Below are 144,179 nucleotides of genomic sequence, written 5' to 3'. Positions count from 1 at the left end.
AATCCACAATTAGTAAAGAGTCTCATTTTTCACAACTGGAGAAATAACAATTCTCAGAGTTGATTATTTCAGAAGTCTCTTATGATTTATATAAAATTTTAAATTTTTAGTTTTTATGTTTATACATAAACTTAGGGGAACTTAATCAGTAAACCACATCCCTAGATTTTTTTCCATTTTTTTTAGAGAGATGGTTTGCTAAGTTGCATAGGGCCTCACTAAGTTATGGAGCCTGGCTTTTAACTTGCAAAACTTCTCACGTCCCTAGGGTCACAGGCATGGACCACCATGCGCGTTTTACAGAGCATTTTTTTCTTATATTTGCCTTACAGATGCAATTTGTTTTTCAATAAAGTGTGAGTTTCTTAATGTTAACCTTGTCATGCATTTAATGATGTTATTAGGTCACACATCTCCCACTATTCACATTGCTAATGGATCGATGCAATAGTAAAACATTTTATTGGGTAAATAATGCTATATCGTCTCCATTAATTATTTCATATGTTTAATTAAGTTTTATTTGGGGAATATTATTTATGTAAATTATATACTCTTTTGTTTGTAATTATGGAAAAATTAAGTTATAGGAAGAACCTAGGAATACTAAAATAATTCCCAGATATCCCTAGTCTGAATTATGACTTTAAAATTTCACCTTGTAGTGTTGCAGTACTCCCTTAGGGATCTACAACTCTGGAGAGTTATACAAGCTCCCAATCAGGGAGATGAGAAAGACCCAAGAGACTAGGCACTAACGTGCATATTCAGGTAAAAGAGGAGGGTTGCTGAAGGGGGAATTAGTCTCAAAGTTTCCTGGTGAATCCTCGTTATCCACAGGCCCATCCTGACTCTTGGACTGAAGAAATCATGCAGTTCCTCATGAATTCCATGACGTTCATCACTGAGGAGACTAGACTCACCTTAAGTGTAGGAAAAACATCCCAATTTGGGACCACCTCTTTAGTCTTGGATGCCCAGTAGAAAGTGTAACCAGAAACATGTAAAATGATGATTGTAAAAAGAAAAAAACATACTATAGGAGCATTTATGCCCCCACAGTTTTTTATTTCATTATATATTTTGATTTTGTAGACCCTTTGGTTCTACTTAATAATTTACAATATAATGTTTGTTATACTTATTGGATTATACGATAGATAGTATGTGTCATGGTCTCCCAGACCCCTCTGCAACCAGTAATTATAAGATACTATAAACTATCCCTGTCCCTCTTCAGATCTTAAAGCTCTAAGAGCCCGTGACATCACAGAGTGAGAAACACAATTTTGATTGAAATAAACCTCTAGACTCTCATCTACAAGTCCTGTTCAAAAACTAAAAACACAATATTCTCTTTATATGTGAGCTTTTGGGGTCAAAAAAACCTCCCACAAATATTGCATTTAACTTTATTTGGGAAAATAAATATTGAAATATAATGATAAGTTCTAGGAGAATAATATTCACAGCATTTTTTTATTCCTAAGGGTAAATATCTAGGTTTCATGTTTATCTCCACATTATTTTATTCTGAAAACTGGCTTCATTTTACATATGAGAGTTTTAACTATTTATAAGGCCCAGAGGAAAGAATCAGTACTGGAGGTATAAGGAAAATACTAAAGATCTTCCCTTTTCATGTGATTGCATGATGTCTGCGTATCCTTGATGAAACAGCTAAAGAATGCCAATTTCTCAATGCATCTGACTCAGTCACTCACTCATTGGAACCCCAATTTATTGAGTCATCTCAAGGCTATCACTCCCTCCTCTAGGATCTGACCTATTCTTGGGAGGATGTAGTGTTCTTCATGGGATCACTAGGTCATCCAAGATGTTAGAATGAAGTTTTCTTTGTTCTAACTTGTATTTATTCGGCCTCACTTTCAATACAAGTTAGAACAAGATTTCAGATTCTCACCTGTGGAGAGGATGCTCTGCCCAGGACTTCCCTGTCAGGACCCTAAAAAGCTGTTTGGGACTCCCTAGTACATAGGTTCAGTGTTGGGGTTTTCCTAGTATGGCAATACAGTTGCTTGTGTCTGCTACTTTTGCTTTCTCTCTTGCTTTAATAGTATTACTCAAAGAAACACTGTCTTGTGTGAAGAGAGTGTCTTCCTTATCTATTGGATCTGACCTGCCAAGTTGAGCAGCTGCCCACATGCTTAATATCACAAACACATGTATGTGTTGCCTAATCAGTAACTAGCGTATCTTTCAACTGCATGATTTTTTATTGCATGGGGAAGGAAACTGAGAATGTTTTCTTTGAGTGCACACAGCACTATTAATAGTATTCATAACACTGCTATGTAATGTTTCCTCTCTGCTCAACTTGTAAGTATTTCTCTTGTGCTGCCTTGTAAAACAAATAGAAAAGAGTTGTAAACCAATATTTTGTGATAATTGATAGTTGCACAGACTGACTTGGGCAACTCTATTTTCCATTGTTTATTATTTTGTATGGGCTCAAGGTAGTCTTTTATAATTTTATTTAACCTTAATGACATTAGCATTTATTGAAGAGTTTTTCAACTCTCATACCTTCTCTGTATACAAATTTTCCCTTATCTTTTTTTAAATTTCTTACTTTTTTAACGTATATATGACAGTAGAGCAAATTTTGACATATTATACATGGAGTAAAACTCATTTTAGTTAGCATTCCATTCTTGAGGTGTACATGGTGTGAACCTTCACTTGTGGTGTTTTTATATATGAATACTGAAATGTTGTGTCTGATTCATTCTACTGTTATTTCTATTTCTATTTCCCTTTTCTTCCCTGCATTCCAGCTTTGTCTAATCCACTGAATTTCTATTCTCTCTCCCTCTCTTGTTGAGAGGTTTAGCATCCATATATATTATATACTATATGAAATATCTGTTTCACTCTACTATCATTCCTATCCACATATCCCCTCCCCTCCCTGCACTCCTCTCTACTTAATCTAAAGTAACTATTCTTACCCACCCCTCATTGTGAATTAGCATCCACTTATCAGAGAGAACATTTGGCCTTTGTGTTTCTGTGTGTGTGTGTGTGTGTGTGTGTGTGTGTGTGTGTGTGTGTTGGCTTATTTCACTTAGCATGATATTCTCCAACTCCATCCATTTACCACCAAATGCCATAGTTTCATTCATCTTTAAATGTAAGCAATATTTCATTGGTGGGGGGGGATATATTTAATCACATTTTATTTATTCGTTCATCTGTTGAAGGACACCTAGGTTGGTTTTATGGTTTAGCTATTGTGAATTGTGGTGCTGTAAACATTGGTGTGGCTGTGTCCCTGTAGTATGCTGTTTTTCAGTCCTTTGGGTATAGTCTGAGGAGAGGGATAGCTGGGTCAAATGGTGGTTACATTCTGGTTTTCCAAGGAGTCTCCATACTGATTTCCATGGTGGTTGAACAAATTTGCAGTCAGTCCCATGAGCAATGTGTGAATGTTCCTTTTCCCCACATCCTCACCAACATTTATTGTTGCCTGTATTATTAATCATTGCCATTATGACTGAAGTGAGATAAAAACTTAAAGTAATTTTGACTAAGACTTCCTAATTGCTACATGTGTTGAACGTTTTTTGACATGTATTTTGGTAATGGATTATATTTCTTCTGTGAAGTGTCTTTTCAGTTACTCAGCCCATTTGTTAATTGGGTTTTTCATTAATTTTTGAATTCTTTGTATACTCTAGAGATTAGTGCTTGATCTGAGGTACGTGTGGTAAAGACTTTATACAAATCTGTAGGTTCTCTCTTCACATTATTGTTTCTTTTGCTGAGAGGCTGCTTTCTAGGTTGAATCTATCCTGTTTATTGATTCTTGATTTTTAATTCTTATGCTGTAGGGATCTTGTTATGGAAGTCAGATTCTGGACCAACATTCGCCTTAGATTTTTTTTTTATAATATTTTATTGTTGGTTGTTCAAAACATTACATAGTTCTTAATATACCATATTTCACAGATTGATTCAAGTGGGTTATGAACTCCCATTTTTACCCCGTATACAGATTGCTGTGTCACATCAGTTACATTTCCATTGATTTATAAATTGCCTTTCTAGTGACTGATGTATTCTGCTGTCTATCCCATTCTCCACTATCCCCCCTCCCCTCCCCTCCCCTCCCCTCCCCTTCTCTCTCTCCACCCCCTCTACTAAAAATCGTTTCTTCCACTTATATAATTTTTATCCTACTCCTCCTTTCCTCTTATATGTAATTGTGTATAACCCTGAGGCTCACCTTCCAATTCCATGCAATTTCCCTTAACTCTCCCTTTCCCTCCCGCCTATCATCCCTGTTTAATGTTAATCTTCTTCTTCAGCTCTTCCTCTCTACCCTGTCCTTGGTTACTCCCCTTATATCAAAGAAGACATTTGGCATTTGTTTTTTAAGGATTGGCTAGCTTCACTTAGCATAATCTGCTCTAATGCCATCCATTTCCCTCCAAATTCTATGATTTTGTCATTTCTTAATGCAGAGTAATACTCCATTGTGTATAGATGCCACATTTTTTTAATACATTCATCTATTGAAGGGCTTCCAGGTTGGTTCCACAATCTTGCTATTGTGAATTGTGCTGCTATGAACATCGATGTAGCAGTATCCCTGTAGCATGCTCTTGTTAGGTCTTTAGGGAATAGACCGAGAAGGGGAATAGCTGGGTCAAATGGTGGTTCCATTCCCAGCTTTCCAAGAAATCTCCACACTGCTTTCCAAATTGGCTGCACCATTTTGCAGTCCCACCAACAATGAACAAGTGTACCCATTTCCCCGCATCCTCGCCAGCACTTGTTGTTGTTGGACTTCTTAATGGCTGCCAATCTTACTGGAGTGAGATGGTATCTTAGGGTGGTTTTGATTTGCATATCTCTGACTGCTAGCGATGGTGAGCATTTTTTCATGTACTTGTTGATTGATTGTATGTCCTCCTCTGAGAAGTGTCTGTTCAGGTCCTTGGCCCATTTGTTGATTGGGTTATTTGTTATCTTATTATCTAATTTTTTGAGTTCTTTGTATACTCTGGATATTAGGGCTCTATCTGAAGTGTGTGGGGTAAAGATTTGTTCCCAGGATGTAGGCTCCCTGTTTATCTCTCTTATTGTTTCTTTTGTTGAGAAAAAACTTTTTAGTTTGAGTAAGTCCCATTTGTTGATTCTGGTTGTTAACTCTTGCGCTATGGGTGTCCTATTGAGGAATTTGGAGCCTGACCCCACAGTATGTAGATCATAGCCGACTTTCTCTTCTATCAGACGCCGTGTCTCTGATTTAATATCGAGCTCCTTAATCCATTTTGAGTTAACTTTTGTGCGAGACTCTGTCTCCTGGAACGGTTTCGCCTTAGATTTTTAAATGGCATCCCAAATTCATGAATGTTTCACTTTTATTGTTTCTCTTACTATCTCACCTTATAGATCTACATGTTCTAAAGAGTCATGAAATGATCTAGCTTCACATGCATGATTTTCTGATGACTGTTATTTTTCAATATGTAGCTGCAGATTATTTAAAATATATTTCTACTATTTCAGACACTTGAATTTAAGCACATACATGCCTTGTGTAGGAAATATTCCATCAGTAGAGCAACATCAAATCTATAATATATATAAAAGTCTGGATTGAAATGCATGCACATGCACTCCAGAGCTTGGCACATAACACTTACTCTATACTAATTCTACATGTTAGAACCTCCATGAAAGAATGATCCAGATATGCTTTTTTTGGGGGCGGGTGATGAAGATTGAACTCGGGGACACTCAACCACTGAGCCACATCCCTAGCCCTATTTTATTTAGAGACAGGACCTCACTGAGCTGCCTAGTAAATCTTTCACTGAGCTTGGCTCTGAGTGCTCTACTGCTGAACTACAGCCATAGCCCCAGAGATTGTAATCTGTTGTTGTTGTTATAGTTGTTGTTGAGACTATGCTATGGACTTTGAAATACTTTCTTCACATTATATATGCTTCTTTTAGGAAATAAAAGGAAGTATTAATGTGCTAACACTGTTCTGTATGGAATCATCCTGTCACAGATATCCAACTATTCTACTTTATTAAATGTTCTTAGTAACAAATAGTAAAAACACAGTATTGGGTAAATAGTGGCATAACATCTCTATTAATTATTAATTATTCAATTTACTTGGAGAATATTTCTCCTATGAGTCATATCTTTGTTCATTTTTTTCCTTGTAATCATTAGAGAAATAAAGACAGGTGTAGATAAGGTATGGGGATATGAAAGTAAGCCCCAGATTTATGTATCTTGAGTAACAAATATTTAAATTTTTATCATGCAATTCTGGAGAGTCACACAACCTCCTAAACAGGGTAATTAGAAAGACCTCAAAGGCATAGAGCAGCTGGCACATATTCGGGGAAAAGGAGTGTCATTGGAGAGAAATACTCCCAATATTTTCAAGAGAAATGTGGTTACATGTTGATCTTTCCTGGCTCTTGACACTTTATGTGCAGAAACATTCTGAAAAAGTCAGGCAATCCCTAAAAGTAACCCCTGAGGATACTTGACTGACTTCAAAGAATGTAGAAAAATATTTTCCCCCAATATTGACTTCCTATTTTCGAAGCCCTAGCATGGAAATATAACCAGGAGTGGGTACAATAATGTGAATATAAAAGAGACATACCCATGGAGCACTTAAACCTCCCACACAATTTAATAAGAGTCTCATGCTCTACCAACTGAGCTAGCTGGGCACCTCACAATTTACTTAATTAAATATCTTTGTATTTTTCTACCTCTTTTATTGTACTTTATAATATATAATGGTAATTATACACTTGAGATGGCAGGGTAGACAGTATATAGCATAGACTTCCCAAACTTCTCTATAATAGACTGTTTACAAGATACTAAATCTGTCCCTTTTTTCGTCTTACAGGGGAGAGGAACACATGTGCTCACACTGAGAAAAACAAAATTCTTATTCAGATAAGCCGCTAACTATGTACAAACCTGTTCAAAAGTTAAAGCACATGATTACCCTATATTTTTTCATGTGTTAGTGCTTTGGCTCAAAAAAAAATTCTACAAATGTTGATTTAAGTGGACTGGAATATGTAAATGTTGCAATCTAATGATCAATTTTAGGGATAAGAAAACCAAGGTAATGGTAATGATGTTTCTGTGATCCTTGAGTTTTGGTTTCAGATATGGACGTATCATGGTCATTCTCTTTTCTTCCAGAGGTCGTGCATGTACCTTTCCTCTTGTATTCATTCCATGTCATTTCACACAGGAAATGAACACTTAGTTCTGAGGAGTCATTTTAATTTTTTCTACGGAAAGTGTACATTGTAATTTGGGAGTCACTGGGGAGCTCTTGCATTTTAAAATTTTCAGGTTAACAATAAGATGCGTTGTGGGGAGCCACACTGAATGACCACACCTTTCAGTATTGAAGCAGGAGGCTCTGACCAGTCACTAAATTTGTGGTGACTCGTGGGCCATTACCCCCTTACCATAGGCCTAATTTTGGGATGAAACAATGTAAATAACAGAATTCAGGTACTGCCAGGAGTGATTGATTGATTCAAATTTTTGAGATGAGTTTAAAATTGCTGTGCAATCAGAACATGCCATCCGGCTCTCTACAAGAGACTATCATGTCATTTGAGTGACTTAATCAAGAGTTTACTCCTAGGGAAATTGAGGGAGATTTACAGGAAGAGTACCTACCTGTAACCCAATCTGTCCAACAGAGATTAACTAATGCATCCAGTCCAAATTTTTGGAAGAGGCCCTGACCATAAAAAAAATTAATTGGCTCACAGAAGAGCCAATCTGGGTTTATCGGTGACCCCTTACAGGGGAAATGTTAAAATAGCCCACATATTAGTTGAGGAACTACTTCAGGCTGGTCATTTAGAGCCCCTACACTAAGCCCTTGGAACACACCCATCTTTGTAACTAGGAAAAAGTCTGGTAACTGGAGATTATTACAAGACCTAAGATCTATTAATTGTGTTATAGAGCCCATGGGAGCATTACAATCTGGGCTTCCTTCTACAGCTATTCTTTTAGATTATTATTTGATAATAATAGATCTGAAAGATATCTTCTTCTCTATAACTTTGCACCCAGATGACTGTAAAGAAATTGCCTTCAGTGTCCCAGCAATTATTTTAAAGAACCAGTTAAAAGGTATTGCTGGAAAATGTTGCCTCAGGGAATGCGTAACTGTCCTACCCTATATCAAAATGTTGTGACACAGGCTATCACGCCTGTGCATATATTATTCATTTTATGAAAGACATACTTTTAGCTCATGATAACCCAGATGTACTCTTAAAACTTTTTGCCCAATAAGGGACGTCACTCACAGCAATGGGTTTGTTCATTGCACCTCCAAAGGTGTTAAAGACATCTCCTCTTCAATATCTAGGTCATGTGATTAGAGGACATATAATCAGTCCTCAAAACTTACAAATGAGAAAGGTCAATCTCTTGTAGAATGAGCTCATTTATCTATTAAGCTACAATTATAAAAGCTAAAAGGGAGATATGACTAGGACTCCCCAAAATAACCTCAATCATGCTCTGTTTTTTTTTTTTTTTAATTTTCTATGTTGTGACTCAGAAGGTCACACTGCAGCCAAGTGACACATCTTTCACAGCAACAGGCCCTTTAAGCCGAATTTGGTGAAAGAACTTGCAGACCGGCCGATGGAGAGGACCAGATCCAATGATCATGTGGGGCAGAGGTCATGCTTGTATTTTCCCAGAAGGTGCTTTTCATCCTATTTGGGTTCCTAAACCTGCCATCAGGCATGGAGGACCTAGAACCAAGATTCAAATGACTGAAGAGTGACCCAACGATGCCAGACCTAACTCCCTCCAACAAGAGGAACTCTCGAAGGTATAGAGGAAGAAAGATGGCCCAGAGAGACCCAATGGTGAAGCCACCCTCATGGAAGGACCTGAAGAGTTTGACACTGCAGGCGAACAAATGATTAGACAACAAGGAATAGTTAAATCTCCAACTATGATGCTTGCTGCAGTAATAGCTCTATTGAGCTGTCAGGTAAAGGGGAATCAGGGAGACACTTACTGGACATATTTTCCAGATCCACCTCTAGTACACCCAGCAGTGTGAACTGGAGAATTCATCCCAGTGTTTACTAATAACTCATTAATGATGGTAGGATTTACAGACACCCCTATTAACCCCATCCATGTGACTGGATTTAATTATTCTCGCTATAGTGCCCAACTACCCTAGTGTTGGTCCCACGATAAATATGCTGGCTGTCAAAAAGTGTATTTGGGGAAAAGACAGCAGTTGGGGGACCAACTAATTATACTGTTTCTGGAGACTAAAAGCCTTAGAACAGATCAGTTATTAAAATGGGACTTTCTCATAACCAGTCATCTCGGCAGAACATCCTTGAATACCTCCTTTTACTAACAATTTGACAATAGAAATTGGCACCTTTCCTAAGTGGATGGAATGTATAAATACTTTTCCCATACAGCATAAGGTGTGTAGAAATGGTGGGTATATTTTGGACTGGTCTCCTAAAATTGACAATAGGCAGTTATGCACGGGTAATGCCATGAATCCTGGAGGATTTGTTAGTAGCATCCTGACCTTCAGGGAAGGTGGCATTCGGAAAGATGTTTGGTGCTTAATTGCTGCTTCAGAATTCTTACATTTTACTGACAAACATTTACCAGACTTTGTAGGCAAGAACTGTAACAGGAAGGTTCTTGATATGGCTTATGGGCCTGTGTTCAATCTCCTTATGTTTTAATTATAGGAAACGTAAAAGTTAAAAGGGAAGATGATAGATATCTTGTAACATGTAGTAAATGCAATTTAACTAATTGTATCACAAGAAATAATAGAGAAAAAGGAACTATAATGCTCCATAAGCCCTCTTTTGTCTTATTACCAGGAAATATTTCAGAGCCATGGTAGGCTGATGCTGGTTTTCAAGTCTTACAACAAATACACGCCCAGCTAGCGAGACCTAAATGTGCTCTTGGGCTCATAATAGTGGGAGTTGTTGCCTTGGTTTCTTTCATTGCTTCCATGGTCACAGCTTTGGTGGCCATATCTCAAATATTCAACATGCAAATTTTCTTAATAATTTGGCTCAGAATACTTCCAAGGCTCTTCACAATCAAATAAATGTTGTTGAAATGATTGAGACAAAGCTAAATGCCTTAGAGGCTGCTGTCATGAATATAGGTAATAAACTTTCCACTTTGAAATTCAAGGAAAGACTTAAATGTCCTGCTAGCTATAGGTATTTGTGTGTTACTGCTGCCAAATGCAATGCTTCTTAATGGTATTGGGAGAAGGTTCAAATCCATTTGTTGAATATTTGGCAGAAAAATGATAACAGCTTAGATCTTTTGCAGCTGCATCATCAGACTCAAGATATACAAAAAAGTAAATTGATTTTTCAGATCCTACTTCTTTAGCTGATCAAATACTTAAAGAATTAAACAGCTTTAACCCTGGAAACATTCTTAACCACTCTGCATGGTATATCCTTGTATTGTTCTCATGGCTACTAATTCTCTTTTGTGTTGTAATTGTAGGATGTTGTGCCCCCAGAAGAATTCAGGGACTCCTATAATGACCCATCACCTGCTTTTTCAAAGAAAGAACGACGGGTATGTGGGAAGCCCTTCTGAATGACCCATGCCTTCCAGTCCTGAAGCAGGAGGCTCTGACCAGTCACTACATTTGTGGTGACTTGGGCGTTGTCCCAACTCAGATAGAGAGGCAGGTCTTCAGATGTAGGCATTACCCATGCGGGTTGACTTATCCTCATGTGTCCCTTGTAACCCTGCCCCCTCTGGCCTTTTTTTGAATAGAACTTTCTAAGAACAAGAGTCCTCCAATAAAAGCTCTCTTCTGAAGGTGGTCACTTTCTCACCAGCCTCTTGTGACTTTTTCTTGCCCTCCCTTTTGGTGAGCCTGAGGTCAAGAGCAGAGAAGCAGTCCCGAAGCTTGTGTAAAGGTAAAGTGTTTCTGTGTTTTATTTGGTGTCCCTGGAAATTCACATGAGTGACCTTAAGTTCAGCTGACTGTGCAGATTGGGGGTAGCAATTTGCCTGACCTGCATGGGCAGCAATTTGTAACTGGTGTTCAGAGGGATCACACACACACACACACACACACACACACACACACCTTATATTTTTCAAGAGTAAAATCAAAGGCAAAAATTGCCCTGGGATGACTAGATATCCACAAGAAGAAACAAAAGTATTTGGATATGTACCTCACATCATGTACAAAAGTGAATTTTTTTTAAAAAAGGATCAAAGTCCTTTGTGTAATAGCTAGAAGCATAAAACTCATAAAAAAAACAGTTGAGGAAATTTTGGTTACTTTGGATGTGCTGATGGCTATTTAATATTTGTATTTATTTTAATCAGTTAGAATAATCCCAGTTTAAAAGTGGTATGATTTCATGTCAAAATAAACCTTAATGTTATGTGTAACTGAAATTAACTAATAAAAAATAAAATTTAAAAATGAACAAAGGCACTGGAGATGTAGCTCAGGGGTAAAGCATCCTTGAGTTCAATTTTCAGTACCAGCAAATAATTATTAAAGGAACAAAGACATTTCTAAATGTAATAGGCTTAATCTTGACTCTGTTGACACTTCTGTGAGTTTGGTGAAAATGAGAGCCGTTTTCATGATAATTCATAATTTGTTTAAAATATGCCCACAAAATTAAAAGATATCTGGTTTTTTTTGGTGACTCAACAATATGTTATTGACTACATGAAGAAGCAACAAGTATACAGATGTTAGTTTGGAGTCAGAAGTTAATTAGTTAATGTTATTTGTTTGACAACCCTTCAGCTAATATGATTCCACACAATGCTAGGGATCATTTGGCTCCAAAGGAATAATCTTTACTCTTGAGAAATTTCAATTTTATTTAAGTCTATAGATTAAGAAAAATGGATGTCCAGGTTTGACTTATACAAGATAAATGTGGTTGGAGTTTTTCAGATAGAAGTCCCCATTGGGGGACAGTGAAGTTTCAAATAGCATATACAGAAGCCTAGATGAAGTCTATAACTTAAAAAAATCATAGTGACTAAATTGTAAATATATATATCTTTACCCTTCAAAAAATTTATTATGCCACATCATAAACCTCATATCTAAAATCCTTTAGATATTTCCAGATATATGGCATTATAAGAAGTATCTTTTGGCACATGCCTGTAATCCCAGCAGTTTGGGAGGCTGAGGCAGAAGGATCACATGTTCAAAGCCAGGTTTAGTAACTGGCCTCTAAATAAAATTGTTAGAAGGGCTGGGAATGTTACTCAGTGGTTAAGCTCCCCTGGATTTAATCTCTGGTATTAAAAAAAGAAAAAAGAAAAAGAGTGTTTTCTAGGAATCTATACTGTCCAATGCAGGGTCATGAGATTTTACATGTTTTCTGCTAAGAATCTTGTAGTCCATCATTTGTACAATTTGATTACAGCTTGCTTCTCTTTGTCTAGTTACTGTGTAAATTTATGTTTTTGTTTGGGTAGTTTTTCTTTCATAATTTAGGCTTTTGTAGTTATGAATTTTCTTCTGGGGGCTACTTTAGCTGCACCGCATAAATTTTGGCATGTTTCCTTTCATTTTTATTTACCTAAACTATTTTCTATTTTTTTTCTTTTTTTCTTCCTACAGAGTATACTGTCTAATTGCTAAGTTTGCAAATTTTTAAATTTTCTGTTTTTTTAACTTAATTTCATTGTAGTTACAAAAGATACTTGTCCTGATTTCAGTGACTTTAAATTTATTAACATTTTTATTGCTTTAAAATGGCAAGTTCTACACAATGTTTCCTACACACTGGAGTAAAATGTGTATTTCAACTTTTGGGCAGAATATTCTTTATAGTCCTCTAGAACTAGTGTAGTTATATTATTGTTCAAGTCATTTTGTTTTACATGGACTTTTTGCTAGTTATTTCATTCTTTCTTGAAAGTGGGATATCACAAATTATCCACCCCTTTTTGTAGAAAACTTTCTTCCTTTAATCCTGATAGTTTCCATTTCATGCATTTTGGAACTCTGTTTTTAGACATGTATATATTTATAACTTAGCTTGTGAGACTGCCCACTCTATTGATATGTAATATATATTTTAGTTTTATCATAAATATGCATATATATTTAATATATAATTTAATATATGTAATTACAAGTATATATAATGGTCTATCCTCTATATAACAATTTCTGTCACAGCTGATTTTGTCTGACATGTGCATGGCCCTCCAGCTGTTTTCTGTGTTGTTTTTTGTTTTTTCTTATACTGGGGTTTTACCCAGGAGCACTTTACTACTGAGACGTGTCCCCAGACACTTTTATGTTTTACTTTGAGGTAGGGCCTCACTAAGTTGAAAGGAGCCACTCATGAATTACTTGAGGGTCTTCTCTCAGTATGGAGCCATGGGGATTTAGATTTAACCTTGGCAACTATGGAGGCACCCTCAAGCACATTAGATTGCTTAAGGCACATGACCTCTAAAAGTTACTATGTGATATTCATTAGCTGTGACCAAGTTTAAGACTACCCAGTGTAGATTTGAGTCCTTTGTTTCAGATTGTACAGGGAGATCCTTCTCTACCTTCCCATCAACTTATGGCAGAAGAAAGGATTTCCATAGCAAAGGTTGAATCTGCCATGATTACTGCACAGCTTACTAGAATTAATCCACAAGAGCCTATATATTGATTAACATTTCCCAATGTTCATACTCCTACAGGAGCAATGTGGCAATAATTGGGAATTATTGAGTGGCCTCGCCTACCTCATTCTCCTCTAAAGTCATTGACTCCATTTCATAGCTTTATTGTGCAGTTTTTAAAGGAAGAACACGAGTTTTGCAGATAGTTGGGTCATAGCCTAATATTATTGTTGGCCCTTTTTCTACTCAAGAGCATGATTGGCTTTGGCAATCTTCTAATACTTGGCAGATAGCTTTTGTAATTTCCCTGGTCAAATGGAAAGCCATTACATTCATGATAATATTATTCAGTTTGCTCTTGTGACTACATTGATTTTTCCCAAAAGTGTACATGCTTAACCAATAGTTGGAGCATTAATAATATTTACTGATGGATCGAAGTCAGGAAAAGCAGGTTTCTATAGCCATGTTCATACAGAGATAATACAGACATCATATTTTTCTGCAGAATGATCAGAAATTTAAGCTCTCATTTGTGCTTTAATTCATTTTGCAAATGAGTCAATCCGTATTCATTCTGATAGTTTATATTGCAGTTGGAGTCACAAAAAAATATTGAAACATCAACTACTGGGAACACACCATTGCAAGAGTTATTTGTTTCAGACCTTACAAAAGACAATTCAAATGTGTCACCATCCATGTTTCATTAGCCATATAAGGGCACATTCTAATCTTCCAGGTCCTTTAGCATCAGGTAATGATAAGATTGATAAACTTGTTGCTGTTATGAATAAATATCTTTATATGATGTTGCACAAGGCTCACATTCTTTACATCATCAGAATGCTTCCACTTTACATAAAAAAATTAATATTCCTGGGGAAAAACTTGTCAAATTGTTCATCAAATCTCACAATGTTTTATACATATTTTATCTTCACCAACTGATGTTAATCCCGTGGTTTATGACTAAATCAGTTATGGCAAATGGATGTAACTCGCATCCCTCAATTTGGCAAACAGTGTTAAGTTCATGTTATTGTTGATACTTACTCTAGATTTATTTTTGCCACTGCTTGTGTAAAAGAAAATACTGAGCATGTTATTTCTTACTGTCTAGCTACTTTTGCAGCATTAGGATGTCCTTTACAGATTGAAATTGATAATACTCCAGCTTATACTGATTTTTCTTTCCAGCAGTTTGGCCATCAATTTTGTATTGATCATAAAACAGGTATTCTGTAGAAGCCTCAAGGTCCAGCCATTGTACAATGAGCTCATTTACCTGTTAAGCTACAATTACAAAAAAGGGGGCTAAGGCCCCACAAAATAAAGTTAATCATGCTTTGTTTTCATTTTTTTTTAAATTGTGACACTGAAAGTCACGCTGCAGCTGAAAGACACAAAAAGTATTCCACGGCAACAGGTTCCTTGGTCCACGTTTGGTGGAATGATTTACAAACATAACAACAGAAAGGATCAGATTAAGTGATAATGTGGGGTAGAGGTCATCTTGTGTTTTCCCAGAAGGTGCCTCTCATCCTATTGGGGTACCTGAAGTTGCTATCAGAGATGGAGAACCTAGAACTGAGGTTCAGATGACTGAAGATTGATTCAGAGATGTCAGCCCTGACCCTCAGCAGGAAGTGAAAGCTACAAAGGAGGAAGAGGATGAAGAAGGCCCAGAGAGACTGAATGTTGAATCTACCATCATGGAAACAATGGAGAATCTAATGCTACAACCTGAACAGATAGTTCGACACAAGGAGGAACTAAGTCTGCAGCCACAATGTTTGTGGCCATGTTAGCTCTGTTGAGCTGTCCGGTAAATGAGGTCCAGGGAGAAACCAATTGGACATATTCTTCAGACCAATCTTTGGTACACCCTGTGGTATGGACCAGAGAATCCACCCAGTATTTACCAATGATACTCATGTAATGTGTGGTTTTACAAATACTCAGATTACACCCATCCTTGAGACTGGATTTAGTGATACTGGTTACAGGGGACACTACACATATATTGGTCCTATGGTAAACATACTGGCCATCCAGGGGTATCTTTTGAAGAAAAGACAGCATATGAGATGTCTAGACGAGCCAATCTTACTGGACCCTGGGACTCTTAATAACTGTTTGGACATATTCTTTAAATGGAACTTTCTCTAACAAGCCAGTCATTGCCACAGAACATCTGCCAATACCTTACTGTCCTAATCATTCTGCAATAGAATTTGGCACATTTCCTAAATGGATAGACTGTGCAGATGTCTTGCCAGTACAACAAAAATTTCTAAAAATAGTGGATATATTTTAGACTGGTCTCCAAGAATAGACAAAAGAAAATCGCATAAGGATGCCATGATCCCTGGAGGTTTTGTTGGTAATATCCTAACCTTCAGTGAAGGCAGTATCCAAAAAGATGTTTGGTGCTTAATTGTAGCCTCATATTTCCTATATTACACTTACAGCCCTATGTCTGACTTTGTAGGCAGGGGGTGTAAAGAGGGTTCCTGGTATGGCCTGCAGGCCTGGTTTAATCTCCTTATGCTTTAATTACTGGAAATGTGAGAGTTAAGAGAAAATATGTTAAATATTTTGTAGCCTGTAAAAAGTGCAGTTTACCTGATTGCATCTCTAGATATAACAAGGGAAAGGAACATTAATCCTTCACCAGTCTTCCTTTGTCTTACTACCAGCCAACATTTCAGAGCCATGGTATGCTGATGCCGGTTTTCAGGTTTTACAACAGACACATGCTCACGTGACAAGACTCAAGCAAGCTTTTGGACTCATAATTCTTGGTTATAATTTTTCAAAATTTATTTAATCTCGTTCAACTCTCTACAGTTACAACATTAGTGGCTAGATCTCAGAACATTTAGCATGCAAATTTTCTTAATAATTTGGCTCAAAATACTTCCAAGGTCTTCAATAATCACAAATATTGATTTTTGAAAGTATTGAAACTTGAATGTCTTAGAAACTTCTGTCATAAATATTGGTAACGAGCTTTCTGCTCTCTCGTTTAAGGAAAGGTTTAAATGCCATCTGACTACGAAGGTCTCTGTTACTGTAACCAAATATAATGCTTCCCAATGGGATTTGGAGAAGGTTAAATCATCTAATGGGTATTTGGCATAGCAATAATAATACACTGGATCTTATGGAGTTACATCACAACATCCAGGATGTTCAAAAAAGCAAAATTGATCTTTTGGATCCTACTTCTCTAACTGGAAATACTTCAAGAATGGAATGGCTTTAACCCTGGAAACTCGCTGAAACACTCTGCATGATATATTATTGGAATGAGATGTTCGCTACTAGTTCTTTTTTGTATTGTGATAATAGGTTATCACACCCTCAGAACACAAATCTGGGAACTTAAAATAATGGCTCATCTTTTTCTATTGCAAAGAAAAAAGGGGGAATATTCATGGTGCCACCCGTGAATTACTTGAGGGTCTTCTCTGGGTATGGAGCCATGGAGATTTAGGTCTAACCTTGGGAACTATCCGCAGCTCCCCAGAGTGCATTAGATTGCCCAAGGCACATGACTCTATCTCTGCTCTACCAGGAAGACCCCTCTTCTAGCTCTGAAGTTGGGCATAACCCAATGGGAACTGCAAAGCCCACTTTCTACCTTATTTGGCAAAAAACATTACATGGAAAACATTTGATATTCCCTGATATAAATAAAGCAAACATAGGCTCCATTTTGCTCTTTTGAGTTTGGAAGCTTCATCCCTAAGATCGGCTAGCCCATCCCACCCCTGCTTTTAAAATTACTTTCTGTATCCTGTGGGGTATATGTGTCCCCTGCTTTACCTTTCTTAGCTTTTATTTTGCAGCCAGACCACTCCACCAAGAGAAACTCTATTTTTACCACCTGCAGTTTTGAATTCATGATACTCTTGCCTCAGCCTCCCGAGTCACTGAACTACTGTGGTGGGCTCTTGATTGCTATTTTTATATTTTTATATTTATTTTTATTCTCATCCTGTCTTTGTTTTGGAATCTAAAGTGAATCTGATGTAGACAGCAGAATAATTTTGTTTGACTCTAGGTTTTTACCCAAGGGTGCCTTAACACTGGGCTACATCTCCAGCCACTTTTTAATATTATTATATTTTATTTTCAGACACTGTTACACTGAGTTCCTGATGCCAGCATCAAACTTGTGATCCCCTAGCCTCAGTCTCACAAGGAGCTTAGTGACAGCATTGAGCCACTTTGCCCAGATGATGATGACTTAGGATCTCCATAAGTCACCGAGTTTGCCCTCAAACTTGGAGTCCTCTTACCTCAGCCTTCTGAGTTTTTAGAGTCACAAATGTGTGCTGCATGCCCAACTTGATCAATATGTTTTCTAAAATTGGAACAAATTGGATCTATATGTAGTGATAGTCATGAAAAAAGTAATAGTAATGAACCAAATGCTTCTGCTATGTTGCCACTTGTTTTCTACCTATATGTTTTTCGTTCATCAATTTCCCATTATTTCCTATTAATGATTAATTTTTCTTGTGTACCATTTTTATTTCATTTTCTTCTTTTGTCACATGTTTAGCTTTTCCTTAGTGATTGTTCTGGGAGCTGTAACATCTTAAATTCATGACAATCAGTTTTTATTCATGCCAAATTAGTTTCAATTGTATAGAAAAATTTTGCTAATCTTATAGATTTGTCCCTCATTCCTGGTTTTTATATTTGTCATAGACTATAAATTCATGCATCGTGTGCCTTCTATGGCTTGGATATCATTTGTCCCCAAGCAAGCTTAGGATTTGGACACTTGTTCATCATTATGGTAGCACTGAGGCATGGGAAACTTTCAAATGTGCTGTCTACTGGGCATCAATTCAGTCACTGGGGACACCACCCTCAGGAGGAATGGATGCTAGTCTCTTGGAATGAGTTTTTGAGAAAATGAGTTGTTATGAAAAATCAAGACTGAGCCTCTCTGGTCTGTGGCTCAAATTGGTCCATATTATTTTCCCTCTTCCACTTGTCCCCACTCTGATGAGAGCCACCATGCTGGAATAGAGCAACATGGATACTCCCCAGAAGCCAAGTGGATGGGATCCCTTTATCTTGGACTCTCAGACTCTAAAATTCTGATCTAAATGACTTTTTAATCACAAACTCCTCAGTCTTAGGTATTTTTTGATAGCAATGAAAAATGGAGTCTTGTAGTAATTCCACATCAATGTTTGTTTGGTTCTAAGAGTTATTTTTGTGTTCTAAGTGTTATTGTTGCACTCATTTATTTAAAAATCTTTTTGAATTTTATTTTTTTTAAATACACAACAGTGTAATGCATTGCAATTCTTATTACACATATAGAGTACAATTTTTTACACTTATATTTTTTTAAAAAAAAGAAGAGTTAGAAACTAAATATTCCATGGTACTGGCTATACTTAGCTACCATATTGAGCTACTGAGCTACATCTACCATTACTTCTCATTATTTTATTTGGGCTCAAGGATCTGTCTTTTATCATTTCCTTTAACCTTGGTGGCTCTATTGTCATTTCTTGAAGAGTTGTTTACTCACCACAAACATTTCCTTGTACAAATCTCCCCTTATCTTTTGAATCAGTTTTGTAAGTAGAAAATTATTGATGGTTTAAAAAACAAGTTCCATCATGTCCTCCCACTGCCTTCCAGCTTCTTGGATTCTCTAGGGAAACCCACTAATGCTATCTTGTACCTGAACAACTGTTTCTCTCTGACCACCCACGAGATTGCCGCTTGGTATTTGTTTTACAGCAATTTGACTCTCATAGCTCCTCTTACCCATGGTTTCCCTTTCTGTAAGCTATAGACAATTCCAGAATGAGCAACTCATGAGTTTTAAATTGCAAAGTGTTCTGAGGAGCATGATGCAATCTCTCCCCACCTGACCCCATCCCTCCAGGGGCACGAGACTCTGCCTTCTCCAGCAGTTTCCCAGTTGATATACTGTTTCTGGAATACCTTCCTGTTACTGGCAAGTTGCCATCTTTGTTGAGAGACTGACAGTTTTGATAGTGCTCCACGTGTGTAGAAGAGAACATCTCTCCGATTACTCATGCACCACATTCTGTTTGTGTCCATGTTGCATTGTTAGCACCTTGGAGCTTAAGAATAGAAGACACACCTTGACCCTCTCCTAACGGAAAACATGATTTCCCATGAGACTATGACCCAAGAAGTTGAGATATGTTTAATAAGTTTAGGATGAACCTCTTTCACAAATAACCTCAAGAAAAAGTACCAGTAAATAGGAAGTCAATTCTATTTGGTTGTAAGGCTAAAATGTCCACCAGGAAGGAAGTTGAACCTCATTTCCATAGCATATGGTTTTATGCTAAAATGTCCTTAAGAATAGTTAGTGTGTAAACAAGGCAGTCTGGTTCATGCTTAACTCCCAGGATGGAACCTAATTTCATCTGACAATGCAAGGTAACCCACCACACCCAATGCCACCATGATCTGAGGGATAAGGTATAAGTCCCTGGGCATAATGAGGACCCACTGGAGGCCCTTGTTTCTCTCCAAAAGGAAAATGCTATAGTCGTAATTCATGGAAGAATACGTCATCATTTGTCAGGCACATGGACAGACCTATTTAGAAAAGCAGATACAAATTCAGGAAAGAACGTGAGGGCCCCAGGATACAGTGAGGTCGGTAGTGCGCTTGCTTCACATGCACAAGATCCCAGGTTCAATCCCCAGCACCACAAGAAGAAAGAAAGGAAAAAATGTGAGAAACTATAAAGGGAGAGATGGCAAGTACAAGGTCAGAGGTGTTGCTATTTGGAGAGGGGCATTTAGGTGGGGCTGGACTAGAGATAGGGCCAGAGCAGGCTTCTGTAATTTCTCACCCATTTTTCTAACCTTGCTCATATCATGCTAGTATTTGGGGGTCCAGGAAGTTGGTCTAGGAGAAATGCTGCATTGCAGGGAGTTGCTTTTTTTTAATTTGATTTTTATTTTTAAAAATATTTTTTAGTTGGACAGGATAACTTTATTTATTTCTTTTTAATGTGGTGCTGAGGATCAAACCCAGTGTCTCACATGTGCTAGGCAGGTGCTCTGTCACTGAGCCAGTACCCCAGTCCCTTGTTATTAATTTCAAATTTTTTTGTGGGCATTCCTGCATTCTGGTGATTTATGACCTTCTCCTTTGAGGTTCAGTGAAACTTTCTTCTTGGTATCCCAACATTTCTGCCCCAACCAGACATGTTCCACAGATCTTTATGGACATCAAGTGTTACTAGAGGAATGGATAAATGATCATTTACTTATCAAAGCAAATAGAGCAGTGTTTTCAGGACAGAAGTCTTAAGAGAATGCTCATTATTAGATTTCTATTTTTACTTATGTATTTAGCCATGGACTCATATGTTTTTTGCAGTCATCCACAAATGGGGTCCACAAACCAGCAGATTTCAGAAACTTTTAATGTTGACAGATATTTTCAAATGTTTGCATCTGATTGAGGCACATTTGACTTAGGGTAAACATTAAGATGCTTTTAAAGTGCTCATAAATTTTCCTGGCTAGAATACTGCAGAGGGTTTTGCCAGTTTTGTTGCCACTTTGTTTATCTCATAGGTGTTGAAAAACCTCTCAGATGCAAGGAATGCACCCCAGAGGCAAGCTCCTGAAGCTGGCCACCCACAGACCCCCACACCCACTGATCCAATTCTCCATCCAATTCTCCATTAACTGGTTGTTGGGTGCTGTTGGATTGTTAATTATTGGGTAAAATCCAATGTTTTGTCCCCAAGGAGCCCAAGGTCTAGGTTGTTGGTTATTGGAACCACTAGCTTGGTTATTCACTTTTCCTTTCCTCTCAAGAGAAATCTGAGCTCCATCAGGGACCTATATCTAATGGCACTAGTAGCTTAGTAAAATTTCTCATTTTGTTTAAGAAAACTAACAGCAAGAATAATTTCCCTCATGGCGGAAGGAGGGGTTCTGGCCCCAAGGTGTCCTCAGCTCTTTCCCTCTTCTCACCCACATAATCTTCTCCTCATCCTGGGCAAGACAACTGTGTACTGCTCATCCCTGGAATCCTGGGCATGTGTCTTGACCTTCTCAGTCTTCCTTCAAGAGAAAAGTTCCCATTTCATAAATGCAGCAAAACTGGGCCCCCAATTATCTGGGCTGCTGTTACTGAGAAGCAAAAGAAAAAATACTGAAGATGGGGACTGGGGCTGGGGCTCAGCCCTTGAGCAGTTGCCTAGCACATGCAAGGCCCTGGGTTCCATCCTCAGCACCACAAAAAAATAAATGGATAGAATAAAAGTATTGGGTCCAACTCCAACTAGAAAAAAATATTTAAAAAACTAAATACTGAAAAGGCAATGTATCTAGCACTTAGGGAAATGCAAATTAAAACTGCACTGAGAATCTCTTTCACTCCAGTCAGAATGGCAATTATCAAGAATACAGTAACAATAAATTGGTGAGGATGTGGGGGACAGGGAATGCTCACACCTTGTTGGAAAAACTGCACATTGGTGCAACCCTTCTGGAAAACAGGATGGAGATTTCTTAAACTAGGACTGGAACCACCCTCCGACTCAGTTATCCCACTCTTCAGCATAAAGAGGATAAAATCAGCATACTACAGGGACACAGCCACATCAATGTTTATGAGAGAACAACTCACAATAGCTAAGCTATGGAGCCAGCCTAAATGCCCATCAACAGATGAATAGATAAAGAAATTGTGGTGTGTATACACGGTGGAATATTACTCAGCTTTCAAAAAGGATGACTTCATAACATTGGCCAGTAAGTGAATGGATCTGGAGATTATCATTCTAAACTAAAATAAGGCAATCCCCCAAAACCAAAGGTCACATGTTTTCCATGACATGCATTATCTATATCACAAGGAAGGTGGGGGGCAAAAAGAGAAGTTCTGTAGATGAGACAAAGGGGAGCAACAGGAATGGAGGGGAGATAAGAACAGAAAAGACAGTAGCATGAAGTGACCATAATGTTTCTATTTAATTATATGAAAATACCTAAGTGAATCTACCCATCATGTCCACCCACAAGAATGGGGTCCTAAAGGAATAAGGTATATTTTATGTTTGGATAAATTTACCACAATGGATTCTATGGCCATGTATAACTAAGGGGAACCAATAATATAGAACAAGATTTTAAAGTACTGAAAAGGACCATGGGACCAAATTGATAGCATCCTAGCCGGATGAGGAAATGTCTTTAGGTACATTCCAGAATTTTCTAAACTGCTCCCCCATTGGATGCTGCCAAAGGTGTTGGAGCCTGTGGGAAGGTGAAGGTTCAGGGCGCTGCTTGGGGTAGAAAGGACTCCCCCACCCTGCGCATTCATCTACAGGTGCAGAGGTCCCAGGGAGCAGGTAATCTCCAGGCCTCCACTGTTAACTAAGGCAGAGAGGAGCAGGGTGCATTGAGTCTATGGAGTTATTTACCAAATTAGGAAAACCTGGAATTGGCTTTCCTGGACTCCCAATCAAACGCAAATTGTTTTTCCTTAAAGAGAGAGACCCTTGAGCCCATTTTAAGGAGAAGTCTTCTCTGTATTATGTGACTTTTTGCACTACTGAATTGGGGAGACAAGACCAGAGCTCTCTTTGGAAACACATTGACTTTGTTTGCATCAAGACAAGCAGGTAGGGTCTCTCTTTTTTTTTTCCTTTTTCTTGATAAGTGCAGCATATTCAGCTGATACTAAGGATGCACACCTGGGCAGGGTGTCTCTGTTTCTTTGGAGGAGGCAGGATCCCATTTCCTGGGATCCAGGGGAACCGGTGGGAACCAGGGAGAGCACCCAGGGTGGCCTTGATCTGTGCAAAGCTGTTATCCTGAGGCCACCGCAGGTATTTCTCTCAAAAAGAAAGAAAGAAAGAAAAGAGTGGCACATGCCTGTCATTCCAGCGGCTGGGGAGGCTGAGGCAGAAGGATGGTGAATTCAAAGCCATCCTCAGCAAAAGCAAGGGGCTAAGCAACACAGTGAGACCCTGTCTGTAAATAAAATTCAAAGTAGGGCTGGGGAAGGGGCTCAGAGGTCGAGTCCTCTGAATTCAACCCCCAGTGCATCAGGGAGCAAGGGAGCCTGGGTGCAGCTGGGGTTTTCCCAGATCTGCGTTCTCGGGTCTCTTCTGTGCTGACCTCCTTACTCTGCTTCCAGCCTCCATGTGGGCAGGAGATAGATTCTACTCAGCTGGAGGAACATCAGCTCTCAGGCTGCTAACTGGGTGGCAAACTCCTCCAGGGCGCCTGCCAGGCCCCCAGTGAGCCTCCACTAGTGCTGGACATGACGCACTGGGCAGTTCCCACTGGGCGAATGACCAGTTCTGCTTGGAGAATTTTGCACAGATGAACAGAGGACAAGTCAGCACCCTGAAGACGCTTTGGGTGGTCTTATTGTAGGAGGAGGCCCAGGTGGTGAAACTTTCCAGAAATGACTTCAATTTCCTAACATCAAAACCCAGCAGAACTTAGAATTCTGGTCACCCTAACCCTAACCCAATTCCCAGACCTCAAAATGAAAAGAAAAAAAGCTGCACCCAAATCCTGCCGTTCTGGCCTCCATCTTGCCTGAATCGGATATCACCCCGCTGTCACTCAAAAAGAAGGCTCCCTGGGCTCAGGTTGGGGAGAGAGGAGACTGACTGACGCCCTGTCCAATCAGAATCCCCCGTGCTGAGCGCTGTCCAATCCTGAGCGCAGCCAGCGAGCAGGGGGCGGGCCTCCGCGCTCGGGGTGGGATTTATTTCTCCCTGCTCCGTGCTTCTAGGATTCCTGCAGTTGGACTCCAGGCTTCGCTCATGCCCAGGATCCCGGGTGGCCCTGCCATGCAGGGACTGAAGCTCTCCAGGGCAAGCTTGGCTTCTGGGCACCAGGAAATGGTGAATATGCAGTGGCACCTGGTGCCTGGACAGGGAGGCTCAGGAGGGAGATGGGGCAGGGAGGCGGTCTGGCGGGTCCTGCTGTGGCGGGAACCCTAGTTGGCCGACCCGGACTCTGGGCGCTCGCTGCGTCCACAGGTCTGAGCCCATGGTGGACAGCGCACCTCAGTCCCCCTGGCCAGCCGGGTGGAGAGCATGACAGTGGCGGAGACCCCTCGCAGCATCCCCATCCCCTGGGGCAGCCTCAGCCCCTGCTGGAGTCCTATCTATCTGGCAAGTGAGCAAGGCTGCCTGGCATCTTCCTGGGCTGTGGTGATTGACAGGTGGGACCAGGACAGGAATCCAATTCCAAGCCAGGGGATCCTGCATGCCTGTCATCCCAGTGGCTGGGGTGGGGGCTGATGCAGAAGGATTGCGAGGTCCAGGCCAGCCTCAGCAAGTGGGTGAGGCAAATAGAGACTGCCTCTAAATAAAATGCAAAATAGGGCTGGGGATGGGGCTCAGTGGTCAAATGCCCCTGAGTTCAATGCCAGGTGCCAAAAAAAAAATAATAATAATAATAAATCTCCAAATACCGTTTTCCTGCAGGAGGGGAGCTGCGGTGTACAGGGACCTCACTTATTCCTGAGCTAGTTTGTGGAGTTTATTTGTTTTTGTTTGTTTTTGTTTTGTAGTTAACAGAAGGGTGCTTTACCACTCAGCTCTGTCCCTGGTAGTTTTTAGTTTTTATTCTGATCGCTGGTCTAGCTAAGTTGCTGAGATTGGCCTGGTTAAGGTTTGATTGATAATGGCTTTTCCATTGCAATTAAGTGTATGATTTTTACACACTCATGGGCTCATGGATGGACTTTGTTGACGTCGTAATTCCTTGATGACAATTTTTTTTTTATTGTTGGTCATTCAAAATATTACATAGTTCTTAATATATCATATTTCACAGTTTGATTCAAGTGGGTTATGAACTCCCATTTTTACCCCATATGCAGATTGCTGTATCACATCAGTTACACTTCCATTGATTTACATATTGCCATTCTAGTGTCTGATGTATTCTGCTGTCTATCCTATTCTCTACTATCCCCCTTCCCATCCCCTCCCCTCCCCTCCCCTCCCCTTTCTCTCTCTACCCCCTCTACTGTAAATCATTTCTTCCACTTGTATTATTCTTCTCTTACCCCTCCTTTCCTCTTATATGTAATTTTGTATAACCCTGAGGATCACCTTCCATTTCCATGTGATTTCCCTTCTCACTCCCTTTCCCTCCCACCTCTCATCACTGGTTAATGTTAATCTTCTTCTCAAGCTCTTCGTCCCTACCCTGTCCTTGGTTACTCCGCTTATATCAAAGAAGTCATTTGGCATTTGTTTTTTAAAGATTGGCTAGCTTCACTTAGCATAATCTGCTCTAATGCCATCCATTTCCCTCCAAATTCTATGATTTTGTCATTTTTTTAATGCAGAGTAATACTCCATTGTGTATAAATGCCACATTTTTTATCCATTCATCAATTGAAGGGCATCTAGGTTGGTTCCACAATCTTGCTATCATGAATTGTGCTGCTATGAACATTGATGTAGCAGTGTCCCTGTAGCATGCTCTTATTAGGTCTTTAGGGAATAGACCGAGAAGGGGAATAGCTGGGTCAAATGGTGGTTCCATTCCCAGCTTTCCAAGAAATCTCCATACTGCTTTCCAAATTGGCTGCACCAATTTGCAGTCCCACCAACAATGAACAAGTGTACCTTTTTCCCCGCATCCTCTCCAGCACTTGTTGTTGTTGGACTTCATAATGGCTGCCAACCTTACTGGAGTGAGATGGTATCTTAGGGTGGTTTTGATTTGCATTTCTCTGACTGCTAGCGATGGTGAGCATTTTTTCATGTACTTATTGATTGATTGTATGTCCTCCTCTGAGAAGTGTCTGTTCAGTTCCTTGGCCCATTTGTTGATTTGGTTATTTGTTATCTTAATGTCTAATTTTTTGAGTTCTTTGTATACTCTGGATATTAGGGCTCTATCTGAAGTGTGTGGAGTAAAGATTTGTTCCCAGGATGTAGGCTCCCTGTTTATCTCTCTTATTGTTTCTTTTGCTGAGAAAAAAACTTTTTAGTTTGAGTAAGTCCCATTTGTTGATTCTAGTTGTTAACTCTTGCGCTATGGGTGTCCTATTGAGGAATTTGCAGCCCGACCCCACAGTATGTAGATCATAGCCAACTTTTTCTTCTATCAGATGCCGTGTCTCTGATTTAATATCAAGCTCCTTGATCCATTTTGAATCGACTTTTGTGCATGGCGAGAGAAAGGCATTCAGTTTCATTTTGATGCAAATGGATTTCCAGTTTTCCCAGCACCATTTGTTGAAGATGCTATCCTTCCTCCATTGCATGCTTTTAGCCCCTTTATCAAATATAAGATAGTTGTAGTTTTGTGGATTGGTTACTGTGTACTCTATTCTGTACCATTGGTGCACCCGCCTGTTTTGGTACCAGTACCATGCTGTTTTTATTACTATAGCTCTGTAGTATAGTTTGAAGTCTGGTATCGCTATACCGCCTGATTCACACTTCCTGCTTAGCATTATTTTTGCTATTCTGGGTCTTTTATTATTCCATATGAATTTCATGATTGTTTTATCTATTTCTATAAGAAATGCTGTTGAGATTTTGATTGGCATTGCATTGAACTTAGAGAGAACTTTTGGTAATATCGCCATTTTGATGATGTTAGTTCTGCCTATCCATGAACAGGGTATATTTTTCCATCTTCTGAGGTCTTCTTCTATATCTCTCTTTAGGGTTCTGTAGTTTTCATTGTATAAGTCTTTCACATCTTTGTTAGGTTGATTCCCAAGTACTTTATTTTTTGGGGGGATATTGTGAATGGAGTAGTTGTCCTCATTTCCGTTTCAGAGGATTTGTCGCTGATATACAGGAATGCCTTTGATTTATGCGTGTTGATTTTATATCCTTTGCTGAATTCACTTATTAGTTCTAATAGTTTCTTTGTAGACCCTTTTGGGTCTGCTAGGTATAGAATCATGTCATCCGCAAATAGTGATAATTTAAGTTCTTCTTTTCCTATTTTTATGCCTTTAATTTCTTTCGTCTGTCTAATTGCTCTGGCCAGTGTTTCGAGGACTATGTTGAACAGAAGTGGTGAGAGAGGGCATCCCTGTCTTGTACCAGATCTTAGAGGGAATGCCTTCAATTTTTCTCCATTCAGAATGATGCTGGCCTGTGGCTTATCATAGATTGCTTTTACAATGTTGAGGTATGATCCTGTTATCCCTAATTTTTCTAGAGTTTTGAACATAAAGGGATGCTGTACTTTGTCAAATGCTTTTTCTGCATCTATCGAGATGATCATATGGTTCTTATTTTTAAGTCTATTGATGTGGTGAATAACATTTATTGATTTCCGTATGTTGAACCAGCCTTGCATCCCAGGGATGAATCCTACTTGATCATGGTGTACAATTGTTTGATATGTTTTTGAATCCGATTCGCCAGAATTTTATTGAGGATTTTTGCATCTAGGTTCATTAGAGATATTGGTCTGTAGTTTTCTTTCTTTGAAGTGTCTCTGTCTGTTTTAGGCATCAGGGTGATGTTGGCCTCATAGAATGTATTTGGAAGTTCTCCCTCTTTTTCTATTTCCTGAAATAGCTTGAAAAGTATTGGTGTTAGTTCCTCTTTAAAGGTTTTTTAAAACTCTGCTGTATACCCATCCGGTCCTGGGCTTTTTTTTGTTGGTAGTCTTTTGATGGTTTCTTCTATTTCCTCTATTGTTATTGGTCTGTTTGGTCGTCTATATCCTCCTGACTCAATATGGGCAGATCATATGACTTAAGAAATTTATCTATGCCTTCACTATCTTCTATTTTATTGGAGTATAAGGATTCAAAATAATTTCTGATTATCTTCTGTATTTCTGAAGTGTCTGTTGTGATATTGCCTTTTTCATCCCGTATGCTAGTAATTTGGGTTCTCTCTCTTCTTCTCTTTGTTAGCATGGCTAAGGGTCTGTCTATTTTTATTTATTTTTTCAAAGAACCAACTTTTAGTTTTGTCAATTTTTTCAATTGTTTCTTTTGTTTCGATTTCATTAATTTCAGCTCTGATTTTAATTATTTCTTGCCTTCTACTTCTTTTGCTGTTGTTTTGCTCTTCTTTTTCTAGGATTTTGAGATGAATTATGACATCATTTATTTGTTGTTTTTTTCTTTTTTTGAGGAATGAACTCCAAGCAATGAATTTTCCTCTTAGAACTGCTTTCATTGTGTCCCATAGATTCCGATATGTTGTGTCTGTGTTTTAATTTAACTCTAAGAATTTTTTAATTTCCTCCTTGATGTCTTCTAAAACCCATTGATCATTCAGTAACCTATTGTTCATTCTCCAAGTGATGCATGATTTTTCCTTCCTTCTTTTATCGTTGATTTTCAGTTTCATTACTTTATGGTCAGATTAGTGCATGGTATTATCTCTACTCCTTTATATTGACTAAGAGTTGCCCTGTGACATAATATATGATCTATTTTTGAGAAGGATCCATGTGCTGCTGAGAAAAAAGTGTAACTACTTGATGTTGGGTGGTATATTCTATATATGTCAATTAAGTCTAGGTTGTTAATTGTGTTATGGAGTTCTATAGTTTCCTTATTTAAATTTTGTTTGGAAGATCTGTCCAGTGGTGAGAGGGGTGTGTTGAAGTCTCCCATGATTGTTGTGTGGTGGTCTATTAGACTCTTGAACTTGAGAAGAGTTTGCTTGATGAACATAGCTGCATATTGTTTGGGGCATATATATTTATGATTGTTATGTCTTGTTGGTGTATGGTTCCCTTGAGCAGTATGTAGTGTCCCTCTTTATCTCTTTTGATTAACTCTGGCTTGAAATCTATTTTATTAAATATGAGTATGGACACTCCTGCTTGTTTCCGCAGTCCATATGAGTGGTATGATTTTTCCCAACCTTTCACCTTCAGTCTATGTATATCTTTTCCTATCAAATGCGTCTCCTGTAGGCAGCATATTGTTGGGTCTTGTTTTGTGATCCATTCAACTAGCCTGTGTCTCTTAATTGGTGAGTTTAAGCCATTAACATTTAGGGTTATTATTGAGATAGGGTTTGTTCTTCCAGCCATATTTGTTTATTAATGTTACAAACCTGATTTGTTTTCCTCTTTGATTACTTTCCCCCCTTTACTGCCCTACCTCCCACTGTTGGTTTTCAATGTTATTTTCCATTTCCTCTTCCTGTAATGTTTTGCCAAGGATTTTTGTAGAGATGGTTTTCTAGCTGTGAATTCTTTTAACTTTTGTTTATCGTGGAAGGTTTTAATTTCATCTTCCATCCTGAAGCTTAATTTCACCGGATACACGATTCTTGGTTGGAACCCATTTTCTTTCAGTGTTTGAAATATATTATTCCAGGATCTTCTAGCTTTCAGAGTCTGTGTTGAGAGATCAGCTGTTATCCTGATTGGTTTACCCCTAAATGTAATCTGCTTCCTTTCTCTTGTAGCTTTTAAAATTCTCTTTTTTTCTGTATGTTAGACATCTTCATTATAATGTGTCTAGATGTGGATCTCTTATGATTTTGCACATTCGGCATCCTGTAGGCTTCTAGGATTTGGGATTCTGTTTCATTCTTCAAGTCTGGGAAGTTTTCTCATATTATTTCATTGAATAGCTTGTTTATTCCTTTGGTTTGGAGCTCTGTGCCTTCCTGTATCCCAATGACTCTTAAGTTTGATCTTTTAATGTTATCCCATATATCTTGGATGTTCTGCTCATGGTTTCTTAGCAGACTTGCTGAGCTGTCTATGTTCTTTTCAAGTTGAAATACTTTGTCTTCATTGTCTGATGTTCTATCTTCTAAGTGATCTACTCTGCTGGTAGTATTCTCAATTGAGTTTTTAAGTTGGTTTATTGCTTCCAGCATTTCTAGGATTTCTATTTGTTTGTTTTTTATTACCTGTATCTCCCTGTGAAATTGATCTTTTATTTTCTGGATTTGTTTATGTAGTTCCTTGTCAAAGTGATCTTTCATTGTCTGATTTGCTGTCTCACATCTTCCTTGAGACTCCAGATCATCTGAAGCATGTATATCCTGAACTCTTTATCTGACATTCCATCTGTTGCAGCTATTACCTCTTTTAAGTTGAGTTGACCTGCATTGCTTGTGGTCCTTTCTTTCCTTGTCTTTTCATACTGCTTGCGTTTCTTTCTGCTTGGTGAAACTGTTGTGTTTTTGAAATTTCCCCCCTATTTTTTTATATTGCTCTTGTATAGTTGGGAAATCTCCCTTGCAGGGCGGGTAGTGGATGTGCTCCTCCTCTAATTAGGGTGGTCTGTCTACCACGCTGGTCGGTCACAGGTCTGCCCACCCTGCGGGCGCAGGTGGCGGCTCTGCTCTGCCCCCACTCCAATTGTGGTGACATAACTACCACGCCCTCGGGTCGTTGGTCCTGATCTGGATGTGGGTGGTGGCTCTGCTCGGCCCCTACTCCAATTGGTGTGACGTGTCTACCATGCTGGCAGGCCTCTAGGCCTGTTCCGCTGGTGGGTCGCAGGTCTGCCTACCTTGCCGGCTCGGGCGGCAGTTCTGCTCAGCCCACACTCCCAGTGGGGGTACCTGACTGCCTCTCCAATGGGTCGCTGGGCCTTTTCCAGACATGGGTGGCGGCTCTGCTCCACCCCTACTCCAACCAGTGTGACGTGACTGCCTCGGTGCTACTTGTTCACCACGCTGGCAGGCTACCGGGCCTGTCCTGCCAGTGGATTGCAGGTCTGCCTACCTTGCAGGCTCAGACGGCTCTGCACAGCCCCTACTCCAAATGGGGTGACTTGGCTACCACGCCGTCGGGTCGCTGGTCCTCTTCTAGGTGTGGGCGGCTACTCTTTTCGGCCCCAGCTGCAGTTGGCGTGTCGTGATACCACGCCGGCGGGTCACTTGGCCTGCTCTGGGCGCTGGCGGCAGCTCCACTCTGCCCCCCTGGCCCCCACAGCACCCAGCAGGACCCGGACTGAGAAGCAGACACCGCAGGTTCCCCAGCCCTGGGCCAAAGCAGCTTCGGGAGCCAGAACCCGGCCTCTCCGATCCCGGCCACGCTCCGCTAAGAGCAGGCTCCACGGAGTGACCCCCGCGGGTTCCCCAGCCCCAGGCCAAAGCAGCCCCGGGAGCCAGAGCCCGGTGCATGCTCCACTGGGAGTAGGCTCAAAGACGCAGTCCCCGTGGGCTCCCCAGCCCCGGGCCAATACTGTTCCTGGAGTCAGAGCCCAGCTGCCCCGAGCTCAGCGCACGCTCCACTTGGAGCTGGCCTCCACACGCAGTCTCCGCAGGTTCCCCAGCCCTGGGCCAAAGCAGCCCAGGGAACCAGAATCCGGCCGCTCAAAGCCCGGTGCACGCCTTTCCAGGAGCGAGCCCCAAGGTGTATTCTCCACAGGTTCTCCAGCCCCGAGCCTGAGCGATCTGTCTGCGAGACGCAGGCAAGTACCAGCCTGAAATCACCTGTTTCGTAGCTGAATGAGCTGAGATCAGTAGAAAACAGGGATGATTACATCAGCTCTCCAAGATGGCGGCTGCTGTCCTCCTCCGTGGTCCGACCAGTGTCGAGAATCAAACTGGATCGCTTCTCTCCTCTGTCTCAAAGCCGGAGCTCAGCACTAAGCATGACCATTGCACCACTGGCAGGAGCCCCCAGAATCTGCATCGCTGCACTCCTGCTCCAGCACCTTGCCGCTTCCCAGCGCACGCTGCAGACTCCAGCTGCGGGGCGGTCCGCTGATCAGGCACTGCGACCCTCCGTGCGGAGACATCGCCCGCAACCGAGCCCCTGCAGCCGAACCTTGCGCAATGGAAATCCATCCACTAGATTCTGGAGCACCTCAATTTCACTGGAAATTCCCAACAAGATAGCCTTCAGCTCTTTCACCTCGTATTTCTCCCGCACAGTGACGCACCGCACGGGGGTGATGCACTCCCTTCGCTGCCATCTTCAGCACTTCCCCTTGATGACAATTGTAACAGTACCACTTCACAATGCACATGTTAGGTAATAACTTCTTTTTTTTCTCTCTTATAATTCAAAAGTTTCTTGGTTAAGTTTACATATATTTAACTTTGTGGATGAATTTTAGGACTGGATGCTTCCATTGAGTAAAGCATGCTGGATTGTTTATTAGTGCATCAGAGTTATACATAATGCCACATGCATATGGCACCCGTATAAAACTTACCCATGGTATTTTACACTATTTTTAAGATGAATGTACCATGACTATTAATGTATTATCCTGGTCATATGACTTGATTGCAGAAAGTCCCTGTGGTGGGGGACTACTATGTGTCTTTAATAGCAAAACAGTTTCCACAAATAATTACAAAGCACTTAAACTCCTTGAGTTTATTCGAATTCTTTTGCTTCCTATCTTCATTGATACTATTTAATTTTCTCTCTGATAGGTTTTAGTTTACATTTCTCGGGTTTCTAAAGATGTTGGATTCTTTTTATTCTTATTTTTGAACATATGGGTATCTCCTGTATAAATTGGCAGCTAAAGTCTCCTCCCTGAATTTCTTCTTTGGTGGATTTCAGAGTGTTGGGACCGTGGCACCTTTCCTACCCAAGGGGGCTGAGATCTGCAGGGGTCTCAGGTTTTTCTTCCTCCTGAGCTTTTCTTTGGGGGGGGCATGGGGGGCATAGTGGATTGAATGCAGAGCTCCTTTCCCACTGAGCTACATCCCTCATACTTTTTATCATTTATCTTGAGACAAAGGCTGAGTCTGGCCTTGAACTTGTGCTCAGCCTCCCGAGTGGCTAGGATTACAGGTGTGTGCCCTCCTGCCTCAGTCCCCCTGAATGTTCTAAATGTAAGGGAAGCAAAATGTCAGATCCAGAACCCTGTCTCCCAGACGAAAGCTGTACACATGTATCAACGAATTCATCAAATTCCAGTCCCCTGTCCCCATTTCCAGTTAAAATTTGTGTGTGTGTGTGTGTGTGTGTGCACGCGCGCGTATGCATGTGTACTCCCTCTTTCTCTCCCAGGCCAGACACCTTGTCAGAATGACTTTGGGCTGAGTGTCCCCCCTGTGGACTGCATGTCCCAGGGGTCTCATGCCCTCTGTGACATTTTCCTGGTCCTGTTTTGGCTCTGCCTGACTCGAGGATCCCACACCTGGCACATCTGAGGTCTCCTGAGCATCTGGTACATATCAGCCACCTGTTGACCTTTGAGAAGGTGCATTTAGGGGAAGTAGTATCTCAGGGGAGCAGGTGACTGCTCTGAGGCTGGGAGGAATCTCCTTATCCAGAAGCCACTTCAGATGTTTTCTCCTCCTGGATCCTGTGGATCCTGGAACATCAGTATGCATGCAGCCATTTATTAACACACGGGTTCAAGTTCCTTTGGAAATGCGTCCAGAGTGGTTGTTAGCTTTTAAAGAACTCCATGCTATTTTTAAAAATGGCTGCACTAAACTGATATTCTAGCCCCATGTGAGCGGGTCTCTTTCTCCATACCCACGTCGTTGGAGGACCAGCTCCTTTGCCTATTTGATAGGAGCCTTTCCCACTGCTGGACTCAGGCTGCAGAAGCTCTCCTACTTGGCTGGGGGCTGAATTCCTGATGCAATTGGATAGAACACAGGCTGCATGTGCTCACTGCAAGAAGGTGGTGTGAGCCTGTTCTAGAATGAAACAGGGTTTTGACCGCTTTTGCTTCACTCCTGGTGCAGATTGTAGCACAGGGAAATACTCAGACATCAATGTGAAGCCCCTCTTTTGTGATCCAGGGAGATTTGCACATGCACAGTTGCCATTGCTCCCAAAGCTTGGTGGGTTAGGATGGAGTCCATGCGATGGGAAAAAATGTTGGACTCTGAGTGCCTGGACATACTTCTTCCAGAAAGAACTGTTCAGGCCTGGAGTTATTACTGAGGTAGGGGGGAGAGGGCTCAGGCAGGGCTGCTGAGTGGCTGTGATCCCAGCCACTTGGGAGGCTGAGCACAAGTTCAAGGCCAGACTCAGCCTTTGTCTCAAGATAGATCATAAAAAGTACAAGGGATGTTAGCAACCACAATTTGCAGATCATGCTGGCAAATCCCTTCTAGGGATAAACTGGGACCCTTGAGACCTCACTCCCCTTCTGCCCTGGTCCCTAGGATAAAGCTCATGACCCTCCACAGCCATAGAAAACCACCCCTTTCCTTTCCTCCTGATACTTCTGCATATCCAGCTCTTTTTTATATGAGCACCAGGCAAATTGCATTTCCAGCTACAAGTTATTTAGTGTTCAATGTGCCCCATTTGTGACCCCAATCAGTCTTCCTGTACCCTGGGTGACATTGGATTGGGGTATTCTGTCCCAATTATGTGGCACATTGCTCAAGGCAGGGCTAATGCCTACGTGTCCCTCAAATTTGCCTGCCCTTCGAATGGTAGAGATTTTCTGAGTGGTCCAATGCATATGTCTCTCAATCCGTGTATAACTTTATTTAAGGGGGACTCAAAACAGAAGTAGGTGTTTATTTGGTGCATCCATGTGTGAAGAGAATCCAGGAGCCTCCTATTCTGGTATAATTTTGAAACATAATCCTCCTCTATGTGCTTCTTTGGGGTGCTGGAGTATAATCCAGTACCACTCACGTCCTGCCCCCAAGTCCTACCAGTGCTCTGCACCTCCAGTTCCCACACCTCCCTTCATGTTGGGTTGTCTTGTTCATTCACATTAAATCCTCTGCTGGAGATGGTTGCATTTAGCTAGGCCTTTTCATTGCACTTCATAATAAAATTGACATTTACATACATGTAGACTCATCTATGAAATTTCTGCATTGTGATTTTTTTGGTCCTCCAATTACTGCAATATGATAATTTTATATCATGCAGTAGTGCCTGGTAATGGCAGCTCTTGCTTTTCCTCTTAGTGTTCAGAATTCCTGGCTAATTTCATATTAATTCAACCTTCCAGAAGAATTTTCAAACTGTTTGCTTTGGTTCTGTCTACAATGAAAAGGAAATTATGGTGAAATTTTGATGGGGTGTTGTCATAGATGAACCTGAGGGAAGCTGTCCTCTGTGTAATGAGGAGTCCTATCATCTATACCCAGGGTGTGTAATTCAGTCTTTTATGTGCTGATCTGTATTTGATTTTTTTCAAATTCTGCAGATGTACTATTTAAGTATGCTTATATGTGAAATGTGACATTTATGTGACAGCTATATAAAACTGACATGGTGTTTCATAGTATTTGTCAAACTGTATGCAATATGGCAAACAAAATGTGGCTGATTGCCAGAAATGGTTATTTTCCATAGTTTATTATTTATCTATTCCCAAATGGACATCCTCTGTCACCAGGCTCTGGAGGAGCGCACTGTGTCCCCATATGAACAGGTGCTATAGGGTCCACATCTGTTTCTGTGGACCTTCATGATAACCCCACATGTTCTTCAACACTGTCTCAATTTGTGTTCAATGTGACTTTAATGTTCAGTCCGTCCTTTCTAAAGATGTTGATTGCTTTGTGATGAAGGGACATTTAGATACCAGCTATTTGAAGGGGCTGTTCACGGGTCTTGCCTGCATTTCTCTTGTAGTCTCTGTTCTCCTTTCTTAGAAGAGTTTGGTTAAAGGTGAGGCAATTTGTTTTTTTTTTTTTTTTTCATCTGTCACTTCTCCTTGTTCTCTTTAATGGAGTCATTTGAGGAATAGAATTTTTGTTTTCATATATACAATTTATAAATTTTAAAATACTTTTTCTGCAAATTTGAAAAGGACTTTTTTATCAAATGTATTTGTTTTTCAAAGAGCCAACGTTTCATTTTGAAAATTTTTTAAAATTTAAAAATATATGGCAGCAGAATATATTACAATTCTTATTAAACATACAGCACAATTTTTCATATCTCTGTACATAGAGTAGGTTGACATCAATTCGTGTGTTCATACATGTACTTTGGTGGAATATAATAGACATCATTATCCATCCTTGCTAATCCCTTTCCCCTCCCTATTCCTAACACCACTCTGCCCATCTATTCCTCCCATGATCCCCCTCCCTATCCCACTATGAGTCAGACTCCTTATATCAGAGAAAACATTCAGCATTTCTTATTTTGGGTTTGGCTAACTTCACTTAGCATTATCTTCTCCAATGCCATCCATTTGCCTGCAAATGCCATGATTTTATTTTCTTTTATTGCTGAGTAATATTCCATTGTGTACAAATGCCACGTTTTCTTTATACATTCATCCACCAAAGGGCATCTATGTTGGCTCCACAGTTTAACTCTTGTGAATTGTGCTGCTAAAAACATTGTGACTGTGCCCCTGTAGTATGCTGTTTTTAAGTCCTTTTGGGTATAGTCCAGGGTGGGATAGCTGAGTCAAATGGTGGTTCCATTCCCAGTTACTTTGTCAATTTTTATTTGCTTCTTTTGTTCTAATTTCATTGATCTCAGCTCTGATTTTAATTATTTTCTGTCCTTTACTGCTTTTGGTGTTGATTAATTGTTTTTCCTAGGGCTTTGAGATGTAATTTTAGGTCATTTATTGACTTTCTCTTTTTTAAAGGAATGAACTCCATGCAATAAACTTTCCTCTTAGTAATGCCTTCATAGTGTCCCAGAGATTTTTTTGTGTGTGTGTTTTACAAATTTTAATTTCTTTTCTTTTCTTTTCTTTTCTTTTCTTTTTTTTATTGATTATTTAAAGCATTACATAGTTCATGATATATCATCTTTCATAAATTTGACTCAAATTGTGTTTTGAACTCCCATTTTCACCCCAAATACAGATTGCAGAATCACATCTATTACATATTCACATTTTTACATAATGCCATATTAGTGACTGTTGTATTCTGCTACCTTTCCTATCCCCTACTATCCCCCCTCCCCTCCCCTCCCCTCCCATCTTCCCTCTCTACCTCCCCTGCTGTTGTTCAATTCTCTCCCTCTTTTTCCCTCCCCCTTGCCCCTCATAACCTCTTATAATTTTATGTATCATTGAAGGTCTCCTACCATTTCCATGTGCTTTCTCTTCTCTCCCCGTTTCTCTCCCCCCATTCGTCTTTGTTTACTGTAGTCTTTTCCTCATGTTCTTCCTTCCTGTTCTGTTCTTATTTGTTCTCTTTATATCAAAGCAGACATTTGGCATTTGTATTTTAGGGCTTGGCTAGCTTCACTTAGCATAATCTGTTCTAATGCCATCCATTTCCCTGCAAATTCTATGATTTTGTCATTTCTTAGTGCTGCATAATACTCCATTGTGTATATATGCCACATTTTTTTTATCCATTCATCTATTGAGGGGCATCTAGATTGGTTCCACAGTCTAGCTATTGTGAATTGTGCCGCTATAATCATTGATGCAGCCGTATCCCTATAGAGTGCTTTTTTAAGGTCCTCTGGGAATAGTCCGAGAAGTGCAATAGCTGGGTCAAATGGTGGATCCATTCCCAGCTTTCCTAGGAATCTCCATACTACTTTCCAAATTGGCCTCACCATTTTGCAGCCCCACCAGCAGTGTACAAGTGTGCCCTTTCCCCCACATCCCCGCCAACACTTATTGTTGTTTGACTTCATAATGGCTGCCAATCTTACTGGAGTGAGATGGTATCTTAGGGTGGTTTTGATTTGCATTTCTCTGATTGCTAGAGATGGTGAGCATTTTTTTCATGTACTTGTTGATTGATTGTATGTCCTCCTCTGAGAAGTGTCTGTTCAGGTCCTTGGCCCATTTGTTAATTGGGTTATTTGTTATCTTATTGTTTAATTTTTTGAGTTCTTTGTACATTCTGGATATTAGAGCTCTATCGGAGGTGTGAGGGGTAAAAATTTGTTCCCAGGATGTAGACTCTCTATTTACCTCTTTTATTGTTTCTCTTGCTGAGAAAAAACTTTTTAGTTTAAGTAAGTCCCATTTGTTTATTCTAGTTGTTAACTCTTGGGTTATGGGTGTCCTATTAAGGAATTTGGAGCCAGACCCCACAATATGTATATCGTATCCAACTTTTTCTTCTATCAGACACAGTGTGTCTGATTTGATATCTAGCTCCCCGATCCATTTTGAGTTAATTTTTGTGGATGGCGAGAGAAAGGGATTCAATTTCATTTTGTTGCATATGGATTTCCAATTTTCCCAGTACCATTTGTTGAAGATGCTATCCTTCCTCCATTGCATGCTTTTAGCCCCTTTATCAAATATAAGATAGTTGTAACTTTGTGGATTATTCTCTGTGTCTTCTATTCTGTACCATTGGTCAACCTGCCTGTTTTGGTACCAGTACCATGCTGTTTTTGTTACTATTGCTTTGTAGTACAGTTTGACCTCCAGTATCGCTATACCTCCAGATTCACACTTCCTGCTTAGAATTGCTTTTGCTATTCTGGGTCTTTTGTTTTTCCATATGAATTTCATGATTGCTTTGTCTATTTCTACAAGATATGCCATTGGAATTTTGATTGGCATCGCATTAAACCTGTAGAGAACTTTGGGTAACATCGCCATTTTGATGATGTTAGTTCTGCCTATCCATGAACAGGGTACATTTTTCCATCTTCTGAGATCTTCTTTTATCTCTCTCTTTAGGGTTCTGTAGTTTTCATTGTATAAATCTTTCACCTCTTTTGTTAGGTTGATTCCCAAGTATCTTATTTTCTTTGAGGATATTGTGAGTGGAGTGGTTTTCCTTATTTCCATTTCAGAGATTTTGTTGCTGATATATAGGAATGCCTTTGATTTATGCATGTTGATTTTATAACCTGCCACTTTGCTGAATTCATTTATTAACTCTAGCAGCTTCTTTGTAGACTCTTTTGGGTCTGTTAAGTATATTATCATGTCATCCGCAAATAGCGATAGTTTAATTTCTTCTTTTCCTATTTTTATGCCTTTAATTTCTTTTGTCTGTCTAATTGCTCTGGCTAGTACTTCGAGAACTAAATTGAATAGAAGTGGTGATAGAGGGCATCCCTGTCTTGTTCCAGATTTTAGAGGGAATGCCTTCAGTTTTTCTCCTTTTAGGATGATGCTAGCCTGAGGTTTAGCATATATAGCTTTCACAATGTTGAGGTAAGTTCCTGTTATCCCTAATTTTTCTAATGTTTTGAACATAAAGTGATGCTGTACTTTGTCAAATGCTTTTTCTGCATCCATCGAGATGATCATGTGGTTCTTGTCTTTAAGTCTATTGATGTGGTGAATAGCATTTATTGATTTCCGTATATTGAACCATCCTTGCATCCCAAGAATGAATCCTACTTGATCATGGTGCACAAGTTTTCTGATATGTTTTTGTATTCGATTCGCCAGAATTTTATTGAGAATTTTTGCATCCAAGTTCATTAGAGATATTGGTCTGTAGTTTTCTTTCTTTGAAGTATCTTTGTCTGGTTTTGGGATCAAAGTGATGTTGGCCTCATAGAATGAATTTGGAAGAGCTCCTTCTTTTTCTATTTCTTGAAATAGCTTGAAAAGTATTGGTATTAATTCTTCTTTGAAGGTTTTGTAGAACTCCGCTGTATACCCATCCGGTCCAGGGCTTTTCTTGGTTGGTAGTCTTTTGATGGCTTCTTCTATTTCTTCTTTTGTTATTGGTCTGTTTAAATTGTGTGTGTCTTCCTGTCTCAATCTGGGCAAATCATATGTCTTAAGAAATTTATCGATATCTTCATTATCTTCTATTTTATTGGAATATAGGGTTTCAAAATACTTTCTAATTATCTTCTGTATTTCTGTAGTGTCTGTTGTGATATTGCCTTTTTCATTCCGTATGTTAGTAATTTGAGTTCTCTCTCTCTTCTTCTTTTCGTTAGCATGGCTAAGGGCTTGTCTATCTTATTTATTTTTTCAAAGAACCAACTTTTAGTTTTATCAATTTTTTCAATGGTTTCTTTTGTTTCAATTTCGTTGATTTCTGCTCTAATTTTAATTATTTCTTGTGTTCTACTACATTTGCTGTTGTTTTGCTCTTCCTTTTCTAGGTTTTTGAGGTGTTGCGTGAGTTCATTTATTTGTTGGTTTTTTTCTTTTTTTGAGGTAAGAACTCCAAGAAATGAATTTCCCTCTTAAAACTGCTTTCATTGTGTCCCATAGATTCCGGTATGTTGTGTCTGTGTTATCATTTGATTCTAAGAATTTTTTCATCTCCTCCTTTATGTCTTCTATAACCCATTGATCATTCAATAACATATTGTTCATTTTCCATGTGATGTAGGATTTTTCCTTCCTTCTTTTATCATTGATTTCCAATTTCATTCCATTATGATCAGATATGGTGCATGGTATTATCTCCACACCTTTATATTTACTAAGAGTTGCCTTATGGCATAATATATGGTCTATCTTTGAGTAGGATCCATGTGCTGCTGAGAAGAACGTATACCCACTTGATGATGGTTGATATATTCTATATATGTCGGTTAAGTCTAGGTTATTGATTGTGCTGTTGAGTTCTATAGTTTCTTTATTCAGCTTTTGTCTAGAGGATCTGTCTAATGGCGAGAACGGTGTGTTGAAGTCACCCATAATTATTGTGTTGTGGTCTATTTGACTCTTGAACTTGAGGAGAGTTTGTTTTATGAACGTTGCAGCTCCATTGTTTGGTGCATACAAATTGATGATTGTTATGTCATGTTGGTGGATGGTTCCTTTTAACAGTATATAGTGACCTTCTTTATCCTTCTTGATTAACTTAGGTTTGAAGTTGATTTTATTCGATATGAGTATGGCCACTCCTGCTTGCTTCCGACGGCCATGTGAGTGGTATGATTTTTCCCAACCTTTTACTTTCAGCCTGTGTATGTCTTTTCCTATCATATGTGTCTCCTGAAGGCAGCATATTGTTGGATTTGTTTTTTTGATCCAGGTTACTAGCCTATGTCTCTTGATTGGTGAGTTTAGGCCATTAACATTTAAGGTTACAATTGAGATATGATTTGTACTTCCAGTCATGCTTCTTTATTTATTTATTTTAGTTTGGCTAGTTTTGCTTTTTGGTTATTTTCCTCCCCCTTTCCTGAGATACCTCCTGCTGTTAGTTTTGGGCACTATTTTTCAATTCCTCTTCTTGTAGTGTTTTGTTCAAAATGCTTTGCAGAGCTGGTTTTCTTGCTGCAAATTCTTTTAGCTTTTGTTTATCGTGAAAGATTTTAATTTCATTGTCAAATTTGAAGCTCAATTTTGCTGGATATAGTATTCTTGGTTGGAATCCATTATTTTTTAGCGTTTGAAATACATTATTCCAGGATCTTCTCGCTTTCAAAGTTTGTGATGAGAAATCGGTTGTTAACCTAATTGGTTTACCCTTGAATGTAATCTGCCTCTTTTCTCTCATAGCTTTTAATATTCTCTCCTTGTTCTGTACGTTGGCTATCTTCATAATTATATGTCTTGGAGTTGGTCTACTATGGTTTTGAATGTTTGGGGTCCTGTAGGCTTCCAGGATTTGGCAATCCATTCCATGTTTCATCTCTGGGATGTTTTCTAGAATTATTTCATTTAATATGCTGTCCATTCCTTTGGTTTGAAACTCTGTGCCTTCTTCTATCCCTATGACTCTCAGATTTGGTTTTTTTATGACATCCCATATCTCTTAAATAGATTGCTCATGGGATTTAAGCATCTTCTCTGTGTTGACTATATTCTTTTCAAGTTGATAAACCTTGTCTTCATTATCTGATGTTCTGACTTCTACTTGATCAAGTCTATTTGTAATATTCTCGTTTGAGTTTTTAATTTGGTTTATAGTTTCCTGTAATTCTAGGATTATTGTTTGATTTTTTTTTTAAGATCTCTATCTCCTGGTAGAGCTCGTTCTTAGCCATTTGAATTTGTTTGTTTAATTCATTTTCAAAATATACTTTTATTTCTTGGACTTGCTGTCTTATGTCTTCTCTAATATTCCTTTCCATTCGAGTTAGGTATGCCTTGAGTTCTTTCACTATCCCTGTTTCTGATGTTTCTATGTCCTCCTGGAGAATTGAGTTGTCTTGCATTGCTTGTAATCCTTTTTTCCCTTGTTTTCTCATGTTGTCTACGTTACTTTCTAGCTCTTTTTGATTGTCATGTTTCTGCTCTCTTCTATAGATTTGTTTTGTTTCTGTATTACTCTGATGTCTCTCCTTTGTGTTGTTAAACTATGCCTGCTAACGTGGATTTCGCTGGGAAGGAATTCCGACGTCCGAGCTCCAGTGACGACACTACTCTGCTATGACGGGCCCCAGTCTCCTTTCCGGGGTGCCCTAATGGGGGGGTGTGACTGGACTGTCTCTGTTTCATTTCAGCTCCCTGTCGTGGCAGGCGGGCAATCTCCAGCCGCCCAGTATCACAGGCCGCAGGCAGGTGATCAGTCGCCAGCGGGTGGGCGTTCTCCTACCGCCCAGTTACGCGGGCAGTGGGTGAGCTGTCGCGGCGGGACTGCAGTTTACAGCTGCCCAGTCGTGAGGGCCTTGCCTCTAGTCTCCTGGTTTCTCCTGCTAGTCTTGGTTTCTCCTGCTAGACCAGATTTCCCCTGAGTGATGGTTCTCGGCACTTCAAACTGTACTCTGGGCCTGCCGTTTGTTGGGTGTGGAGGGTGGCTATTGGGAACCCAGGCACTCTATTGTTTTGTTTCCCTTGTGGGAAATAGAACTGTACCACTTCCTTCCCCGTCTGAAATCCCGTACTCAGCCCGGGGGTCAGTGCGGGCTTGGCTGGTGGGATTCCACTTTGTGGCAACCACTTATCTCCCTGCTTGCTAGTTAATCCCTTCTCTGCAGCGCCACGCCTTCTGTAGCCGCGGGGCAGACCGCCAGAATCAGACGGCCTGGATCTCCGGGGTCACAGCGTTGGCTTTTGGGATCCCCGTCACTCTATGGTTTTGATTTTTTCTGTTTACCCCTCCCCCAGCGCTGGCTAGACAGGTTTTGTTTTGGCTGCTGATGGGAGGGGGGGTTGAAGGTCAGGTGCCTCTAGTTCTCCTTTAGTCTTTATGCAGGCTCACTGTGATACTCCCTTCCCCTGAAAGTCTAGGAGAGATTTTATGCGAAATCCCCCTAAGTATGGGGGCTGAACTGAGTGACACACACCCGTTTTGCCACTGCAATCTGTCGGAGAGTGGCGGTGGATACCTCAGCTCTCCAAGATGGTGGCCGCTGGTTGCCTTAGTGGAGTGTCCCTTGTGGGGGAAGGGGCTGCACAGCCTCCTTCCCCGTCTGCAATCCCGAACTCAGCCCGGGGGTCAGTGCCCGCTTGGCAGTTGGGACACCACCATGTTGCAGGCAACTGTCTCCCTGCTTACCATTTAATCCCTTCTCTGTGGCGCCACGCCTCCTGTAGCTGCGGGGCAGGCCGCCAGAATCAGCTGTCCCAGAGATTTTGATATGTTGTATCTGTGTACTCATTCACCTCTAAGAATTTTAAATCTCCTCTTTTATGTTTTCTACAACCCATTGTTCATTCACTAGCATATTATTTAGTGTCCAGGTGTTGTAGTAGCTTCTATTTTTATCATTGATTTCTAATTTCATTCCATTATGATCTGATAGAATGCAGGATAGTATCTTTACTTTTCTGTATTTGCTTAGAGTTCCTTTTTGGCATGACATATGGTCTATTTTAGAGAAGGATCCATTTGCTGCTGAGAAGAAAGTGTCTTCAAGAAAGTGTTGAAGGATGAAATAGTCTATGTATGTTAGGGAAATATAAGTTGTTGATTGTTTTATGAATTCTATAGTTTCTGTCTGGATATTGTTTGGAAGATGTATCTAGTGGTAAAAGAGGTGTGTTAAAGTCACCCAGAATTATGGTCTTGTGGTCTACTTGGCCCTTAAACTTGAGAAGAGTCTGTTTGAACATAGATGCTCCATTATTTTGGGGGTGTGTATATTTATAATTGTTCTGTCTTGTTGGTATATGGTTCCTTTAAGTAGTATGTAGTGTCCTTCTTTATCCCTTTTGATTAACTTTCACTTGAAGTCCACATTATTTGATATAAGAATGGAAACCCCTGCTTGCCTCCACAGTCCATGTGAGTGGTAGGTTTTTTAATATTTATTTTTTGTACATGGACACAATACCTTTATTATTTAGTTTTATGTGGTGCTGAGGATCGAATACAGGGTCCCACATGTGCTAGGCTAGTGCTCTACCACTGAGCCCCAGCCCCAGCCTGAGTGATATATTTTTTTCCAACCTGTCACCTTCAGTCTGTGGGTGTCTTTTCCTATGAGATGAGTCTCTTGGAGGCAGTATATTGTTGATCTTTTTTTTTTTCATCCAATCTGCCTGTCTTTTGATGGCTGAGTTGGAGCTAAACTTTCAGGGTTATTATTGAGACAACATTTGTATTCCCAGTTATTTTTGTTTATTTTTGGTATTTAACTAAGTCAGTTTCTCTTTAATAGGGTTTCCTTTAGAGTGATACTACCCTCTTCTGATTTTTTATTGTTGTTCATTTCCTCCTCATGAAATATTTTGCCAAGGATGTTCTGTAGTGCAGGTTTCTCGTAAATTCTTTTAAATTTGCATATGATGGAAGGTTTTTATTTTGTCATAAAATAACATCTGAATCAAAATCTACTTGCTAATCAAAATTTAATTTTGCAGGGTGTGATTCTTGGTTGGCATCCATTTCTTTCAGAGCTTGGTTTATATTGTTGCAGGATCTTGTAGATTTCAAGGTCTCAGTTCAGAAATATGAGATTCTGATTTGTTTTCCCCATATGTAATTTGATTCCTTTCTCTTGTGGCTTTTGAAATGCTCTGCTTCTCCTGTATTCTAGGTGTTTTCATTATGATGTACATTGGTGTAGACCTGTAGTGATCTTGTTCATTTGGTGTCCTCTATGATCCTTGTATTTGATTTCCCAATTCACTCTACATGTTTGGAAATTTTTCTGGTATTATTTCATTGAATAGATTGTCCATTTCTGTAGTTTAGACCTCTATGCCTTCATCTATCCCAATAGTTGTTAAATTTGGTCTTTTCATATTATCTCACAATTCTTGAATCTTCTGCTCATGGTTTCTTACCATCTTAACTGGGGTCAACTTTATTTTTTCAAGATTATATATTTTGCCTTCAGTGTCAGAGGTTCTGTCTTCCAAGTGATCTATTCTGTTGGAGATGCTGCCTATTGAGTTCTTAATTTGGTTTACTGTTTCCTTCATTTCAAGGATCTCTTTTTTTTTTTTCAAAATCTCTATCTCCTTATTGAAGTAATCTTTTGCTTTCTGTATTTGCTTATGTAGCTCTTTATCAAAATGATCCTTTGCTGCCTGTATTTGCTCTCATATCATCCTTTAATTCACAAAAAAATATGTACCTTCTCACATTTATCCTGCTATTCTGACCATGGATTCTAATAATGTAGCATCTTTGTTTGTGGCACATTCTATCTTGGTTCCTCATGTTGTTCATGCATCTTCCCTTCCAGCTCTGTGTTTTTAAGATATATAGCCATGTAGGCTTATAGTTTCCCCAATGGGTTTCAATACCTTTCTTTTTAAAAAATTTATTTATTTTTTTAAATTGACGACAACATTGGAATGCATTACAATTCTTATTACACACATAGAGCACAATTTTTCGTATTTCTGTACAAAAAGTATATTCATGCTAATTTATGCCATTATATATGTACTCATTTCTTTCTGCAATACAACTCTTAATACACACACACACACACACACACACACACACACACACACACACATATATATATATATATATATATATATATATCACAATTTTTCATATCTCTTGTTGTATGTAAGGTATGTTGCCACCAATTTGTGTCTTCATACATGTTCTTTGGATAATGGTGTCATCACATTCCACAATCACTGTTAATCCCCTGCCTCTTCCCGTCCCCTCCAACCCATCTGCCCTATGTAGAATTCATCTATTCCTCCCGTGTTCCCCCTCCCTACCCCACTATAGTCAGCCTCCTAATATCAGAGAAACCATTCAACATTTATTTTTTGGGTTTGCCTAACTTTAATTCTCCAATACCATCCACTTATGTGCAACTGCCATGATTTTATTATTGCTGAGTAAAGTTGCATTGTGTATATATGCCCCATATTTTTATCCATTCATCCACTGAAGGGCATCTGGGTTGGCTCCACAGTTTGCTATTCTGCATTGTGCTGCAATAAATATTGACATGGCTGTGACCCTGTAGTATGCTGTTTTCAAGTCCTTTGAGAATAGTCCGAGAAGAGGAATATCTGGGTCAAATGGTGTTTTTATTCCCAGATTTCGAAGGAATCTCTATACAGTTTTCCATGTTGTTTGCAGCAAGTTGCAGTCTCATCAGCAGTGTATGAGTGTTCCTTTTCCCCCACATCCTTGCCAACACTTGTTGTTTGTCTTTATGATAGCTGCCATTCTGACTGGAGTGAGATGATATCTTAGAGTGGTTTTGATTTGCATTTCTCTAATTGCAAGAGATGGTGAAATTTTTAAAAAAAATATTTGTTGATTGATTCTACATCCTTTTCTGGTAAGTGTCTATTCAGGTCCTTGGCCAATTTGTTGGTTGGATTATTGGGTTTTTTGGTGCTTTAATTTTGAGTTCTTTATATACTAGATATTAGTTCTCTATCTGATGTGTGAGGGGTAAAAATCTACTCCCAGGATGTAGACTCTCTGTTCACCTCAGATTTTTTTTCTGAGAAGAAAATTTTTAATTTTAAACCATCCCATTTGTTGACTCTTGGTTTTATTTCTTGTGCTATAGGCATCTTATTAAGGAAGTTGGGGCGACCTAGCCCGATGTAACAAAGATTATGGCCTACTTTTTCATCTATTAGATGCAGAGTCTCTGGTTTAAATCGTAGGTCCTTGATCCACTTTGAGTTGAGTTTTGTGCATGGTGAGAGATAGGGTTTTAATTTCATTTTTTTGAAAATGGATTTCCACTTTTCGCAGCACCATTTGTTGAAGAGGCTATATTTTCTCCAATCCATGTTCTTGGCACTTTTGTCTAATGTAATATAATTGTAATTTTGTGGGTTAGTCTATGTGTCCTCTAATCTGTACCATTGTTCTACCGGCCTGTTTTAGTGCCAATACCATGCTGTTTTTGTTACTATTGCTCTGTAGTATAGTTTAACGTCTGGTATAGTGATATCACCTGCTTTGACTTCCTGCTTATAATTGCTTTAGCTATTCTGGGATTCTTATTTTTCCAGATGAATTTCATGATTGCCTTTTCTATTTCAATGAGAAATGTCATTGGATTTTGATCAGAATTGCATTAAATCAGTATAGCGCTTCTGGTTGTATGGTCGTTTTGATAATATTAATTCTGCCTATGCAAGAGTAAGGTAGATCTTTCCATCTTCTAAGGTCTTCTTTGATTTCTTTCTTTAGGGTTTTGTAGGTTTCCTTGTATAGATCTTTCACCTCTTTCGTTAAGTTGATTCCCAAGTATCTTATGTTTTCTTTTTTTTAAGTTACTGTAAATGGGGTAGGTTTTCTTATTTCCTTCTTGAGGCTTTGTCACTGATATACAGAAATGCCTTTTTTAATGTGTGTTAATTTTATATCCTGCTGCTTTGCTGAATTCAGTTTTAGTTCTGGAAGTTCTGGTGGTGCTTTTGGGGTCTTCTAGGTATAGAATCGTATTTTCAGCAAATAGTGCTAATTTAAGTTCTTTTCCTGTAGTTATTCCCTAATTTCTTTCATCTCTCTAATTGCTCTTGCCAGTGTTTCAAGAAATATGTTGAATAGAAATGGTGTTAGAGAGCACCCCTGTCTTGTTTCAGTTTTTAGAGGGAATGCCTTTAGTTTTTCTCCCTTTAGAATGATGTTGGCCTTAGGCTTAATGTAGAGAGCCAGTATGATGTTGAGGTATGTTCCTGTTATCTCAAGTGTTTCTAATTTTTTGAACATTAAAGGGTGCTGTATTTTGTCAAATATTTTTTATGTGTCTCTTGAGATGATCATATGATTATTATTTTTAAGTCTATTGATGTGATGAATTACCTTTATTGATTTCCATATGTTGAACCAACCCTGTATTCCTGGACAAACCCCACTTGATCTTGGTGCACGACCTTTTTAATATGTTTTTGTATTTAATTTGCCAGAATTTTATTCATAATTTTTGCATCTATGTTCATTCGAGATATTGGCCTGAAGATTTCTTTCTTTCATTTGTCCCTGTCTGGTTTTGGGATCAGGGTGATATTGGCCTCATTGAATGAGTTTGGAAGTGCTGCTTCTTTCTCTATTTTCTGAAATAAATTGAAGGATATTGGTATTTTGAATTTCTTCTTTAAAGGTCTTGTTTAACTCGGCAGTGTATCCGTCTGGGCTTGGGCTTCTCTTGGTTGATAAGCTTCTGATGGCATCTTGTATTTCATCATTTAATATTGGTCTGTTTAAATTGTGTATGTCTTCCTGATTCAATATGGGCGTATCATATGACTTAAGAAATTTGTTGATGCCTTCAATGTCTTCTATTTTTTGGGAGTACACATTTTCAAGGTAATTTCTAAATATCCTCTCTATTTCTGAGGTGTCTGTTGGGATATTGCCTTTTTCATCATGTATGCTGGTATTTTGAATTTTCTCTCTCCTTCTCTTTATTAGCATAGGGTCTGTCAGAGAACCAACTTTTTGTCAAGGTTTAATTGTTGCTTTTAATTTAATTTCAGTTCTAATTTTAATTATTTCCTGCCTTCTACTGCGTTTGCTGTTGATTTGTTCTTCTAGGGCTTTGAGATGAAGTATGAGATCAATTATTGACTTTTTGTTTTTTTAAGGAATGAACTCCATGCCATGAAGTTTACTCTCAGTACTGCTTTCATAGTTTCCAAGAGATTTTGATATGTTGTGTCTATTTTCTTGTTTACCTTTAAGAATTTTTTAATCTCCTCCTTGAAGTCTTCTGTAACCCATTGTTCATTCTATTGTACCAAATTTATTCACTCATTCAACTGCTTATAGAACGTGAAATAATTCAAGTTTGTCTTTTCACAAGGTGGAAGTGTCACTTTACATGTCTCCAAACATTAATATTTTATGAATATTTTACACATTGGGAATGTGTCATGGATGATAATTGAAACTAATTGTATTGGGAATCTCAATCTATATCATGGATAGAAAGCAGAGAGAATACGAACCAGACTGTTTTCAAAAGCTTTTTTACCAGTCTTTTTGTCTCCCTTGTGCACAATCTCCTTATGAGAATATCTTTGACAAGTCTGATTTGCATCTAGAATGTCCACCAAATTTCACATTCACTGATGGCAGAAAAGTTAGGAGTTGGGCTTTGATTCAGTGCTTGGGTTATGGTATATATCCTTCACTTCACTCTGATATGGAATATATACTGTTTTTGGACTTATGTATTTTCCTCTGAATTAGATAATGGAAAATATCTTATTACATAATTAATGTCACTCTCCTACATGACAGTCAGTTCTACTAACTCTTAATTCAAATTAAAAACTGAATAATTGTTTGGTCCATGTTCTTTTGATCTAACAATTTTTATTTCAGGAGCCATTGACATTCGGGGATGTGGCTATTGATTTCTCTGAGGAGGAATGGGAATGCCTTGATCCTGCTCAGCAGAATTTATATAGAGAAGTGATGTTGGAGAACTACAGCAACCTAGTCTTTGTGGGTGAGTTAACTTTCCTTCAAAATTCCTAATTATCATTATTTAGTTTACTTCCCTTGAAGTATATCTTTTGGGAACTTCTCCACAAGACTATGTTGCAGATTTTTGCTTTCAATAAAGAAGGTGTGGTAGTTCTTGGTACTGACAAGACAATGTTAATGATGTTTATTTTCAGCCTTAATGTTTTCCTTTGGTGGCATGATATATATCTTTCACTTGACATATGGTTGACTTAGAGGAATGCACTGATGTCAAATCCTGTGGCCCACATATAGCACAGGACATAGTTGAGGTAGAGGAGGAAGCCTAAATTCAAAAAGGTTCATTGAGACATTATCCAACAGAAAATATTTTTGAGAAGCTTTGAATTCTTTCTCTTGTTATCATAGAAAAACCTGTCCTGTGTTTTGTGCTTTAAAATTATTTAGTATCCTGCTTTTCCTCCATACATTCAAATTAACAACAAAATACTCCCTTTGCCTTGTGAGTGTCAATATTATCTGATGCTAGGAGCCACAAGCAAAATATAAATGGCACCTTTGGTTGTAAAGTGACCCAGCTAGCCACTGAGGTATTATTATGCTAAGATTTACATTTATATGCAAATTGGGCTCCTGCTGTTCACCTTGGCCTGCTACAGGACTCAAGTTACCGGACTGCTGGAGAGTTCCCATTGGTTGGGGAAAGATAGTAGGAGGAAATTCCGGGGGAGGTCCGGGCCCCCCTGGTTCCGGGAGGTGCGCGGTTCCGGCAGACGCCCGCGTGGGAGGACCGGGCTTGGCTTGCCGGCGGCGGCTTTTTCAAAATAAAGTTTTGTTCCTGCTTGAGTGGCTGGTGATTCTGTGCCCAGCCAGGACTGCGGCATTTGGCGGCCCGCACGGGGAACGCCTGAAACTTAGAGGTGAGTAAAACTGCTCGTCCCTGAGGGAAGGCGACAGAATGGGTGAACATTTAGAAAAACAATGTGTTCTTGTTTTGATTTATTTTGTTTTTATTTCAAGCTCCCTAGCCCTAGAATTTTCTCAGGAGAACTGAGAAAAATGGTTGGCTCAAGGTTTGAAGTTATTCGGCCCTGAGAAAGAGAAAATTGATACAACCATTGTCTGTTCTGTTTTTGTTTCATTCTGTTTTGGCTTTGTTTTATCCTATCTTATTGGGTTACGTTACCTTTATAGTAGATTAGAATCCAGTAAAAAACAAACCGAAAAACTGCTAAGTAAATTGTTAGAGGTCCAGACTATGGTAGAAAAAACGCTAGGTCAAGCAAAAGAGAAGGTCTCTCAAGCTAGTCAGACAGAGGAGAATTTAAAAAAAGCAAGCTTAGAGGAAAAGCAGCCATCAGGTGGAGAATTACAACAGGAGGTTGCTACTAACTCCGTTCTATCACCAGAGGGCGTAACTCAACCAACAGCTCCATCTACCGCTGAGCGGCCCTCAACTCCCGTAGGTGATGGACTGAATTCTGAGGCAGGACCCCAAAGATTAGCATGCCCTGTACTTGAGCAGGCAGGAGGGCAACAAATTCACCGTGCTTTAGATTTCAAAACAATAAAGCAATTAAAGGAGGCTGTAACGACCTATGGGCCGCAAGCTCCCTTCACAATAAGCATGGTCGAATCTGTTACCAACTTGGACATGACACCAGCAGATTGGGCTAACATGTGTCGATCTGTGCTAAACGAAGGACAATATTTATTATGGAAGGTTGCCAATGAGGAATTTTGCATGGAGACAGCTAGGCGAAATGCAGAAGCTAGTTATCCTCAAAGAAATATAGAGATGCTTTTGGGAAAGGGACCTTATGAGGGTCAAAGACAGCAAATTGAATATGACCCTGGCGTATACACACAGATTGCTGTAGATGCAGTTAGGGCATGGAAAACTTTACAGGGGCATGGAGACTTACAAGGTCAATTATCTAAGGTAATACAAGGAACTAATGAACCTTACACTGAATTTGTAGATAGACTTATTCAGTCAGCCTCTAGGATATTTGGTAATACAGAACAGGTAATGCCATTTATAAAACAACTGGCTTATGACCAAGCAAATTGTTGCTGCAGAGAGGTCATTAGACCATGGAGACATGAAGATTTAAACACATATATTAAATTATGTAGAGACATTAATGAACAAGGGCAAGTCTTAGCAGCAGTACAACAGGTTTTAGATGCCAGGCCAAAAACATGCTATAATTGTAATCAAACAGGACATTTTAAAAGGAGTTGCCCCATAAGAGGAGGGTTTAACAAAGCTGGGTATCAAAGGAATAGAATACCGGGTATTTGCCCACGATGCCATAGAGGGAAACATTGGGCTAATGAATGCCGTTCTCAAACCACCATAGAGGGTATTCCGTTATCAAAAAATGGACAAGGACCAAGTGTTTACCCACGATATCGTGGAGAAAGGTATCAGGCTCCGTTGCCAAAAAACGGACTAAAGGGCCCAATGCCCCGGGGCCCAAAACCACAAATATATGGGGCAATGGAGGAACCCAACAGCACCATCAAGGTAGTGCCCAGGACGTATTATCCATTAAATCCCTCATCAGACAAACTAGAGGGAACACAAAGCTGGACATCTGCTCCTCTGCCAGAGCAGTAATAACTCCAGAGATGGGAGTTCAAATCATTCCCACAGGAGTAAAAGGACCTCTTCCCCAGGGAACAGTAGGCTTATTATTGGGACGCAGTTCTTCTACACTAAAAGGACTTATGATAAGTCCTGGGGTAATTGATCCCGATTATGAGGGTGAAATAAAAATTATAGCTAGTTCTCCAAGAGGTATATCAGTAATTTCACCAGGAGATAGAATAGCACAGTTATTAATAATACCCAGCCTGCATGATAAATTTTCCAGTCGTAATGTAGAAAGAGGTTCCAAGGGATTAGGCTCCACAGGTGTAGATTGGGCTATGCTGTCTTTGAATTTAGATTCTCGCCCAATGCTAAAATTAAATATTCAAGGACATGACTTTAATGGACTGCTGGACACAGGAGCTGACCATAGTGTCATCTCTCGTCAAGAATGGCCAAAACATTGGCCATTACAACAAGCCACTCAAACGCTTCGAGGCCTAGGAGTGGCAACTAATCCCCATAGAAGTGCTATGGTATTAGATTGGAGGGATCCTGAAGGATGTGAAGGAACTATACAGCCCTATGTATTGGATCATCTTCCCGTAAATTTATCGGGACGAGATGTCCTAGATCAATTAGGATTGACATTAACAAATAACATCAATCCTAATGCGCCCACTACTAGGGCTAAACAAGGCTTTAGGAAAGAAAAAAGATTAAGAGAACAAGAACAAAGTATAACAGCACCTATTCAAATAGATCAAGAAATAAATAGACATGAATTGGGTTTTCAGAAAGGGCCACTGAGACAATCAAAATTACTTGGAAATCAGAAAGACCAGTGTGGGTTCCTCAGTGGCCCCTGACTAAAGAAAAGATAAAAGTAGCCCATGACTTGGTCAGACAACAATTAGCGGAAGGACATATACAACCTTCCGTATCTCCCCATAATACTCCCATTTTTGTCATTAAAAAGAAATCTGGTAAATGGAGATTATTACAAGATTTAAGAGCCATTAATAATGAGATGGTTATTATGGGACCTGCTCAATCAGGGATTCCTCAATTGTCTGCTTTACCAAAAACCTGGCATGTTTTAGCTATAGATATTAAAGATTGTTTCTTTTCAATTCCAATTCATCCCGAGGATAGTCCACATTTTGCATTTACTATCCCTGCACTGAATCATGAAGGTCCTGATCAGAGATATGAATGGAAAGTACTCCCTCAAGGGATGGCTAACAGCCCAACTATGTGTCAAATTTATGTTAATAAAGCAATCCAGCCACTTAGAAACCAAAATCCTGAACTACAAATATTTCACTATATGGATGATGTATTATTGGCACATAAAGATAAAAACACATTACTAGAATGTTATGCCACACTTACAAACTTATTGAAAAATTATAATCTAGAGATAGCAATAGATAAAGTACAATTAAATCTTCCAATTAATTATTTAGGAGTTCTATTATCCTCAACCATGGTCCGCCCACCAAAAATTCAAATACGAGTAGATCAACTCAAATCACTTAATGACTTTCAAAAGTTATTGGGAGACATAAATTGGATAAGGCCTTATCTAGGCATACCAACAGGAGAGTTAGGACCTTTATTTGATATTCTAAAAGGTCCATCAGATCCAAATTCACCCCGCATGTTAACGCCTGAAGCAAGAAAAACATTAAAAATCATTGAAACATATATGGAAAATATGCATTTGGATAGAATTGATATAAGTTTGCCTTTATTATTTATTGTACTACCAACAAAAAATATTCCTACAGGAGTATTTTGGCAGGAAGGTCCATTATTGTGGATACATTTATCTTATTCTCCTAACACTATTCTTACTAGATATCCTGAGGCTGTAGGACAATTAATACTCAAAGGAATAAAAGCAGCTAAGGGAGTATTTGGGATTTCTCCCAATAAAATTATCACTCCATATACTATGGATCAAATTGATGAGTTAGTTAATGAGTTAAATACTTGGGCAATAATCATGTGTAAAACTAGTGTTTCATTTGATAATCACTTACCATCTAATCCTTTGTTGTCTTTTTGGTCTAAGCATCCTGTAGTTTTTCCAAAAATGACAAGAAAAACCCCTATCATAAATGCTCCAAATATATTCACTGATGGGTCAAACAATGGTACAGCAGCAGTAGTTACTCCTGATCAAACTTTTACATTTTTAGTTCCCAAACAATCAGCTCAAAAGGTAGAGCTTAATGCAGTATTACAAGCTTTTATGATGTTTAAAGATTCTGTATTTAATTTATTTTCTGATAGTCAGTATGTAGTTAATGCTATAATATCCCTTGAAGATGCTGGTAGGATTTCACCTTCTTCTACTGTTTTCTCTTTGTTTTCTGCTATACAAAGTCTAATCTGGGAACAAAAAGATCCATTCTTTATAGGTCATATCAGGGCACATACAGGATTGCCTGGAGCCCTTAGTATGGGCAATGAACTAGCAGATAAATCTACACATGACATACATATTTTCTCCACAATAGAAGAAGCTATAAATTTTCATAAAAGGTTCCATGTCAATGCTAATATTTTACAAAAACGTTTTAAAATAACTAAAGAACAAGCCAGACATATAATAAAACAATGTCAAAATTGTGTGACATTTTTACCACAAGTTAAACTTGGAGTCAATCCTAGAGGACTGATACCTAACCATATTTGGCAGATGGACGTCACACACTTGCCAGAATTTGGAAAATTAAAATATTTACATGTTACAGTTGATACCTCTTCCGGATTTTTGATGGGCTCCCTTCATGCCGGAGAAAAACCTAAAGATGTTATAGCTCATTGCTTACAAAATTTTGCCACTGTGGGTGTTCCAAAACAGTTAAAAACGGACAACGGTCCTGGTTATACTTCCACCTCTTTTAAACAATTTTGCTCATCATTTGGTATTACTCACATAACAGGAATTCCATACAATCCACAAGGACAAGGCATAGTTGAAAGAGCTCATCAAACTATTAAAATGTACTTATTAAAACAAAAGGAGGAAATTGGAAAGGGGTATATATCCCCCAAAGATAAACTTAAAATAACCCTTTTTACTCTAAACTTTTTAAATTTAGATTCATCGGGACTTAGTGCTGCGGAAAGACACTTGTACCCCAAAACTGTACATAAGCCTAAGGTACTTTGGAAAGATATTCTAACAGGACAATGGAAAGGCCCCGATCCAGTGATAGTCTGGAATCGGGGTGCTATCTGTGTTTTCCCACAGGATGAACAGCAACCGATTTGGATTCCAGAGAGATTAACTAAAACAATTTCTACAGAAAAAGAAGATGATTTGACTCAAATCCATAACAGCTGACATCCAGAGCTCCAGCTTGGCTATTCTTACATCTGCGACAGTGATTAACCAAGGTGTTTTTTTTTCAATATCTATTTTATTATTGCATTTTTCCCACATCATAAAGTTCTATTTTATTTTATTTTATTTATTTATTTATTTTTTGAGCTCATACAAACCTAGGTTAATGTTTTTCTGATCAGTTTTATTTTTTGACTGTGTTTTATTTTTTGACTGTGGAGTTTTTAAACATTGCAATGGAGATTTCACCTAGGTATAGTTACAAGGCCTTTATTTACTATTGTCTTACGTGTTGTATGTTGTGTGCACACTTCTGTTTTGTGTTGTATGTCTGTATGTGTGTATGTCCATATTTCTTATATGAGGAGCGCTCATAAAAAAATGGATCCGAATTTTTTCTTTATTCACGTGATTTATATGGTTTAATTTAAATTAGGTAAACAGCTGTTAATGATTGTTTTTAAAAATGGTTAACAGATCTATTTGTTTGCTAATTTAAATTTGGTAAACAGCTGTTGAGGATTGTTTTTAAAGGAGTTTAACAGATCTGTTTGTTTACTTTCACCTTTCCTTTTTATTATATTTAATAATTCTGTTCAGGATAATGTCTCTTTAGCATCATTGCCAAAATTTCCATCTCCATCCCAATTCCGGTGAAGACTGAGATAAAACCAAACTACAGCTTCTATGATAGCAATCACCGTAAACTGTATAAACTGATGCATCAATGAATATAACTCAACAAGTAATGCTATCAAGGACTTGATTTACTTTGGGAGGAAATGGACATATTGATAGACTCCTCCAATTTGAACTCCTTGCAGAACTTGCCTGGACTATATATCAGTTGCATACATTGTAAAATATCATCTGGTGCACCGAATTGTGGTACTGCTGGCATATCTTTGCTGATGGTGTCACCAGTGATGCAATTTCCTTGCCAGCTCACCCCATGTTTATTGTGGTAATACTGGCATATCTTTGCTGATGGTGTCACCAGTGACGCAATTTTTCCAAGGAGCCATCAATTGGCTTAATGTCGTGGCATTTCTGTATCCTCCTCCCTTCTACTAGTGATGGTCTAAAATTTGGGGGCCAACAGAGGTGAGGCAAAGAACCTCACCCCCCCACTGGCACCAAAGCAAAATTTGGGGGCCAACAGAGGTGAGGCAAGAACCTCACCCCCCCCACTGGTGCATAGGCCTATCCACAAGCATGGCTGAATGCTGGACCGGTAGTCAGTGACGGGTTGATCTGATTACAATGGATTCAACCTAAGACAGGAAGCTAACGCCTAAAGGTCAGTTCTCCCATGACGGGTAAGAACCATATGTTAAATTGGACAACCTACCAGGCACGGTCCATAGCCACATTGCTTGTTGCTTAATTAAACAGAAGGGGGCAGATGCTAGGAGCCACAAGCAAAATATAAATGGCACCTTTGGTTGTAAAGTGACCCAGCTAGCCACTGAGGTATTATTATGCTAAGATTTACATTTATATGCAAATTGGGCTCCTGCTGTTCACCTTGGCCTGCTACAGGACTCAAGTTACTGGACTGCTGGAGAGTTCCCATTGGTTGGGGAAAGATAGTAGAAGGAAATTCCAGGGGAGGTCCGGGCCCCCCTGGTTCCGGGAGGCGCACGGTTCCGGCAGACGCCCGCGTGGGAGGACCGGGCTTGGCTTGCCGGCGGCGGCTTTTTCAAAATAAAGTTTTGTTCCTGCTTGAGTGGCTGGTGATTCTGTGCCCAGCCAGGACTGCGGCAATCTGACTGCTCTTCCATAATTTCAAAAATATTCTTAGTTGTTAATGAATTTCCTATTTATCCATATATGGTGCTGAGAATTGAACCCAGGGCCTCACATATGCTAGACAAGCTCTCTAACACTACTCTACGATTCCAGCCCTTCTTCCATTATTTGCAGGAAAGTTTTGCACATTTCTGGAGACCTCTAGGTTCACCCATTGTAATACATTACTATCATAAGTCAGTCTCTCTAATCTTATTTGCACATTTTTTCATTAAAATTTCCTTATCAGTGTTCTTTCTGGTATGTGTAATGGATTTTCTGTGAAATTATCTGCCATGGAATGGATGTCAACTTGGACAAAGACTGCTGTTTTGAGAGATGGTGTAAGTTTAATTTGAGTTAGAAGATTTGTAAAATAATACATCTGTGGATATTTACAATTTGGTTGTTTTTTCTCTTTTTTAATTGTGTACAGTAGGTTCCATGTTATAGACTGGGTTTCCTCATATCAGTTAATTGCTTCACAAACTAAGTTATGTATGATTCTTGTTTGTATTGCCAATAATATTATATGTGCTTTTGCTTGTATAAATATTAAGCTCTTTTGTCCATGACTTTTGTATTTTATCTTGATTGGCTTTTCATTCTGCTCATGTACATAGAAATTGAAGTTTTCTATGTATAAGTGAAATGGGGATTGATGACAGTGATACTATCATGCTGAGGTACACCCCAAGCTCCTTTTCACTCATATTTGGAGAGAGGTTCTCACTAAGTTATTGAGGATGTCTTGAATTTGCAATTCACTTGCCTCAGACTTCCTAGTAGCTGAGATTACATGCATGCCCATCATTTGTATATGGATGAGCTTGTTCTAATTTATAGGATAAAGACCACATTATTTTAAATGTAGCTTGGAGAAATGTTGCAATTCTCTTTACCTTTTAATTTTCATTGTAATCAAAACCGCAAAAGAAAACTTACTGTCTCCAAAATTTGAAATATACATTTCAGTAACATTAATTCAAATTGTTATGCAATATATCTCTACAAATTTTACATCTCAAAAAAAAAAAAAAAAAGAATGCCTAGAAAGCAAGGACTCATTTCTGTCTCCTCATCACAAAAGTATTCTCTTTTGTTCAGAAAGCTTCTTTTTTAGTTTAGAGATGTCATATTTGTAGAATTCTGCAGTATTCTTTCTGTGACATTTCTGTTAACCTAGTGTACATATATTTTGTAAAATATATAATTAGAATAAATTCTTTGACTTCAAAGTTTTATAGTTTCTATATTCCGATATGGCTCATCATTCTTTTCAAGGGATATTTGGTTTGCACCCCCCATGATGGCACTGTTGAATAACAATGTATCAACCTGGTGTGCAATGTTTTCAATTTGCTATTGATGTGAGGGCTTATTGCCACACTCACTAAGAACAACGTCTACCAGACTCCATCTTTGCATATATAATTGAATGCTGTAACTTTTAGTATATTTTTTTTTAGCATGGAAATACTCTCGTTTGTATTTTGGGGGATATTAATACAATTTAAAGTATAGATTTCTCTGCAGAAAAAAAAAATATAACTATGGGAGGTTGATGAATACTACATGGAGCCTCTAGTTAACTTTAAGTAGTATAAACATGTTTAAATTTAATCTTTCAATTTTGAACAACAGCATGCAAAAGAGTGTTCAATCAACTGACACATATTTAGGGATTTTTGAAAATGCCTACCACTTTTGACTTCAAATATTTATTCCATGTTGGTTACAAAATAACTATCACTTAAATATTTATTAACCTTTGTTTTAATATATAAACTTGATGTAACCAGCATAATATCCCACTTGTGATTAAGAACAGGGATTCTATAAGTCTATAGTAGTTTCAAAATATTTTCAAAGTCTTATGCTTTGAAAGTACCATTTTGCTTCACTGTATTTCCCTTTTCAGTAAGTGGGGATTTATGTCTTTTAGTATGACAGTGAGTCTTTGTTTTCATTCAACCCTCTCAGTGTTTTCCTTGTGTGTTTGGGAAGTATGAAGTATGTAGCGAATACATTTACTCTTAATTCAGAAACTAGGGAAAGGGTCCTTTTCTCTCTTTTGCCTCTTTTCAAAGTTTTTTTTTTTTTTAATTTAAAGCGTCTTCTATGTCCTATAACTGTCTTAAACTATGTTTTGTATACTATAATTTAGACAGCCCAGGTTTTGTTCAATCACTTTTGTATGTGTCATTATTATATCCTTTTCCTTTCAGTATGTGTGCATTCTTAGATTTAGAGTATCCTGTAGACTACCTACAGTTGCAATATTTAGACTTAATTCAGATATCCAAGCTTTGTTTTGATCAGAATTTTGTAATCTTGCATTTGCCAACAGAAAACTCTAAAAATGAAGAATCTCCTACTCATACTTTGTATGAGTATCAACTTGACTTCACTTTATTAAAAAACTGAGTATATTTATGTGTCCTTTTAAAATTATATTATTGTTACAGTTATATATGCCTATTAACAGTATTGTTGTTATGCTTTTTTCTTTCAAATTCTATTGCAAAATTACATGTTTGGAGACCCATCATTACAATGAAATAGAATTGTTTTGCCAAAAAATGTTTAAAATTTTATATGACTTATGATGGTGTGCACTTACATTTTATTATGAAGGATTACCTTTAGTACATTTTGGAGAACCGATCCAGTGTTGATGAATAGTGTGTGTATTTTTATATGTTTAAAGTCTTCATTTTCCTTCTCTTTTGAAAGGTAGTAGCTGTGAATATAATGTCTTGGTTGATAATCTTATTCTTTCATCCCTTGAATGTAGAGAGATTTGGATTCCTTCCTGTGTTGTGAAGATTTGACTAAGGATTTCACAATTATATAGTTACACATTTCTAGGTGACCCATCATTTTCTCTTAGATGCTCTCAGTATTCTGAGTTTTAAAACTTGGATTAAAACCTACTTTAATTCTTTACAACTTGGAGAAAACTGAGCTGCTTGGATGTTTCATTTTTCCGATTTTCCGAGATGTGTTTATTAGTACTGGAAAGAGAACTAAAGGGCAATTTAGCACTTTGCATTTTTTACTTTGGCCTTCAAATTTTGATCCTCTAGATCAACCTCCTATGTTGCTATATACAACCACCCCTGACTCTTTCAGACATTTTCTAAAGAATGTCTTTAAACATACATTTTCTGCTTATCATTGTTAACAATTATTGACTAATTTTTATTGTTTTTTGTGTGTTGGTTTAGTTCAGTAAACTTCTTTTAAATGATAATTGACTATTCCCTTTGAGTAATTCATAACTTTGCTTACACTTGTTTAAGCCATGATTTTTTCTGTTGGTAAGCAGGAACCCCTTTTTGAACAGTCCCCAAATATTCACATGTTTCATATTTTTATCTTTAATGAAACAGAAGAAAGTTGGTAGATTTTGAAAATATATTCTGAAGGAGAAAAATCTTTGTGTAACACAATGTATTTTTCTCTACTATATTACTCTCCATAGTAATGTACTCATCTTGGATACTGTGAACACAAAGATGTTTAGAAAAATCTTCAAAGAAATTTTCTGTGTGTATTTTTATTTGATTTATATATTTCTACAGTAATGATGGACTTGGATTTAATAATCCACTCCCCTACTGATGTTATTTTTTGGTGTAATTTATTAGGTTTTCAAAATATACTCAGCCCAGTACAGTAAGTAAAAATATTTGTTATTTTTATTTATTACAGCCATGACTTCTCATCATCCTCGAGAAATTTTACCAGAGCAGGGAATAAAAGAGAGAGAGGGAAGATATGGAAAGTGTGACTTTGACTATTTACAACCAAGAAAACAATGGGAAAATATAGGTGAGAGTAAAGTTCAAAAATTGTATTATAATAGATAAAATCAATCATTAGTCCCTATTTATGATAAAAACTTTATTATCAAAAGACACCAGAGAAAATTAATATCTGAAACAAAAATTCAATGTCTTCCAATTATTTTGAGGAGTTTTATATGTGTTTTAAGAATAAATCCACAGCCATTTTTGAACTGAAAGGCAATGTGTAAAATTTGAAATCTAGTCCATGCATCAGTTTTTAACTTGGCCAATTATAAAAGTAGCACTGATTTAAAATTCCAGTCAAACATTTGCACAGAAAAGATATTTCTAAAAGTGATCCTTTGGGGAATTTCTTTATAAAATGTCCATTTCTGAAACAAAAGATTAATTTCTCCTTGTGTTCAAATGGACAATATTAAGAAGTGTAGAAAAGTGTCTACTTCCCCACTATTGCTCAATGACAATTCTGATACAGATTTCTGGAAAGTGCACTATATAGATAATGCTATAAGTAACACAATAAGCCATGTCTCTACCCTGAGTAATGACCAGTATATTTACATTGGTGTTAAAAATTATGAATACAGAGAAATTCTAGTCCTTTTCTAAAGGAAATTTACCAAGATGAAAAATGTAGGAAAGTCTTGCTTTAGTGATCAAAAACTAGTATTCTTTAAAATATTCATATTCAAGACAAAACCTGCAAGTGTAAAATATGTGAAAGGGCTCTTAACCACAGTGCAGAGCTTGCTTAATACAAGAAAATTTATAGAGAAAGAGAGCCCTATAAGTATAGAAGATATTGAGCAAGCAAATGCTTTGCTATATTTTTAAACACAGCAGATACTATGAGAGTGATAAATTCTAAAAATTTAAAGAATGTGAAAAAACTTTAGTGAAAAGTTACAACTTGTTAAGTATCAGAGGATTTATACTGAAGGAGACACCTGTAAATATAAATAGTGTGGGAAAGGCTTAAAAAGTTTTTCAACACTTACTCAACACCAAAAACTTTATTCTGCAGAGAAGACCTACCAATGTGAAGAACACAATGCACTCAAGAACTTTACTCAACATCACAGTGTTCATACAGAAGATATGCCATTCAAATGCAAAGAATGTGACAAAACTTCTAATAAAAGCTCAAATCTTATTTGTCACCAGTGGACACAGCCTGGAGTGATGCCCTACATATGTAAACAATTTTGCAAGGTTTCCATCAAAAACCAAGCCTTAAAAATTACCAGAGAATTCATACTGGAGAGAAGCCCTACGAATGTAATGTGTGTGGCAAGAGTTTTAATAGAAACTCAAATCTTGATCGCCACAACAGGATTCATACTGGAGAGAAGACCTACAAATGTACAGTGTATGGCAAGAGTTTTAACAGAAACTCAAATCTTGATTGCCACAACAGGATTTATACTCGAGAAAAGCCCTTCAAATGTAAAGTATGTGGCAAATTTTTTTAATACAAACTCGCATCTTGATTGCCCCAGCAGGATTCATACTGGAGAGAAGCCCTACAAATGTAAAGTGTGTGGCAAAAGTTTCAGTTAAAAATCATCACCTACTCAGCACCAGCGAATCCACACTGGAGAGAAACCCTACAAATGTAAAGTGTGTGGCAAGTGTTTCAGTCAAAAATCATCACTTACTCAGCACCAGCGAATCCACACTGGAGAGAAGCCCTACAAATGTAAAGAATGTGGCAAAAGTTTTAATCAAAAAATAGTACTTACTTAGCACCTGAGAATCCACACTGGAGAGAAGCCCTACAAATGTACAGTGTGTGCCAAAAGTTTCAGTCAAAAATCATCACTTACTCAGCACCAGCGAATTCGCACTGGAGAGAAGCCCTACAAGTGTAAAGAGTGTGGCAAGAGTTTTAATCACATATCATCACTTACTCATCACCAGCGAATTCGCACTGGAGAGAAGCCCTACAAATGTATAGAATGTGGCAAAGCTTTTAATCAACAATCATCACTTACTCGACACCGGAGAACCCATACTAGAGAGAAGTCCTATAAATGTGAAGATTTGCAAAGCTTTTAATATTGAAGATCACATCTTACTAAACATTATAGATATTATACTGGAGAGAAGTTTTACAATGAAAACATTGCATCAGGGTCTTTAAGGATGAATCAACCCTATTTCACAGTAGTTCAACACTATTTCACACCAGAGATATGATAGCACAGAAATTATATAAATGTAAAATAGGTGACAGAGTCTCGAATAGTTGTTCACACCCTACTCAGCACCTCAGAAATCATACGAGTGAGAGGACGTGCGGAAAAATGTTTGCAAAGCTTTTTGGCATTGATCAAACATTTTTAAAACACTGGAGGATTAATAGCATATAGAAACCCAAAGATTGTGTCCAAGACTGTATTCAAATTTCAGACATTTTTGAATTTCTGACATCATATCTGTAGCAAATGTGGAGTAGCATTTGTCCAAAGTGTGTACCTTAGATAACAGCAAAATATTTACAAAAACACCTTGACAAATATAAAGACTGTAGTAAGTTTCTTATCTATAGCCCATCCCTTGACATATTTGGGATCTAGGAGGGAAAAAATAATTTAAATGTAGAAAATGGGTAATTTGCTTTTGACATTTGCTGAAAATTTTGTTAACATCTTTAGCTGATATTGTAGAAATAAGGAAATACAAGTATAGAATTGTGCATCCCTAAAAGGATATAATTTTAGTATAAATCCTCAATTACTAAAGAGTCTCATTTTTCACAACTGGAGAAATAATAATACTCAGAGTTGATTATGTCAGAAGTCTCATGATTTATATGAAATTTAAAATTTAAAAATTTAAGAGCCTCTTAAACTTAGGGACACTTAATCAGTAAACCACATCCCCAGATTTTTTTTTCTTTATTATTTAGAGATAGGTTTTGCTAAGTTGTATAGGGCCTCACTAAGCTATGGAGTCTGACTTTGAATTTGCAAAGCTTCTCACATCCCTAGGGTCACGGCATGGTCCACCATGCCCTTTTTACAGAGCATTTTTACTTATATTTTATTACAGATGCAAATTGTTAGTAAATACAGTGTGAATTTCTTAATGTTAACCTTGTTGTGCATTTATTGATGTTATTAGGTCACACATCTCCCACAATTCACTTTGCTAATGGATCGATGGAATAGTAAAACATTCTATTGGGTAAATAATGGTATAACATCTCCATTAATTATTTCATATGTTTAATCAAGTATTATTTGGAGACTATTATTTATGTAAATTATATACTCTCTTGTTTGTAATTATGGGAAAATTAAGAGAGTTACAGGAAGGATGCAGGGATACTAAAATAATGCCAAGATATCCCTAGTTTGAATCATGAGTTTAACATTTCACCTTATAGAGTAGCAGTACACCCTAAGGGTTCTACAACTTTGGAGAGTTATACAAGCTCCCAGTCAGGGAGATGAGAAAGACCCAAGAGACTAGGTGCTAATGTGCATATTCAGGTAAAAGTGGAGGGTTGCTGAAGGGGGAATTAGTCTCAAAGTTTCCTGGTGAATCCTCGTTATCCACAGGCCCATTCTGACTTTTCGACTGAAGAAATCTTGCAGTTCCTCATGAATTCTATGACGTTCATCACTGAGGTGACTATACTCACCTCTAGTGTAAGAAAAACATCACAATTTTGGGACCACTTCTTAAGTTTTGGATACCCAGTAGAAAAGTGTAACTAGAAACATGTAAAATGATGACTGTAAAAAGAAAAAAGACATACTATAAGAGCATTTATGCGCCCACATTTTTTATTTCATTATATATTTTGATTTTGTAGACCTTTTGTTTCTACTTAATAACTTGCAATATAATGTTTGTTATATTTATTGGATCATATGATAGCATGTGTCATGGTCTCCCAGAACCCTCTGCAACCGAGTAATTATAAGATACTATAAACTAACCATGTCCCTCCTCAGATCTTATAGCTCCAAGAGCCCATGACACCACAGAGAGAAACACAATTTTGATTGAAATAAACCTCTAGACTCTCATCTATAAGTCCTGATCAAAAAGTAAAAACACAATATTCTCTTCATATGTGAGCCTTTTGGGTCAACAAAACACCACCCACCAACATTTCATTTAACTTTATTTGGGAAAATAAATATTGAAATATAATGATAAGTTCTAGGAGAATAATATTCACACCATTCTTTATTCCAAAGAGTAAATATCTAGGTTTCATGCTTATCTCCACATTATTTTATGCAGAAAACTGGCTTCATTTTACATATGAGAGTTTAAACTATTTATAAGGCCAGGAGTGAAGATCCAGTCCTAGAGGTCTAAGGAAAATACTAAAGATCTTTCCTTCTCTTGATTGAAAGATGTCTGCAGTCCTTGATGAAACAGATAAAGAATGCTGATTTCTCAATGCATCTGGCTCCGTGGCTCACTCATTGGAATCCCAATTTATTTAGTCATCTCAAGGCTATCACTCCCTCCTCTAGGATCTGACCTGTTCTTGGGAGGACTTGGGGATCCCCAGGGGATCACCAGGTCATGCAAGATGTTAGAATGAAGTTTTCTTTGTTCTAACTTGTATTTATTCATCCTCACTTTCAATACAAGTTAGAACAAGACTTCAGACTCTCACCTGTGGAGAGGATGCTCTGCCCAGCACTTCCCAGTCAGGACCCTGAAAAGCTCTTTGGGACTCCCCAGTACATAGGTTCAGTGGTTGGGTTTTCCTAGTCTGGCAATACAGTTGCCTGTGTCTTTCCCTTTTGCTTTCCCTCTTTCTTTCATAGTATTACTCAAGGAAACACTGTCTTGTGTGAAGAGAGAATCTTCCTTATCTATTGGATCTGATATGCGAAGTTGAGCAGCTGCCCACATACTGAATGTCACAAACACATGTATGTGTTATCTAATCAGTAAGTAGTGTATCTTTCAACTGCATGATTTTTTATTGCATGGGGGAGGAAATTGAGAATGCTTTCTTTGAGTGCCCACAGCACTATTCATAGTATTCATAACACTGCTATGTAATGTTTCCTCTCTGCTCAACTTGTAAGTATTGTTCTTGTGCTGCTTTGTAAAACAAATAGAAAAGAGTTGTAAACCAAAAATTTTGTGATTATACCTAGTTGCGCAGACTGACTTGGGCAACTCTATTTACCATTGTTGTTTTGTATGGGCTCAAGGTACTCTTTTATACTTTTATTTAACCTTAATGACATTACCATTCATTGAAGAGTTTTTAACTCACAAACCTTCTCGGTATACAAATTTTCCCTTGTCATTTTTAAAATTTCTTACTCTTTTTAGGTATACATGATAGTAGAGCAAATTTTGACATATTATACATGGAGTAAAACTCATTTTAGTTAGCATTTCATTCTTTTTTTGTGATTTTACATTTGTTTTTTTTAATTGCTTTTATTTTTTAAATACATGACAGCAGAATGCATCATAATTCTTATTACACATATAGAGCACAATTTTTCATATCTCTGTTTGTATATAAAATATGCTCACACCAATTCATGTCTTCATACATGTAAAGCAGCTTTTTCCTTTTTTTTGATAGAATGCTAGAATTCAATTAATATTAAGAAAAATCTGGATTACAGAGGTAACTTTCATCCTCTTAAATCAATAACATCATTATTTTTTGTTGTTGTTGTTGGTCGTTCAAAATATTACATAGTTCTTGATATATCATATTTCACACTTTGATTCACGTGGGTTATGAACTCCCATTTTTACCCCGTATACAGATTGTTGAATCACATCATTTACACTTCCATTGATCTACACATTGCCATTCTAGTGTCTGTTGTATTCTGCTGCCTTTCCTGTCCTCTACTATCCCCCCTCCCCTCCCCTCCCCTCCGCTCCCCTCTTCTCTCTCTACCCCCTCTACTGTAAATCATTTCTTCCACTTTTATTATTCTTCCCTTACCCCTCACTTCCTCTTGTATGTAATTTTGCATAACCCTGAGGATCACATTCCATTTTCATACAATTTCCCTTCTCTCTCCCTTTCCCTCCCACCTCTCATCCCTCTTTAATCTTAATCTTCTTCTCATGCTCTTCATCCCTACTCTGTCCTTAGTTACTCCCCTTATATCAAAGCAGATATTTGGCATTTGTTTTTTAGGGATTGGCTAGCTTCACTTAGCATAATCTGCTCTAATGCCATCCATTTCCCTCCAAATTCTATGATTTTGTCATTTTTTAATGCAGAGTAATACTCCGTTGTGTATAAATGCCACATTTTTTTTATCCATTCGTCTATTGAAGGGCACCTAGGTTGATTCCACAATCTTGCTATCGTGAATTGTGCTGCTATGAACATCGATGTAGCAGTGTCCCTGTAGCATGCTCTTATGAGGTCTTTAGGGAATAGACTGAGAAGGGGAATAGCTGGGTCAAATGGTGGTTCCATTCCCAGCTTTCCAAGAAATCTCCATACTGCTTTCCAAATTGGCTGCACCAATTTGCAGTCCCACCAACAATGAACAAGTGTACCTTTTTCCCCACATCCTCACCAGTACTTGTTGTTGTTTGACTTCGTAATGGCTGCCAATCTTACTGGAGTGAGATGGTATCTTAGGGTGTTTTTGATTTGCATTTCTCTGACTGCTAGCAATGGTGAGCATTTTTTCGTGTACTTGTTGATTGATTGTATGTCCTCCTCTGAGAAGTGTCTGTTCAGGTCCTTGGCCCATTTGTTGATTTGGTTATTTGTTATCTTATTTTCTAATTTTTTGAGTTCTTTGTAAATTCTGGATATTACGGCTCTATCTGAAGTGTGAGGAGTAAAGATTTGTTCCCAGGATGTAGGCTCCCTATTTACCTCTCTTATTGTTTCTTTTTCTGAGAAAAAACTTTCTAGTTTGAGTAAGTCCCATTTGTTGATTCTAGTTGTTAACTCTTGCGCTATGGGTGTCCTTGAGGAAGTTGGAGCCCGACCCCACAGTATGTAGATCATAGCCTACTTTTTCGTCTATCAGACGCCATGTCTCTGATTTGATATCAAGCTCCTTGATCCATTTTGAGATAACTTGATTCCCAAGTATTTTATTTTTGGGGGGTATATTGTGAATGGAGTAGTTGTCCTCATTTCCGTTTCAGAGGATTTGTCGCTGATATACAGGAATGCATTTGATTTATGCATGTTGATTTTATATCCTGCCTAATTGCTGAATTCATTTATTAGCTCTAATAGTTTCTTTGTAGACCCTTTTGGGTCTGTTAGGTATAGAATCATGTCATCTGCAAATAGTGATAATTTAAGTTCTTCTTTTCCTATTTTTATACCTTTAATTTCTTTCGTCTGTCTAATTGCTCTGGCCAGTGTTTCGAGGACTATGTTGAACAGAAGTGGTGAGAGAGGTCATCCCTGTCTTGTTCCAGATTTTAGATGGAATGCCTTCAATTTTTCTCCATTCAGAATGATGCTGGCCTGTGGCTTAGCATAGATTGCTATTACTATGTTGAGGTATGATCCTGTTATCCCTAATTTTTCTAGAGTTTTGAACATAAAGGGATGCTGTACTTCGTTGAATGCTTTTTCTGCATCTATCGAGATGATCATATGGTTCTTATTTTAAGTCTATTGATGTGGTGAATAACATTTATTGATTTTTGTATGTTGAACCAGCCTTGCATCCCAGGGATGAATCCTACTTGATCATGGTGTACAATTTTTTTGATATGTTTTTGAATCTGATTCACCAGAATTTTATTGAGGGTTTTTGCATCTAGGTTCATTAGAGATATTGGTCTGTAGTTTTCTTTCTTTGAAGTGTCTTTGTCTGGTTTAGGCATCAGGGTGATGTTGGCCTCATAGAATGAATTTGGAAGTTCTCCCTCTTTTTCTATTTCCTGAAATAGCTTGAAAAGTATTGGTATTAGTTCCTCTTTAAAGGTTTTTTAAAACTCTGCTGTATACCCATCTGGTCCTGGGCTTTTTTTGTTGGTAGTCTATTGATGGTTTCTTCTAGTTCCTCAATTGTTATTGGTCTGTTTAGGTTGTCTATATCCTCCTGACTCAATCTGGGCAGATCATATGACTTAAGAAATTTATCGATGCCTTCACTATCTTCTATTTTATTGGAGTATAAGTATTCAAAATAATTTCTGATTATCTTCTGTATTTCTGAAGTGTCTGTTGTGATATTGCCTTTTTCATCCCATATGCTAGTAATTTGAGTTCTGTCTCTTCTTCTCTTCGTTAGCATGGCAAATGGTCTGTCAATTTTATTTATTTTTTCAAAGAACCAACTTTTAGTTTTGTCAATTTTTTCAATTGTTTCTTTTGTTTCGATTTCATTAATTTCAGCTCTGATATTAATTATTTCTTGCCTTCTACTTCTTTTGCTGTTGTTTTGCTCTTCTTTTTCTAGGATTTTGAGATGAATTATGACATCATTTATTTGTTGTTTTTTTCTTTTTTTGAGGAATGAACTCCAAGCAATGAATTTTCCTCTTAGAACTGCTTTCAATGTGTCCCATAGATTCCGATATGTTGTGTCTGTGTTTTCATTTAACTCTAAGAAGTTTTTAATTTCCTCCTTGATGTCTTCTAAAACCCATTGATCATTCAGTAACCTATTGTTCATTCTCCAAGTGATGCATGATTTTTCCTTCCTTCTTTTATCATTGATTTTCAGTTTCATTCCATTATGATCAGATAAGATGCATGGTATTATCTCTACTCCTTTATATTGTCTAAGAGTTGCCCTGTGACATAATATATGATCTATTTTTGAGAAGGATCCATGTGCTGCTGAGAAAAAAGTGTAACTGCTTGATGTTGGGTGGTATATTCTATATATGTCAATTAAGTCTAGGTTGTTAATTGTGTTATTGAGTTCTATAGTTTCCTTATTTACCTTTTGTTTGGAAGATCTGTCCAGTGGTGAGAGAGGTGTGTTGAAGTCTCCCTTGATTATTGTATGGTGGTCTATTAGACTCTTCAACTTGAGAAGAGTTTGCTTGATGAACATAGCTGCTCCATTGTTTGGGGCATGTATATTTATGATTGTTATGTCTTGTTGGTGTATGGTTCCCTTGAGCGGTATGTAGTGTCCCCCTTTATTCCTTTTGATTAACTTTGGCTTGAAATCTATTTTATTTGATATGAGTATGGACACTCCTGCTTGTTTCCGCAGTCCACATGAGTGATATGATTTTTCCCAACCCTTTACCTTCAGTCTATGTATATCTTTTCCTATCAAATGCGTCTCCTGTAGGCAGCATATTGTTTGGTCTTGTTTTGTGATCCATTCAACTAGCCCATGTCTCTTAATTGGTGAGTTTAAGCCATTAACATTTAGGGTTATTATTGAAATATGGTTTGTTCTTCCAGCCATATTTGTTTATTAATGTTACTAAACCTGATTTGTTTTCTTCTTTGATTATTTTCCCCCCTTTATTGTCCTACCTCCCACTGTTGGTTTTCATTGTTATTTTCCGTTTCCTCTTCCTGTAATGTTTTGCCAAGGATTTTTTGAAGAGATGGTTTTCTAGCTGCAAATTCTTTTAACTTTTGTTTATTGTGGAAGGTTTTAATTTCATCTTCTATCCTGAAGCTTAATTTCGCCGGATACACGATTCTTGGCTGGAACCCATTTTCTTTCAGTGTTTGAAATATGTTATTCCAGGATCTTCTAGCTTTCAGAGTCTGTGTTGAGAGATCAGCTGTTATCCTGATTGGTTTACCCCTAAATGTAATCTGCTTCCCTTCTCTTGGAGCTTTTAAAATTCTCTCCTCATTCTGTATGTTGGGCATCTTCATTATAATGTGTCTAGGTGTGGATCTCTTATGATTTTGCACATTCGGTGTCCTGTAGGATTCTAGGATTTGAGATTCTGTCTCATTCTTCAAGTCTGGGAAGTTTTCTCATAATATTTCATTGAATAGATTGTTTATTCCTTTGGTATGGACCTCCATGCCTTCCTGTATCCCAATGACTCTTAAGTTTGGTCTCTTTATGTTATCCCATATCTCTTGGATGTTCCGCTCATGGTTTCTTAACTGTCTTGCTGAGCTGTCTGTGTTCTTTTCACGTTGAAATACTTTGTCTTTATTATCTGTTGTTCTATCTTCTAAGTGTTCTACACTGCTGGTAGTATTCTCAATTGAGTTTTTAAGTTGGTTTATTGCTTCCTGCATTTCTAGGATTTCTATTTATTTTTTATTACATCTATCTCCCTGTATAATTGATCCTTTGCTTCTTGGATTTGTTTATGTAATTCCTTGTCAAAGTGATCTTTCATTGTCTGATTTTGCTGACTCATGTCTTCCTTGAGACTCCAGATCATCTGAAGCATGTATATCCTGAATTCTTTATCTGACATTCCATCTGTTGCAGCTATTACCTCTTCTAAAGTTGAGTTGACCTGCATTGCTTGTGGTCCTTTCTTTCCTTGTCTTTTCATACTGCTCGTGTTTCTTTCTGCTTGGTAAAACTGTTGTGTTTTTGAAATTTTCCCCCTATTTATTTCTATTGGTCTTGTATAGTTGAAAAATCTCCCTTGCAGAGCGGGTAGTCGCTGTGCTCCTCCTCCAATTGGGGTGACCTGTCTACTACGCTGGCAGGCCGCTAGGCCTCCTCTGCCTGTCCGTCGCAGGTCTGCCCACCCTGCGGCCGCTGGTGGCGGCTCTGCTCTGGCCCCACACCAATTGTGGTGACGTGACTACCACGCCCACGGGTTGTTGGGCCTGATCGGGATGCAGGCGGCGGCTCTGCTCGGCCCCTACTCCAATTGGTGTGACGTGTCTACCACGCTTGCAGGCCTCTGGGCCTGTTCCACCAGTGGGTCGCAGGTCTGCCTACCTTGCGGGCTCTGGCGGCAGCTCTGCTCAGCCCCCACTCCAAATGGGGCTACCTGACTGCCACTCCGGCGGGTCGCTGGGCCTTTTCCGGACACGGGCGGCGACTCTGCTCCGCCTCCACTCCGACCAGTGTAACGTGTCTGTCTCGCCGGCCGGCCCCTGGGCCCGTTCTGCCTGTGGGCCGCCGGTCTGCCTACCTTGCGAGCTCGGGCAGTGGCTCTGCTCGGCCCCCACTCCAAATGGGGTGACTTGACTGCCACGCCGGTGGGTTGCTGAGCCTTTTCCGGCCACAAGCAGTGGCCCCGCTCAGCCCCCACTCCAATCGGTGCGACGTGTCCACCACGCTGGCAGGCCACCGGGCCTATCCTGCTGGTGGGTTGCAGGTCTGCCTACCTTACAGGCTTGGGCGGAGGCTCTGCTCGGCCCCTACTCCAAATGGGGTGACTGGACTACCACGCCATCAGGTCGCTGGACCTGATCCAGGTGTGGGCAGCTGCTCTCTTTGGCCCCAGCTGCAGTTGGGGTGACGTGATACCACGCCAGCGGGTCGCTTGGCCTGTTCTGGGTGCAGGCGGCAGTTCCACTCTGCCCCTCTGGCCCCCACAGCACCCAGCAGTACCCGGACCGAGAAGCATTTTCTGCGGGATCCCCAGCCCAGGGCCAAAGCAGCTCTGGGAGCCAGAACCTGGCCGCCCCGAGCTCAGTGCATGCTCTGCTGCAGCATTTCATTCTTGAGGTGTACATGGTGTGGACCTTCCCTGGTGGTGTATTTATATATAAACATTGAAAAGTTGTGTCTGATTCATTTTACTGTCATTTGTACTCCTATTTCCCTTTTCTTTTCTTCAGTCCAGCTTTGTCTAATCCACTGAATTTCTATTCTCTCCCCCTCCCTTGTTGAGTACTTTAGCATCTATATATATTATGTATTGTATGTAATGTCTGTTTCATTCTACTATCATTTCTATCCCCATATTTCCTCCCCTCCCTGCAATCCTCTCTACTTAATCTAAATAACTATTCTTCCCCACCCCATTGTGATTTAGCATACACTTATTGGAGGGAACATTTGGCCTTTGTGTTTGTGTGGGGGGGTGGGGCTTATTTCACTTAGCATGATATTCTTCAACTCTATCCTTTTACCACCAAATGGCATAGTTTCATTCATCTTTAAAGTTAAGTAAAATTCCATTGGTTGGGGAATATATATATATATACATACACACACACACACACACACACACACACATATACATATATTACATTTTATTTATCCATTCATCTGTTGAAGGAAACATAGGTTGGTTCTATGGTTTAACTATTGTGAATTGTGCTGCTATAAACATTGGTGCAGCTGTTTCCCTGTAGTATGCTGTTTTTAAGTCCTTTGGGTATAGTCCAAAGAGAGGGATAGCTGGGTCAAATGATGTTTCCATGTTTTTCAAGGCGTCTCCATACTGCTATCCATGGTGGTTGCACCAATTTGGAGTCAATCTCATGAGCAATGTATGAGTGTTCCTTTTCACCCACAAGGTCACCAACATTTATTGTTGCCTGTATTATTATTTTTTTAAAAGAGAGAGTGAGAGAGGAGAGAGAGAGAGATAGATAATTTTTTTAATATTTATTTTTTAGTTCTCGGCGGAAACAACATCTTTGTTGGTATGTGGTGCTGAGGATCGAACCCGGGCCACACGCACACCAGGCGAGCATGCTACCGCTTGAGCCACGTCTCCAGCCCGTTGCCTGTATTATTAATGATTGCAATTCTGACTGAAGTGATTTGTATAAAATCTGTAGGTTCTTTCTTCACATTATTGTTTCTTTTGCTGAGAAGCAGCTTTTTAGTTTGAATCTATCCCCTTTATTTATTCTTGATTTTTAATTGTTGTGCTGTAGGGGTCTTGTTATGGAAGTCAGATTGTGTACCAACATTCCCCTCAGATTTTTAAATGGCATCCCAAGTTCATGAATGTTTCATTTTTATTGTTTCTCTTACTATCTTGTCTTATAGATCTACATGTTCTAAAGAGACATGAAATGATCTAGCTTCACATACATGATTTTCTGATGACTGTTATTTTTAAATATGTAGCTGCAGATTGCTTAAAATATAAATCTATTATTTCAGACTTTAAATAATGCACATGCATGCCTTGTGTAGGAAATATTCCATCAATAGATCAACATCAAATCTATAATATATATATAAATATATATAAAAGCCTGGATTCAAATGCATGCACATCCAACCCAGAGTGTGGCCCATAACACTTATTCTATACTAGTTCTACACTTTAGAAGCTCCATGAAAGCTCTTATAAATCCAAAGCCTGAAACTCACTCCCCAGACATTCTTCTTTTTTGGGGGTGGTACGATGACAAACTGAACTCAGGGGCACTCAACCCCTGAGCCACATCCCTATCCTTATTTTATGTAGAGACAGGATCTCACTGATCTGCTTAGTAAATTTTTTTTCACTGAGGCTTGCTCTGAACTCATGACCCTTTTTCCTCAGCCTTCCAAGCTGCTGAGATTACAGGCAAATACCACAATGCCCAGCTCCCCAGAGAGCCTTCTTTAACTGATTGAAACCCACTTGTTCAGTATGTTTTGGCCTAATCCTCACAATTAGAGATGAAATTATTTTCCTCTCTGTGAAAAATCATGGCTACAATGAGATTGGACTCAACAACACCTAATTACACAGCATGTCCACATTACAACAAAGGTGTGGCCTGCAATTCTCCACCTCTCCAAAGATCTCTTCATGGGTCCACAAAGTTGAGAGTACTGGCCAACCTTCTGCCATGGCTCACTCAGAAGCCTCTAAGAAAGTCAGTGTGTATGAGGGACAGAATTCCAGGTGGCACGTTGGTGATTAATAGGCTATGCCAGGGAGTAAGGCAGAGCCCAATTCACAAAAGGCACAAAACTTTCATGTGGCTGGTCCAGGATGGGGGCTGCATGAGGGGATTCTTTTCCTCAACCCTTGATGTGTCTTTCCTAACTGTTCATATGCTGAAATACTTGTTCAATGACTTGCACTCCTTTCCTGATTTATGTTTCCCTCTCTTGTGGTTTTGGAGGTCTCATGCTTTGGCAATTATTGTGACTTTCTTCTTCAGTTTTCCAACCTCTCTCATCCCATCCATGTGGAATTACTGTCTGTGGATATTAGTTTTCATTTTGTATATTTCCATTTAGTCCAAATTTCCATTACCTCCAGAAAAAATAAATGTTTAATTCATTATCATGCTTGTACTTACCCTTCACATGTTGATAATGGCAGTGTTCAAGAACTATCTTCTGATTTCTACATCTGGAACATAAGTGGGTCTGCTTGAAATGACTGTCCTTTCTTTTGACTCCAGATAATGGGGATCCTTTTTAATATAGCACGTTAATGCATTTATGTATATTTATATACAGTACCCAGAATACTGAGCCTGCTTTTTACATGGTTTTCTCTTAGAGAAGGTGGAGTTGATCATATAGGTTTCTTACAGTGGACTCCAGCTCGGACTCTGCCTCGGCTCTGACTAGATTCCATCTGCCTGTGATTTCTACAACATGTGACCTATAGGTCTTCCTCTTCTTTTCTTAATTTTAATATTTCACTTAGAGCTTGAGCCACAGTACTGTCACTTTCGAAAAGATGACTTACCAAACCATCACTACCCCCAAGAAGGTGTGCTCCATGTACAAACTAGGAAAGAGGGGCCCATAACACATTTCAGGGCTTCAGGGAAATTGTGGGGGTGCCAGGAGTCCCTCACATCAGAGTAGAGGCATTATAGGTTGTGGGACAGGTTTGGACTAATTTGATTTTAGGACCAGAATTAGAGTAATTTAAGTTTCCTTATCAACATGAGAAAATAATCTTAATCAAGATCCTTTTCCAGATCTGTCCAGGAAACTTTAACGTTCTGAAGCCCAGATCTCTTGGATTGCTGTTATCCATCAGAGAAGACAATAAAATTAATAGAGATGACATGTCCCACTGGGGAAGCCACAGTTCTGTGTTCTCCAGTGGGAACTTCTTGCCTTTCTATAGACATTAAAATTACAAATCTGCAGAGACAGAACTTAAACACATCCTTTCCATAAAACTTACAAATGTTTGTGCTCTGCTCAGCTTATTCAAGTGACAAAGTACCTCTGTGTCCTCAGATGCAGAGTTAGTGTGGATTCTAAAAAGGGCATTGGAGGGGGTAATTCAATCTACTAGTGAGCTTTTCCAGTAGCTTTTTGCTTCTCAACGAAGCAAACATCTTTAGAAGACAATAGCCTCATTGCACCATACAGAACATGGTCCTCTGAGCTCATTACGACTGTTGGAGCCCAGAGGACCATGTTCTGTATGGTGTAATGAGGATATTGTCTTCTAAAGATGTTTGTTTCTTTGAGATCCTGCTAAAATGAGTCAATTTTTCTTATAGGGAATGTCAGTATTACTTCTTCATTTTTCAATTTAATAACTTCATGGGACATAACTTACATATGGTATGTCATGTAGAGATTTTAAACACTACTAATTTGTATACTTATTACCAGGGAATTAATAAGTTTTAATATTTTGATATTCTTACTTTGGTCATCTTCATAACTCATAGAACAATTATGGTTTGAGTAATTCTACATTTTGAAATCTTTAGAGTGAAATGAGGTTCTATGTTCAAAACCTCATTTTATAGAATGGAATCTCACATTGTTAAGAACTTTCAGTTGGTAAATGTCAAACAAGGGACCGTGATCAAAAGGAAGTACATTAAGTCTTTTAGAAAATCAAATAAATGTGCTGGTAAGTTTCAATTCATGGTGGCAAATTATAGGCTTGTGAATATAATTCAAAAGAATTTGGAAGAATATTTTTATGTATTAGTCCATTCTGTTTTAATCATTAAAACATTTTGCAATATCTAATAATGGAAATGTGTAAATTTAATTTGCTTAGAGGAACATCCTGGACACTTGAAATTCATCCTGCCCTGGTCACTTTCAGATTTTTTTCCAAAATTCAATTTTTTATGTCATTAGCATGCACAGATAAATGTGACCCCAAGACACACAGAACAAGATAATGCAGGAAAGCTGAAAGTAGAACTTGACTCTTCCATCGCAATATCAGTCAGGGAAAATGGACCCTCCAGCAGGATCATGTGGATTTCCCACTAACGAGAGTTTGGGGTGTGCAGAGAAGTGCTTGGGCTCTCTCATTCCTGAGGAGGTCCACAAAACAGGGTAAAGGAGAGTGTGGCTGTGGAGTCTCTAATCAAGTCCTCCAGAGACCAATCAGGAAGCAGGCCTGATTTTAATGTGCAGTTACCATGTATATGTACTCAGGCAGTACCTAAGCAAAATATAGACAGCCACCAATGTAATGTCTGCAAACTGTCCTTGCAGTGAACAATCAAAGAGTGGGACTGCAACATATTGCCTCGTGCCCAGAGTTGTGCCGATGGGGTAAGCAGTTTGCCACTCACACGCCTAGCATAGGGGGTGGCCTGCCACTCAGACACCCTTAACCTATGCCCTGTATGCAGTACTCCATGCACTTGTGCCCACAGAGAAGCACATCTGGGGCTTCTTCTTTCTTCTCTTTAAAGAACAATTTCTCTTCTAGTGGCTTTACTCAGGAGGAATTTAAAATAATAGTAATATAAATATCATAGCTGTAAGTGTTAACCCTGAGCTGTATTTTCAAACCCTGACAATTTACAAAAGCAAGCCATGGTTCTCATATCTACTTCTCAGAAAAATCTGCCATTCATTCAGTCAAGTATTGCCCAGGGTTTGCTCGTCGTGTTACTGGAGGGTGTGTTTTGCAGCAGAGGTGCTGGGTGATGGTGTCGCCCTCTCTGAGGTGTCAGTCATTTCTCCCTAGTGCTCTTCATAGATTCCCAGCACACAAAGAGCCACAGGTCAGAGGTTTCTGCCTAGGCTGACATCAGTCCCAAGCCCACTTGCTTGAAGCAAGACCAGTCTCAATTATCCATCTCCCTTTTGTCTGTTAGTTTATACAAAGAGGACATGGGGAGGGTTGGCAGTAGTGGTGAAGCTGAGCTCTGTTATGAGGACAACCCCAAGCTGTAAGTCTGCACATGTGTTGTTAGGGGTGACAGATCCTATTTCCTCTCCCATTATGAACAGGATGGTGCTCAGATTGCATATGGGAGAAGAGATGTTTCTTCTTCTCACTTTCACCCTGGAATGTGCCCACCCAGAGGGTCCAAATAACCCTGACTTGCAGTGGGGTGTCCTTGTCCTGTAATTCTCTCTACTTCTGTCCTTACCACCAGCTCGTGTCCACTGCCTGAGCAGTCCTCACCAGATGGTTGCAACACAGATGATGGTGCATGTATCACACAGCCTCCCCTGACTTTAGTGACAGCACCATATCTAACATGACTCCTTCCTGGATCCAGATACTACAGGGAGTCTTTACTACCAGCTCTAAGAAATAAAACGTGATTTTTTTTTTGAAAATTTCTTTTTCATGTGTGATCTGTTTTTTCTCATCTCCTCACTTGGCCTTTCCTTCTTCTTACCATATGTGAATTCTTCAAATGTAACCTATTTCAGAAATCTGTGTTAGATTCCCTGTGATTTACATATCCTTCCACACAGAATGCCCACTCTAGGGGGCAGCTTGATTTCTCCAGTGCATAAAGGACATGAGTCCCCAGTACGATAGGGCACCTGTGGACCAAGCTGGAAGTATCACTCCGTAGACCCTTGTTTGAGGGGTGTTTCTCAGATTGCATCCTTGATGTCAGAGAGCTTGTGTTATGTCTCATGATCTCCTGGACTATGTTGTGCCAGGCATAATGTGCACAGCTGGGAAGGTACATAGCTCAGCATTTCAGTCATCTGTGAATCATTCCCATTCTCCAGGATGCTTCCTAACAACAATGGAGCCTCAGCAGGGACATTACTATAGATATTTCTTCACAACACTACCATGGTACATTTACACAATTTTAACCATATATAATTGATGCACATCATTTAGTGATGATTGTGGTCCAAACCGGAGCTAGCAGAATGACCAGACTGTTTTCTCCTAGCCACTACCTGTATGAAGATTAGTTCTCCTCATTATTGCATGAAATTGTGTCTCTTTCTTTGAAGCATACTATCAGGAAAGGGTCTAAGGATTTCCCAATACTGATATATAAATTTACCATCAGAAAACAATTTTCCAACAGTTTCAAGGCAATGAACAATCCATCCATGAGTTCTTGACTATTACTGCAAATTCATGGCACCTGCACACTCCAGTTTGTATAACTGCAGATTACTCAGCTACACTGACCTTAAATTCATCCAATGGCCTGGAGACCTGTGTGATTAAAACATGTCATTTATTGAGTGTTAGAAAACTTGGATTGTGTAAGATTCAAATGTTTAAAATGAATTAAAGCAGATTCTGTGTGTCACAGAAAAGTGATAGAATGCAGTTTTTGGTTTTAAATTTCACATTTGTTTTTGTTGTTGAGACAAGGCAATTTTAAAACCCTCCTCCTTTCCTTTGTACCACAGATTGAACCCAGGGCATTTAGTCATTAAACTATATCACCAGCCATTTTTTATATTGGGGAAAAATATTTCTAAGTTACTGAACTTTGGCCTTGCAATCCTCTGACTCCTGAGCCAACGGGATTGCAGGCATTCAGCTTCACCTTAAACAATTTTTAAGTTATTTTTTACATGATAATATAGATCAATTTAAGCTTATACTATAAAAATATTTATATAATATTTGACTTACATAAAATAAATTCATAAGAATTGTCATATGCCATTTATATATAGATCTTTCAAAAATAACTAAGGCCTAGTGATTAAATGTGAACCCTAAAATATTTGGGGGGTACCAGGGATTAAACTCAGGGGCACTCAACCAGTGATCCACATCCTCACTCCTATTTTATATTTTATTTAGAGACAGCATCTCACCATGTTGCTCATGGCCTTGCTGTTGCTGGATTTGAACTCATCATCCTCCTGTCTTAACCTCACAAGGCACTGGGATTATAGTCAACAATTTTTAAATGTATATTCTTTTTTTCTGGATTTACCATGGGAGACTGTCTTTTTCTAGTGATTTTTCATATTTCACAAATCCTGTATGTTTGCACTCATATGTTGAAGCTGAAAAAGTTGATCACAAAGAACCACAAATGAGAAAAGCTTTTTATATCTGTTTTAAGAGACAGTTGGCAAGGAGTGCCAAAAAACAGTTAAGAGGGTTCTATAGCCCATAGTTTGAATTGTATAAGTAATTATTAGACTCTGGACATTCTAAGAAGACTTCACAGGTTTCAAACATCAAAATGATATTTTAGAAGGTAGAAATTGCACTGATTTGATCACTACATATGTTCAATTAAAATTAAATTAATTTTTAACTTGTATCAATATGTAGATACAAATTAAAAATTAAACAATAATTAACACTTCAAGTCAAGTAGCAAAAATAAACAAAGATGGCTGGAAATACAAGCCATGACTCTATAATAGCCTTAAATATTAATGGCTTAAACACACCAATCAAAAGACATAGGCTAGTAGCCTGGATTTTAAAAAATCCAACAATATTCTGCCTCCAGGAGACTCAGGAAAAGACAGACTGAAGGTGAAAGATTGGGAAAAAACATACCCCTCACATGAACCTTGAAAGCAAGCAGGGGTCTCCATACTTATATTAAATAAAGTAGACTTCAAGCCAAACTTAATCAAAATAGATAAAGAAGAACATCTCATACTACTCAAGGGAACCATTCGCCAACAAGACGTAACAATCATCAATATATATGCCCCCCAAAATGGGGCATCTATGTTCAAACAAACTCTTTTCAAGTTCAAGAATCAAATTGACCACAACATGATCTGGGGTAACTTTAACACACCTCTCTCACCACTGGATACATCTTCCAAACAAAAGTTGAATAACGAAACTATAGAGTTCAATAACTCAATTAATAACTTAACTCACATATATAGAATACATATCAGATCCAAGGAGGAAACCCGGCAGCCCGCCAGGCCAGTCCTGAGGAGGAAGCCTGGCCCCACCCCACGCGCTAGTCTGGAGGAAGCCTATCGACCCTTAAAACCCAAAATCAAACTTTTAATCATTGAATATTAACAGTTTTCCCATTTTGTTTCCATGATCTTTTTTTGCATTTTCCTTTCACCTTTACTTTTTACTTTGAAGTGAACAGTTATTTTGATAATACTTTCATTTAGATTATTTTCCCTATATTTGTGAATGGATTGTGCCTCGATTTTAACACTGCTCATTGCTACTGTATATAATTTAAATGATTTAATGTTGACCATTTTACCCATGACATTATTGAACAAATTCTTATGTTTCATTAGTTCATGGATATTGCTTAGAAACATTATAGAAATAATAGTATCATCTGCATATGCTATTTGATTTTTGATGTATAAAATCCCATTTAATATTCTCAAACAATATTTAGAAGTTAGAAAAGCATACATTTTTTCTTTTTCTAAAAATAAATTCACAAATACTTCAGTTCACACCATTAAGTATGAAAACATTTCATAGTTGCCTTAAGTGGATTTAAAAAGAATTTTCCCCTGGTCGTAATTGGCCATAGGTTTTACAGTAATTTGGTAAGTGATTTGCCAAAAGCTTTTCTCTATCAAAATGATTTTTGGAAACTTACCATATGACAATGTCCCTCTTGGTCATGAAGTCCAATAATACTTTTTGTTGTTGTTCTTATTTGCTAGGGGTTTTGAATATCTGGGTCAACATCTATAGGAAGATGGTCTGCAATTTCTATTCTTATGCTGTGTTATCTGGTAATTGTGGTCTTACACAATTAGTCAGTTTTCTTCTACATTTAGACGTGATCATGAATTATTGTTACTGGTTTCTTATTACATGTTTCATAGAAATCACCCGTGAAGGCACCTTTTAAAAAATGTTATTACTGTGTGTTTTTTTTTTTTTTTTTGGTGGGTCAATTTTTAGAGCTGGTTGCCAGGTTGGCCTCAAATTTCTTAGCCTAAATCCTCCTCCTGCTGTGACCTCGAGGTAGTGAAGACCAGTGGCATATGCTCCCATATCAGCATAACTGCAAGTATTATGAGCAGCTGCAAAGTTAAATGTTGATTTGTACCTCTATTTTATATTTCGTCAAATCTGGGCCTACTAATGTATTTATTGATTTCTGAAGTAATTTTCAAAGTTGATGATTATCTAGCATTTTATCTATATTTTGTTGTTTTCCAGGCTCGAGATTTTCTTGGCAATTAACATGGAATAATGAGGAAGCATAATGTGGGAAAATGAGAACCTGGCATTTTGCTAATTGATCTCAAGATGCCCCATGAAGGATGGAGAGTGTGCACCCATACTCCTGAAAGACAAATAAAGCAGAAAAGCAAAATTATCAGTTTATGTAGCCTAATATGTGATCTTGAGTAACTTTCACATGTCTTTACACACTTGTTTAATTTTTAGGGCAGAATCTAAGTATTTTACCATATTTAATTTAGGTTATGAGGGGTGTATATAAAATTTTGGTGAGTTGTGTAAGTTTCTTATATTTTGGATGTTGAGCTTTTTCAGACATGGGGCTACAATCGGTTTTCTTTAACCCAGTCTACTTTACATTTCATTGATTGATTCCTTTGCTGTATAGAAGCATTTTTAGCTTTATATAGTCTCAGCCATTTTTCCTTGCACAGTCTCTGCATATTCTATCTAAAACCATTGCCAACACCAATGGCAAAAAAAAAAAATTTCTCATTTTCTTCTGGAATTTTTATGCTTTCAGGTTATATCACAATGAGATACAACCACACGCTTGTGGACTCAATCCTCAAAATGTTGGTAGGTAACACATACTGCAGAGGATATACAGAAAAAGAAACACTTAGACATCCTTGATAGAAATATAAATTTGAATAGACATTAAAAATAGAATAAGGAGGTTTTTCAAAAAATTATAACTAGAGATGCAATATGACCCAGACATTGAGAATATGCCTGTATTTTTAGGATTCTTCAGAAAAATAGAATACATAAAAATGTACATATGTATACAGAAGGGAGCTTATTATATTTACTCACATAATCATGGGAGTAATAGTCACCAAATGTTTGCCTACAGGACAGCAACACTGGGAAACTGGTAACAGCCCAGTCTAAGAAGCTGGAAGCTTCACAATATGAGGAAGCAAAGGAAGCAGGTGTGGTCCAGGATAGAGGACTTATATGATCCCGGTAGATGAAAAAACAAATAACCTGATCAACAAGTGGGCTAAGGACCTGAACAGATACCTCTCAGGAGAGGATATACAATCAATAAATATATGAAAAATGCTCATCATCTCTAGGAATCAGAGAAATGCAAATCAAAACTCCTCTAACATTTCATCTAACTCCATCAGAATGGCAGCAATTATGAAGACAAACAACAATAAGTGTTGGTGAGGATGTGGGGAAAAGGCACACTCATACACTTCTGGTGGGACTGCAAATTGGTGCAGCCAATTTGGAAAGCAGTATGGAGATTCCTTGGAAATAAGGGAATGGAACCTCCATTTGACCCACCTATCCCTCTCCTCAGTCTAAGCACAAAGGATTAAAAATATCATATTACAAGGACACAGCCACATAAAAGTTTATGGCACCACAATTCACAATAGCTAAACTATGGAGCCAACATAGATGCCCTTCAGTGGATGAATGGATAAAAAATATGTGGCATATATACACAATGAAATTTTACTCAACAAAACAAGAATAAAATTGTGGCATTTGAATGTAAATGGATGGAGTTTGAGAAGATAATGATAAGTGAAATTAGCCAATGCCCCCCCTCTAAAATGAAAAAAAAAACCAACAACAAATTTCCTTGACATAAGGGGGCTGACTCATAATGGACTAAGAAGGGGGAGCATAGGAGGAATAGTTGAATTCTAGATAGGGCAGAGGGGTGGGAGAAAAAGGGAGGGGGAGGGGGATTAGCAAGGCTGGTAGAATGTGTCATACATCCAAAATACATGTATGAAGACTTGAATTGGGTGTCAACATATGTTACATTAAAAAAGATACAAAAACTGTGGTATATATGTGTATTAAGAATTGTAATGCAAAAGAAAAAAGAATTGCATTAATTTACATTAGGTAGAGGAAAGTGAAAGGAGGGGAAGGCAGGGCATGTGGGGATAAGAGAATGAAACAGACATTATTACTTTATGTATGTCTGTGACTGTATGACCCATGTGATTCTACAATATGTATACTCAGAAAAATGAGAAATTATATCCCATCTATATATGATATATCAAAGTATATAAATGCATTCTACTGTCATGGATAACTAATTAAAACAAATAAAAAATTTTAAAAAGACTCAGGTAGAGCCAATGGTGCAAGTCCCCAAAGGGGACTTCAAGAAGCTTGGAGCATAAGTGAGTGACTGCTTCTCTTTCTTTTTTCCAAATCAAACCTATTGAACACCAATATATATGTTCATTACAGGTATTTCCCATGCTTTCTGACTCAGCCTTCTGGAAGCACACTCACAGACATCTGCAGAGATCTTCCACACCAATTCTCTGGGTATCTCAAACCACTCAACTGGACAGCTGACATTAACCACTTCAACAATTGAAGGAAATAAAATCCATCTTTAGGAATATCTACCCTCCCAAGTTAACTGCCATACTATCCACAACCCAAATTTCCAAAGAGTAACTCAGGAAGAAGAACCTATGGTGTATTACAGATAATAGAGAAAGAGAGATTTCTCATTGTGTTTACACATAAATATATCAACATACATATATAACCTTTTCAGTTTTTTTTACAATTATTTTGAGACGAGGTCTTTTAAGGTGCAGAGGGTGTCACCAAGATGCGAGGCTGGCTCCAAGATAGTGATTCTCCTCCCTCAGCCTATGGAGTCCCTAGCATGACAAAAGAAATGTGCCTCCAAAACTCACTTATTACTCAACTTTAAAATAAGGATGGTGTATATGGCAGTGTTGCCAAAATTTGAAGGCGAGCCTTAGTAGTTTGGTAAAGTTCTGTCTTAAAACTGAAAAAGAAATTGATGGTGGATCTCTGTCACCGGTAAGGCAACCCTGGGTCAAAACCCCAGAAAGAAAAGAATATTCTCTAATAACACAGATAAGCTCGAGGACTTTAGGCTAAGTGAGATGATCCAGATGCAGAAATACATTGTATACTCTATGTTCGGAGCCTGGAAGAGAATAGAATGCATGTGCAGGGAGAGCCGGGTTGTTATCAGGGAGCATCATCACTAATATAGCATCATATACTGGAAATTCCAAAAGACAGCAGGATTGTGTTCTTAGTGCAGAATTTTATAATTATGAGAGATGATGGTTTTTATCATCACATAGCAATTGCACATACTTATGGGATTCAGTGTGATGTTTATATATATGCATATATATGTATTCATAATATCCAAACACCCTCTTCTGCCCTTGATGCCCCTCACACACTCCTCAGCCATACTAATCACTATTGTCCTTGCACATGATATTATATTAGTTAACATATGAGATGTGACACTATTGTGTATGTCTTCCCTTAGCATGATATCAACCAATTTCATATATTTTGCTGACCATTAGAGGAGTTTGTATTGATGGCTGAGTAATACACCATGGTGAATATATAATCTACTTTCTGGTGGATATGTTCAATTGCTTACCTACATCACTGGCTTTTCTCTATATCAGTATTGTTAAACATATTGTTATTCAAATTGAATTTATGTAACAAAAGAAAGCAAAACCTACAAAAAAATGAAGAAACTAGGAGTGGGGGCACATACCTGCAATCCCAATGGCTTGGGAGGCTGAGGCAGGAAATTCACGAGTTCAAAGACAGACTCAGCAAATTAATAGGGACATATACAACTCAGTGAGACCCTGTTTATAAAAGAAAATTAAACATGACTGGGGAAGTGGCTTTGTGGTTGAGTGATACTGGGACCTATCCCCAGTATACACCCCCCCCAAAAAAAAAGAATAAAGAAACTAGAAAACTATGTCCTAGTCTGATTTTATCAAGTGAAAAGAAGCCAAGGCATAAGAAAAATCATATTCTTTAAGTTTGTTAATATAAAGTTAATAAGCTCTCTCTTTGAATGTTTCACAAAGTGCACTATTTTGAGAGCATTCAGTAGGTTATATTACATGAAAATCTGCTGTTGTGCAAATAATGAAATAAAACCTTAGCAAGGTGTGGTGGTGCATGACTGTAATCCCAGTGTCTCTGGAGACTGATACAAAGCCAGCCTCAACAACTTAGGAAAGGACTAAGCAATTCAGTGAAACCCTGTCTCTAACTAAATTACAAAAAAAAAAAAAAAAAAAAAAAAAAAGATCAGAAATGTTGCTGAGAGGTTGAGTGCCCCTGGACTCAATCCACAGCATTAAAAAACAAAAACAAAGAAAAAAAAAGAAATAAGACATTAGGCTGCTGAACATTTTTATTTTCAGTGTTCCAAATACACCCAAGTTCACTTCATCCATCAATTTATAATTGAAATCTCTAGATATTTGTTTGTGAGATAAAAGAGAGATGTTCCTGAACTCTGCCATTCCTTTGCTAGTTTCTGCCATAAGGTAGGCAAAGATCTGCCCATTGTGATCCTCAAGGTACTGTGGCTCAGTCCTTTCTCTTCATGGAGGGATGCACCTTGAGGAGTGGATGTTGACTTTACTGCTAAAGTGGGGAAGAGGTAAAAGGAAAGTAATGTGTGTGGGCATGTGGGTGGAGTGTGATAATGATGACTTCTGACCAAGTCCTACCCATGATCATCTTTTTAAAATGTACTCAGTCAATGGTTTATTTTCTTATATATCTTCTGTGATCCTACAGTTAAATGTGAGGGACCCTATTCTCCATACCCAGGTAGCTTAGCATTGTATTTCTCAGTCTGATGCCTCACAATTTGAAATACCTAGTCCCCCTCCCTCAGAGCATTGACCTCATGTCTCTTTTGCTTATATTTTTAATATCTGGGAAATCCTCAAATACTAAGTTGCAGGTGAATCTACATTTGATGTTCCTCTTCCAAGGATAAAGATAGACATTTTCTCTCATTGTGGCCTCTACCTTCTACTCACAAAATGGGGACATTATACAGTTTTGCAAACCTAGATATTATCCTGAGCCAACCTATAATATTAAAGTCAATGATTTAATCCCTGGGGATGGGGCTCAGGGTTAGAGCACCTGCCTAGCACATGTGAGGCACTGGGTTCAATCCTCAGCACCAAATAGAAATAAATATATAAAATAATGGTACTATGTCCACGACAACTAAAGAAAACAAAAAAAAAGGCTGATCCCTACCAGGGTTATGATGGCATATGCATGTAACCCCAGCTGCTCTGGAAGCCGAGCCTTGAGGGTCAGAACTTTGAGTCTAACCTCACTAACTTTGCAAGACCATATCTCAAAGAAAAATAAGAATGGGATGATGATAGAGCTCACTGGTAGACCATACCTAAGTCCTGTCCTCAGGATCACAGGGGAAAGTTTTTAATTCCTATCTTTTTTCTATGAGTTAAGGTCACCACAAAAAAGACAGTGGCTTAGGGATAATGGTACATTTTCTAAAAACAAGCCATGTTAAATGTTCAAGAGTTCACATTTCTTGAAAAATTCCCAAGTATTTTGCTTTTCATATTATGGTCATTAGAACTTTCTTTAATTTTATGTATGCTACTTATTTTCTTATACACATAAGTAACTGATGATATTAAATTTTTTTACTGTACTGAGCTCATCTGTTGCTTCTAATAGTAATTAGTGAACTCCTACATTTAAAATATCCACTTAAAATCTACTTCTACCTCATACCTCATTTTGGAAAACCACAAAAGTTAGACAGCAAGAAACAGAAGTAAGTTGCAATACCCCTTTGACAAAGGCTAAGATACTGGTGAGAATCTCAGAAAAACTCTATTCCCTACAAGTCAGAAACCAAGAGAACAAGACCATAATCTCCCCCACACACATGATTTTATTCTTTTATTGCTGAATAAAATTCCATTGTGTATATATAATGCATATTTTTTATCCATTTATCCACTGAAGGGCATCTAGGTTGGCTCCACAGGATAGCTGTGTAAAATGGTGGTTCTATTCTCAGATTTCCAAGGAATCTTCATACTGCTTTCCATATTGGCTGCACCAATTTGTAGTCCCACCAGCAGTGTATGAGTGTACCATTTTCCCCACATCCTCGCCAACACTTGTTGTTGTTTGTGTTCAAAATAGCTGCCATAATAAAATTTTTATTATAGTAAAATTCACAAAGACACACACACACACACACACACACACACAAACAGGTTTTGCTTTGGTGTCTCTGGACAAGACCATGTGGACTAGGAACCTACAAACACGATGTCATCCTACTGCCAGTTAAGAGTAGGAATTGGTCCATGGGCAGGCCTCTGGAATCACCCACAGCATCTTCCATAAACTTCAGCATCAAAGGGGTGTGAGGCCTAGAGATGTCAGAGAAGACTCACTGTTTTTCTCCCCCTTTCTTGATAGTGATTTCTGGGCCAATAAACTTTGCTCTACTTTGATTACATTTTATGTATTATCTAAAATTCACTCTTGCAAGAACACAAGATCCAAGAATCACAACATAACCTTTGTATCTCTGGGATCACAACCAGCAACAATGTCAGATTTTTTATTGCTTTACTTATTTACTCACTTCATTTGATCTATTTATTAATACAGGTGGACACCAGCAACAGCTCTAGGTCCTGTTGGAAGGTAACAGTCACATACCTACACACAGCATCCTAAGGGGAGACTGTTGAAACAGGAATTCTGACCCTTCATTGTTCATGAAGACTCACCCAGTGTCAGAACTTTGAATATTTTATTTTGAGGCAGGGTCTTGCTAAGAGGCCAACTGTGGCCTCTGACTTGAGATCCTCCTGAAGCAGCCTTCCAAATTCCTGGCCTTAACAACATGTGCTACCAAATCTTGTCCTTTGCTTATTAAAAAAACTGCATGGCTGCTAGTTACCTCCCTCCAGTGATATATGTGATATCAGACCCCAAACAATAAAAAACCCCACACAATTACAAAGTTCAAGTCTGACTTTTGCTATGTGAGGTTGTGTAATGGGAAGGGATTTCAGGGAGAGAGAGGGACATCAGCTAAGAAAAAGTAGGTTCCTTGGTTTTCAAAGCAGAAAACAACTTCATCATTGTGAGGTGCGTGAACAGACCTATTTAGAAAACAGATGCACATTCAGGAAAGAACGTGAGGGGCCAGGGATTCAGTGAGGTTGGTAGTGTGCTTGCTATGCATGCACAAGGTCCTAGGTTCAATCCCCAGCACCACAAGAAGAAAGAAAGGAAAAATGTGAGAAAGCTCTAAAGGGAGAGACAGCAAATACGTGGTCTGAGGTGTTGCTATTTGGAGAGGGACATTTAAGTGGGGCTGGACTAGAGATGGGGCCAGAGCAGAGTTCTGTAATTTCTCATGCATTTTTCTATGCTTGCTCATATTATGCTAGTATATGGGGGTCCAGGAAGCTGGTCTAGGAGAAATGCTCCATTGCAGGGAGTTGCTTTTCTTTTTTCTTTTAAATCTGATCTTTATATTTTAAAATAGTTTTTATTTGGACAGGATATCTTTATTTTATATATTTCTTTTTTATGTGGTGCCAACGATCAAACTCATTGCCTCACTAGTGCTAGGCAGGTGCTCTGTCACTGAGCCACAACCCCAGTCCCTTGTTTTTCATTTCAAGTTTTGTGGGCATTCCTGCATTCTGGTTATTTACGAACCTTCTCCTTTGAGGTTCAGTGAAACTTTCTTGTTGGTATCCCAACATTTCTGTCCCAACCAGAAATGTTCCACAGTTCTTTATGGAACTCAAGTGTTGATAGAGGAACTATTAAATGATCATTTAGTTATCAAAGCAAATAGGGCAGTGTTTTCAGGACGAAACTCTTAAGAGAATGCTCATTATTAGATTTCTATTTTTACTTATGTATTTAGCCATGGACTCATATGGATTTGCAGTGATCCACAAACCAGTAGATTTCAGAAACTTTTCATGTTGACAACTCTTTTCAAATGGTTCATTCGGATTGAGGCACATTTGACTGAGGGTAAACATTAAGATGCTTTTAAAGTGCTTATGAATTTTCCTGGCTAGAATATTGCAGAGGGTTTTGCCAGTGTTCTCGCCACTTTGTTTATCTCATTGGTGTTGAAAAACCTCCCAGATGCAAGGAATGCACCCAGAGGCAAGCTCCTGCAGCTGGCCACCCACAGGCCCCACACCCACTGATCCAATTCTCTGTCCCCCATTAATTGGGTGTCGGGTGCTGTTGGATTGTTAATTATTGGGTAAAACCCAGTGTTTTGCCCCCAAGTAGCCCAAGGTCTAGCTTGTTGGTTATTGTAACCACTGGGTTGGTTATTCACTTTTCTTTGCCTCTGAGCTCCATCTAGGGACGTATATTTAGTGGCACTGGTAGCTTAGGAAAATCTCTCATTTGGGTTAAGAAAACTAAAAGCAAGAATAATTTCCCTCATGGGGGAAGGAGAGGTTCTGGCCCAAAGGTGACCCCAGCTCTTTCCCTCTTTTCACCCACATAATCTTCTCCTCATCATGGGCAAGACAACCATATACTTCTCATCCCTGGAATCCTGGGCATGTGCCTTGACCTTCTCAGTCTTTCTTCAAGAGAAATGTTCCCAATTCACAAATGCAGCAAAACTGGTTCCCCAAGGACGTGGTCTGATGTTACTGAGAAACAAAAGTAAAAAATACTGAAAATGGGGGCTGGGCCTGTGGCTCAGCCATAGAGTGCTCACCTACCACGTGCAAGGTACTGGGTTCCTTCCTCAGCACCACAGAAAAATAAATGGATAGATTAAAGGTATTGGGTCCAACTCCAACTAGAAAATATATTTTAAAAAATAAATACTGAAAAGGCAATGTATCTAGCAATTAGGGAAATGCAAGTTAAAACTGCACTGAGATTCCCTTTCACTCAAGTCAAAATGGCATTTATCCAGAATACAGTAACAATCATGCTCACCCACATGAATGGGGTCCTAAGGGGAATAAGGTTTATTTTATGTTTGGATAATTTTACCAAAATGGACTCTATGGTCATGTATAACTAAGAAGAACCAATAAAATAGAAAAAAACATAAAACATACTAAACAGGACCATAGGACCAAATTGATAGAATCACACTCGGATGAGGCAATGTCTTTAGGTACATTACAGAATTTTCTAAATCACTCCCCCATTGGATGCTGCCAAAGGTGTTGGAGTCTGAAGGGAAGGTGGAGGTTCAGGGTGCTGCATGGAGAACAAAGGACCCCCCACTTTCATCTGCAGGAGCTGGGGTCCCAGGGGGCAGGTAACCTTGAGGCCTCTATGATTAATTAAGGCAGAGAGGAGCAGGGTGCATTCGAATCTATGGAGTTATTTACCAAATTAGGAAAACCTGGAATTGGCTTTCCTGGACTCCCAATCAAACCCAAATTGTTTTACATTAATAGACAGACCCTGGAGCCCCCCTTAACAAGAAGTCTTCTCTGTATTATGTGACTTTTTGCACCACTGAATTGGGGGGACAAGACCAGAGCTCGCTTTGGAAATACATTGGCTTTGTTTGCATCAAGACAAGCAGGTAGGGTCTGTCTTTTTCTTTTCTTTCTTGTTTTTTTTTTTTTTTTTTTCAAGTGCAGAGTATTCAGCTGATACTAAGAATGCACACCTGGGCAGGGGGTCTCTGGTTTTTGGAGGAGGCAGGATTCCATTGCCTGGGATCTAGGGGACTGGTGGGAACCAGGGAGAGCACCTAGGGTGGACTTGATCTGTGCAAGGCTGTTATCCTGTGGCCACCGCAGGCATTTCTCTCAAAAAGAAAGAAAGAAAAAAAAGTGTCACACGTCTGTCATTGCAGCGCATCTAGGGAGGCTGAGGCAGGAGGATGGCGAATTGAAAGCCAGCTTCAGCAAAAGCAAGGTGCTAAGCAACTCAGTGAGACCCTGTCTCTAAACTTCAAGCTAGGGCTGGGGAAGGGGCTCAGAGGTTGAGTCCTCTGAATTCAACCCCCAGTGGCCAGAGGGAGAGGGAGCCCGGGTGCAGCTGGGGTTTACCCAGGTCTGCGCTCTGGGGTCTCTTCTGTGCTGATCTCCTTATTCTGCTTCCAGCTCAATGTGGGCTCCAGATACAGATTCAACTCAGCTGGAGGAACATCAGCTCTCATACTGCCAACCCGGTGGGAACCTCCTCCAGGGGGCCTGCCAGCCTCCCCCTGCCCCCCCCTGAGCCTCCACCAGTGATGGCCATGATGCACTGGACAGTTCCCAGATGAACAGAGGACAAGTCAGCCTCTGGAAGACGCTCTGGGTGGTCTTATTATAGGAGGAGGCCCAGGTGGTGAAACTTTCAAGAAATGACTTCAATTTCATAACATCAAAACCCAACAAAACTTAGAATTCTGGTCACCCTAACGCTAACCCAATGCCCAGACCCCAAAAGGAAAGGAAAAAAAACTGCACTCAAACCCTGCCATTCTGGCCTCCTTCTTGCCTGAAGTGTATATCACCCGCTGTCACTCAAAAAGAAGGCTTGCTGGGCTCAGGCTGGGAGAGCGGAGACTGACTGACGCCCTGTCCAATCAGGAGCTCGTGTGCTGAGCGCTTTCCAATTCTGAGCGCAGCCAGCGAGCAGGGGGCGGGCCTCCGCGCTCGGGGTGGGATTTATTTCTCAGCGGTCAGTGCTTCTAGGATTCCTGCACTTGGACTCCAGGCTTCACTCTGTGCCAGGGATCCCACATGGGCCTGCCATGCAGGGACTGCAGCTCCCCAGGGCAGGCTTGGCTGCTGGGCACCAGGATTTGGTGAGTGTGCAGTGGCACCTGGTGCCTGGACAGGGAAGCTCCGGAGGCAGCCGGGGCAGGGAGACCATCAGGTGGGACCCACTATGGCAGGAACCCGAGTTGGCCAACCGACTCCGAGGGCTCTCTGCGTCCACAGGCCCGAGCCCATTGGGGACAGCGCCCCTAAGTCCCCATGGCCAGCCGGGTGGAGAGCGTTGACAGTGGCGGAGACCCCTCTAGCCTCCCCATCCCGTGGGGCAGCCTCAGCCCCTGCTCCAGTCCTAAGTGGCAGGTGAGCTTGGCTGCCTGGCGTCTTCCTGGGCTGTGGTGACTGACAGGTGGAACCAGAGAATAATCAACTCCAAGCCAGGGGATGGCGCACACTTGTCATCCCAGTGGCTGGGGGTAGGGGGATGATGCGGGAGGACTGCAAGGTCAAGGCCAGCATTGGCAAGTGGGTGAGGCACTTAGAGACTCAGGGAGAACCTGCCTCTAAATAAAATGCAAAATAGGGCTGGGGATGGGGCTCAGAGGTCAAGGGCCCCTGAGTTCAATGCCAGGTACCAAAAGAAAAAAAAATTCCAATCTCCAAACACCGTTTTCCTGCAGGAGGGCAGCTGCAGTGAACAGGGACCTCGCTTATTTCTGAGCTAGTTTTGTGGAGTTTGTTTTTTTGTTTTGTAGTTAACAGAAGGGTGCCTTACCACTCAGCCATGTCCCTGGTAGTTTTTAGTTTTTATTCTGACCGCGGGTCTAGCTACATTGCTGACATTGGCCTGGTTAGGGTTTGATAGATAATGACTTTTATGTTGCAATTAAGTATAGGATTTTCACATCCACGTGGGTTCGTGGGTGAACTTTATTGAGGTCGTATTCCTTGAAGGTAATTGTAACAGTACAGCTTCACAATGTACATGTTAGGTAATAACTTTTTTTCTCTTATAATTAAAAAGTTTCTTGGTTAAGTTTACAATTATTTAACTTTGTGGATGATTTTTAGGACTGGATGCTTCCATTAAGAGTAAAGCAATCTGGATTGTTTATTAGTGCATCAGAGTTATACATAATACCACATGCATATGGCACCCATGTAGAACTTACCCATGGTATTTTATACTATTTTTAAGCTGAATATCCCATGAGTATTAATGTATTATCCTGGTCATATGAACTGATTGCAGCAAGTCCCTGCGGCGGGGGTCTACCATGTGTCTTTAATAGCAAAACAGTTTCCACAAATAGTCAAGAAGCACTTAAACTCCTTGAGTTTATTAGAATTCTTTTGTTTCCTATCTTCATTGATACTATTACATTTTCTCTCTGGTAGGGTTTTATTTCACATTTCTGGGGTTTCTAAAGATGTTGGATTCTTTTTATTATCATGGAACACATGGGTATCTCCTGTACAAATTGGCAGCTCAAGTCTCCTCCCTGAATTTATTCTGTGGTGGATTTCAGAGTGTCATGACCGTGAGAATCACCAGTCTGTGGGCCCTTTTCCTACCCAAGGGGGCTGGGATCTGCATGGGTCTCAGGGTTTTCTTCCCCCCTGAGCTTTTCTTCCTTTTTGGGGGGCAGGGGGGCATAGTGTATTGAACAAAGAGGTCCTTTCCCACTGAGCTACATCCCTCCTACTTTTTATCATTTATCTTGAGACAGAGGCTGACACTGGCCTTGAACTTGGGCCTCAGCCTCTTGACTGGCTGGGATTACAGGTGTGTGCCCTTTTGCCTGGTTCCCCCTGAATGTTCTAAATGTAAGGGAAGCAAAATGTCAGATCCAGAACCCCTCTCCCAGATAAAACCTGTACACATGTATCAATGAATTCCTCAAATTCAAGTCCCCTGTCCCCATTTCCAGTAAAAATACGTGTGCACATGTGTGTGTGCATGTGTATTCTCTCTTTATTTCCCAGGCCAGACACTTTGTCATAATATCTTTGGGCTGAGTCTCCCCGCTGTGGACTGCATGTCCTAGGGGTTCTCATGCCCTCTGAGATTTTCCTGGTCCTGTTTTGGCTCTGCCTGACATGAGCATCCCACACCTGGCTCATCTGAGGTCTCTTGAGCATCTGGTAAATATCAGCCACCTGTTGACCTATGAGCAGGTGCATTTTGGGGAAGTAGTTTCTCAGGGGAGTAGGTGATTGCCTGCAGCTGGGAAGAGTCTCCTTATCCAGAAGCCACTTCAGATGTTCCCTCGTCCTGGCTCCTGTGGATCCTGGAACAGTGATGGGCATGCAGCCATTTATGAACACATTGGTTCAAGTTCCTTTGGAAATCCGTCCAGAGTGGTCATTACTCTGTTAGCTTTTAAAGAACTCCATGATATTATTAAAAATGGCTGAACTAAGCTTATATTCTAGCCCCGTGTGAGCGGGTCTTTCTCCATATTCATGTCATTGGAGGACTAGCTCCTTCACCTGTTTGGTAGGAGACTTTCCCACAGTTGGGCTCAGGCTGAAGAAGGTCTCCTACTTGGCTGGTGACTGAATTCCTGATGCAATTGGTTAGAACCCAGGCTGCCCATGCTCACTGCAAGAAGGTGGTGTGAGCCTATTCTAGAAAGAAACAGGGATCTGGGGTTTTGACCCCTTTTGCTTCACTCCTTGTGGGGATTGTAGCCCAGGGAAATACTTACACACCAATGTGAAGACCCTCCTTTCTGATCCAGGGAGATTTGCACATGCACAGTTGCCATTGCTCCCAAAGCTTGGTGGGTTAGGATGGAGTCCATGAATGGAGAAAAATGTTGGGACTCTGAGTGCCTGGACATACTCCTTCCAGAAAGAACTGCTCAGGCCTGGAGTTATTACTGAGATAGGGGGGAGGGGGCTCAGGCAGGGCTGCTAGATGGACTGCATTTGTCCTGTCTACCCTCAGGGACTAGCTAGAGAGGAGCTCAACTGCTAGCAACCACAGTTTGCAGATCATGCTGGAAAATCCCTTCTAGGGATAAACTGGGACCCTTGATCTCACTCCCCTTCTACCATGGTAAATTTTCAAACTGTTTGCTTTGGTCCCTTCTTCAATGAAAAGGAAATCATGGTGAAATTTTGATGGGGTGTTATCATAGATGAACCTGAGAAAAGAGGCCATCTTTATAAGGAGGAATTTTATCCTTCAGTCTCTTATGTGCTGATCTGTATTTGCATTTTTTTCAAATTCTGCAGGTGTCCTTTTAAAAATATGCTTATATGTGAAATGTGACATTTATGTGACATCGATATAAAGCTGACAAAGGTGTTTCATAGTATTTGTCAAACTGTATGCAATATGGCAAACAAAATGTGGCTGATGGCCAGAAATGGTTATTTCTGGATGGAATTTCCAGGGTGTCCTATGACTGAACTATATCCTCAGCCCTTTTTAAAATTTTACTTTAAAAAATTAAAAAATTTAAAATGATTTCTTAATTTAATTTTTTAAAATTACTATTGCCTACATTTTAAAAATTTAGGCAGGGTTTCACTCAGTTGCTAGGGTCAGCTTCACAATTGTGATCCCCTGCCTCAGTCTCTAGACCACTGGATATATGAGTTGTGTAGCACCACATGCATCCTATCTCACAATTTCTTTCTTTTAGATGTTTTTATGTCATTATTTTATTTATGTATGTATGTATATATATATATATATATATATATATATATAGTATTTATTATTTTTAAATACACAATAACAGTGGAATGCATTACACTCCTTATTAAACATATAGAGCACAATGTTTCATATCTCTGTGTATAAAGTATGTTCACATCAATTTATGCCATTATACATGTACTCATTTATTTCTGCATTACAATTCTTAATGCACATATATACCACAATTTTTCATCTCTTTGTATATAAGGTATGTTGACACCAAATTCAAGTCTTCATACATGTATTTCGAATAATGATGTTGACCATATCATTGTATAATGATAACCGTCACATTCTACCGTCCTTGCTAATCTCCTTCCCCCTCCATTTTCCTCCCACCCCTCTTCCCTATCTAGAATTAATCGAATCCTTCCATGATCTTCCTCCCTACACAACTGTGAGTCACCCCCATATATCAGAGAAAATTTTTGGCATTTGTTTTTTGGGGGATTGGCTAACTTCACTTAACATAATATTTTCCAACTCCATTTACTGGCAAATGCCATGTTTTTATTCTCTTTTAGTGCTGAGTAATATTCCATTGTGTATATGTGCCACATTTTTTTTTATCCATTCATCTACTGAAGGGCATCTAGGTTGGCTCCACAGTTTAGCTATTGGGTATTGTGCTGCTATAAACATTGATGTGGATGCGTCCCTGTAGTGTGCTGTTTTTAGGTCCTTTGGGTAAAGTCAAAGAATAGGAATAGCTGGGTCAAATGGTGGTTCCATTCCCAGATTTCCAAGGAAACTCCATACTGCTTTCCATATGGCTGCACCAATTTGCAGTCCCACCAGCAATTTATGAGTGTGCCTTTTCCCCCACATCCTCGCCACCATTGCTGTTGTTTGTCTTCATAATAGCTGCAATTCTGACTGGAGTGACATGATATCTTAGTTTTTATTTGCATTTCTCTGATTGCTAGAGATGATGAAAATTTTTTCATATATTTGTTTATTGATTGTATATCCTCTTCTGAGAAGTGTCTGTTTAGGTCCTTGGCCCATTTGTTGATTGAGTATTTGTTTTTTTGGTGTTAAGATTTTTGAGTTCTTTATATACCCCAGAGATTAGTGCTCTATTTGATGTGTGAGGAGTCAAGATTTGCTCACAGGATGTAGGCTCTCTAATATGTTTTTTTTAATAAAAAAACTTTTTAGTTTGAATTGCTTTCATGTGTTGATTCTTGGTTTTAACTCTTGTGCTAAAGGAGTCTTATTAAGGAAGTTGGGGCCTAATAACACATGATGAAGATTAGTGCCTATCTTTGATTCTGTTGGATGCACAGTCTCTGGCTTAATTTCTAGGTCCTTGATTCATTTTGAGTTAACTTTTGTGCATGGTGAGAGATAGGGGTTCAATTTCATTTTGTTGCATATGGATTTCCAGTTCTCCCAGAACCATTTGTTGAAGATGCTATCCTTTCTCCAGTGCGTGTTTTTTGCACCTTTGTCTAATATAAGGTAGTTGTAATTTTGTGGGTTGGTCTCTGTGTCCTCTGTTCTGTACCATTGGTCTACCAGCCTGTTTGGGTGCCAATACCATGCTGTTTTTTTTTTTACTCTTGCTCTTTAGTATAGTTTAAGGTCTGGTATAGCAATACTACCTGCTTCACTATTCCTGCTAAGGATTGCTTTGGCTCTTCTGAATCTCTTATTTTTCCAGATGAATTTCATAATTGCTTTTTCTATTTTCATGAGGAATGCCATTGGGATTTTGATCAGAATTGCATTAAATCTGTATAGTGCTTGGGGTAGTAAGGTCATTTTGATAATATTAGTTCTGCCTATGCAAGAGTAAGGTAGATCTTTCCATTTTTTAAGGTCTTTGATTTCTCTTTAGGGTTCTGTAGTTTTCATTGTATGGATCCTTCACCTCTTTTTTTGATTCCCAGGTATCTTTTTCTTGAGGATATTATGAATGGGGTAGTTTTCCTCATGTCCCTCTCAGAGGATTTGTCACTGATATAAAGAAATGCCTTTGATTTATGGGTGTTGATTTTATATTCTGCTACTTTGCTGAATTCTAGTTCTAGAAGTTCTCTCATGGAGTTTTTTGGGGTCTTGTAAGTACAGAATCATATCATCAGCAAATAGTGCTAGTATAAGTTCTTCTTTTCCTGTATTTATTCGTTCAATTTCTTTCATTTAATTGCTCTGGCCAGTTTTTTAAGAACTGTGTTAAATAGAAGTGGTGAGAGAGGGCATCCCTCTCTTGTTCAGATTTTAGAGGGAATGCCTTCAATTTTTCTCCAATTAGAATGATGTTGGCCTGGAGCTTAGATTAGAGAGCCTTTACAATGTTGAGGTAAGTTCCTGTTATCCCCAGTTTTTCCAGTGTTTTGAACATGAAGGGGTGCTGTATTTTGTCAAATGCTTTTCTGCATCTATGGAGATGACCATATGATTTTTATCTTTAAATCTACTGATGTGACGAATTACATTTATTGATTTCTCTATGTTGAACCAACCTTGCATCATGGGGATGAATCCCACTTGATCATGGTGCACAACCTTTTTGATATGTTTTTGTAATTGATTTGCCAGAATTTTATTCAGAATTTTTGCAGCTGTTTTTTAGAGATATTGGTCTGAAGTTTTCTTTCTTTGATGTGTCTTTGTCTGGTTTTAAAATCAAGGTGATTTTAGCCTCATAGAATGAGTTTGGAAGTGCTCCCTCGTTTTATATTTTACAAAATAATTTCATGAGTATTGGTGTTAGTTCCTCTTTAACGGTCTTGTATCCATTGAGTCATAGGCTTTTTTTTTTGTTTGTTTTGGTTTTGGTTTTGGTTGGTAAGCTTTTGGTGGTGTCTTCTATTTCATTGCTTTAAAATGACCAGTTTAACTTGTGTATGTCATCCTCACTCAGTTTGGTTAAATTATATGATTGTAGACATTTGTTGATGTCTTCAGTATTTTCTGTTTTATTGGAGTACAAATTTTCAAAATAATTTCTAATTATCTTCTGTATTTCTCTAGTGTTCATGGTGATATTTCCTTTCTCATCATGTAATTTGAGTTTTTCTCTTTCTCTACATTAGTATGGATAAGGGTTTATAAAGTGTATTTAGTTTTTTCAAAGATCCAACTTTTCATTTTGAAAATTTAAAAAAAATTAATGTATAAAATATATATGGCAGCACAATGTATTATAATTCTTACTACACATGTACAGCACAATTTTTCATATCTCTGTAAAGTAGGTTGACACCAATTCATGTCTTCATAAATGTATGATGGATAATGATGTCCATCATATTCCATCATCCTTGCTAATCCCCGCCCCCTCCCTTCCCATCCCTCTGACCGAAATATAATTCATCTATTCCTCCCATGCTCCCCCTCCCTACCCCAGTATAGTCAGCCTTCTTATATCAGATAAAACATTCAGCATTTGTTTTTTGGGGTTTGAATAACTTCATTTAGCATTATATTCTCCAATGCCATACATTTACCTGCAGATTCCATGATTTTATTCTGTTTTTTTGCTGAGTAATATTCCATTGTGTACAGATGCCACATTTTCTTCATCCATTCATCCACTGAAGGGCATCTAGGTTTTTCCACAGTTTGGCTATTGTGAATTGTGCTGCTAAAATTATTGTGGCTGTGTCCCTGTAGTGTGCTGTTTTTAAGTCCTTTGGGTATAGACCGGGGAGTGGGATAGTGCAGTCAAATGGCAGTTCAATTCCCAGTCACTTTGTCAATTTTTAATTGCTTCTTTTGTTTCAATTTCTTTGATTTTAGCTCTGATTTTAAATATATCTGTCCTTTATTGCTTTTGGTGTTGATTCATTTTTTCCTAGGGCTTTGAGATGTAATTTTAGGTCATTTATTTGACTTTTTCTTTTTTTAAGGAATGAACTCCATGCAATGAACTTTCCTCTTAGTAATGTCTTCATAGTGTCCTAGAGATTTTGACATGTTGTATCTGTATCCTCATTCACCTCTAAGAATTTTTAAATGTCCTCTTTTATGTTTTCTGCAACCTATTGTTCATTCACTAGCATATTATTTAGTCTCCAGGTGTTGGAGTAGCTTCTATTTTTATCATTGATTTCTAATTTCATTCCATTATGATCTGATGGAATGCAGGGTAGTGTCTTTACTTTTCTGTATTTGCTTGGAGTTGCTTTTTGGCATGACATATGGTATATTTTACAGAAAGATCCATTGCTGCTGAGAAGAAAGTGTCTTCACCTGTTAAAGGATGAAATAGTCTATGTATGTCAATTAAATCTAAGTTATTGATTGTATTATTTTGTTCTGTATTTTCTGTTTGGCTTTTGTTAGGAAGATCTATGCAGTGGTAAAAGAGGTGTGTGAAAGTCACCCAGAATTATGGTCTTGTGGTCTACTTGGCCCTTGAACTTGAGGAGTCTGTTTGAACATAGATGATCCATTGTTTGGGGCATAAATATTTATAATTGTTCTGTCTTGTTGGTGTATATTTCCCTTAAGCAGTATGAAAGGTCCTCCTTTATCCCTTCTGATTGACTTTCACTTGAAGTCCACATTATTTGATATAAGGATGGAAACCCCTGCTTGCTTCCACAGTCCATGTGAGTGGTATGTTTTTTAAAATATTTTTTGTAGATTGAAACAATACATTTATTTTATTTATTGATTTTTATGTGGTGCTGAGGATCAAACACAGGTCCTCACAGGTGCTAGGTGAGCACTCCACCACTGAGCCCCAGCCCCAGCCCAAGAGATATATTTTTTTCCAACCTGTCACCTTCAGTCTGTGGGTGTCTTTTCCTATGAGATGAGTCTCTTGGAGGCAGCATTTTGTTGGATCTTGTTTTTAAATCCAATCTGCCAGTCTTTTGATGGCTGAGTTTTGGAAATTAACATTCAGGGTTATTATGGAGACATGATTTGTATTCCTAGTTATTTTTGGTATTTAACTTTATTTGGTTTCTCTTTGATGGGTTTTTCCTTTAGAGTGATATTTCCCTTTTCTAATTTTCATTGTTTTTCATTTCCTCCTCATGGAATATTTTACTAAGGATGTGCTATAGTTCAGGCCTTCTAGTTGTAAATTCTTTTAACTTTTGTGTATCATGGAAGGTTTTTATTTTATCATAAAAATAGCATCTAAATTGAAATTCAATTGCTAATCAAAATTTAATATTGCTGGGTATGATTCTTGGTTGGCATCTGGTATATGTTGTTGTAGGATCTTGTAGCTTTCAGGTTCTCCATTGAGAAATCAGAGATCCTGATTTGTTTCCCCATATATAATCTGATTCCTTTCTCTTGTGGCTTTTAAAATACTCTGTTTCTCCTGTATGCTACGTGTTTTTCATTATGATGTGCATTGGTGTGGATCTGTTGTGATTTTGTTCATTTGTTGTCCTGTACTCTCCTTGTATTTGATTTTCCAATTCACTCTACATGTTTGGAAATTTTTATGATATTATTTCATTGAATAGATTTTCCATTTGTGTAGTTTGAACCTCTATGTCTTCCTCTATCCCAATAGTTGTTAAATTTGCTCTTTTCATGTTATCTCATAATTCTTGAATCTTCTGCTCATGGTTTGTTACCATCTTCACTGGGGTCAACTTTATTTTTTCAAGATTATATATTTTGCCTTGAATGTCAGAGGTTCAGTCTTCCAAGTGATCTATTCTGATGGAGATGCTTCCTATTGAGTTCTTAATTTGGTTTATTGTTTCCTTCATTTCAAGGATCTCTGGTTTTTTTTTCAGAATCTCTATCTCCTTATTGAAGGAAATTTTTGCTTTCTGTATTTGCTTATGTAGCTCTTTATCAAAATGATACCATGTTGCCTGTATTTGCTCTTATATCTTTCTTTAATTCACAGAAAATTATGTACCTCCTCTACTCCTTCTCTGTTATTTCTCCTGCTGTTCTGACCATGGATTATAATAATGCAGCATCTTTGTTTAGGGCACATTCTTGTTGGTTTTTCATGAATCTTCCCTTCCATCTCTCTGTTTTCAAGGTGTTACAATTTTTATCCTGTAGGCTTATAGTGTCCCCAATGGGTTCCAATAACTTTCTATTTTAAAAATTTATTAATCTTTTAAATACATGACAACAGTGGAATGCATTACAATCCTTATTACACACGGAGCACAATTTTTCATTCCTCTGTATATAAAGTATATTCATGCTAATTTATGCCATTCTACATGTACTCATTCCTTTCTGCATTACAACTCTTATCGAACACAATTTTCACATCTGTTTGTATATAAGGTATGTTGGCACCAAATTCAAATCTTCATACATGTGTTTTTGAATAATGATGTTGATCATATTCCACCATCCTTGCTAATCCCCTTCCCCCTCCATTTTCCTCTCTCCCCTCTTCCCTATCTAGAATTAATCTAATCCTCCCATGCTCTCCCTCCCTAACCCACTGTGAGTCACTCCACATATATCAGAGAAAATATTGGCATTTGTTTTATTGGGTATTGGCTAACTTCATTTAACATAATATTCTCCAACTCCATCCATTTACTAGCAAGCACAATGTTTTTATTCTCTTTTAGTGCTCAGTAATATTCCATTGGGTATATATATCCCATTTTCTTTATCCATTCATCCACTGAAGGGCATCTATGTTGGCTCCACAGTTTAGCTATTGTGCATTGTGCTGCTGTAAACACTGATGTGGCTGTGTCCCTGTAGTATGCTGTTTTTAATCCCTTTGGTGATAGACTGAGTAGTGGGATAGCTGGGTCAAACGGTGGTTCCATTCCCAGATTTCCAAGGAATCTCCATACTACTTTCCATATTTTCTGCACGAATTTGTATCCCCACCAGCAATGTATGATTGTGCCTTTTCTCCCACATCCTTGCCAGCGCTCATTGTTTATATGCATAATAGCTTCCATTCTGGCTGGAGTAAGATAAAATCTTAGTTTTTGATTTGCATTTCTCTAATTACTATGTTGAACTTTTCATGTATATTTGTTGCTCCGTTGTATATCATATTCTGAGAAGTGCTTGTTCAGTTCCTTGGTCCATGTATCGATTGAGTTATTTGTTTTTTTGTTTGTTTGTTTTTTTTTTTTTGTGTGTGTGTGTGTGTGTGTATGTGTGTCAAGATTGAGTTCTTCATATACCCTAGAGATGAGGGCTATATGTGATGTGTGAGTGGTAAGAGTTTGCTCCCAGGATGTTGGCTGTCTCTTCACCTCACTGGTTGTTTCTTTTTTCTCCAATATGTTTTTGGTACCTTTGTCTAGTATGAGATAACTATATTTATATGTGTTATTCTCTGTATTCTCTTTTCTATACAGTTGGTCTACTTGTCTATTTTGGTGCCAGTACCACGCTGTTTTTGTTACTATTCCTCTGAAGAATAGTTTAAGGTCTGGTATAGTGATGCCACCTGCCTTCCTCTTCTAAGGATTGCTTTGCCTCTTCTGGTTCTCTTTGTTTTTCCAGGATTAATTTTTATTTCTTTTTCTATTCCCATGAGGAATGCCATTGGGATATTGATTGGAGTTGTATTAAATCTGTATAGTGCTTTTGGTAGCATGGTAATTTTGACAATATTAATTCTACCTATTCAAGAAGAAGGTAGAAATTTCCATCTTCTAGGTCTTCTTTAATTCTTTTTATTTAGCATGTTGTAGTTTCCATTGTACAAGGCTTTTACCTCTTTTGTTAAATTAATTTAATCCCTTTCAATTCTCATTACCTTATTTTTTCCCTTCATTATTTTCCCCCATTATTCTCCTTCATCTATTTTATTAATCTTTTTATTCATATATGTTTGATGCTTTCTACATATACAGGAAGGTGGAATTCACAGTGGTATATTTTTATATACCCATGTTTTTTTTAATTCATTTGATATTCTCCTTTCCTGTCACTCCCATCCAGTCTCCTTATACTCTGCTAATCTTCTCTATATGTTTATGATATCTAATTCTCCTTTCCCTTTTTGTTTTGCTGTAGCTGTCGCATGTGAAAGAAAACATTTGACCCTTGATCAGTCTGATTAATTTCGCTTAGCATGATGTTATTAATTTCTGTTCATTTACTGACAAATGTCACAATTTACATCTTCTTTATCGCTGACTAAAAACATACTGTGTGTATCACATTTTATTTTTCAATTCATGTATTAACCGGCATGGGAACTGCTTTCATAATTTGGCTATGGTGAATTATAATGCTAGGAACAAAAATGTGGCTCTATCAAAATATAAAATTAATTACAATTACAGATAGCCAATATTCATGGCTACTCAGACATGCTTTTCTGATACAAATATAAGTCAGGCATAAGAAAACAATCCACTGTTGATCATTATATATAGGCAGTAGCATATTCAAATAAATGTTTCTCATTATGGAAGTAGTGTTACTTATTGGGCAAATATCACTTGCATTTTTTTGTTTGTTTTTTAATCGTTTTAAATATATTTATTATTATTTTTGCTGTGGTTTTGACATTTTCTTGTGCCCGTTACAAATACGTTTTTTCTTCTTGCAAAATATAAGTAAAATCTAATTTACCATTTTTAAGTTTATAATCTCATAGCTTATACAGTAGCCATAATGTTGCAAAACGATCACCAGAGTTTAAATTCTGATATTTTTATACATAAAAATATCAGGTCCTTCTAACACCCATTTACATTCTCCCAAAGAATTAATTTTTGCATCCCTTGTCATTTTTAATGTTTTCTCATTTTTAGATTTTGTGTAAGTTTTAATACTATTCTGTTCTACTGTTTAGATTTTGTGCAAATTTTAATACTGTTTTGTTCACTAGACAACATATTTTAGAAAGATAAAAGGCATAACAATTTGTTCCTTATGGCTTTGACTTTTAAGAGCGGACTGATACATGGGCTCATCCAGGGCAGGGCTGTCAGTGTAGATTCCCTAAGGGGGCAGTTTGTACATTTCAGCTACAGTTCTTGGAACCATGGTGATTGAACTGGAGGAATAATTTGGAGATTTTATGAACTCCAAAGTAAATAAGGCTGGGAACTAAGCAGAAACATAAGAAAAGTAAAAATAAAAGTTTAAACAAATATTATTCTTAAGATACACTAGGTTCATGATTGATTGTTTTAACTTAATGACATTAGAAATTAATGGGGATTGGTAAAAAAAAAATATTTCAAGTAGAACTTTTCAGACATTGAAGTTTCTACTACAGATAGGAGACACAGAAACCCAATGAATTCTGTGGTTTTCCAAGAAAATGACAGAGTAGATTTATGAAATATCTGTCAAATCTCACTATGTTATCAAGGCCTTAGTGGAAACTATTGCATTTGTTTTTGTGCTGCTGGTAATAAAACCCAAGGTCTTACACATGCTGAACAGTTTCTGCACCACTTAACTACAACCATAGCTCCATAAAATATTATTATGTAAATGTCTCTGTAGGTGAAAACCTTACAGGTTATTTTGTATTTATGCATAAATTACATATAATTAATGAAATATAATTCATAATGTCACATAATTATTCATTAATATGACTCATTATAATAAATGATTTTAAAGATATATGCTTAAACTATGTAACTCTGCAGTATTTTATATATCTATAATTATAAATCTATGTACATATACAGACATCTATAACAAAACAGATGTACATACACAAATCTTATCTCCATGGATCTGTATATGTTTATTATAGTTTCAGATTATATCATTATTATTATTGCTTCTTATAAGTTTCTAATACCATTATATGTGATAGTGCCCATTTTTAAATTGCTTGTTATCTCGCTCAGTATTTTAAAAATATATTTAGTTATCAATGGACCTTTATTTGTTATTAATTTATATGTGGTGCTGAAGATCAAACCCAGTGCCTCATACAAGGTAGAAAATTGCTCTAACACTGAGCCAAAACTGCATCTCTTTTGCCGAGTTTTAAGAGCTCAATGTATTTTCTTTTTATTCCAGACCTTCATCATACATATATTTGGCAAATATTTCATCCAGCTTCTTCTCATTCAGTTAATAGCATACTTCAAAATACAGAATGGTTTTCAACAGAGGAAAAGTTTATTAACTTTTTCATTTATAGATCTTGCTTCTGGCTTTGTTCATGTCAAGGACAAAGCCATATAGAATTTCTGCTATGTTGTCTGACACAAGCTACAAATTTAACATTTTCTTTCAGATGAATGATTTAATTTTTCAAAAGTTGTAAGTTCTGTGTCTAATTCATTTCTTTGCATACAGATGCCAGGGTGTTCATAATTCATTAAAAAGATTATATCATCTCCCGGGAAATCCTGCCATCTCTTGTGTGTTTTTTGAGTTTATTTCTAGGTTTTCAGTTCTATTCCACTAATCTGTTTGTATACTCTTTGCCACATATCTCACCTTTTGGGGTACTGTAAGTTCATAGTAAATCTCAGTGTCAGATATTTCAGTCCCATAAACTTATTCTACAGAATTGTTGACCATTCTGTATGCCTGCATTATCCATATAGCCTTTAGAAGCCATTTTTTTATATTTGTACAATAGGTTGTTACGATTTTATCATGGTTGTGTTTAATTCATTTACTAGAGTTGTATATAGCTGATATCTTAATATTGAATGCTTCTTTGTATGTTTGGTAGTTGTAGGGTCGCCCAATATACAGGAAGTAGATCAGCAGTGTAGATGACATTCTGGGACTTATAAGTGACATCAGAATTAGGTGAAAGACTGCAATTTTGAGTCCCGAAGTAGTGACACTTGTGCCAACTAGTGTCAAAAACAGTTGATTGATTGTATATCCTCTTCTGATAAGTGTCTGTTTGGGTCCTTGGCCAATTTATTGATTGGATTATTATTATTATTATTATTTTTTGGTGTTAAGACGTTTGAGTTCTTTATATACTCTAGATATTAGTGCTCTATCTGATGTATGAGGGGAAAAAATTGCTCCCATAAAGTAGGCTCTCTATTCTATTGAGTTTTTTTATAAAAATCTTTAGTTTCAATCCATCCCATATGTTGATACTTGGTTTTAATTCCTGTGCTATATGAGTGTTATTAAGGAAGTTGTAGCCTAATCCCACATGATGGAGATTAGGACCTACTCTTTCTTCTATTTGGAGAGTCTCTGGTTTAATTCCTAGATCCGTGATCCATTTTGAGTTAACCTTTATGCATGGTGAGAGAGAGGGATTCAATTTTATTTTGCTGCATATGGATTTACAGTTTTCCCAGCACCATTTGTTGAAGATGCTATCTTTTTTCCAGTGCATATTTTTAGCACCTTTGTCTAATATAATATAATTGTGGTTTTGTGGGTCTGTCTCTGTGTCCTCTATTCTGGGCATCCACTTAAGGGCATCTAGTTTGACTCCATAGTTTAGCTATTCTGAATTGTGCTGCTATAAACAATGACCTGGCTGTGTCCCTGTAGTGTGCTGTTTTTAAGTTTTTTGGTATAGTCTGAGAAGAGAAATAGTTGGGCCAAATGGTGGTTCCATTCCCAGATTTGCAAGGAATCTCCATACTGATTTCCAAATTGGCTGCACCAATTTGCAATCCCACCAGCAGTGTATGAGTGTGCCTTTCCCCCACATCCTTGGCAACACTTCCTGTTGTTTGTCTTCATAATAGCTGCCCTTCTGACTGGAGTGAGATGGTATCTTAGGGTGGTTTTAACTTGAATTTCTACCAGCCTGTTTTGATGCCAGTACCATGCTGTTTTTGTTGCTGTGGCTCTGCAGTATATTTTAAGGTCTGGTATAGCAATGCTGCCTGCATCCCTTTTCCTGCTAAGGATGGTTTCAGCTATTCTGGTTCTCTTATTTTTCCATACCAAGTTTATGATTGCTTTTTCTATTCCTATGAGGAATGCCATTGGGATTTTGATCAGAATTGCATTAAATCTGTAGAGTGCTTTTGGTAGTAGGGCCATTTTGATAATATTGGTTCTACCTATTCAAGATCAAGTTAAATCTTTCCATCTTCTAAGGTCTTTAATTTCTCTTTAGTGTCTCCTAGTTTTCATTGTATAGATCCTTCACCTCTTGTTGATTCCCAAGTTTCTTTTTATTATTTGAGGACATTGTGAATGGGGTAGTATTTCTCATTTCTCTCTCAGAGGATTTGTCACTGATATACACAAATGCCTTTGATTTGTGGGTGTTGATTTTATATCCTGCTACGTTGCTGAATTCTAGTTCTAGAAGTTTTCTAGTGGAGTTTTTTGAGTCTTCTAGGTACAGAATCATATTATCAGAAAATACTGCTAGTTTAAATTCTTCTTTTCCTATACATATTCTTTTAATTTCTTTCATCTGTCTAATTGCTCTGGCCAGTGTTTCAAGAACTATATTGAATAGAAGGGGTGAGAGAGGGCATCCCTGTATTTTTCTCCGATGTTAGAGGGAATGCCTTCAGTTTTTCCTCCATTTAGAATGATGTTGGCCTGAGACTTAGCATAGGTAGCCTATAAAATGTTGAGGTAAGTTCCTGTTATCCCTAGTTTTTGTAGTGTTTTGAACATGAAGGGGTGCTGTATTTTGTCAAATGCTTTTTCAGCATTTGTTGAGATGATCATAAGGTTCTTATCTTTAAATCTACTGATGTGATGAATTACATTTATTGATTTCTGTATGTTGAACCAACCTTGCATCCCTGGGATGAATCCCACTTGATCATGATGAACCATTTTTTGATATGTTTTTGTATTTGATTTGCCAGATTTTTATTCAGAATTTTTGCTTCTGCTTTTTAGAGGTATTGGTCTGAAGTACTTTTTGCAATTTTGTTCTTGACATATCATATTTCATACATTAGATTGAAGTGGGTTATGAACCCCCAATTTTACCCCAAATGCAGATTGCAGAATCACATCGGTTACACATCCACAATTTTACATAATGCCCTATTGGTAATTGTTGTACTCTGCTCCCTTTCCTATCCCCCACTATCCCCCCTCCCCTCCCCTCCCTTTTACTCTCTCTACCCCATCTACTGTAATCCATCTCCCTCCGTATTTATTTTCCCATTCCCCACCCAGCCTCTTATATGTAATTTTGTATAGCAATGAGGGTCTCCCTTCATTTCCATGCAATTTTCCTCATCTCTCCCTTTCCCTCCCATCTCATGACACTGATTAATGTTACTCTTTTCTTCCTACTCTTCCTCCCTGCTCTGTTCATATTTGCTCTCATTATATCAAAGAAGACATTTGGCACTTGTTTTTTAGGGATTGGCTAGCTTCACTAAGCATAATCTGCTCTAGTGCTGTCCATTTCCCTGCAAATTCTATGATTTTGTCATTTTTTATTGCTGCATAGTACTCCATTGTGTATAGATGCCACATTTTTTTATCCATTCATCTACTGAGGGGCATCTGGGTTGGTTCCACAGTCTAGCAATTGTGAATTGTGCTGCTATGAACATCGATGTGGCAGTATCCCTGTAGCATGCTCTTTTAAGGTCTTCGGGGAATAGTCCAAGAAGGGCAATAGCAGGGTCAAATGGTGGTTCCATTCCCATCTTTCCCAGGAATCTCCAAACTGCTTTCCAAATTGGCCGTACCAATTTGCAGTCCCACCAGCAATGTACAAGTGTACCCTTTTCTCCACAACCTCTCCAGCACTTGTTGTTTGACTTCATAGTGGCTGTCAATCTTACTGGAGTGAAATGGTATCTTAGGGTGGTTTTGATTTGCATTTCTCTGACTGCTAGAGATGGTGAGCATTTTTTCATGTACGTATTGATTGATTGTATATGCTCCTCTGAGAGGTGTCTGTTCAGGTCCTTGGCCCATTTGTTGATTGGGTTATTTGTTATCTTATTGTCTAATTTTTTGAGTTCTTTGTGTACTCTTGATATTAGGGCTCTATCTGAAGTGTGAGGAGTAAAGATTTGTTCCCAGGATGTAGGCTCCCTGTTTACCTCTCTTATTGTTTCTCTTGCTGAGAAAAAACTTTTAATTTTAATTAAGTCCCATTTGTTGATTCTTGTTGTTAACTCTTGTGCTATGGGTGTCCTATTAAGGAATTTGGAGCCCGACCCCACAATCTGTAGATCGGATCCAACTTTTTCTTCTATCAGACACAGAGTCTCTGGTTTGATATCAAGTTCCCTGATCCATTTTGAGTTAACTTTTGCGCATGGCGAGAGAAAGGGATTCAGTTTCATTTTGTTGCATATGGATTTCCAGTTTTCCCAACACCATTTGTTGAAGATGCTATCCTTCCTCCATTGCATGCTTTTAGCCCCTTTATCAAATATAAGATAGTTGTAACTTTGTGGATTAGTCTCTGTGTCCTCTATTCTATACCATTGGTCCACCCGCCTGTTTTGGTACCAGTACCATGCTGTTTTTGTCACTATTGCTCTGTAATATAGTTTGAAATCTGGTATCGCTATACCACCTGATTCACACTTCCTGTTTAGAATTGCTTTTGCTATTCTGGGTCTTGTATTTTTCCATATGAATTTCATGATTGCTTTGCCAATTTCTACAAGATATGCCGTTGGGATTTTGATTGGCATTGCATTAAACCTATAGAGAACTTTTGGTAATATCGCCATTTTGATGATGTTAGTTCTGCCTATCCATGAACAGGGTATGTTTTTCCATCTTCTAAGATCTTCATCGACTTCTCTCTTTAGGGATCTGTAGTTTTCATTATATAAATCTTTCACCTCTTTTGTTAGGTTAATTCCCAAGTATTTTATTTTTTTTTGAGGATATCGTGAATGGAGTGTTTTTCCTCATTTCCGTTTTGTCGCTGATATACAGAAATGCCTTTGATTTATGTGTGTTGATTTTTATATCCTGCCACTATGCTGAATTCATTTATTAGTTCTAGTAGTTTCTTTGTAGACCCTTTTGGGTCTTCTAGGTATAGAATCATGTCATCTGCAAATAGTGATAATTTAAGTTCTTCTTTTCCAATTTTTATGCCTTTAATTTCTTTCGTCTGTCTAATTGCTCTGGCCAGTGTTTCGAGAACTATATTAAATAGAAGTGGTGAGAGAGGGCATCCCTGTCTTGTTCCAGATTTTAGAGGGAATGCCTTCAACTTTTGTCCATTCAGAATGATGCTAGCCTGAGGCTTAGCATAGATAGCTTTTACAATGTCAAGGTAAGTTCCTGTTATCCCTAATTTTTCTAATGTTTTGAACATAAAGGGATGCTGTACTTTGTCAAATGCTTTCTCTGCATCTATCGAGATGATCATATGGTTCTTATCTTTAAGTCTATTGATGTGGTGAATAACATTTATTGATTTCCATATGTTGAACCATCCTTGCATCCCAGGGATGAATCCTACTTGGTCATGGTGCACAATTTTTTTGATGTGTTTTTGTATTCAATTCGCCAGAATTTTATTGAGGATTTTTGCATCTAGGTTCATTAGAGATATTGGTCTGTAGTTTTCTTTCTTTGAGGTGTCTTTGGTTTCGGAATCAGGGTGATGTTGGCCTCATAGAATGAATTTGGAAGAGCTCCCTCTTTTTCTATTTCCTGAAATAACTTGAAAAGTATTGGTTTTAATTCTTCTTTAAAGGTTTTGTAAAACTCCGCTGTATACCCATCCGGTCCTGGGCTTTTCTTGGTTGGTAGTCTTTTGATGGCTTCTTCAATTTCATCCATTGATATTGGTTTGTTCAAATTGTGTGTATCCTCCTGACTCAGTCTGGGAAAATCATATGACTTAAGAAATTTATCAATGTCTTCACTATCTTCTATTTTGTTGGAATATATGTTTTCAAAATAATTTCTTATTGTCTTCTGTATTTCTGTAGCATCTGTTGTGATATTGCCTTTTTCATCCTGTATGTTAGTAATTTGAGTTCTCTCTCTTCTTCTCTTCATTAGCATGGCTAAAGGTCTGTCGATCTTATTTATTTTTTTGAAAAACCAACTTTTCGTTTTGTTAATTTTTTCAATAGTTTCTTTTGTTTCAATTTCATTGATTTCCACTCTAATTTTAAATATTTCTAGCCTTCTGCTACATTTGCTGTTGTTTTGCTCTTCCTTTTCTAGGGCTTTGAGATGAAGTGTGAGCTCATTTATTTGTTGGTTTTTTTCTTTTTTTGAGGAATGACCACCAGGCGATGAATTTTCCTCTTAAAACTGCTTTCATTGTGTCCCATAGATTCTGATATGTTGTGTCTGTATTTTCATTTATCTCTAAGAATTTTTTAATTTCCTCCTTTATGTCTTCTGTAACCTATTGATCATTCAGTAACATATTGTTCATTTTCCATGTGGTGTAGGATTTTTCCTTCCTTCTTTTATCATTGATTTCCAATTTCATTCCATTATGATCAGATAAAATGCATGGTATTATCTCCACCCCTTTATATTTACTGAGGGTTGCCCTATGGCATAATATATGGTCTATTTTTGAGAAGGAATCGTGCTGCTGAGAAAAAAGTATATCCATTTGATGATGGTTGATATATTCTATATATGTCAGTTAAGTCTAGGATGTTGATTGTGATATTGAGTTCTATAGTTTCTTTATTCAATTTTTGTTTGGAGGATCTGTCCAATGGTGAGAGAGGTGTGTTGAAGTCACCCATAATTATTGTGTTGTGGTCTATTTGATTCTTGAACTTGAGGAGAATTTGTTTTATGAATGTCGCAGCACCATTGCTTGGTGCATAAATATTGATAATTGTTATGTCTTGTTGGTGAATGGTTCCTTTTAACAGTATATAATGCCCTTGTTTATCCCTTTTGATTAACTTAGTCTTGAAGTCGATTTTATTCGATATGAGGATGGCCACTCCTGCTTGCTTACGAGAACTGTTTGCGTGGTATATTTTTTCCCATCCTTTCACCTTCAGCCTGTGTATGTCTTTTCCAATCAGATGTGTCTCCTGGAGGCAGCATATTGTTGGATTTGTTTTTTTAATCCATGATACCAGCCTATGTCGCTTTATTGGAGAGTTTAGGCCATTAACATTCAGAGTTACTATTGATATATGGTTTGAACTTCCATCCATGTTTGATTGTTTATCCTTTTTTTTTAATATATTTAGTTTGTTTCTCCGTGATTATCTTTCCCCTCGCCCTCTGTCTTTACTGAGGCACTTCCCACTGATGGTTTTGGTTATTGTTTTTCATTTCTTCCTCGTGTAGTGTTTTGCTCAAAAAGCTTTGCAATGCAGGTTTTCTGGCTGCAAATTCTTTTAACCTTTGTTTATCATGAAAGATCTTTATTTCGTTGTCATACCTGAAGCTTAATTTTGCTGGATACAGAATTCTTGGTTGGCATCCATTGTCTTTCAGTGTTTGAAAACATTGTTCCATGACCTTCTTGCTTTCAGTGTCTGTGATGAAAAGTCCGTTGTTAACCTTATTGGTTTACCCCTAAATGTAATCTGTCTCCTTTCTCTTGTAGCTTTTAATATTTTCTCTTTGTTCTGTATATTGGATATCTTCATAACAATGTGTCTTGGCGTTGGTCTACTGTGATTTTGTGTGCTCGGTGTCCTGTATGCATCTTCAATTTGTATATCTGTTTCCTTTTTTATTTCTGGAAATTTTTCTGTAATTATTTCATTCAGCAGGTTTCTCATTCCCTTGGTGTAAATCTCTGTACCTTCTTCTATCCCGATGACTCGTAAGTTTGGTTTCTTCATGTTATCCCAAATCTCTTGGTTGTTTTTCTCGTGATTTTTTACCAGCCTTTCTGAGTTGGCTAGACTCTTTTCAAGATGGTATATTTTGTCTTCATTATCTGACGTTCTGGTTTCTACTTGTTCCACTCTGTTAGTGATACTCTCAATTGAGTTTTTAATCTGGTTTATCGTTTCCTTCATTTCTAGAATTATTGTTTGATTATTCTTTATAATCTCTATCTCCTGATAAAGATGCTTAACTTCTTCTTTTAGGTGTTTATATAACTCATTCTCAATGTGTTCTTTCGCTGCTTGAATTTGCTGTCTTGTATCCTCTTTGATGTTCCATTCCATCTGTCTAAGGTGTTCCTTGAGGTCTTTATATGACCATTTTTCTGATGACTCTAGGTCCTCCTGAATATTTAGGCTATACTGCATTGTTTGTACTCCTTTTCTTCCTTGTTTCTTGAAGCTGCTCATGTTGCTTCTTGTTCTGATTGACTGCTGAGTTACTGTTTATTCCTATAAATTTATTTGATGCTAGGGAGGAAAGGTATTAGAAGGGAAGGGAAGAAGTCACTAAGGAGAATGAGAGTAGGCAGGTAGAATTCAAAAAAGGGGGGTAAGAAAATGAACAGACAAAAGAAGAAAGAAATAGGAACGAAAAAAGAACAAAAATTTTAAAAAAATATTAATAATAATTTAAAAAAATTAAAATTAAGATTAGAAGAGAAAGAAGAAAAAAAGAGAAAAGGAAAAAAAAACAAGATAGAAAAATGAAGATGAAAGAAAAACCCCAATCAAGAAAAAAAAAAAAAACTAATAAATGCCGTCTTAGAGTTTGATTAACTTCTCTTCCACTAGGTGGCGCTCTGCCCACCAGGTCAAGTCTTTCCCGTCAGTATGCGGGAACCAATCACTGTGCAGCAGCTCCTCCCAGACTGGGCGAGTCTCCAAACCTGAGTGCCTAGGGCCTCCTCATGTGTCCAATCCCTTCCACTTTTCCTCTAGTCAGGCCCCTCTCACCACAGTACTGGCTACAGGCCAGGTCTGCTGCTCCCGGGAACCCTGTTTTCATGAACGACTGGGCTCACTCCTCCAGATTGCCATTCCCTCAGACCCTAATATTGTAGAGCTTGGTGCTGAGAATCCTCAGCGAATTTTACTTGCCATCCGGTAGCCACACCCCCGTAGCTGGTGCAAGAGACCTCAGCAGTCAGCCCTGGCCGAGCGGCAGTGCTGCACCACCTCTGACTCCCTCGGTCTGGCTGTAGCACTCACAGGAGAGCTGGGAGGGGCTCTTAAGTTTTCCCGGATGGGTGGAGAGGGAAAGCCAGGTGTCCACACACCTGTAGCAGCAGGCTTCAATGAAGTTATCTCCTGCGCTGCAGCCCTGCGACTCCAGCCCTCCGACTCCAGCCCTCTGCCACAGTGGTGTCCTCTGCAAACGGCGACAGTTCGCCTCCCCCTGCCGGGCGGGGGTACACTTTCTTTTCAGTGTTTGTCTGATTTTAGAATGAAGGAGATATTGGCCTTATAGAGTGAGTTTGGAAGTGCTCTCTCTTTTTATATTTCATGGAATAATTTGAGGAGTATTGGCGTTAGTTCTTCTTTGAAGGTCTTGTATCCATTGAGTCCTGGGATTTATTTATTTATTTATTTTTGGTTGGTAGGCTTTGATGGTGTCTTCTATTTCATTGCTTGAAAATGATCTGTTTAACTTACTCAGTTTGTGTAAGTCACATGATTCTAGACATTTGTTGATGACTTCAATATTTTCTGTTTTATTGCAGTACAAATTTTCAAAATAATTTCTAATTATCTTCTGTATTTCTCTAGTGTTCATGGTGATATTTCCTTTTTCATAATGGATTTTAGTAATTGGAGTATTCCTGTCCTTCTTTACAGTAGCATGGATAAGGTTTTATCAAATGTATTTGATTTTCAAAGAGCCAACATTTCATTTTGAAAATTTTTTAAAAAATTAAAAATATATGGCAGCAGAATATATTACAATTCTTATTACACATACAGCACAATTTTTCATATCTCTGTATATAAAGTAGGTTGACATCAATTTGTGTGTTCATATGTGTACTTTGGATAAAGATGTCTATTGTATTCCACCATCCTTCCTAATCCCTTTCCCCTCCCTATTCCTCCCACCACACTGCCCTAAATAGAATTCATCTATTCCTCCCATGCTCCCCCTCCCTACCCCACTATGAATCAACCTCCTTATATCAGAGAAAACATTCAGCATTTGTTATTTTGGGTTTGGCTAATTTCACTTAGCATTATCTTCTCCAATGCCATCCATTTAACTGCAAATGCCATGATTTTATTTTCTTTTATTGCTGAGTAATATTCTATTGTGTCAAATGCCAGGTTTTCTTTATCCATTCATCCACTGAAGGACATCTATGTTGGCTCCATAGTTCAACTCTTGTGAATTGTGCTGCTAAAAACATTGTGACTATGTACTGTAGTATGCTGTTTTTAAGTGCTTTTGGGTATAGACCAGGGAGTGGGATAGCTGGGTCAAATGGTGGTTCCATTCCCCGTCACTCTGTCAATTTTTATTTGCTTCTTTTGTTCCAACTTCATTGATCTCAGCTCTGATTTTAATTATTTTCTGTCCTTTACTGCTTTTGGTGTTGATTAATTGTTTTTCCTAGGGCTTTGAGATGTAATTTTAGGTCATTTATGGACTTTCTCTTTTTTTAAGGAATGAACTCCATGTAATGAACTTTCCTCTTAGTAATGCCTTCATAGTGTCCCAGATATTTTGATATGTTGTATCTGTGTCCTCATTCAACTCTAATAATTTTTAAATCTCCTCTTTGATGTTTTCTGCAACCCATTGTTCATTCACTAGCATATTATTTAGTCTCCAGGTATAGGAGTAGCTTCTATTTTTATCATTGATTTCTAATGTCATTCCATTATGATCTGATAGAATGAAGGATAGAATATTTACTTTTCTGTATTGCTTAGAGTTCCTTTTTGGCATGACATATGGTCTGTTTTAGAGAAAGATCCATTTGCTGCTGAGAAGAAAGTGTCTTCGCCTGTTGAAGGATGAAATAGTCTATGTATGTCAGTTAAATCTAAGTTGTTGATTGCATTATTGAGTTCTATAATTTCTTTCTGGAAGATCAATCCAGTGGTAAAAGAAGATCAATCCAGTGGTAAAAGAGGTGTGTTAAAGTCACCCAGAATTATTGTCTTGTGGTCTACTTGGCCCTTAAACTTGAGAAAAGTCTGTTTGAACATAGATGCTCAATTGTTTTGGGGGTGTGTATATTTATAATTGTTCTGTCTTGTTGGTGTATGGTTCCTTTAAGCAGTATGTAGTGTCCTTCTTTATCCCTTTTGATTAACTTTCACTTGAGTCTACATTATTTGATATAAGAATGGAAACCCCTGCTTGCCTCCACAGTATATGTGAGTGGTAGGTTTTTTTAATATTTATTTTTTGTATATGGACACAATACCTTTACTATTTAGTTTTATGTGGTGCTGAGGATCGAATACAGGGTCCCACATGTGCTAGGCTAGTGCTCTACCACTGAGCCCCAGCCCCAGCCTGAGCAATATATTTTTTTTCAACCTGTCACCTTTAGTCTCTGGGTATCTTTTCCTATGAGATGAGTCTCTTGGAAGCAGCATATTGCTGGTCTTTTTTTAATCCAATCTACCTGTTTTTTGATTGCTGAGTTGGAACTAAACTTTCAGGGTTATTATTATTTTTTAACCCCCTCAGGATTGTTATTGAGACAAGATTTGTATTCCCAGTTATTTTTGTTTATTTTTGGTATTTAACTAAGTCAGTTTCTTTTTGATAGGTTTTTCCTTTAGAGTGATACTACCCTTTTCTGATTTTTTATTGTTGTTCATTTCCTCCTCATGGGATATTTTGCTAAGGATGTTCTGTAGTGCAGGTTTCTGGTTGTAAATTCTTTTAAATTGGTGTATGATGGATGGTTTTTATTTTCTCAAAAAATAACATCTGAATTGAAATCTAATTGCTAATAAAAATTTAATTTTGCTGCGTATGATTCTTGGATGGCATCCATTTCTTTCAGAGCTTGGTTTATATTGTTGCAGGATCTTGTAGATTTCAGGGTCTCAGTTCAGAAGTCAGAGATCCTGATTGTTTTTCCCCATATGTAATTTGATTCCTTTCTCTTGTGGCTTTTGAAATGCTCTGCTACTCCTGTATGCTAGGTATTTTCATTATGATGTGTGTTGGTGTGGACCTGTAGTGATCTTGTTCATTTGTTGTCCTATTTGATCCTTGTATTTGATTTCCCAATTCACTCTACGTGTTTGGAAATTTTTCTGGTATTATTTCACTGAATAGATTGTCCATTTCTGTAGTTTAGACCTCTATGCTTTCATCTATCCCAATAGTTGTTAAATTTGGTCTTTTCATATTATCTCACAATTTTTGAATCTTCTGCTCATGGTTTCTTACCATCTTCACTGGGGTCAACTTTATTTTTTCAAGATTATATATTTTGCCTTCAATGTCAGAGGTTCTGTCTTCCAAGTGATCTATTCTGTTGGAGATGCTGCCTATTGAGTTCTTAATTTGGTTTACTGTTTCCTTCATTTCAAGGATCTCTGTTTTTTTTTTTTCTTTTTTTCAAAATCTCTATCTCCTTATTGAAGGAATCTTTTGCTTTCTGTATTTGCTTATGTAGCTCTTTATCAAAACGATCCTTTGCTGCCTGTATTTGCTCTCATATCATACTGTAATTCACAAAAATATTATGTATCTTCTCCCATTTATCCTGCTATTCTGACCATGGATTCTAATAATGTTGCTTCTTTGTTTGGGGCAAATTCTTTCTTGGTTTTTCATGTTGTTCATGCATCTTCCCTTCCAGCTCTGTGTTTTTAAGATATATAGCCATGTAGGCTTAGAGTTTCCCCAATGGGTTTCAGTACCTTTCTTTTAAAAAAATTATTTATTTTTTAAAATATAGAACAACAGTGGAATGCATTACAATTCTTATTACACACATACAGCACAATTTTTCGTATCTCTGTACAGAAAGTATATTCATGCTAATTTATGCCATTATATATATACTCATTTCTTTCTGCAATACAACTCTTAATACATATATATCACAATTTTTCATATCTCTGGTTGTATATAAGGTATGTTGGCACCAATTTGTTTCTTCATACATGTACTTTGGATAATGGTGTCATCACATTCCACAATCACTGCTAACACTGCTAATCCCCTACCTCTTCCCCTCCCCTCCAACCCCTCTGCCCTATGTAGAATTCATCTGTTCCTCCCATGCTCTCCCTCCCTATCCCACAATACTCAGCGTCCTTATATCAGAGAAACCATTCAACATTTATTTTTTGGGTTTGCCTAACTTCATTTCTCCAATACCATCCATTTACATGCAATTGCCATGATTTTATTATTGCTGAGTAAAATTGCATTGTGTATATATGCCCCATATTTTTATCCACTCATCCACTGAAGGGCATCTGGGTTGGCTCCACAGTTTGCTATTCTGCATTGTGCTGCCATAAACACTGACATGGCTGTGACCCTGTAGTATGCTGTTTTCAAGTCCTTTGAGAATAGTCCGAGAAGAGGAATAGCTGGGTCAAATGGTGTTTTCATTCCCAGATTTCGAAGGAATCTCTATACAGTTTTCCATGTTGTTTGCACCAATTTGCAGTCCCACTAGCAGTGTATGAGTGTGCCTTTTCCCCCACAACCTTGCCAACACTTGTTGTTTGCCTTTATGGTAGCTGTCATTCTGACTGGCGTGAGATGATATCTTAGAGTGGTTTTTATTTGCATTTCTCTAATTGCAAGAGATGATGAACTTTTTTAAAAAATTTGTTGATTGATACTACATCATTTTCTGAAAAGTATGTGTTCAGGTCCTTGGCCAATTTTTTGATTGGATTATTTGGGTTTTTTTCGTGCTTAGCATTTTGAGTTCTTTATATACTAGATATTCTCTATCTGATGTGTGAGGGGTAAAAATCTACTCCCAGGGTGTAAGCTCTCGGTTCACCTCAGATTTTTTTTCTGAGAAGAAACTTTTTAGTTTGAATCCATCCCATTTGTTGATTCTTGGTTTTAATTCTTGTGCTATAGGCATCTTATTAAGGAAGTTGGGGCGGCCTAGCCCCATGTGATGAAGATTATGGCGTACTTTTTCATCTATTAGATGCAGAGTCTCTGGTTAAAATCCTAGGTCCTTGATCCAATTTGAATTGAGTTTTGTGCATGGTGAGAGATAGGGTTTTCATTTTATTTTTTGAAAATGTATTTCCAGTTTTCCCAGCACCGTTTGTTGAAGAGGCTATCTTTTCTCCAATCCATGTTCTTGGCACCTTTGTCTAATGTAAGATAATTGTAATTTTGTGAGTTAGTCTGTGTGTCCTCTATTCTGAACCATTGGTCTACTGGCCTGTTTTAGTGCCAATACCATGCTGTTTTTGTTACTATTGCTCTGTAGTATAGTTTAAGGTCTGGTATAGTCATACCACCTTCTTTGCTCTTCCTGCTTATAATTGCTTTAGCTATTCTGGGATTCTTATTTTTCCAGATGAATTTCATTATTGCTTTTTCTATTTCTATGAGAAATGTCATTGGGATTTTGAACAGAATTGCATTAAATCAGTATAGTGCTCTTGGTTCTATGGTAGTGTTGATAATATTAATTCTGCCTATGCAAGAGTAAGATAGATCTTTCCATCTTCTAAGGTCTTCTTTCATTTCTTTCTTTAGGGTTCTGTAGGTTTCCTTGTACAGATCTTTCACCTCTTTTGTTAAGTTGATTCCCAAATATCTTATGTTTTCTTTTTTTGAAGTTACTGAAAATGGGGTAGATTTTCTTATTTCCTTCTTGAGGCTTTGTCACTGAAGTACAGAAATGCCTTTTTTTAATGTGTGTTTATTTTATATCCTGCTGCTTTGCTGAATTCATTTTTAGTTCTAGAAGTTTTCTGGTGGTACTTTTGGGGTCTTCTAGGTATACAATCGTATTTTCATCAAATAGTGCTAATTTAAGTTCTTTTCCTGTAGTTATTTTTTTAAATTCTTTCATCTGTCTAATTGCTCTGGCCAGTGTTTCAAGAAATATGTTGAATAGAAATGGTGAGAGAGAGCACCCCCTGTCTTGTTCCAGTTTTTTGAGGGAATGCCTTTAGTTTTTCTCCCTTTAGAATGATGTTGGCCTTAGGCTTAATGTAGAGAACTAATATGATGTTGAGGTATGTTCCTGTTGTCTTAAGTTTTTCTAATTTTTTGAACATAAAAGGGTGCTGTATTTTGTCAAATGTTTTTTTTTTCTGTGTCTCTCGAGATGATAATATGATTCTTATTTTTAATTCTATTGATGTGATGAATTACCTTTTTTGACTTACATATGTTGAACCAACCCTGTATTCCTGGACAAACCCCACTTGATCTTGGTGCACGACCTTTTTATATGTTTTTGTATTTAATTTGCCAGAACTTTATTCAAATTTTTTGCATCTATGTTCATTAGAGATATTGGCCTGAAGTTTCCTTTCTTTCATTTGTCCCTGCCTGGTTTGGGGATCAGGGTGATATTGGCCTCATTGAATGAGTTTGGAGTGCTCCTTCTTTCTCTATTTTCTGAAATAAATTTAAGAATATTGGTATTTTGAATTTCTTCTTTAAAGGTCTTGTTTAACTCAGCAGTGTATCTATCTGGGCCTGGGCTTTTCTTGGTTGATAAGCTTCTGATGGCATCTTGTATTTCATCATTTAATATTGGTCTGTTTGAATTGTGTATGTTTCCTGATTCAATCTGGGCATATCATATGACTTAAGAAATTTGTTGATGCCTTCAATGTCTTCTATTTTATTGGGGCTTACATTTTCAATATAATTTCTAAATATCCTCTCTATTTCTGTAGTGTCTGTTGGGATATTGCCTTTTTCATCATGTATGCTGGTAATTTGAATTTTCTCTCTCCTTCTTTTCATTAGCATAGCTAGGGATCTGTCAGAGAACCAACTTTTTGTCAAGGTTTAATTGTTTCTTTTAATTCAACTTCAGTTCTAATTTCAATTATTTCTTGCCTTCTACTGCTTTTGCTGTTGATTTGTTCTTCTAGGGCTTTGAGATGAAGTATGAGATCAATTATTGACTTTTTATTATTTTAAGGAATGAACTCCATGCAATGAAGTTTCCTCCTAGTACTGCTTTCATAGTCTCCAAGATATTTTGATACGTTGTGTCTATGTTCTTGTTTACCTCTAAGAATTTTTTGATCTCCTCCTTGAAGTCTTCTGTAACCCATTGTTCATTCTATTGTACCAAATTTATTCACTCATTTAACTGCTTATAGAACTTGAAATAATTCAAGTTTGTCTTTTCACGAGGTGGAAGTGTCACTTTACATGTCTCCAAACATTAATATTTTATGAATATTTTACACATTGAGAATGTGTCATGGATGATACTTGAAACTAATTGCATTGGGGAGTTCAATCTATCTCATGGATAGAAAGCAGAGAGAATAGGAACCAGACTGTTTTCAAAAGGTTTTTTACCAGTCTTTTTGTCTCCCTTGTGCACAATCTCCTTATGAGAATATCTTTGACAACTCTGATTTGCATCTGGAATTTCTGCCAAATTTCACATTAACTGATGGCAGAAAAGTTAGGAGTTGGGCTTTTATTCAGTGCTTGGTTTATGGTATATATCCTTCACTTCACTCTGATATGGAATGTATATACTGTTTTTAGACTTATGTATTTTCCTCTGAATTAGATAATGCAAAGTATCTTATTCCATAATTAAAATCACTCTCCTACATGACAGTCAGTTCTACTAACTCTTAATTCATATTAAAAACTGAATAATGGTTTGGTCCATGTTCTATTGATCTAAGAATTTTTATTTCAGGAGCCATTGACATTTGGGGATGTGGCTATTGATTTCTCTAAGGAGGAATGGGAATGCCTGGATCCTGCTCAGCAGAATTTATATAGAGAAGTGATGTTGGAGACCTACAGCAACCTAGTCTTTGTCGGTGAGCATAACTTTCCTTCAAAATTCCTAATTATCATTATTTAGTTTTCTTCCCTTGAAGTATATCTTTTGGGAACTTCTCCACAAGAATGTGTTGCAGATTTATGCTTTCAATAAAGAAGATTTGTAGTTCTTGGTGCTGACAAGACAATGTTAATGATGTTTATTTTCATCCTTAATGTTTTCCTTTGCTGGCATGATATATATCTTTCACTTGACATATGGTTGACTTAGAGGAATGCAGTGATGTCAAATCCTGTGGCCTACATATAGTAGAGGACATAGTTGAGGTAGAGGAGGAAGTCTATATTCAAAAATGTTCATTGAGAAATTATCCAGCAGAAAACATTTTTTAGAAGCTTTGAATTTTTTCTCTTGTTATCATAGAAAAACTTGTCCTGTGTTTTGTGCTTTAAAATTATGTAGTATCCTGCTTTTCCTCCAGTAATATTTCCATACATTCAAATTAACAACAAAACACTCCCCTTGCCTTGTGAGTGTCAATATTATTTGTCAGCTCTTCCGTAATTTTAAAAATATTTTTAGTTGTTAATGAATTTCCCATTTATCCGTATATGGTACTGAGAATTGAACCCAGGGCCTCACATATGCTAGACAAGCTCTTTAACACTACTCTACAACTCCTGCCCTTCTTCCATTATTTGTAGGAAAGATTTGCACATTTCTTAAGACCTCTAGGTCCACCCATTGTAATACATTACTATCATAAGTCAGTGTCTCTAATCTTATTTGTATATATTTTTTCACTAAAATTTCCTTATCACAGTTCTTTATGATATGTGTAATGGATTTTCTGTGAAATTATCTTCCATGGAATGAATGTCAAGTTGGACAAAGACTGCTGTTTTGAGAGATGGTGTAAGTTTTATTTGAGTTAGAGGATTTGTAAAATAATACATCGATGGATATTTACAATTTGGTTGTTTTTTTCTCTTTTTTAATTGTGTACAGTAGGTTCCATGTTATAGACTGGGTTTCCTCATATCAGTTAATTGCTTCCCAAACTAAGATATGTATGATTCTTGTTTGTATTGCCAAAATATTATATGTGCTTTTGCTTTTATAAATATTAAGCCTCTTTTGTCTATGACTTTTGTATTTTATCTTGATTGGCTTTTCATTCTGCCCATGTATGTAGAAATTGAAGTTTTCTATGTGTAATTGTATTGGGGATTGATGGCTGTGATACTCTCATGCTGAACTACACCCCGAGCTCCTTTTCACTCATATTTGGAGAGAGGTTCTCACTAAGTTATTGAGGATGTCCTGAAATTGCAATTCGCCTGCCTCAGACTTCCTTGTAGTTGATATTATATGCATGCTCATCATTTGTATATTGATGAGCTTGTTCTTATTTCAAGGATAAAGACCACATTATTTTAAATGTAGCTTTGAGAAATGTTGCAATTCTCTTTATCTATTAATTTTCAGTGTAATCAAAACCACAAAGTAAAACTTACTGTCTCCAAAATTGTAAATATACAGTTCAGTAACATTAATTCAAATTGTTATGCAATATATCTCTACAAAGTTTACATCTCAAAAAAAAAAAAAAAAACCAACAATGCCTCGGAAGCAAGGGCTCATTTCTGTCTCTCATCACAAAACTATTCCCTTTTCTTCAGAAGCTTCTTTTTTAGTTTAGAGATGTCATGTTCGTAGAATTCTGCAGTATTCTTTCTGTGACATTTCAGTTAACCTAGTGTACATACATTTTGTAAAATATATAATTAGAATAAATTCTTTGACTTCAAAGTTCTGTAGTTTTATATTCCAATATGGCTCATCGTTCTTTTCAAGGGATATTTGGTTTGCATCCCCCATGATGTCTCTGTTGAATAACAATGTAACAACACTGGTGTGCAATGTTATTAATTTGCTATTGATGTGAGGGCTTATTGCTACACTCACTAATAACTCCATCTACTGACTCCATGTTTGCATTTACCATTAAATGCTATAACTTTTAGTATATTTTTTTTTAGCAGGGAATTAATCTTATTTGTATTTTGGGGGATATTCATACAATTTAAAGGATACATTTATCTGCAAAAAAATTTTTAACAATGGGAGGTTAATGAATATTACCTGGAGCTTCTAGTTAACTTTAAGTAGTATAAACATCTTTAAATTTAATCTTTCAGTTTTGAACAACAGCATGCCCAAGAGTGTTCAATCAACTGACACATATTTAGGGATTTTTGAAAATCCCTACCACTTTTGACTTCAAATATTTATTCCATGTTGGTTACAAAATAACTATCACTTAAACATTTATTAACCTTTGTTTTAATATATAAAATTGATCTAACCAGCATAATATCCCACTTGTGATTAAGAGCAGGGATTCTATAAGTCTGAAAATATTTTGAAACTATTGTAAAGTCTTATGCTTTGCAATTACCGACGTGATTCTGCAATCTGCATTTGGGGTAAAATTGGGGGTTCATAACCCACTTCAATCTAATGTATGAAATATGATATGTCAAGAGCTTTGTAATGTTGTGAACAACCAAAAAAATTAAAAAAAAGAGAGAGGAGGAGACTGACACTGACCAGAGAGTGGCAGCCCATCGAGGTCAGGGGGAAGTAACCAAGAACACACACTGTTGAGAGCCACAGCCGAAGAGGCCCCAGCAAACGTCCAGCTGCCAGCTGATGATTGGCTCCCAGCGGCCCCAGCAAACTTCTAGCTGCCAACTGATTGGCTCCTCTGCAGTGATGCTCATTGGGCTGTTTCCCCGCCCTTTCAGACCACGGAACTGCTCATTGGGGGACTTCTTTTTGGCTCTGCCCATGCGACCCAGCCAATCGGCAAGAGCCGGAGGAGTGGGGGAGGTGGAGAGGCTTGTGGGAAGGTGGTGGCAGTTGGGCTCTGAAGGTTTTCCTGAGGATCTGTGTGGTGCGGTGTGTGTGTTCTAAAAATAAAGTTCTTTTTCTTTTGAAAAAAAAAGAGCAGGGATTCTATGTCTATAGTAGTTTCAAAATATTTTCAAAGTCTTATGCTTTGCAATTACCATTTTGCTTCACTGTATTTCCCTTTTCAGTAAGTGGGGATTGATGTCTCTTAGTATCACAGTGATTCTTTGTTTTCATTCAACCCTCTCAGTGTTTTCTTTGTGTGTTTGGGAAGTATGAAGTATGTAGCGAATGTATTTACTCTTAATTCAGAACCTAGGGAAAGGGTCCTTTTATCTCTTTTGCCTCTTTTCAAAGTTTTTTTTTTTTTAATATAAAGTGTCTTCTATGTCCTATAACTGTCTTAAACTATGTTTTGTGTACTATAATTTAGACAGGCCAGGTTTTGTTCGATCACTTTTGTATGTGTCATTATTATATCCTTTTGCTTTCAGTATGTGTGTGTTCTTAGATTTAGAGTATCCTGTAGACTACCTACAGTTGCAATATTTAGAGTTAATTCAGATATCCAAGTTCTGTTTTGATCAGAATTTTGTAATCTTGTAGTTGCCAACAAAAAACTCTAAAAATGAAGAATCTCCTACTCATACTTTGTATGAGTATCAACTTGACTTCACTTTATTAAAAAACTGAATGTATTTATGTGTCCTTTTAAAATTATATTATTGTTATTACAGGTATATATGCCTATTGACAGTATTGTTGTTATGCTTTTTTCTTTCAAATTATATTGCAAAATTACATGGTTGGAGGCCTGTCATTACAATAAAATAGAATTGTTTTTGCCAAGAAATGTTTAAAATTTCATATGACTTATGATGTTGTGCACTTACATTTTATTATGAAGGATCACCTTTAGTACTTTTTGGAGAAAAGATCCAGTGTTGATGAATAGTGTGTGTATTTTTATATGTTTAAAGTCATCATTTTCCTTCTCTTTTCAAAGTTAGTAGCTGTGAATATAATGTCTTGGTTGATAATTTTATTCTTTCATCCCTTGAATATAGATAGACTCAAATTACTTCCTGTGTTGTGAAGATTTGACTAAGGATTTCACAATTATATAGTTACACATTTCTAGGTGACCCATCTTTTTCTCTTGGATGCTCTCAGTATTCTGAGTTTTTAAACTTGGATTGAAACCTACTTTGAGTCTTTACAACTTGGAGAAAACTGAGCTGCTTGGATGTTTCATTTTTCCTATTTTCTGAGATGTGTTTATTAGTACTGGAAAGAGAACTTAAGGGCGATTTAGCACTTTGCATTTTTTACTTTGTCTGGCCTTCAAATTTTGATCCTCTAGCTCAATCTCCTATGTTGCTATGTACAACCACTCCTGACTCAGACGTTTTCTAAAGAAAGTCTTTACACATACACTTTCTGCTTATTACTATTAACAAATCTTGACTAATTTTTATTCTGGTTTTTGTGTGTTGGTTTAGTTCAGTAAACTTCTTTTAAATGATAATTGACTATTCCCTTTGAGTAATTCATAACTTTCCTTACAGTTGATTTAGCCATGTTTTTTTTTTCTGTTGGTAAGCAGGAAGCCCTTTTTGAACAGTCCCCAAATATTCACATGTTTCATATTTTTATATTTTAATGAAACAGAAGAAAGTTGGTAGATTTAAAAATATATTCTGAAGGAGGAAAATCTTTGTGTAACACAATGTATTTTTCTCTACTATATTACTCTCCATAGTAATGTACTCATCTTGGATACTGTGAACACAAAGAGGATTAGGAAAATTTTCAAAGTAATTTTCTGTGTGTATTTTTATTTGATTTATATATTTCTACAGTAATGATAGACTTGGATTTAAAAATCCACTCCCCTGTTGATGTTATTTTTTGCTGTAATTTCTTAGGTTTTCAAAATATACTCAGCCCAGTACAGTAAGTAAACATGTTTGTTATTTTTATTTATTACAGCCATGACTTCTCATCATCCTCAAGAAATTTTACCAGAGCAGGGAATAAAAGAGAGAGAAGGAAGATATGGAAAGTGTGACTTTGACTATTTACAACCAAGAAAACAATGGGAAAATATAGGTGAGAGTAAAGTTCAAAAATTGTATTGTAATAGACAAAATCAATCATTAGTCCCTATTTATGATAAAAATTTTATGGTCAAAAGACACCAGAGAAAATTAATATCTGAAACAAAAATTCAATGTCTTCCAATTATTTTGAGGAGTTTTATATGTATTTTAAGAATAAATCCATAGCCATTTTTGAACTGAAAGGCAAAGTGGAAAATTTGAAATCTAGTCCATTCATCAGTTTTTAACTTGGCCAATTATAAAAGTAGCACTGAGTTAAAATTCCAGTCAAACATTTGCACAGAAAAGATATTTCTAAAAGTGAACCTTTTGGGAGTTTCTTTATAAAATGTCAATTTTTCTGAAACAAAAAATGAATTTCTCCTGTGCCCAAAAGGACAAAATATTAAAATTTGTAGAAAAATTTCTACTTCCCCACTATTGCTCAATGACAATTCTGATACAGATTTCTGGAAAGTGCACTATATAGATAATGCTATAAGTAACACAATAAGCCATGTCTCTACCCTGAGTAATGACCAGTATATTTACATTGGTGATAAAAATTATGAGTACAGAGAAATCCTAATTCTTTTCTAAAGGAAATTTACCAAGATGAAAAATGTAGGAAAGTCTTGCTTCAGCGATCAAAAACTAGTATTCATTAAAATATTCATAGCTAAGACAAAACTTGCAAGTGTAAGATATGTGAAAGGGCTCTTAACCACAGTGCAGAGCTTGCTTAATACAAGAGAATTTATAGAGAAAGAGAGCCCCATAAGTATAGAAGTTATTGAGCAGGCAAATGCTTTGATATATTTTTTAAACACAGCAGATACTGTGACAGTGATAAATTCTACAAATTTAAAGAATGTGAAAAAACTTTTAGTGAAAAGTTCCAACTTGTTAAGTATCAGAGGATTTATACTGAAGGAAAGATCTGTAAATATAAAAAGTGTGGGAAAGCCTTAAAAAGTTTTTCAACCCTACTCAACATTAAAAAATTTATTCTGCAGAGAAGACCTACCAATGTGAAGAATGCAATGCACTCAAGAACTTTACTCAACATCAAAGTGTTCATACAGAAGATATGCCATGCAAATGCAAAGAATGTGACAAAACTTCTAATGAAAGCTCCAATCTTATTTGTCACCAGTGGACACACCCTGGAATGATGCCCTGCATATGTAAACAATTTTGCAAAGGTTTCAGTCGAAAACCAAGCCTTAAAAATTACCACAGAATTCATACTGGAGAGAAGCTCTTCAAATGTAAAGTATGTGGCAAAAGTTTTAATAGAAATTCACATCTTGATTGCCACAACAGGATTCATACTGGAGAAAAGCCCTACAAATGTAAAGTGTGTGGCAAAAGTTTTAATACAAACTCGCATCTTGATTGCCACAACAGGATTCATACTGGAGAGAAGCCCTACAAATGTAAATTGTGTGGCAAAAGTTTCAGTCAAAAATCATCACTTACTCATCACCATCGAATCCACAGTGGAGAGAAGCCCTACAGGTGTAAAGAGTGTGGCAAAGCTTTTAATAGCATCTCACATCTCTATTGCCACAACAGGATTCATACTGGAGAGAAGCCCTACAAATGTAAAATGTGTGGCAAGAGTTTTACTCACATATCATCACTTACTCAGCACCAGCGAATTCACACTGGAGAGAAGCCCTACAGCTGTGAAGAATGTGGCAAAGCTTTTAATCGCATCTCACAGCGTAAGTGGCACAAAAATATTCATACTGGAGAGAAGCCCTACAAATGTAAAGTGTGTGGCAAAAGTTTTTATACAAACTCACATCTCTATTACCACAACAGGATTCATACTGGGGAGAAGCCCTACAAATGTACAGTGTGTGGCACGAGTTTCAGTCAAAAATCATCACTTACTCAGCACCAGCGAATCCACACTGGAGAGAAGCCCTACAAATGTAGAGAATGTGGCAAAGATTTTAATCAAAAATCATCACTTACTCGACACCAGAGAACCCATACTAGAGAGAAGTCCTATAAATGTGAAGAATGGCAAAGCTTTTAATATTGAAGATCACATCTTACTAAATATTATAGGTGTTATACTGGAGAGAAGTTTTACAATGAAAACATTGCATCAGTGTCTTTAAGGATGAATCAACCCTTACTTCACAGTAGTTCAACACTATTTCACACCAGCAATATGATAGCACAGAAATTATATAAATGTAAAATAGGTGACAGAGTCTCCAATAGTTGTTCCCTCCCTAATCAACACCTCAGTATTCATACGAGTGAGAGGACGTGTGGAAAATTTTTTGCAAAGCTTTTGGCCATTGATCAAACATTTTTAAAACACTGGAGGATTTATAGCATATAGAAACCCAAGAATGTATCCAAGTCTGTATTCAAATTTCTGACGTTTTTTAATTTATGACCTAATATCTGTAGCAAATGTGGAGTAGCATTTGTCCAAAGTGTGTATCTTAGATAACAGCAAAATATTTACAAAAACACCTTGACAAATATAGAGATTGTAGTAAGTTTCTTATCTATAGCCCATCCCTTGTAGTATTTGGGACCTAGGTGGAAAAAAATCATTTAAATGTAGAAAATGGGTAATTGCTTTTGACATTTGCTGAAAAATTTCTTAACATCTTTAGCAGATATTGTAGAAATAAGGAACTACAAGTATAGAATTGTGCATCCCTAAAAGGATATAATTTTAGTATAAATCAACAATTACTAAAGAGTCTCATTTTTCACAACTGGAGAAATAATAATACTCAGAGTTGATTATTTCAGAAGTCTCTTAGGATTTATATGAAATTTAAAATTTAAATTTTTAAGAGCCTCTTAAACTTAGGGGCACTTAATCAGAAAACCACATCCTCAGATTTTTTTTCCTTTATATTTAGAGATAGGTTTTGCTAAGTTGTATAGGGCCTCACTAAGTTATGGAGCCTGGCTTTGAACTTGAAAAGCTTCTCACGTCCCTATGGTCAAAGCATGGTCCACCATGCAAGTTTTACAGAGCGTTTTTACTTATATTTTATTACAGATGCAATTTGTTGCTAAATAAAGTGTGAATTTTTTAATGTTAACCTTGTCATGCATTTAATGATGTTATTAGGTCACACATCTCCCACTATTCACTTTGCTAATGGATCGATGCAATAGTAAAACTTTCTTTTGGGTAAATAATGTTATAACATCTCCATTAATTATTTCATATGTTTAATCAAGTATTATTTGGATAATATTTATGTAAATTATATACTCTTGTTTGTAATCATGGGAAAATTAAGACAGTTATAGGAAGGACCTAGGGATACTAAAATAATGCCCAGATATCCCTAGTTTGAATTATGAGTTTAACATTTCACCTTATAGAGTAGCAGTACACCCTAAGGGACCTACAAGCTCCAAATCAGGGAGAGGAGAAAGACCCAAGAGACTAGGAGCCAATGTGCATATTCAGGCAATAAAGGAGGGTTGCTAAAGGGGAAATATTCTTAATGTTTCCTGGGGAATCCACATGGTCCATAGGCCCATCCTGACTCTTGGACTGAAGAAACCATGCAGTTCCTCATGAATTCTATGACGTTCTTCACGGAGGTGACTATACTCACCTCTAGTGTAGGAAAAAATCACAATTTGGGACCACTTCTTTAGTTTTGGATACCCAGTAGAAAAGTGTAACTAGAAACATGTAAAATGATGAGTGTAAAAAGAAAAAGACATACTATAGGAGCATTTATGTCCCCACATTTTTTATTTCATTATATATTTTGATTTTGTAGACCCTTTGGTTCTACTTAATAATTTACAATATAATGCTTGTTATACTTATTGGATTATATGATAGATAGCATGTGTTATGGTCTCCCAGAACCCTCTGCAACCAAGTAATTATAAGATACTATAAACTAACCATGTCCCTCCTCAGATCTTATAGCTCCAAGAGCCCATGACACAACAGAGAGAGAAACACAATTTTTATTGATATAAACCTCTAGACTCTCATCTACAAGTCCTGTTCAAAAAGTAAAAACACAATATTTTCTTCATATGTGAGCCTTTTGGGTCAACAAAACACCACCCACCAACATTTCATTTATCTTTATTTGGGAAAATAAATATTGAAATATAATGATAAGTTCTAGGAGAATAATATTCAAACCATTCTTTATTCCAAAGGATAAATATCTAGGTTTCATGCTTATCTCCACATTATTTTATGCAGAAAACTGGCTTCATTTTACATATGAGAGTTTAAACGGTTTATATGGCCAGGAGGGAAGTTTCAGTCTTAGAGGTCTAAGGGAAATACTAAGTATCTTCCCTTTTCTTGATTGAATGATGTCTGCAATCTTTGATGAAACAGCTAAAGAATGCTGATTTCTCAATGCATCTGGCTCGGTGGCTCACTCATTGGAATCCCAATATATTTAGTCATCTCAAGGCTATCACTCCCTCCTCTAGGATCTGACCTGTTCTTTGGAGGACTTGGTGTTCTTCAGGGGATCACCAGTTCATGCAAGATGTTAGAATGAAGTTTTATTTGTTCTAACTTGTATTTATTCGGCCTCACTTTCAAAACAAGTTAGAACAAGACTTCAGACTCTCACCTGTGGAGAGGATGCTCTGCCCAGCACTTCCCAGTCAGGACCCTGAAAAGCTCTTTGGGACTCCCCAGTACATAGGTTCAGTGGTTGGGTTTTCCTAGTCTGGCAGTACAGTTGCCTGTGTCTTTCACTTTTGCTTTCTCTCTTGTTTTCATAGTATTAATCAAGGAAACACTGTCTTGTTTGAAGAGAGTGTCTTCCTTATCTATTGGATCTGACCTGCAAAGTTGAGCAGCTGCCCAGAAACTGAATGTTACAAACACATGTATGTGTTATCTAATCAGTAACTAGCGTATCTTTCAACTGCATGATATTTTATTGCATGGGGGAGGAAATTGAGAATGCTTTGAGTGCACACAGCACTATTAATAGTATAACACTGCTATGTAATATTTCCTCTCTGCTCAACTTGTTAGTATTGTTCTTATGCTGCTTTGTAAAACAAATAGAAAAGAGTTGTAAACCAAAAGTTTTGTGATGATAGCTAGTTGTGCAGACTGACTTGGGCAACTCTATTTACCATTGTTGTTTTGTATGGGCTCAAGATACTCTTTTATACTTTTATTTAACCTTAATGACGTTACCATTCATTGGAGAGTTTTTAACTCACAAACCTTCTCGGTATACAAATTTTCCCTTGTCATTTTTAAAATTTCTTACTCTTTTTAGTTATACATGATAGTAGAGCAAATTTTTACATACATGGAGTAAAACTCATTTTAGTTAGCATTCCATTCTTGAGGTGTACATGGTGTGGACCTTCCCTGGTGGTGTATTTATATATAAACATTGAAAAGTGTGTCTGATTCATTCTACTGTCATTTATACTCCTATTTCCCTTTTCTTCCCTTCAATCCAACTTTGTCTAATCCACTGAATTTCTCTTCTCCCCCCACTTGTTAAGTGTTTTAGCATCTATATATATTATGTATTATATGTAATGTCTGTTTCATTCTACTATCATTTCTATCCCCATATTCCCTCCCCTCCCTGCAATCATCTCTACTTAATCTAAATAACTATTTTCCCCACCCCCATTGTGAATTAGCATACACTTATTGGAGAGAACATTTGGCCTTTGTGTTTCTGTGTGTGTGTGGAGGGGCTTATTTCACTTAGCATGATATTCTTCAATTCTATCCTTTTACCACCAAATGGCATAGTTTCATTCATCTTTAAAGCTAAGTAGAGGGGCTCCGGAAGATGGCGGTGAAGGGAGTGCATCACCCCAGTGCGCCGCGTCACTGTGCGGGAGAAAGACGAGGTGAAACAGCTGAAGGCTATCTTGTTGGGAATTTCCAGTGAAATTGAGGTGCTCCAGAATCTAGTGGATGGATTTCCATCGCACGAGGTTTGGCTGTGAGGGCTCGGTCGCAGGCAATTTCTCCCCACGGAGGGTCGCAGTGCCTGATCGGTGGATCGCCCCACAGCTGGAGTCGGCGGCGCGCGCTGGGAAGCAGCGAGGTACCGGAGCGGGAGTACAAGCGATGCGGATTCTGGAGGCTCCTGCCAGTGGTGCAATGGCCATGCTTAGTGCTGAGTTCTGGCTTTGAGACAGAGGAGAGAAGCGGTCCAGTTCGATTCTCGACACCGGTCGGACCACGGAGGAGGACAGCAGCCGCCATCTTGGAGAGCTGATTAAATCATCCCTGTTTTCTACTGATCTCAGCTCATGCAGCTACGGAACAGGTGATTTCAGGCTGGTATTTGCCTGCATCTCGCAGACAGATCGCTCAGGCTCGGGGCTGGAGAACCTGAGGGGAATACTCCTTGGGGCTCGCTCCTGGCAAGCCGTGCGCCGGGCTTTGAGCGGCCGGATTCTGGTTCCCCGGGCTGCTTTGGCCCAGGGCTGGGGAACCTGCGGGGACTGCGTGTTGAGGCCAGCTCCAAGTGGAGTGTGCGCTGAGCTCGGGGCAGCTGGGCTCTGACTCCTGGAACAGTTTTGGCCCGGGTCTGGGGAGCCTGCGGGGACTGCGTCTTTGAGCCTGCTCCCAGCGGAGCATGCACCGAGCTGGGAGAGCTTGGAGCGGCCGGGCTCGGGCTCCCGGGTCTGCTTTGGCCTGGGGCTGGGGAACCCGCAGGGGTTGCTCCATGGAGCCTGCTCCTAGCGGAGTGTGGCCGGGATCAGAGAGGCCGGGTTCTGGCTCCCGAAGCTGCATTATCCAAGGGCTGGGGAATCTGCGGGGACTGCTTCTCAGTCCGGGTCCTGCTGGGTGCTGTGGGGGCCAGGGGGGCAGAGTGGAGCTGCTGCCTGTGCCCAGAGCAGGCCAAGTGACCCGCCGGTGTGGTATCACGACACTCCAACTGCAGCTTGGGCCGAAGAGAGTAGCCGCCCACGCCTAGAACAGGACCAGCGACCCGACGGCGCGGTAGCCAAGTCACCCCACTTGGAGTAGGGGCTGTGCAGAGCCGCCGTCTCAGCCTGCAAGGTAGGCAGACCTGCGACCCACTGGCAGGACAGGCCCGATAGCCTGCCAGCGTGGTGGACAAGTAGCACTGAGGCAGTCACGTCACACTGGTTGGAGTGGGGGTGGAGCAGAGCCGCCGCCCATGTCTGGAAAAGGCCCAGCGACCCATTGGAGAGGCAGTCAGGTACCCCCACTGGGAGTGGGGGCTGAGCAGAACTGCCGCCCGACCCCGCAAGGTAGGCAGACCTGCGACCCACCGGCGGAACAGGCCTAGAGGCCGACCAGTGTGGTAGACACGTCACACCAATTGGAGTAGGGGCTGAGCAGAGCCACCACCCACATCCGGATCAGGACCAATGACCAGAGGGCGTAGTAGTTACGTCACCACAATTGGAGTGGGGGCAGAGCAGAGCTGCCACCCGTGCCCGCAGGGTGGGCAGACTTGCAACCGACCAGCGTGGTAGACAGATCACCCTAATTAGAGGAGGAGCACAGCCACTACCCGCCCTGCAAGGGAGATTTCCCAACTCTACAAGAGCAATATAAATAAATAGGGGGAAAATTTCAAAAACACAACAGTTTCACCAAGCAGAATGAAATGCGAGCAGTATGAAAAGACAAGGAAAGAAAGGACCACAAGCAATGCAGGTCAACTCAACTTTAGAAGAGGTAATAGCTGCAACAGATGGAATTTCAGATAAAGAGTTCAGGATATACATGCTTCAGATGATCTGGAGTCTCAAGGAAGACATGAGACAGCAAAATCAGACAATGAAAGATCACTTTGACAAGGAACTACATAAACAAATCCAGGAACTAAAAGATCAATTTCACAGGGAGATAGAGGTAATAAAAAACAAACAAATAGAAATCCTAGAAATGCAGGAAGCAATAAACCAACTTAAAAACTCAATTGAGAATACTACCAGCAGAGTAGATCACTTAGAAGATAGAACATCAGACAATGAAGACAAAGTATTTCAACTTGAAAAGAACATAGACAACTCAGCAAGTCTGCTAAGAAACCATGAGCAGAACATCCAAGAAATATGGGATAACATTAAAAGACCAAACTTAAGAGTCATTGGGATACAGGAAGGCACAGAGCTCCAAACCAAAAGAATAAACAATCTATTCAATGAAATAATACGAGAAAACTTCCCAGACTTGAAGAATGAAACAGAATCCCAAATCCTAGAAGCCTACAGGATGCCGAATGTGCAAAATCATAAGAGATCCACACCTAGACACATTATAATGAAGATGTCCAATATACAGAATAAGGAGAGAATTTTAAAAGCTACAAGATAAAGGAAGCAGATTACATTTAGGGGTAAACCAATCAGGATAACAGCTGATCTATCAACACAGACTCTGAAAGCTAGAAGATCCTGGAATAACATATTTCAAACACTGAAAGAAAATGGGTTCCAACCAAGAATCCTGTATCCGGCGAAATTAAGCTTCAGGATGAAAGATGAAATTAAAACCTTCCACGATAAACAAAAGAATTCGCAGCTAGAAAACCATCTCTTCAAAAAATCCTTGGCAAAACATTACAGGAAGAGGAAATGGAAAATAACATTGAAAACCAACAGTGGGAGGTAGGACAGTAAAGGGGGGAAAGTAATCAAAGAGGAAAAAAAATCAGGTTTAGTAACATTAATAAACAAATATGGCTGGAAGAACAAACAATATCTCAATAATAACCCTAAATGTTAATGGCTTAAACTCACCAATTAAGAGACACAGGCTAGTTGAATGGATCACAAAACAAGACCCAACAATATGCTGCCTATAGGAGACGCATTTGATAGGAAAAGATATACATAGACTAAAGGTGAAAGGTTGGGGAAAATCATACCACTCATATGGACGGCAGAAACAAGCAGGAGTGTCCATACTCATATCTAATAAAATAGATTTCAAGCCAAAGTCAATCAAAAGGGATAAAGAGGGACACTACATACTGGTCAAGGGAACCATACACCAACAAGACATAACAATCATAAATATATATGCCTCAAACAATGGTGCAGCTATGTTCATCAAGCAAACTCTTCTCAAGTTCAAGAGTCTAATAGACCACCATACAATAATCATGGGAGACTTCAACACACCTCTCTCACCATTGGAGAGATCTTCCAAACAAAAGGTAAATAAGGAAACTATAGAACTCAATAACACAATTAACAACCTAGACTTAATTGACATATATAGAATATACCACCCAACATCAAGCAGTTACACTTTTTTCTCAGCAGCACATGGATCCTTCTCAAAATTAGATCATATATTATGTCACCCTAACCCTTAATAGGACGCCCATAGCCCAAGAGTTAATAACAAGAATCAACAAATGGGACTTACTTAAACTAAAAAGTTTTTTCTCAGCAAGGGAAACAATAAAAGAGGTAAATAGAGAGCCTATATCCTGGGAACTAATTTTTACCCCTCACACCTCAGATAGAGCCCTAATATCCAGAATGTACAAAGAACTCAAAAAATTAAACAATAAGATAACAAATAACCCAATCAACAAATGGGCCAAGGACCTGAACAGACACCTCTCAGAGGAGGACATACAATCAATCATCAAGTACATGAAAAAATGCTCACCATCTCTAGCAATCAGAGAAATGCAAATCAAAACCACCCTAAGATACCATCTCACTCCAGTAAGATTGGCAGCCATTATGAAGTCAAACAACAATAAGTGTTGGCGGCGATGTGGGGAAAAGGGTACACTTGTACACTGCTGATGGGACTGCAAAATGGTGGGGCCAATTTGGAAAGCAGTATGGAGATTCCTGGGAAAGCTGGGAATGGATCCACCATTTGACCCAGCTTTCGCCCTTCTCGGACTATTCCCTGAGGACCTTAAAAGAGCGCACTATAAGGATACGGCCACATCACTGATTATAGCGGCACAATTCCCAATAGCTAGACTGTGGAACCAACCTAGATGCCCTTCAATAGATGAATGGATAAAAAAAATGTGGCATCTATACACAATGGAGTATTATGCAGCACTAAGAAATGACAAAATCATAGAATTTGCAGGGAAATGGATGGCATTAGAGCAGATTATGCTAAGTGAAGCTAGCCAATCCCAAAAAACAAATGCCAAATGTCTTCTTTGATATAAAGAGAGCAACTAAGAACAGAACAGGAAGGAAGAGCATGAGGAAAAGACTAACAGTAAACAAAGACGAATGGGGGGAGAGAAAGGGAGAGAGAAGGGAAAGCATATGGAAATGGTAGGAGACCTTCAATGATACACAAAATTATAAGAGGTTATGAAGGGCAAGGGTGAGGGGGGAAAGAAAGGGGAGAGAATTGAACAACAGCAGGGGAAGTAGAGAGGGAAGATGGGAGGGGAGGGGAGGGGAGGGGGGATAGTAGGGGATAGGAAAGGTAGCAGAATACAACAGTCACTAATATGCCATTATGTAATAATGTGAGTATGTAACAGATGTGATTCTGCAATCTGTATTTGGGGTAAAAATGGGAGTTCAAAACCCAATTGAGTCTAATGTATGAAAGATGATATATCATGAGCTCTGTGATGTTTTGAACAATCAATAAAAAAATAATAAAGAGTCTCTGCATGGTATTTTAACACATATGCCTCATCCACTGATGAAATCCCATTCTCATTTCCCACCTGCACTCTTTGACCTTTAAAAATCACCAACCTAAATTCAGGTTTAGCTTCCCCAACATGATACATGTTTTATCTTAATACCATGGTTTATGACCAAATCAGTTATGGCAAATGGATGTAACTCTCATCCCTCAATTTGGCAAACAGTGTTAAGTTCATGTTATTGTTGATACATACTCTAGATTTATTTTTGCCAATGCCTGTGTAAAAGAAAATACTCAGCATGTTATTTCTCACTATCTAGCTACTTTTGAAGCATTAGGATGTCCTTTACAGATTGAAATTGATAATACTCCAGCTTATGCTAATTTTTCTTTTCAGCAGTTTTGCCATCAATTTTGTATTGATCATAAAACAGGTATTCCGCATAAGCCTCAAGGTCCTGCCATTGTAGAATGAGCTCATTTATCTATTAAGCTACAATTACCAAAAATGGGGGGCAGATAAGGCCCCACTAAATAATCTTAATCATGCTTTGCTTTAGTTTTTTTTAAAATTGTGACTCTGAAATTCACACTGTAGTTGAAAGACACATTTCTTCCACTGCAGCCGGTTCCTCAAGGCAAGTTTGGAGGAAAGGTTTACAAACATAACAACAGAAAGGATCAGATTAAGTGATAACGTGGGGTAGAGGTCATGGTTGTGTTGCCCAGAAGGTGCCTCTCATCCTATTGGGGTACCTGAATGTGCTACCAGACATTGAGGGCCTAGAACCAAGGTTCGGATGACTGAAGATTAATCCAGAGATGTCAGCCCTGACCCCCAGCAGTAAGAGAAAGCTACAAAGGAAGAAGAGGATGAAGAAGGCACAAGAGACCCAATGTTGACACTACCATCATGGAGGCAACTGTAGGATCTAATGATATAGGCTGAGCAGAAGTACAACACAAGGAGGAACTAACTCTGCAGCCACAATGTTTGTGGCCATGTTAGCTCTGTTGAGCTGTGCAGTAAATGGGGTCCAGGGAGAAACCAATTGGACATATTTTCCAGACCCACCTTTGGTACACCCAGTGATGTGGACCGGAGAATCCATCCCAGTATTTACCAATGATACTCATGTAATGTGTGGTTTTACAGATACTCAGGTTACACCCATCCCTGTGACTGGATTTAATTATACTGGTTACAGTGGACAACTACTTATATATTGGTCCCATAATAAGCATGCTGGCTATCTAGGGGTATCTTTTGGAGAAAAGACAGCATATGAGGGGGTCTAGGCAAGCCAATCGTACTGGACCCTGGGACTCTAAGCAATATGTCCAAATAGTTATTAAAATGGGACTTTCTCATAACAAGCCAGTCATTGCCACAGAACGTCTGCCAATACCTTACTGTCCAAATCATTCTGCAATAGAATTTGGCATCTTTCCTAAATGAATAGACTGTCAAATGTCTTGCAAGTACAACAAAAGGGTTCTAGAAATAGTGGATTTATTTTAGACTGGTCTCCGAAAATTTACAAAACACAATCACATAAGGATGCTATGATCCCTGGAGGTTTTGTTGGTAATATCCTAACCTTCAGTGAATGCCGTATCCAAAAAGATGTTTGGTGCTTAATTGCAGCCTCATATTTCCTATACTGCACTGACAGTCCTATGCCTGACTTTGTAGGCAGGGGGTGTAAAGAGGGTTCCTGGTATGGCCTGCAGGCCTGTGTTCAATCTCCTTATGCTTTAATTACTGGAAATATGAGAGTTAAGAGAAATGATGATAAATATCTTGTAGCCTGTAAGAAGTGCAATTTCCCTAACTGCATCACTACATATAACAGAGGGATAGGAACATTAGTCTTTCACCAGTCTTCCTTTATCTTACTACCAGTCAACATTTCAGAGCCATGGCATGCTGATGCTGGTGTTCAGGTTTTACAATAAATGCATGCTCAGTTGACCAGACTTAAGCAAGCTCTTGAACTCATAATTCTTGGTTATGATTTTTAAAATTGTATTCATTTTATTATCACTTCTACAGAAACAGCCTCAGTGACTACATCTCAGAATATTCAACATGCAAATTTTCTTAATAATTTGGCTCAAAATACTTCCAAAGCCCTCAATAATAATAAATATTGATAGAAATATTGAAACTAAATGGAATGCCTTAGAAACTTCTGTCATAAATATTGGTAATAAGCTTTCTGCTATCAAGTTTAAGGAAAGGTTTAAATGCGATCTGATTATGAATGTCTGTGTTTCTGCAGGCAAATATAATGCTTCCCAATGGGATAGAGAAAAGGTTAAATCATCTAATGGGCATTTGGCATAGCAAGTAATAGTAGCTTGGTTCTTATGGAGTTACATCAAACATCAGGATATTCAAAAAAGCAAAATTGATCTTTTGGATCCTACCTCTCTAACTGAAAATACTTCAAGAATGGAATGGCTTTAACTCTGGAAACACACTGAAACACTCTGCATGGTATATTATTGGAATAAGATGTTTGCTACTAGTTCTTTTTTGTATTGTGATAATAGGTTGTCACACTCTCAGGAAAAGAATCCAGGAACTTGAAATAACAGCTCATCATTTTCTTTTACAAAGTAAAAAGGGGGAATATGCAGGGTGCCACCCATGAATTACTTGAGGGTCTTCTCTGGGAATGGAGCCATGGAGATTTAGGTCTAACCTTGGGAAATATCTACATCTCCCCAGAGTGCACTAGATTGCCCAAGGCACATGACCCTATCTCTGCTCTACTAGGAAGACCCCTCTTGGAGCTCTGGAGTTGAGCATAACCCATTGGGAACTGCAAAGCCCACCTTCTACCTTACTTGGCAAAGAACATTCCATGGAAAACATTTGATATTCCCTGATATAAATAAAGCAAACATGGGCTCCCGTTTGCTCTTTTGAGTGTGGAAGCTTCATCCCTAAGATAGGCTAGCCCATCCCACCCCTGCTTTTAAAATTACTTTCTGTATCCTGTGGGTTTCCCCCCTGCTTTACCTTTCTTAGCTTTTATTTTGCAGCCAGACCATTCCACCAAGAGGAACTCTATTTTTACCACCTGCAGTTTTGAATTCATGATCCAGTTGCCTCAGCCTCCCAAGTCACTGGGATTACAGGCCTGCACCACTGTGTTGGGTTCTTGATTGCTATTTTTATGTTTTTATATTTTATTTTTATTCTCATCCAGCCTTTGTTTTGGAATCTAAAGTGAATCTGACGTAGACAGGAGAACAATTTTGTTTGATTCTAGGTCTCTTACCCAAGGGTGCCTTAACACTGGGCTACATCCCCAGCCACTTTTTTAATATTATTATATTTTATTTTCAGACAGTGTTATGCTAAGTTGCTGATGCCAGCACCAAACTTGTGATACCCTAGCCTCAGTCTCAAAAGTAGCTTAGTGACAGCATTGCACCACTGTGTCCAGATGATGATGACTTAGACATGCTCTCCATAAGTCCACCGAGTTTGGACTCAAACTTGAATCCTCTTACCTCAGCCTCCTGAGTTTCTAGAGTCACAGATGTGTGCTGCATGCCCAACTTGATCAATATGTTTTCTAAAATTGGAACAAATTGGATCTATGTGCAGTAATAGTAATTAAAAAAGTAATAGTGATGAACAAAATGCTGCTTCTATGTTGCCACTTGTTTTCTACTTATATGCTTTGGTCCATCAATTTTCCCATTATTGCCTATTAATGATTCATTTTTCTTGTGTACCATTTTTATTTTATTTTCTTCTTTTGGCACATGTTTTAGTTTTTCCTTAGTGATTGTTCTGGGAGCTCTAACATCTTAAATTTATGACAATCAGTTTTTATTTATCCCAAATTAGTTTCAATATTATAGAAAATTTTTGCTAATCTTACAGATTTGTCCCTCAGTCCTCGTTTTTATCTTTGTCATAGACTATAACTTCAGCATCGTGTGTCTTCTATGGCTTGGATATCATTTGTCCACAAACAAGCTTATGTTTTGGATACTTGGTCCTCCTTATGGTAGCACTGAGGCAGGGAAGCCTTCCAAATGTGCTGTCTACTGGGCGTTAATTCAGTCATTGGGGACACCACCCTCAGGAGGAATGGACGCTAGTCCCTTGGAATGAGTTTTTGAGAAAATGAGTTGTTATGAAAAATGAAGACTGACCTTCTATGGTCTGTGGCTTGGATTGGTCTATATAATTTTTCCTCTTCCACTTGTCCCCACTCTGATGACAGCCACCATGCTAGAATAGAGCAAAGTGGGTACTCCCCAGAAGCCAAATGGATGGCATCCCTTTATCTTGGCCTCTCAGACTCTAAAATTCTGACCTAAATGTCTTTCTAATCACAAGTTATTCATCTTTAAGTATTTCCTGATAGCAATGAAAAATGGAGTCTTGTTGTCATTCAGCATCAATGTTTGTTTGGTTCTAAGTGTTATTTTGGTGTTCTAAGTGTTACTTTTGCACTCATTTATTTTTTAAATTTTTTAAATTTTGTTTTTTAATACACAACAGTGGAATCCATTGCAATTCTTATTACACATATAGAGTACAAATTTTTACACTTATATTTTTAAAACAAATAGAAAAGAGTTAGAAACTAAATACTCCATGGTAATAGCTACATTTTACTACCATACTGAGCTACTGAGCTATATATACCACTACTTCTCATCATTTTATGTGGGCTCAAGGTTCTGTCTTTTTTCATTTCCTTTA

General features: G+C 38.1%; 1 protein-coding gene across 1 annotated transcript; it reads left to right on the top strand.

The window, feature by feature from the left end:
- Positions 1-24,511: 24,511 nt before the first annotated feature.
- Positions 24,512-130,604, top strand: LOC308640334 (uncharacterized protein; the record flags this gene model as incomplete). Its single annotated transcript, XM_081312284.1, has 4 exons — positions 24,512-24,617; positions 50,130-50,256; positions 128,720-128,839; positions 129,846-130,604. Coding segments are annotated over exons 1-4 (1,087 nt in total), but the record flags the coding sequence as incomplete, so codon positions are not given.
- Between the last annotated feature and the right edge of the window lie 13,575 nt (positions 130,605-144,179).

Source organism: Spermophilus citellus (assembly GCF_964194105.1).
Source record: "Spermophilus citellus genome assembly, contig: SCAFFOLD_288, whole genome shotgun sequence".
NCBI classification, from domain to species: Eukaryota; Metazoa; Chordata; class Mammalia; order Rodentia; family Sciuridae; genus Spermophilus; species Spermophilus citellus.
The sequence above is the reverse complement of the archived record's forward strand: the minus strand, read 5'-3'. Positions and strand labels throughout refer to the sequence as shown.